We start from the raw sequence: 144,179 nt of genomic DNA on the forward strand, positions 1-144,179 counted from the left end.
TAATTAACATTGATTAATAGACCCCTGTGTGTTACTGTTGTAGCTACTCATTTATGAAGACAATCTTTTCAGTTGCTGATGAGATTGGGGCACGAAGAGTGAATTAGAAATGTATTCTATCATATTGTATCGTTAAACAGTCTGTTCTGGAATTCCCAAGTTGTATTCATTCTTGCTGCCATTCACAGGTCTTCAGCCCACAACCTATTGTTTTAAATTCACCTTTGATTCATTATTATAAAAACCTAGTCCAAATGCTGCTCTCTAGATAAAAGTCTACATTCTTACTGTGAACTGTTGTCTCCACTGCACAGTGAATAAAACTCATCTGAACAAACCACAGAATTGGACCTGAAAGAATATTTTATCTTCAACAGCGTCCTCCATAATCCTCCTCTCCTTCCCTGTTGGGGAAAGCCATCATGTAGAGCTGCTGTTTGAGACTCAATTTGAGACAAATGGAAAACAACCACTGCAACTCAACACTAGTGTTACTATCATGCCCTTTGAAATAATTTAATAATAAAAACACTTATTTTGTGAGAAGAGAGAAAAAAATTTTTTGCAAATCACTGTCAGGGTAGGAAATTACAACCATCCAAATGACCTGAGTTTGACCTTTCCTACAAGTGAGTTAGGCAGGAAAGCTCATTGTTGAAGGTCCTTTTAGTGGATCATAATAGACACACAAAGTCCAACTCATAAGGCACGCTTATTTTAATTAGGCTGCTGTTCACCACTATGCATTATAACCTGTGTGATTAAAAAAGATATATCACTACACCTTGTAGTCTGAAAACTAGTTTAAAGTTCAGTGATCAAACAGATGTATGTTAAATTGTTTTTTCTCCCTTCTGGCAGTGACGCTGATTACACTCTGAGGTGAGCAGTGAGCCTTGCTGCTGATACAACTCATTTAATAGCACACTCTATGCTTTCATGGTCCCATTTAGGTGATTGATTCTGGGTATCTCAACCAGCTCAGCTATGCATTAGTGATGAATACCGCTGTGATTTAATGTTCTCTTGTGGAGGCACTTGGCAATCAGCTAATTTTGTAAACAACACAACACCTGTATTCTAATGTTATTTCCATCAAGGGAAAATGACATGGCCTGCCACAGTAAAAATGATTTCATAGAGGACATAATGCTGTGATTATTAAAACAATGCCTTAACATTGCGTCTTGCATTGTTGGCATCATTCTGCCCTTGTTGAGATATGCATCCTACATATTTCACTTATAGCAAAATGTATGTTACAATGTACAGTATGTTATGCAACACAACATTTTATCTGGAATGCCATGCTTGAATATGTATGTCATGGCTGGCTGACACATGAAATATCTTTAATAAGGTACCTCTTCATGTGGGTTATTTGTGGGTTAAATAGCTGCATGCTACGAGGAGATTTCTGTAATCTCCTTTGATAAAAGTGTGATGCAGGATGAACAACAAAACCCTGAGGGTACAATAGCATAAATCCTCGGTTGCCTTGGTCACAGTGCACAGTTGTGCAGTTTTCTTGCTAAACCATCACGGAGGACATTGTGTTGCATGTGCTGTCGACATTATTATTTGTGTCAAACACATCCGTTCAAGAGGAAAAGACTAAAGAATGTGTCCTATTTCCTTTGTTTCCAGCACAGGCAGATTAATAGAAACCACAGAGCAGAAATTCAGATGAAACTTGAGTGTCTGGCAGTGCTGGTGAGAGTTTTACACAATGCTTGAGATTAAATTTTGGCTCAGCTGCAGAGGTCTGGATAAAATGTCGAACACATGGAGGTGATTCTACAGAGCTGGCAGGTTCTATATTTTTCTTTCTTTGACTGTGCAATAAATCTGCAGCTATCACCTACTGCCGGATGGCTACTCTGGTCAGGTAGAGAGGAGCTCTCAGTGTTATAAACAGTCAGGCAATACACAATGAATGAGCTGCCTGGCTTTAATTTTGTATTGTGTTGATTTTGAAGATATGTAGATATTAAATTAAGTTTCTCTAATGGCCATTTGAGGCTGGTTCCAAAAGCAAGTCTATTCCCATAGAAAACCCATGTTAAAATGCCGAACTTTATAGGAGAAATACCCATTTTAACAATCTGGTACAAAAAAAACTGTTTTCATTTCTATAGCTTTTAACAGTCATTACAAGTGTATATCTACAGTAGATGTAGATTCCTGTCATCTACAGATTTGGTATGCATATGAATCTGTTTATAGAGATTTGCTTTTTGGTTCTTCTTGCACCACCTGCCCAACATTTTTGATTGACACACTAGAGATATCAAAATCAAACTGACAGCTTTTTGTGAAATTTTACAAGTACATCCATGCTTCCAAGAGGATAAAGTGTTGGATTTTTAAAAATCCATAAACCTGCCACTAGCATCACCCTTAGGTGAAACTGTCAACGCAGCTGATTGCTACATGACTTGCTCATTCAGCAAAGACCCTGTTGTCCAAAAACTCTATTTTCTGCCTTATCATAAACTTATGATGTATTTTTTTAACACCTCAGGCCATCACTTTTTTTGACTTAATAAATCAGGTATTCCCACCATATTACTCTGGTGTTAATGAAGTGATTAGCATTATGCTGATCCTGTATTACCCGAGCTGGTACAATATTATTTTTTATATATTTAATTAGTGAGATAGGGAGCAAGATGAGACAGACAGCAAGGTCATTATCAAAGTTATGAGCCAAATTTACTGCTGGTTATTAATGCGACTTTTCAAGCGATCTTTGGCAAGAACACACAAGGGCTCAATCTACTATCCCAGGGCATTTGAAGAATATATCTGCATATTAACTGGTTGACATTACAATTTATTACCAACACTGATTAGCATCTATAACTCACATTATATTTGGAAGTCACGAGAGATGTCATTAAACTACAATTTGAATAAGTTAATAAAGAGGCAAGGTATAAAAAGTTCCAGGGAGGATGCAACATTAACATTGACCTCTCCCAACAAATTGCCTTTTGAAGGCCTCATTAGTCACATTGGAACTTATACTGAAATATTTTCTGTACCTCCACAGATTAAGATATAACCTTTGTGCTGGAAAAAGTTCACTTGGCTAAAAGCAAGGCTTTTCAAACTACCCTGCTGAATGATTTGGGTTGAAGCTTTCATCAGACTAACAAATAACTTTTTGCAAAAATTTTTTTGCATGTAATGCCCACAGGCATAATCCTGCTTTTGTTGATGTAGTTGTTGATTTTCAACTGGGCTGTAAAAATAAAATTATTGTTTCAACTTAAAAAAAGTTAGTGTCTGGGCTGCCTTAATATTTTAAGTTTGCAGAATTTGAGAAAACAAGTAGAGTTCATTTTGTAATGATTCAACTTGTCCTCTTAAAATTAATAAACTAAAAATGTGTTTTGGACAAATAGTTTCATTAACAGTACTGGGGATAAGGTGTCAATGAGCATGTGTGTGCACATGTGCTTTTATGAATGGGAATATACTGTAAGCATGGCCATGGCTATATATGTGTATATGTGACCCTATGTATTATTTGCAGGCTGCCTTGTGTATTGGAATTGCTGAAAGACTCAGATGTGAGCTGCAATTTAGAGATCTTGGAGTGGGGTACATTGATGCTGCAACCGTCTGGTGAAATCCTCTTATCTCCAAATTGTCACCATTTCAAGAACTAAGAATACCAGCCCATGATTGGCCTGATAGTAATGTATTTTTGTCCTTATCCAACTTACTTATTTGCGCTATTTTCTATGTGTAGTAATAGAAGGAGATTTTAAACCCTTAAAGCTGGGGTAATCTGAAATCTGAAAAAGTATCTCTTCTCTCTGTGCCCCAAGCCCTTCTAACCAGGAGACCACACACATGCTCATGCTTCAAGGATCCCTAAAACATCATAGGCTGACGTGGAAGGTCACTGACCAACCATTGCTATGTGATGACTTCCGATGAGACAATGTTGACATAAACTTGAAAATGAAGCTGCAGCCTTGAGCCATTGGCACTGGTTAGCAGAGGATGAAGCTGTTAGCAACATTTTCTCTCCATCTCTAAAATGTTTTACGATTATAAACACATTTTTTGTTTTGTTTTGTTTTGTGTATTATTAGACTCTCTTTTGGACTTTTGGATACGTTGGGGTTTTGTGGTTGCCATGCTGTGAAGGCAGTTGTGCCAGTGCACTTTCTCTACAGGATTCTTTGCCACTGCACCAGGCCTTCACCAAAGAGATGTGCATACACATTTGTATTTGTAGAACAGCCAATAGGAATGCCCTCTCTCTGGAATGACCTGTGATTGGTGAAAGTCTCCCATAACAGGATAAATTTTCTAAAAACAGAGCCAAGAGGAGGTGCAGAAGACTTGATTTCTCTTAGTACACTGAAATTACAAGACAAGCAAAATTTACTATGAGAGTTTTGTCCAGTGGTGCCGAAATAAATCAGCCTACCCTAGCTTTAAAAAGAAATTGCAGTCTACATTGTTTCAGTATCAGGACAGTTGACTCTTGAAAATCAACGACAACATTTGTATTAAACTGTTACAACTAATGTGGTTGCGATGTGACAGCCGTGTTGCAGATCGTGGCCTTTATTTGCCCAGTGGGGAAAGGATCAAAGAAGAAGCTGTGAATCAGAGTCTTGACGACCAGAGTAGAGACTTCAGAATAATAACAAGCAGCAGAGGTAAACACATAATGAGCAGGATAACCGCAAGGGAGATAGTGATGGGAAGAGGGAGTGAGAGAAGAACAGGATGCACTGGAAATGTCATTATGGCGAAGACGAAGATTTGCTCCACCAAACAAATAGACCTTCCAAGACTGCACGGCTGAGGAAACTGTTTACACAATTTGCTTACGCATGGCTAATGTAATAACTTACAGCAAATATACAGCCTGCATCAACACTATCGTTTCTCACATGTGCAGAATTTGCTGAGATTAAAGCCCTTTCCGATGACAAATGGTCCCTGTTTTGAATTATACGAAATCAATAACTTGTGAGACAGAAGCTAATTTTGTTGCTTTTTCATCTAAATCATCAACCGAGTTTGCCATCTGTGTTTCATTAGACTCTGTGAAACATCTTTGATTGCAGTACGTAAAAGATGAAAGAAAGTTAAATCACCATGTGGTCATGTGACATGTCGAGAAGAAAGCAGCTGTTTGCACTGTGCCTCTTGTTAACGGAGGTGCAGAAATTGATTGGATTTGCCCTGCAACGTGTTGTCAAGACAAAGCTATCAGTTGCCTAGGGGACACACTACGCTTTCTAACATCAGTCAGCGACAAACATGCAGATATGCTTTAATCTCGTGAACTGCAGCAATAACTCAAACCAGGTTACAGTCAAACTAGAAACAGAAACACTACTGGAAGCTACTGAGAGATGGGTGTCCTCACATAACCTGCACATACTGGATTAAAGTTCATAAGTAGGGAATACAGAGAAAGACAGATCCTGCCTGGATTTGGTCATGATTATTTTGCCAAATTTAAAGGGACCCACAGGATGAGGGCCCAAGTCTAATCTTTAAAAGGGTTACTCACATGTATTTCTAAAAAAAACAACAACTGATGGAATAGCCCCCACATGTCAAACATATGTCAATCATGTCACAACAAAGAAAACATATTATTAAACCTTCAATGCGGGCCCTTCAACTAAGTGTATGGCAACCGCTAGGTAATACTTTTGCACCTAATCTACTGCTACAGCCTCCACTCTTTTGGTTTCAGGCTTTTCAACCCATTTTGGAACCTGGCTGCAGGGATTTGCTCCCATTCAGCCACAAGAGTAATAGCAATGTTCCAACACTGCTGTTGGCCAGAAAGGCCTAGATCGCAGTTGGCATTCCAGTCCATCCTAAAGGTACTGGATGGGATACAGTTCAGAGCTATTTTCAAGCCAGTAAAGTTTCTTCACATGAAACTAGGAAAAAAGTACTCCTTTATGGGCCTAACTGTGCAAGGGAGCACAATCACACTGAAACAAGAAAGGATCTTCTCAAAACTTTTGCCACTGGAAGGACACAGTGGTAAAAACAGTGGTTCCAAACTAGTAAGTTGTGGTGCAAAACAAGTGTCTCTTGCACTTATTAGGTTTGTTTAAAACAAAACAAAACAAAACAAAAAAAACCCACTTTATTTTAAAGTAACACAGAGATTTTATTTTGAAGTGCAGCTTTTGTTTATTTTTATAGTTTTTTTTATTTCTCATGCTCTGTCAGTGTGTGTTAACATGTGTGAAATAAAATTGAATATTTGGGAATTATGGATCTTTAACTAATGAATAAAGAGAATTCTGGACCTTATGACTGGACCATTTGGGAAACACTGGTCTCGTTGTGATCATTTTGGGTCTCCAACTCGGTATGTATCTCTTTGAGTGACATATTGCAGGCATAAGCCAGGTCAGGCCTGACACTTGGGGCCCCTGGGCCTCTGCCCAGTAAGGGCATTCAGTAATCTATCCATGTTTCTATACTTATACTTGGTTCTAAGAGTTACAGCCCAAACCAGAGAATAGAAAAGCAAAGCAAAGCATAGCAAAAAAAAGAAAAGAAAAGAAAAGTAAAACAACAGCAAAATCCCTATAAAAAGGTTTGTTAAGAGGCACATCATATGGTGTAGATAAAAATGCACTGCTGCTAGTAGATGTGTTGTTTTTTGAAGCAATAGTATGGCTAAAAAAGTGGGTAGCTATCAATATGAAAATGACTATGTCCTTCACATCGCAAAAGGAATTGTGGCAGATGTAGTAAATAACTAACTGTACTGTAATACTACACTTTATCACAAAAATTCTAAAATATACAATTAACTTTACAACTTAAGTAGACCTGACAGAGTCCTTTCCATGGGCAGCATGCATTTAACCTTCAAAGTGTTACCCACAGTGTGTCTCTGCTGCTTTAGAAAAACTTCACCCACAGAAATCGCATATGAAGTCCCATTTCTAGCACCTGCACTCAGACATACAGTCACACTCCACTACAATCACTGTGCACATCTCTGCCAATTTTCACTGCCACTCTTTTCTCTTTCCTCCCCCTCATGAACTGTCTGTCCGTATGTCTGTCTCCCTGAAAGTAGCTTCATCATGAGCTCTGGCTTCCCCAAAATCCGTTGTGATGGCGCACTTTATCATCCCACACACACTAATGGAGGAAGCAAGAAAGAGATAGACGGGGGCCAATTAGCATCTCTGTGCCAGACTTAAACCCCAGAGAGTTTCGGGTCGTCTCTGGGTTTTCATTATGCAGAAAAACTTGTTCTTTTCATGGAACTTGATTTAGCTCAATACATGAAAACTCAAAACTTCCTCAAAGAAAAGAAAAATACTGAAAAACTGTAATTTTCTACTTTTTTGTTAGGGGAGGAAAAGCTTTACCTATCAATCAATGCCAATGGAATATTTAACTAACTACCTAATTATACTGTATTAGGTGACACTGTTACTGAACTCAACTATAATGGCTGCAGCCTTTTCCTTTTTAATGTTATGACATTGAAATAGTTTCGACAAGAGTTCTGAAATATTCGAAACAACATACATTTTCTTGATTTTAACCCATGACCTCTACAAAGGTCATTGTTTTAATTAAAGTTTTTAAAAATGTTATGCCGCATTACATTAATTTCCATGCAAGGAAGAGATCATTTAGCCATTAATTTAGCCAGGGAATAATTAATTTGATTGATAGGTACATCTTTTCTTGAGAGACCTAGGTTGCATTATTAAGCTATAGTGACAACACTATAAATGGATTGTTTTTATATGGTGAGAATAATTTCCTAAAGCATACAAATTAAGGCAGGTTTACCAGCTGAGCCACAGCTGCTGATGCTGTTGTTAGAAGATATGACAGGTTTATTTATGCTATGCCCCCACGGACTAAAGAATAATCCACCATATTTACTGTGTGGTTAGAAAGGAGACTCAGAACTCCCATGTTGGGATCCACTCCAGGGATCAAACTGAATAATCGGAATCTGAAGGGGAGGAGAAACTAAAGGAAGACTATATAAGACAGGAAGACTACATGGATGCTCAGTCTGTCCGCCCTGTACAAAAACACTTGGTGAGAAAGGTCACCTGCATTATGGCCGACACACCCCACTCCATGCACCAGGAGGTCCACTTTTTACCCTTTGGATAGGGTATTGGGATCTACAGCCCAGGAGCTGCTGATGTCTTTATCGTCACCCAACAAAATGTATCCTTTCATCAGTGAGGCTGTTGTCAGTCACTATTTGTACACTTTCCTATGAAAAGTACTGCACCTAAATTTATACATATCCCACATAATGATCAGTGAGCAATTTGTGCATAACCCAAATATTTTGAAGGGTTGAAATCATGTGACCATTGACAGTGGTAAGTGAAGGAAGTGGTCTGGGCGATCTAATAAAGAGGCAGGTTGGGGTGGTGGAGGGGTCATAAAACACAAGACTTTACCTCGAGATTGGTGTTTGGAATCCTGTGAACTCTGAGTCATTCTAACGTACGTCCTCACGATGTTTCGTTCCCTAAACCTAACCACAGCAATTTTCCATGCCTAAACCTAACCTCTGTTACTTTACGTTAATTCATAGGATAAAATATTAATTGTTGTGTGTGCATTTTCACAAGATACATAAACCGTTGTATGAAGATATATGTATCGATCAAGGTTTCAATAATGACACTGTTCTTAATGATAAATGTCCTTCTTATTGTTGTACTCTGTACCCTTCTTGCATTACTACAGCAGAGCCATTTTTAAGGTCTTCACAAAAGAAATCAGCATTTGCAAAAGCAAACTTGATAACATGTTTTTGTTATGAAGGTAATTGTATGGTAGAAGAAGTGACAAGTTATTCTGTGTATGTGAAACCAACCAAGAGAGAATGTGTAATTTGTCCACAGATTATTTATTCATTTATTTATTTATTTTTAAATAGGCATCAACAGGTATTCATTTTGACACTAGACAATGCCCAGTCTGATTCATTATTAAGGTGGCGATAACAACTCAATACAGGCACTTTATAGGCTGATAACATTCAAATAATGAAGATTTTTGTGGCCTTTTTACCATATAAAGACCGTACTTTGTTGTTAGTTCGACTGGTTGACATACTGATTATGCTATATTTATTGTAAATCAAAGTGCAGTCCAGCATATTAACTGATCAGCAGGCCATATTCAGGCTTGCATTAGTTTAGATTGATTGCAGGCAGTGGAAGACAGAATTAGCTCCGCAGGCAGAAAAACAACAGCAATTGTACAGAAAATTGGTATCAAACCTTTTGAACTGTTGGCTGCTTAACTGCACACAAATAATTGACAGATTGTGTCTATAACAACATCCGACAGCCATCAGAAAAATAACACCATATTGCCTGCAAACACAATCCCGAAGCATTTCATTATTCTCTGATTCTCTCTGTGGAAAGACAAGAGTTGAATCAATCAAAAGCAGCATCAGAGCTAAAAATGGAACATGACTGACGCACATGTGCATATAGTAAGACAAGATGTAACCCTCACAACGAAGTAAACAGAAAAAGAGCAAAACACTGAGAGGAAAGGAAGATTTCTAAAAGTAAAAAGGGAGATTGGGCCTGTGAGAAAAATCCGCTCCACTGCAGCACAGAACACTTCATTTTGATCCTTTTGTTCCTAACTTCCCTTTTCTCCTCTATCTCTCTCATCTTCATCCCTCTACATGTTTTTATCTCTCTGTCTCTAGCTTTACATAGAAGTGAATTCACTCATGACAGTATGTACAATGTGGTTAATGTGTTATTTTTGAAAATAAAAGTGCAAATTCTTTACTTGAATCAAAGTCAAGTCAAGTCAAGTAAGTTTTATTTATAAAGCCCATTATCACAAAACTCCAGTTTGCCTCAGAGAGCTCTACAGCATATGACATCCCATGCCCTTAGACCCTCACATTGTCTAAGGAAAAATTCCCCCCCAAAAAAACTGTAACGGGGGAAATAAAACAAAACAAAAGCATCTTTGAACTATTTTTTATGGCTACAACGTTTAATTTATTTTGTAGCACATCTCTCTGTTGTTGGATTAGTTTTAAAAGTAAAAGAAAGTAAAAGATCTCAGTGAAGTACACAAGGGCTGGCTTTATAGAGCTTTGTGTATATATATTCTGTTTCTGTTGTTTTCAGAGTTAGTGCTGACACTAGTTCAAACTTTACTTAAAACTCAAACCATGAACTAGAGCTGCAAAAACTTAACTCGAATTGCTAAATTTATTTAAAATGTAATTATAGTAAATAAACCAAGTATACTGTGCTACATTATTCTGCTGGTTGCATACTAATCAATCATATTTTTATACTCTTAAACATGTTAACAATACAGAACTTTAAAGAACACTTTAAAATATAGTAAACATAAATTAAGGTTTATACTTGCATTTACTTTCCTTTTTCATGGCAGCTGATTTCCGAGATTATTTTAAGATCAACTTGTCAGATATTACAGTATACTCGCTTCAACTTCTAGAACAGAATGAACACAGTCAACATATTTGGACTTTTCCCAATTGTTTGTCTGAAAAAAACAAACAAACAAATGAAAAGAAACAGAACAACTGAGTTGTTCAGTTTTCCACAAAACTCTGCAAAAACGTCTCCACACATGATGATGAGGACTTCCAAGAAAGCTTTTCCCTCTGGGACTCACCATCCTGCAGAAGCCTTTCCTCCTTGAATACAGCTTAATTATTTGTGTGCAGACTTGAAGGTGGTGGTGAAGGTCACACTGTATTTCCACAGTAGACCTATTCTCTTGCCTCCCATCCAGACCACATTCTACCTTTGAAAGAGTCATATATACACATTTGAGAAGAGGAAGGGACACATTGAGGATGTTCAATAATTCTTTCGCCTGTCGGCTCTGTTGATTGTGTTTTCCCATCAGTGAACTCACATCCACACTGCTGTGAGACACATCGGCGAACTCAAGGCCCCCTTTCCTCCCACTCTGTAAGCGACCCTTTGCTGTTGAGTATGATACATGCTGGATGAGCTCCAGTGCCCTCTATTTCTATTCTTTCCACCCCCAATCCTCCTCTTTCTCTTTCTCTCTCTCTGCCCCCACATCCCCCCTCTCCATCTGTTAGTCAGATGAAAAATTGGTGAAACATTGTTCTCAACATTTCCCATAACCCAAAATAGACCTGGCCTACTAAAATGGCCCCTTCTTCACCTTCCCATTGGAACTGAGACAAGAATATCTCCTTTGAATAAAAAACAGTAAATCTTCTTTACTTTTTAAATTCCACAATTAAATGATTTAAATGAATTTGAAAACAAAGTTGTATGCAATTAAAAAAAGATAGCAAAAAAAAAAAAAAAAAATAGAAAACAGCTGGTCAGAAATTCTCAAATGGAGCAAAATGTTTGCACCATATTACGAGCAGCATGGAAATACCAACCTAAAACTGCAGCAGCAGAAACTCTTAGAGAAAAGTTGATTTTAAAACAGATTTTAAGACTTATTTTCAAATGTTCAATGAAAGGTTCCATTAAATGTTTCAAATAAATGCTTTGTAAAGTCTGAACAAGGAAGCAAAATTCCCCAATAATAAATGAATTCCTTGCTCTGACAGACACAAGTAGACACACACATATTCATGCTCACTCTGACATCCACTCATACATATTCACCACCTGCAGTCTTTGTATAGAAGCAGTGGACCTAATCTCTGCCACATAGTGTTGGGTGTAACATGGCATGAAAGATGCATGCATGACATTTTGGAGGAAGGTTACACCCCACGAGGGAACGACTTTCATTCTGTTTCGTTTGGACTGTCGTTCTTTTTTAAAAAGTATCAGATTTATCTCGGCAGGGCTGCAGAGTTTGAATGTGAAGTGAAGGTTGCTCTGTTGGTCCAAAGTGAGCCTTGTCCTTTTTTTTTTTTTTTTTTTCAAGAACTAAGTTCTATCAGCCAAGCCCTGATGGGTTTTACTGTAGAGGGAAGGTTATTTTGTAGTTTCTAACTACGTTTTGCTGAGTAATGAAGGTCATTGTGTATCTTCTCTGTGAAAAGGCATGAAGCTTTATCTCTGAATTGCAAATGGAAATGACTGCGGGATTAAGGTCACCCTGTGGGTCCATAATAATGTGCTGCAATGTTAAAATGAATTGAGTGCTACTCACGAGGACCTAAATCTGCTTGGTGATTGAATTGAATTCATTGTTTATTTCTAACGGAACATATCTAAATCAGTCTATATATATACAGTTTGCACTAATGACAAGCTGACAGGAGGAAACCTGTTTTTCAGCTGTGTTTTTGCCTCAAAGCTCAGATAAAATGGTCTCAAGACTGTAAAAATGTATGATGTAAATCACTTACGGCACTGGGGCCCGCTTTACAAATGCAAATTGGGAACACTCTTTATACCCAAATAGCAAATGATGGTGTCACATTTCACAAATAATTGTCAGTCACAATTTCACTCATCTGCATGTCCTACATGGCTTTTGAAAGCTCACACATGGGTTGCAAGAATGTCACTACCTTTGATTTAAAATGTTTTGAAAGCAAGCAGAAAGTTGTGTTATGTTCCAAATTGCAGTCAATCTGATGCAATGGATCCCTTTTTGTGCGAATATTTGTTGGCAAAGTCAATGTCTTCTCATGACTTCTTGTCACAGGTTGCACATCTACAGTTTAACCGAAGTGTGATTCTAAAAAGGTCAAACTGTGCAATATGTTACAGTGGAAAAAGTATGATAGGTGAATGATTTTGTGTTAAGATTGAGTTTTGTATCAAAGGTGTAGCGTGTAGAATTTAGAGACGTCTAGCTGTGAGGTTGCAAAACTGAAACTCCCCCCATGTGAGACGCGTAAAGCATCACTATAGTGGCCCATCTGCTCTGGGCTACTGATGAACAACATGGTAGACTCTGTGGAAGAGCACTTTGTAGATATATGAAAGGCTCATTCTAAGGTCTCAAAAACACAAAGATTCTTATTTTCAGGCGATTATTCACTAAAGAAAATATAGTGATGAATAAACTCTTTCTGCCAATAGCTGCACCTAAACCCTAAAACCTGAACCTTTAAGAGAGACTCGGAAAAATTTGACCTCATCCTTTAGGTCCGCCCATTTTTCTACAACATGTGTTAAACCTACTGCATTATTTAAATTATAAAGGATTTGACCAGTGGTAACAAGAAAAAAAACAGTGGCAGACAGCAGTGGGGACACTACTGTGCCACTGTGTTAGTCTGCATTTGGTATTTACTGCTCTTTGCACTGTGAATTTTCTCTAACAAACACTTGTTAGATAAAATTTCTACATAAAGGCTGATAAAGTGATAAATGAAAGGGCTTTTCTCCATACAAATAATACTGTAGATTCAAGGTGGCTTTGTGTTAAGAATTCTTGACGTTAACATAAGGCATCCTGGTGGCCTGATGAATGGAGTGCATGCCACATAACTTCAATGGCAATAGTTTGATAGTGGGACGGTTGTTGCATGTCGTTCTCCCAGTGTTAAGACCTCACATTTGTATGCGACATATACATTCCACTAATGCTTACATTCTGGTGGTCAGTTGGAAGCCTTCATTGAAGCGTAGTCAAAATGTGTTGCCTTGTTTGCTTGTGTGTTTAAACAAAAAAAACAAAAACATGCTTTTCTAATTGGCAAGTTATTGTGGACCCACCAACCTTGGGTGAAGCAGAGAAGGAAATCTGATGAACCTTTTTACATGGCAGCTAACATCAGCTAGAATATAGCAGCCACTTCCATCCTGCAATCTGCTGATTCTGGAGAGATGTGTCCATTCCATAATAGCAATGACCAACAGATATACATGCCCACTCAAACATCTCTCTATGATGGACCAATTAAAGTAATGCGTTCTGGCATAATGTGCTGCTTCCACTATACTGCAAAATTAAACAATGGAACTTGAATTATGTTTTATGTCTTAGACAAAAAAATCTTTTGCTTGGCTAGAAACAGGCTCAGCTCAGCCAAGTACTTGTTGACTGCCATGTGAATCTGTAGATTGAAGGCCAACGTAAACATAAAACGTAAAAAACAGAACCCACCGGCTTGTAACATTTACAGGCCAGTGCCCTGGCTCCAAAATAATGTAGTGAATAAATCCTTGGACAGATGCAACCCTTGCCCTGGCACAGTCCCACATTTTCACAGCAAGTTTGCAGAATTTCAGCCGCAGTCTCAGACGCAATTGGGAAAAAGGTGATTTGACCACTACTGATCTGGGAAAGATAAGATTTTTCTCTCACAGTATGCTCCTTTAATCATTCTGTATGGACTGCATTAAAATTGAGAAACGTTGTTGCACAGAGCTTGGGTTAAGGTTTCTTTCCTTTTAGCAGCATTCAATATTCGCAACACTTAAGCCTTGGATTATAAGGGAGGGAAGGATAAGTGCTTTCAAAAGTGTCCTTGTGTAAGAAAAAGAAGTTATTACCAAAGTAATCACACAGGCTTTTTAAAATATTGGAAATAATGACACACCAAAAATATGTTACAGAACTCTGTTCCATTTTTTTCAAAATCATTGAGTCTTTAAATATGTTATTAGGATGTGTTTTTATAATTGCAGACTGCAAGGTCCATTTTGGTTCCTCAAATAAAAAAACAAAAAATGTCTGAAACCTTCAATGTGATCATTTAAATAAAAATGGGTAGAATAGAAATAGAAACTGCAGTTCACAGAGGCTCTCTCCATATAAAATAACCACAAAATAAGAAAAAAAAAATCAACATATAGGGATCTTTGTGACTAATTTCTCTGTGTGTCATCCACATCCACATCTCCTGGCCGTATAATCCAGCCTATACACTTATATCACCATGGCTGGCTTTTTATCATTGTACAGTACAGGATATGTTAAAACGTGCTGTACCACAGAGACCTGCATGGGGCTAATGACATGTGGTTATAGAAGTGAACAGTATCCATAGCAACAAGCATCATTATGTTCCCATTAACAGGGCACTAAGGACTTAAATATACTAGTTTAATTATATTACAGGGTGAAATCATGAAAGAGGAAAGGCTGCTACATTTGCCAATACCTTAGGACGTGTTTTAGTAAGTAGAAGCTTAAAAGCTATGACTGAACTGAAGCTGATACTTGTAAAATATTATATTTGACAATTTTTTGCCCAAAGGCCCATTAGTATGAGTGAGAGGGCTCTGCCTGTGCTAATAGAACTAGGGTTACTATATCATTACCTTCATTATTAATATTAATAATAAGTCCAATTGCCAGAAGAAATTATTAGCCTTGTACATTTCTGTAAATTGCAACTAAGTTACATTTAAATGTTGCTTACATAAATAAGTGTTTTTAAAGTGATATAGCACTAATTATATGTAAAAGAGCTGAATTGGTGAAGGGAATGATTAATGGCCTGATGCCTTAGGCGGACTACTGCCTAACAAGACCAACATACTAAAAAACGGGGTGCTTTTTAGCAAAACACGACATTTTCATCAGTGATTGTGGGACCAAAACCAGGTATATTAAGTCGAAACATGATCTTTTCATAACCGACCCAAGTGGTTTTTGTGTCTTAACATGTTAACCACAGCTTAGTTGGTTTCAATTTGCTATTTAATTAAATTTAATTTAACATGCATATGCTACATATCCAGCCCTCGCTCACCAGGTAGAGAGTGCGACCCATGAAGGCAGGTTCGATTCCAACCTGCAGCCCTTTGCATGTCACCCCATTTTCCCACCCACTTTCCTGTCACTCTCCCATTATTTGCTAAGGGGAATATGTTAATAATTGAATGGAGGGTGATTATTTTAGTGATGTTTATGGTTAATTTGAAATTTTTTTATTGCAACAAATTGATTGAAATGTCCGAGTTTGCAGTTAGGGACATCAAACGGAATTCATGGATTTGTTTGATGTGTGCCATACACAACATCTTCTACCTGCAGTCATACCATCAAATGCACTGCTGGATAGAATGAAGATGCTAAATTGGCTAACCAGCAAACAAGTGTTTCATCCATAGCATTAGATAGATCTTCCAGTGTAGCTGCTGGCGGAAGGATGCCATGTTCTTCAAGTCAAGATCATTTGAATGTGTCCTCTACTTGTGTAAAATGTGTTTTTATCGACCTTTATGGGGTCAATGGACTTAATGACTTCCTACCAGCAAAAATGGTAGTTGTGCAGGCCATGAAAGGCAATGCAGCACCAATTTGTCAGCACTCTGAAATGTCTGTGAAATATTACCATTAGCTATTGCATCGGTCACTCTTTTTCACATCAAAGGTTTATTTTGCTTCACTGTAGATGGTTACAGTTGCATTTTGTCCTCACAGATTCTTTACTTCAGCTATTTTGTAACAGCTTCAAACTATTTAATGTTTTCAGAGAATCTTGAATGTTCACCTTCACAGACACATTCAGGGATCCGTAAACACAGAACCCACTCTTTGGTCTTTTTTTCCCCAGCCAGTGTATTATGCTATCAAAATTAATTAGATGATGTTGGCTTGACATGTTGCAGTTTAAATGTATCAAATAAACATTTGCATAAATCCAGGACTCTGGAGAGAAGCTTGTTATTTACAGCCTCCATATCAATGCATAATTATATACTCACAATGCAGTTTTGCTGATGCAACACAGACCCAATCGCTCTGTCAATTACCTCTCCACTTTAACTTATTCCTCTCTTTAGTGGCTGTAGGTTGTGATTCGTCTCTGTGCTCTCAAAGCCTCTCTGGCTCCCAGATATCAGTCATTTATTCTCTAATCTCTCTGTCCAGGAGCAGCCTTGGTCTGGCTCCATATGGCAGAGAGCTGAGGTGGCAGCTGGCCCTTTATCACAGCACTGAACCCGGCCAGGTTACACATAACACACACCAGGAAAACACACAAGCACACAGAGACTTTGCAGACTGCATCAGCACCTGCACTCCTGTGGGCCTGGCCAGATTACACAGTGTGTGACAAACACACACATGCAGTAGAAAGTGTACATGGAGACTAACATGCATTGGAACAAAAACATGAGTTTGTACACGGCAAACACGAACATTAGTGCACACACACATTGTCAGTAAGCTGGTACAAACATCCGGAGTAGATGTGCACAACACAGACAAAATGAATTATGAAACAGCATATTAGACTGGGGTAAAAACACAGTTTGGTGACAAACTTTTGTGATTGATTAGTTAATGAGCACAAACCAAATCCAATTGTTATCAAGATGTAAGCCAGCATGAGCAGGCACCCAGGGACAGAGTTGTACATTTTGGCCACAGAATCATGATTCATGCACATGTAAATTCAAAATCTTTTTTTTTTTTTTACATCCCTGACACTCTCCTGGTCCATCAAAGGTTTCCTTTTGCATTTTGTTGAAGAGGGTACAGCTGTTGGAAGTCAAGTACCTTCTATGGTTGCCACCTCTATCATTTTGAACAGCTCTACATGGTTCTTTCAAAGTGATGCAGTGCTTTTGTTGTCTTGGTTAGAAGTTGCATCCTCTGTCTTTACTGCGCTATTTGTTGGAAATAGTACAGGGGACACATAGTTTGCCATTGTTATCATTAAGAGACTGTCTTCACCAGATAACTATTGTTTATCATGCTTATAAATGACCTAATAGCAAAATCTGCCAGGAAAAAAACAAAACAAAACACTAATCAACATGTCATATATTTTTTCTTTAAACCTTTAAAACCTGGATTGACATCAGTTTTCTTGCACTGTGTTCAGATGCCTTTTGTAAGTATTTACAAAAAAAAAAAATGTTATTTATATTTATTATTTTAACGCCTTTTTTCAGGCCATTTTCTGTTTTTGTTCTGATACCTTTCTTTCCTTTTTTTTTTGCTGATTTCAGAAAGTTTCCTTGCAACTTTTTACAAATTTCTTGCTAAGTCTTTTGGGCAATACTAGGTTGCTACTTGCCCTCTTTCCATGTTTTTGACAGAAATCAAGCCAATTGGCTCAGGTTTCAAATGGATAATATTTAAAAAATCTAAAATAAGAATGAAAACTTGCTATTTTATTAAGAGTCAGGTGACAGACTATTTCTTGGAGCAGTTGCCAGGCAACTATCAGAGGCTCCAGGAAACTGAGAAAAAGTATATTGAATAGAATGGAAAATCCCAACCCCTCTGACAAAATGTTAGTCTGTTTGTTGTTTTTTGGTGGGGCAAAATCATTTCATAATAGTTTCATATTTACACGACCTTGAACACACATGTTGACACACCTGACATTTGAGACATCAAATCTGAGCTGACTCTATGTCCATATGCTCCTTGTAAACAACAGGAGGCTGACATGAATAGGCTTATCTCCTCCAAGGCGTTGGCTCAAATTTATAATCAGTCTACTCGTGAATCTAGCCTGGTCCAGTCTTGACACTGTGACTGCTTTGTGAAATGGATGGGGCAGAAGCTGAATCACCCAGCAGTCTAATGTATTATCAATTACTTGATTTCTGCCTGCTCTCGGTCAGATGCATTGATACAGTGTGGGTTGACAGTGAAAGGTCCATTGCAGACTGTCAATAGAGCTCAGCCAGGAGCCAAACTGGCATCACTAATCTATATAATGTATGTGGTGAGTTAGGACCGAAGACACACTATGTAAGGGCAGCTCATTAATCAGGTCCAATAATCTACTGTATTATCAATAAGTTGACTGCTGACTGGCCTGAGCCAAATCTATTGATATGGTGAGTTTCTTATCTTATGTGTAATGAATAGGGCATGTGTATGTGTGTGTGTGTGTGTGTGTGTGTGTGTATGTGGTGTATGTGTGCACTTCTTGCTGCAGGCCTATATATTATCTGAGAAAACCTTGTGAGTAAAAATAATTGTATGATATTTTAGACTCCCATTTTGAAGTCTTTTGTTCAGTATTTCAGTTTTGGTTTCCACCAGATCCTGGAAACTAAAACTGACATTGTGGGTCATAAAACTGAAACAATAGCTGAAAGATGCTAAAACATTGTGCAAAGTTTAGTAGTTCTAAACTATATGGGCTTTGACACACCAAGCCAACGGCTGACTGTTAAGTCAGTGTCAGGATGTTGGTTAATGTTTTTTTGGGGGTTTTTTTCCATCCGATTCAATAAGTTTAATTGGTGTAATGTGGAGCTCGCCAGTGAATGAAATCACTGATTGGCAGTTCAGCCCAGTGCACAAGAAGAAAACCATAAGTGAGAAAAGCAAACAAAAGACAAAAGTCAAACAGTTTGAGATCGAAACAATCTTGTTATGTAACTTGTTTCTTTTGCCATTGAGCTCTTAGATTTCCTTGCTTTTTTAAACATGATAACACAAAAAAAGCCATTAAAGGTGTTGCTTTCCCTCCTATGTGTCACTGCACAGTTGGCATCATTGAAGTTTACATTAATATGCGCACTCCAATGTATGTGCAAGGACACATGTGCACATACATATTTTACCATAACAAAGTGCCATGCCTTTGCATTTACATTAGAAGTGAATACAAAACATTACAAATACAAAAGGCATTGTGAACATGCTGTCACTGATCACACCCCTGAATGATGTAAGGATTCTTGTATTTGCAGAATGAAATACATAAACCATCATTTCAGCCTATTCTCCACTTGCACATGAAAGTCCCTGAAATAAAAGTTAAAAGAGCAAACTGTATATCTGTCTCTGCCAATCAATATGGAAATGATCGCTTTGCTCAGCTTCCATGAAGGAAAATCACTGGGGAAAAGGCATGAAGAAAAGGATGGAATTGCGGAAAATCTCTCACTTATGAATTCATTTTGACCATATCTCCCCGTGCCTGAGTGGCTCATATCTCTGCTTAATGTAGTTTCATGCAGACGAGGATCTGAAGCTGTTAAATGCAAACGACGCTGCACAACGGCAGCAGATACCATGAGAATCATTCATAGCTTCAATCAGGACAAGAAAGAGGACTGAGAGAAATCTTTAAAGTCAGCATTTGGGGGGTTGGGGGAAGAAATCAGAAGAAAATGCGTACAATTTTACCAAAGTGAACCAATCCATGCCTGAGGGATTGAATGGCTGACCATCAAAAATCAGCATGCTTTAGTCCTGCTAATAGTTTTAATGCATAATACTAAAAATTAGTTTGTAAAGTGAATTTGTTTGATCCAAATAAAACCATTGTGATATCAACGAAATAACAGCACTGATTCAAGCAGCTTGAGTGTAGCTACAGGAATCGCAGCTGAAGCTCATATTTATTTAACTTTCTAAAAATGTCATCTAATCTGTTTCTCTCTGAGCCTGTGAGCTCGCTGTCAGTTTCATCCGCCCACCGAGAGTTCACATCATGTGCACAACCGCCTGTCATTTAAAAGCTCTGTTGCCCAATGTCCCAGTCGTTTTGTCAAAATTGTTGACAGCTGGAAAGCAAACACAGCCTCACAACAAACACCTGCAAAGTAAATCAAAATCACTTTGAGTAAAATGCAGTTGGAAATTTTTGTTTTAAGTGTGACAATGAGTCCAACTTCCTGAGCTGCGAGAAGTAGTGGCACCTATGTATTATATATATTACATTAGATATCAGACTCAGTGCAGAGGAGAGAGTATATCTGACCTTTTTTATTCACAGTGGGTTTCCCTGCTTCCCCTCCTCCTCCCTGCAGCCACAGGTGGTAGTAATTAGAGGTTTAATGGTGTTCTTCCATTTAGCAGCAGCTCTGAACCTTCATGATCTGTCATTGAAGCAAATTAGGTCTATAAGCTGACTAAGAAGGTGCCATTCATAAGTGGAAAGAACATTTTGAGTTTACTGACTAATTAACATTGAAATTGAACAGCCTAAATGAAAAAGGGGCTCACAGTGTATTTTACACTTTGAGATCAGTTTACTCATCACAGTGTTCAACCTGTTTTATTGATGCACAAGGCATCCTTTATAATCTGTATGAGATGCACCAAGCTTTCAACTAACTCCAATTTAATCCCATCAGTAGGCGGGTTTTCATTACAGATTTGGACAAAAATTAGCAATATTTTCGAGATGTTGATAAAACACAATTGCATTTCCTTTGAGTGATGTCATGCAACTTTTCTGGCAATGTTATGCCTGCATTATGGCCAAGGGAGCCAGATCCTACCAACAAGACCATAGCCATAGCATCATGTGACAAAACAAAACAAAAAGGTGTTTCCTGTGGAGTTTTGTGAAATATGGCTTTTTCCAATCATCAGATATACAACCTCATGCATGCGTAAAACCTTTTTTTTTTTTTATTGACATGTTTCCATTAAGCGAATTTTATATTCGCAGTTTCAATTTGTGCAATTTGAGGGTTAATGGAAACCTGCCTAGTGGCAATTTTAGATGCTCAGAGCAACTGACATAGCATAAAGAGGTTGACAAACAAAAAAGCCTTTATGTACACAGTTCCTTATATGTAGAATCATCCACAGAAGGACCTGAATTTTGTACATCGTCATCTCTTTCCTCCTAAGCAGTGCTAAAATACTGATCCAAATTACTCACTATCAACATTTATGGCATTGGCAGATATATTCAATAATGTGTCCTCATTTGAAAGCCATTATCTGTATGGCATTATATTTATTACTAAAAGTATATGCTGTGGCAAGATAGTAGTGTAGAAATGTAATTTTCAGAAAATAGGGTTGAAGGAAAACCACTGCATATGAATAATGCTCTACAAGGAGAAAAAAAGCCTTTACGAAAAAAGAAGTATAAAGATAAAGTCGACCGAAATACACTGACATTAAGATTTATCTCAGAGACATCAAATTGTTGATCCTGAACCAAAATGTGTGATCAGTGTCAGACGCAAAGTAAACACAAAAAAATGACTTAATCGCAGTCTGATCAGCCTGTTTCACTTTACTTGCCACTTTCAACAGTGGATTTTGGCATTCAGAAATGTTTTTCAGGGGAAATCCACCAAGTTCTAAAATATCAAACCACATTTCTGTAATAAGTGAGACAGTGTATATATTATAGATGCATTTATTTCTGTTATTTTGATTAAAGCCAGAAAGTAAAGCAGCAACATCATGTGTTTTTGCATATAATTTAATTCAGCTCACAGAAATACATTTAATTAACAGTCACGTTCACATCATGTTTTACAACTTTTCGAAAGATAGTTGGATGAAAACACAGCTGCTATCCCAGAATTCGACCCCATGGGTATCCTGAGTGTTTGATGAGGTCCTGCATTATTTGACTTTAATGAATAATAGATGGAGGCTTGAGCTGATAACACCCCATTCTCTTTGACTTGAAATATCTAGTATGTCTTTTCAATTACAAAGACAAGGCAGTTGTTGGAAGACTGAAACAAGAAGGCACTGAAGCATAGCTGTATGATCTTATTCCTCATCTTTTTATTTCTCCGGTCTGCTCTGACTCTTACACTCAGACTTTATAACACAGCACACTTTTGTTCCCTTGCTATGCCTCTTTACTAGGTATACAAAAAAATCAGGTAGTCCTTATCCTAAAGGTCTTTTTGAAAGTGAAGTGAAGGCTGCTACTTGAAAATATGAACAATAAAGCATATATGTAAACTCTGTCTTACCCGTCTGAGTATTAAAGCTAAACAGTCAAACAGGTTAAATATTCTTTTGTAACTACACTGTAATGTCTTCAGCTGATTATCAACAGATGAGGATGGCAACTTTTAGCCTGTGATAAGTGGCCTCAGTTTTGATTAGCCCAACTTCAGGTATGTAGCAATATGCCTATCTGGCACTTTGGCAGATTTCTCATATTAAAAAAAGATGGAAAGAAGTCAGGTGGAGACAGTGTTTTAAACAAGCGCATCGAGGAACCCTTAGCTTAATAAGCTAGCCAGCTTTAGTTGATTATCTCTAGTAGAGACAGTTTTCATTATGGCTGGCAAAATTGACAGTCAGCAGCTAGACATGAGAAGTCTTTATTTGTACATTTAGATGAGAACAGCCCTACTAACAACAGAAGAGTCCTTCCTTTGCATTAAAAAAAACAACTTATCATATGCTGTTATATATGTTATATATTATCATATCGTTATTATGACAACATTGTGAAAATGATCCTGTAGTATGCATGCTAGGCCAGTAGTTGGTGGTGTAACTTTGTAATGACACACCATAGAAGAGCACCACGCCAATGTTCAAAGTGCCATCATAGTTCTCACAAGATCGGCACTGTGGCAGTTTACACAGTGACAGAAGGAGCTGCGTTTTATAGATTACGCTCCTGTTCTTCATACCAGCCTACTTCCCTCTTTACTCCATTGGACGCATTGGTCACATGATCACAGCCTTCCAAACTGCATGGGTTATAAACAAATTATTGTAAAAATGACAGTTTATGGTGAAACTTACTGCAATTCATCAGCTATGGTTTAACTTTGTGCTTCATCAGAATTTTGACACTGCAAGAGAACTCTACACTTATGTGCTGAGCAAAAATGCAAACTTGACAGGTGTAACAACAACTAAGGCAGGAGGTGGTTAGCACATGGACAATTAATCTGTGGATAAAAGGTTGGCAACATAAAATGGTTGGCAGAGTCTCTAGTTAATTGGATAAAGTGTGCAAAGCTACCTGTTTGGTCCTTTAATAAATGAAGCATAAATCAAATTTGAAGGTCATCTTGCTAGAAACTATTATTCCTACTTTCATCTCTCCATCTTAGGGAAATGCACTGCCCTTAAGTAGATACACTGGCAGCACCATCTGCCTAACTCATTAAGGCCACTGTATGTGAGGGGCTGATGAAGTTATCAAGGCAGCAACAAAGAGAAAATAGTTAGAATATAGAGGAAAAGTGGATGGGATGGCTGGTTAGTTGATGGTGTTTGGATTGCAGGAAAATGAATATATTTGGCTGGCTGCAAATGATCACTGCTCAGAGTGGTTTATGGATCATTAAGAGGACATAAACAGAGGAGACAGAGATGGAAAAACAGTGGCAGAAGCCAAGAGAAATACCATAGAGATACCAACGAACAGTTGCAGTTTGCAGTATTAGGAAATGCTTTATTTCTTTGTATGGTTATAATTTTGATAATAGAAATGGATGGCAGGAGGTGAATTCAGATACTAACTAAGAACAATGTTGTTGGACACAGATACTCTCCATTTTCTTCCTAATGGAGGTGGATGAAGTCTTTACATCAAACTGGAAGTCAGCTATTGTCAAAGGTGACACTTAAACCCTTATAATGTCGACAATACGTACATAGCAGTCCTTGTATTTGTGAGGAAAAGCTTTCAGTGTTGCTGAGATCATATGAATGCAATAGTGCTTCAATGGAAAGCTCCAAAACACCAATCTAAGAAAAGCATCTGTTGATGGTTAGCACATTGGTGCTCTTATACAAAATATATCATATATTACTGTGATGCATATACCAGAGGTACCAAACATTTTGAAGGACATATGTTAAACATTATGGAGCAGATATAATTCATAGACTACGAAGGATGGTGGTTTTAGTTGCTGATACATTTTAGGCTCATCATTTTGAGATCTGAAACGCAGACCCAGGTCATCAAATGATAACAACTTGTCTTGATATTCAATTGATTGCATACATGTAAAAAGATTTTAGGCTTGCCAAAAACTTAAAAACAGTAGTGAACAAGGTTACATGTTATGTAATAACAGAACTACAGTATGACCACCTGAGATCAAGAGAACATGACTGGATATCTTGGGATAACAAGATATATTTGAAATAAGAAAAACAAAAATAAATACTGCATGGCAAAATGCTCACTAGAACAGTGGATTCATTTATTAGATCATCTGCAATTTGCATAAAAGAACAACAGAGGAGTTGACCCTAACTAAACTCATTCTTGAACACCTTGAAGGCCCGAATGATCATGCACATCTGTTGTTTTTAGAGTGCTTTGCATTTAGCACAGTCCAGCCCCACATTTCGGTTGACACATTTTAGCATGAACCCAGCAGCATTATTGGATGGATTTTAGATTTTCTTGTAAATAGATTCCAGCATGTCAAGATGAACAGCACCATGTCTGATTTGCAGCAATGTTCCACCACAGGGCTGTGTCCAATCATCTGCTGTGCATGGGTGACTATAGAAATTCCCAACCTCACAGACATATTGAAAAGTTTACAGACAAATCATTGTACCAATGATCTTGTTACAGGTGAGGGAAGCTGGTCATGCTACAGTGGTTGATAATTTTGTTTTGCGGTGTGATTACTATTGTTTTGGGGGGGTTTTTTCTGAAAATGTGCAGTTTTATCTTGAAAAAAAGACATTCATTAGGCACTCTGAACAATGGATTTCACATGACTGGAGCTGTAGATATGTATAGGATTCATCCATGAAGAGAACATGGACGCCATCAAAGGTTAGCATTTACCAATTCAAGATAGTTAAACTACAGTCCGGTCAAGGCTCCAGTGAGGATGATAAGCATGGAGATGAGGTCATTTATTGTGACCATCCAAACCCGCCAGGTGGATGGATAATTGGATTATATAATTATTGAAAAAGTCTTAGATCTTTGAGTTAAACTTGTGTAAAAAATGACTGAAAACAAAACTGCTGTGCTTAGATTTTTGTTTAGTGTCTATCAAACCACATTTTGATGGCCAGCATTTTATCAGCAATAGCATTTTCATGGTAGTCAGAATATATTTATTATGCAATAATTTAAGCAATTTAAGCCCACAGTTTCTCACTCTGTTTTATAGTAGTGGCAGAGAAAGATGATAAAACAAAGATGATTTTCAAGACAGACAGACTGTAGGTAGGCGAATGCTGCAGGAAAAGAGTACGATGGCCCATTGGCCTATCCAGAATTGCCCTCTTTTTCACAAGTACACAAGTATGTACTTTGTACTTTATTATTTTATACTCATCAATACAATTTTTTGAATTGCTTACCCAAAAATATTGAAAGAAAGCAACATCAACCAGAACCACATTGAAATAAAACATCAGACTTAATGTTTATAATAAAGGCTAAGGACAAAACTCATAAGAAAACTGGAATATGGGATTTATATGCATCTTGTGCAATAGCACATGGGAGACAAGATGAGCCTTTGGTGAACAGAAGAGAGAACAAAACAAGCAAAAGTTGACTCTGGAAATACACACTCAAGCAAGCAAACAACAAGTCTTCCAAAAAACCTGAGGTCTGCAATTTCACATCACTGCAAGATAGAGAGAGAGAGAGAGAGAGCGAGAGAGAGAGAGAGAGAGAGAGAGAGAGAGAGAGAGAGAGAGAGGGAATGACCTTCTTGGGGGCCAGAATTGATACATCAGAGAGCAACAAAAAACAACATGAGGCAACAGAAGTCTGAAAACGGGCACAGCAGACAGTTAACTGGGATGATGGGGCCCATCTATTGTCCCACAACTGGGATTCTGTCCTAGAAAAGCTTCTAGGCAGTGACAGAAATTACTTTGGGAAAGACATAACCACATGGCAGTGGCTGTGGTATTTCTAAGAAAGGCAGCAAAACTACAACTAAAGCTGTCAGGGTAAATAAACAAATACAGACTTAATGTAATGTAAGGGATGTAGAAAGTACTGTGGGACCAGCGAGAGACAGATTTACAGAGGGCACTGGTCCAGGAACAGCTCTGGGAATGTAACAGCCCAATCTTTCTTTCTCTGCCAGTCACACCATGAGTCTGAGGGAATACTGATGCTGTGTAATTAATTCATACACAAAGAAAACAGACTGCATTATTGTCAACACAGAAGCACCCTTGTATGGAAATGTTTGATTTGGCTGACAAACAGCACAAAAATGAGTATGAGTATTTAAAATAAAGACAAGCTGGAAGACTTTTAGATAAAATGAATAATGAATGAATTCCAGAGACAATTGTGATTTTAATCTGGGACATTTGAAGCAATCCACAGGTTATAATATGATAAAATGTTGTTCCTGACATGGTTTCATCTTCTTGTCTTGTCTATTGATTTCCTAAAGTCCCCACAATCCCTACTCAAAACCCTCATAGGAAAGCTTCAAAGGACAAGCTACATTTGTTGAAAAATGCATTAATAAATTCAAATGTCTACATTACTCATAACTATGTTTTCATTAGTTTATGATCATCTGGAGATAAGAATCCCTGAATATTTATTACATTAACATGCACCCTTTATATCTACATACAGAGTGGGCCATCTTCTGTGGAGTCAGCCATGTTGCGGTTCATTAGCCAGAATTGACAATACACTTGAGTTTTTGCATTTTTGTGTTGGCCACTGTCCCAGCTGGCACCAGACATCCATATGATGTCAGAAACATGTTGGACTCTTACATCTGACAGCCATTAAATTTTTGTCGGAATGAAAATTGGGTTAACAATATTTTAAATGTCTAACAACACTAGAAGTTTGCGTTACGTGGAGGTTAACATTGTAATGTCTTGCAGTGCTGGGTTTTGTTCTCTATACCGTATAATTATTATTTTAGATGTTGATGTGAGCAGTTTGGAAGATGCTGAATTTTTGTAACTTAACAGCAAAACTTAAAACTAACACAATATCAATGCCATCCATCGTCAGTATTCTACTTCAAACTGATGTTGACATTGGACGTCCTGAATTTGAATTTTTGTCACCCAATATCATAACCTAAATTCAACATAATATCATTGTCTCACAACGTTGGTGGCCAGTAGTTCTCCTACATGCTTGCCACACAGGGGAAGTTTCAGTTGGTTGTAATCTGCAATCTCACCACAAGATTCCACTAAATCCTTTACACAGAACCCTTAATTTATCAACTGTAAATGCTATATAGAGGGCATTAAAATTATGTATTACTGTTCAACTTTTAGGCATGTCTCTTTTCACTCTTTTTCATCTCTTTTCCGTACTAATGTCAAACCAATATGATCCACATTGAAAGGCTGTAGATTGGTTTGTTCCCTTGTCTAGATGATATATATGGCACATAATACCAGAGGCTGCTCTTGAAAGAATAATTTTTTTGGATGACTTTCAACTTACACCCGAAATAGGTATGAAGCCAGTTTCACACGAAGTGGTCTGTTTATAGCATGTAAAGGTTTTTTTGCTTGCTCTTTTGGGATGCATCTCCTTCCAAAACTCTGCCACATGACAGATTGCTCTGTTACAGATTTAGCCAGGAAAGCTGGGCAATTATATAGAAAGCATGAGATGAGAACAGTAAATTGGAACCATAAAACTATTCTGCTTCCGTTCAACTCTTCAGCATACCAATCATGCCTAATATTATTTCACTCAATTTTTACATGTGCAACTTTAATTTATCTTGTGAATTACCACTTCTTGACCTTTGGTGGGAGGTGAGAACCTATCATTTAAACCAACTGCAAAAGTGGTCCAAAACACATTTTGGTCACATATGTTGTGCTGTGTAAACACTAACACATCCTGATGCATTCCCAACAAAGACCATGTCATGAATGCTGGCCATGGCAGTTGTTTTGGTGACAAGGGGCTTATTCCTTATTACTTGCACATTTGATGATGAGTCGGATGAAGTGTTGCATGACCATCAATCGTTTTACCCTATGGAAGGAGACATGTTAAGTTCTGCTGAAAGTAATAAGTCCAGTTGTACTGACAAAAGTGCTTACGTGACTAGCCAACAACCTAGTGAGAATGTGGATGTCATAATAGTGTGCTGGGCCCTTTGACTTTGTAAGATAAGTGACTTAAGCAGCAATGAAATCTTAACACAAGTGGTCTGCTTGACATGCATTATAGATACAGGTGTAAATAACGATGTGTCTCGGCTGTCCACCTCGGTTCAGTGGGGTGGCCACCAATTGTGTCAGGGTGACCATGGCCGCCTGGACCCTGGCCACTGTGATACAGTTGTTGGTCACTAATCATACACACATCAAAAAACTCACACATTAATTAATTTGCTGATTGCTGTAACTAAAGCAATCCAACAAAAATGCCTAATGAATAACATTACTGCTTTTAGGGCTGCAGTGGTTCTTTTTAATGAATGATTGACAGATTATTATTTTTATTTTTTAAAAGTAATTGCTTGGTCTTTAAAAATAGCAAAAACATGTCAATCACGATTTCCTAAAGCCCAATGAATGTCTTGTTTTGTCCAACCAACAGTCTAAAATCCAAAGACAATCAGTTAACTATCATGTCCTCACAAACACAAATCTTTAATTGGAGAATGTTTTGACTTAATTATCCATTTCTCATAATAATTGCCATTAAATTTTCCTTCCTCTATCTCTCTCCCCACTTGTGTGTATGTGTGGTCTATCCTTTTTGCCAGGTCTTTGTCATCTTCTTTTTATTAGATGCAGCCCTAGCTCATGGTTTTGTTCTGACCAGTCGACAGTGGGAAGGGGTTTGCAGGCTTAACAGTGAGGCTGGAAAGCAGATGACTCATCACCTGGAGAATCAATTTTTGAGTCGTGGTATTGATCAACACCTCAGTCAAATCCCCACTGATAGTGTATACTGCATTATTCATTTTATACTAAGAGACAGGAAGAATCTTCCTTTATTCTCAACAGGGAGAATTTTAGTTTCTCACTCATAGTAAGGTGAGATAGTTTGGCTGAAGCTGCTGGGGCAGAAATAATTGCCCACATTTATCTGTTTTGTCTCCAGGAAAACAGTGCCAGCGGTAATGCTCAGCTAATCACTGTTCAGTTCAATTAAAAACACATTGTCACGTTAAGCTGGAGCAGAAATAGTATGTGCGTGGCACAGGTTAAGGGCAATATTCTGTTAATTAGGTGCTACAATGATCTCACACGCATGGCTATTACAGAAAATGTGTTTATGTGCTCCCTCTGATGATGTAAACAGTATCTAAGACTATTTTTGTGCTTTATATTTTTGCTGCAACTCTGCCAGTAAACATTTCTGAATGTTTGTAGTCACGCTAATACCAAAAGGAGCTTCTTCAGTCTCTAATTACACGCCAGCTTTCAGACACAGACCTTCAATCATACAGGGCAAACAGAATGAAGGAACACGAAGGTGTATATATAGACATTGCAGTAATTAGCCCCGATGCAAAACATCTGTGTATCCTTGTAATATCATAAGGGCATTGTGATCAAATGGGATGTATAGCATACATAAATAATGGATACAATGAGCATAACAAAGACACCAGAAATGCATTTCTAAATACAATTGCAATACACATACGATGAAATAAACATCAGGGAAGTTTCCTTTTGTTTTATACATTGTTTCCATTGTTGTTATTTTTTAATATTTTTAAATTTTATTAATTGATCTTGGTGGTGCTGACAGCCACTCTGAAGCCCCTTTTACACTGTGTGTCCACAACGAGAATGTTGCGCCAGTACTCCACCTCGCCATCATTTATACAAGGTAGAACTGAAGAATGGGGGGACAGAGTTGTCTTCCCTTTTAAGATAGCAGCGGAGGTAGTAGCTGAATCAATGTCTATATAAAGTTGGCAGTACAGGACCATGGACAGGACAGTTGCGACAATTCGCTGACATGTTATTTGTGTGACCCAATGCCAGGATTTTTTTTTTTTAAAAGCAGCTAGTAGCTGTAGGCTAACTCAAAGAAGAAGGACAATCATGGAAAATATATGCAAAATTTTGGGGGACATTTGATCCAGGGGCTCCTTACTCTCAGAGCATAGAGGGCAAGATCAGCTGCCATATTAAAAGGACAGTAAATGATTGTTGATGCCTTGTTATGCCATTGTTATTGTTTAGAAAGTGCTTCCCACAGCTTAGACACAGTATGAGTGATGCTGCTATGTCACACGGCCTATCTGTCAGACCTCTTTTTCCTTCCGGAAAAATCTTAAATCACACACTGGGGTGGCATGATGCTTGCATTGTTTGGTTCTGTATAAAAAAGCAAAGGTGGCTTAAGAAGAGCACTTCCACATGGCCCCATTGCACAATCCATGTCTAAAAAGGGCTTAAGACTTAAGTCATCTAGTTGTTTGACTTGGTAACTTGACAAAGGTTGAGCTTCATGCAATTGTCCTCTGATGTGCAGGCCTGGAAGCATCCATTCCCACTTCTCTTTCCTCATATGACGTTGAAGCACACAGTAGTTTTGTTCTCCTACAACTATTTCGAAAAACTTAAAGGAAAGTGGAGGAAAAGCCAATTACAGATATCAACTTCCCAGTTCTTTATGATAAAATGTTAAGGAGCTAGCAGCTCCTAGCTGAATTCAAAATAAATTCAAAATAAAAAATCTGTGGAAACACGTTGCTCTGGCATTGATCTGCTTTGCCTGCGTGATGAAAACATAAGAAAATAACTGCCCAATTGGAGCAAAGCATGTAAATCACATACTCAAGCATGTCTGCAAGCTTCAAGCTAATGAGTGACATCTGCCCTTTATTTATATGAGTGAACACACTCTGTCAGGCATGCACAGATGTTTGCACATAGGATAATTAATGTCAACATATACACCTGAGTGTTCCTTTACTCTCCGTTTGCCATGCATGGTTGTTTGTATTCACATGTGATTGTCCTTCAGCCGTTCAGCCAGGCGAGTGCAGGACACTTTAGTCATAATTCCCAAAGCATTATATGATTTTGCTCACTCAGTCCATTCTTGCTTTTCAATTGACATAAATTACATTTTGTAAAAGTCATTTCCTGCATAGTCTGACTGTCACTGATAGCGCAGGGGGAACGCTGACCTCCTCTTCTTGACCTCATGCTGCCCTGTGATTCATTATTGTTTCAAGTGGCAGCCGATTTGGCTCTTCCCTGTAACCTCTGACACACACGATGAACAAATCCTCATTTTTAAACCAGTCAAGCATCTCCCTAATCTTCTCTAACCCTTGTATTTGACAGGCATGCATATCCGAGGCAGAAAGAATAAGTGTGGGTTAACTGCAGATTAGCCAAATTGTTTAACAGAGACTTGAACCCATGATGTGTTGATGTCTCTCCCCCTGCTAATCCTGGTCTTTCTATTCGTGCTCTGGACAACTCAGATAGATAGAGATAGAGAGAGAGAGAGAGAGAGAGAGAGAGAGAGAGAGAGAGAGAGAGAGAAAGAAGCTCATTCCTCTCTCATTCCCTCCATCTGTACCAGTTGTGACAATTCAATCTGTTCAGCGTCTTCCCGCATGAATTATGGATGAACCCTGCAACCTCTGAATGTGGTGGGGATTTACGCTTTATAACTCCTCCTGCTCGTGTCACGGGCTCAGTGTGGATTTGAGGTTGGGGAGAAAAAAATATCCAGGTAATTCGCAGAGCATCAAAGCAGAGGAAATGCCAGTATTAATGTCCTCTGATGGCAGATCACTGATTGACTCTTCTGTGCTAAAAGCTATTAGCAGAGCTCATTCAGAAAGGGCCATGCCGTGACTTCCCTGATAAGTAATTACTGAAGCATTCTGTCGCAATGAACTGAGCTGTAAAATCACATCCCACAGGTCAAACAAATAGAAAGATTTCCTTCAGTCTTGAAAAGAGCACTGGAAAAGAGACAAATTTTATAGGGTCTATTTTAATTCACAGTATGTATGTGAAAAAGTTTGACTTTGACTTGATATTAGGCCCTTTTAAATGGAACTCCAAAATGGTGCACATTATGCATATATTACATTACAAATAAGTAATCATTTCAATAAATTTGGCATTATATAGAGTGATGAATTGAACACTAATTTAATAAATTACATTTTCTGGAGGTAATAAATCTTTGTTGCTGGTCAACCTAGTCACCAAAATAAATTTTAGGAGTGTAAATTTCTGCAAACAACAGATATGTTACTTTTGCATGTTTCATATGTAGCAGACATGCTGAAAATATATTTCTTTACTTTTGAATTTTAATTCTATGTTCAGTGTGTTTACAATCTAGTTGTTTAGGCATAAAAACACTTGGTTAGGGTTAGAAAAAACAGTTTTGGGTTCAAAATACCCAGTCTGGTTGCAGCAAATACATCTGGAAATGTCCTGATGTCTCATTAAAAATACACTGTATATTTGCCACAACCCCAGCTGGAAATGTCACAACATGCCGTCCCTATGACGACGGCAGCGCTTCTAGATGCAGCAGCCACTAGCTCCTCAAATCCTTGCTACTTTTTCGCTATATTTTTCAATTTTTTGACACTATGACTCCTTCTGCTAAAGCACGACTTTTCTACAATAGAGAAGCACTTATCAACATAGGGAAAAGTTGTGTGGAATTTGGACAGATGCAGCAGACCACAACAGCATATGCCGAGTGGCAAGTCAGACCAGAGGGGAGAAACAAAAACGAAAGCGCCGGACAAAGAGAGGGAGGAGAGCTGGCATTAGGGCGAGGCTGACCCAACTTGGACCAAGAGCTGTTCCTCTAACAAGCCTTCTTCTAGCTAATGTCCAGTCGGAGGAGAATTAAGTGGATGAGATGTGATTGAGGCTCACTCAGCAACAATGAGAAGCTGCTCTGTGCATATCTTTACAGAGACATGGTTAACCCACAACATCCCGGATCAGGCTGTTGCACTGGATGGGTGGACCTTGTTGGGAGCCATAAGGACACAAGACAAGACGCAAATTAAAAAAAATGCACTGCAGGAATCGTATGATGCCATCAGCAGCAACATACCCAAGGAACTGGATGGATTCTTCAGAGTATTTGCAGTTTCTAATCAACTCATCCTTCAACTCCAAAGATGTAGCAGCATCAAGGACAAATGTAATTTCATTTTTGAACTTTGTTTAAAAAATGGCTAACAAATCTATCTTCTTCTTCCTTCTACCTTCTGAGAAATGTCCCAACATGCTGTTAAAAATTACCCATCTTTACTGCCTTAAATATGTCTGAAAAAGTCCCAATGTGCTAACAGAAATATATGATAGAAATGTCTCAATTTCTTGTTAAAAAATACCCAGCTTTGTCGCCATAAACGCAAGCCTAAAATGTTACAGTGTTGTTATAAAATACCAAGTTTTGTCATCACAAACGCAGCTATAAATGTCCAGATTTGTCATTAAAATGATTTGCTTTTGTTGTTTGTTGGTATTGAACATTGGTCTGCAGCTCTGCTCTTCTTGGCAGTCATCTTGTCTTGGTGTCATGGATGTATTGAAAGTGACAGCAGCCCATTGTGACAATGACATGAGATGTCCTTCGTGATCAGGTATCAAATTTATTGCTCAAGGGCACTGCAATGAGGCAGCCACATGCTTATAGGAATTTGGTATAAGGATATTCTCTCTGTTGAGCTGACACCTGCTCTGCCTGCACAGTTTTCAGCTGGAATAATATCTGGCGAAAACTGTGATTCAGAGTCTTGAGTCAAGCATGGTTGGTGTTAATTAAGGAGTGAGGAGCGCAGCAACAATGTACTTTATAATGCAGTAATTGTATTCACTGTCTCTGTCTGCAAGTGTAGCCTTAAGAAAAATTGCATAAGAGGAAGGCAGGTAGTGGAGAAGAGTTGAAAAAAAAATTAACACAATTCTCCACATGAAAGCATCTACTGTTATCTGAGAAAGTGTGCAGCTCCAATTTGGCTTTCAATTTTGACACGAAAGGAAGGAGTAAATACAATGGGACTGTGGGATGAGGGCAGAGAAATAGTACGGGAAAGCAACAGCAACACAATGACACAAAAGAGCTGTCACTACCAGTTTGTTTTAGTTTTCCCTTTTAAATAGTATTTTAACACCAGGCTGTAGATCAGTAGCATGATACTGCCCTCTCTGGTTGAAAGTTTGTAAATCTATGTTGGGTGTGGTAAGAAGTCTGTTGCATCTGTGATCACACCCAACAGCGATGTCTAATTTTATGTTTGCATTATGCAGTTGTAAATGCAGCTTGATTTAAAAGGTCTGCACAGCATTGACAATGTAACTTTGAAACAAAAATGAATGAATAAATAAAGCATATTATGTTGATAAAGATGGATCACCTCACTCAAACATGTTTGATGTCTCTTAAGAAACAGTGTATTCATTGGTTACCTCCTGGGTGCGAAATGAAACCTATCTTGAGGAGAAAAAAGTCAGCAATAATATTCCTGAAGATATCACTATGCCAGATTAAAGAGATTACACATCGACTTTGTTGAAAAGATCATATATGCAACTGTCTAACAAAAACAGTAGCCTAACCGTTGACACGTCAGTCCCAAAATGTCTTTTATTTCTCTCTCTCTCTCTTTTCAGTCTTAACCTTAGGGATAGTTCAGCATGTTTCTACATTTTTCAGGCATTCAGTTTATAGAACACCGTTTGACAAACGGATGATCCACTGATAGTCTCTCCCAGTTTTACAAAATTATAAAACTGCATCAAGCTTTATAGAGAGAGTCAGAAAACCAAGGGAAGTGAGGTGATTCACCCTTCAAAACAAAAGCACAAATTGTGTCATTTGCAAGAGGGAGACAATATCAATATCAACCAAAATACAAAATTATGTGTATAAATGTATAGAAATATAAAACTTATGAACACATATAATGATTTAATGAATTAAGTTAAACAGTAACATCAAATACTTATGATGGCATGAGTCTCAGAGCAGTGCTGAATTTGCTACAGAGTGGGAGCTGTGCAGAACCTGAACTAATAATATGGGTCTTTTCAAATTGTAAGGTAGAATAACTAATTACACACAGTGCACAGGAGTGTGTTCACACTGTAGCCTATAATTTGGTTTATTGTTCTGTCACCAGATAAGCTCCCATTTTGCAGCAGTTTGCTACAGCTTTGGATTTAAATAGACATGTTGGTCAAAGATATGCTCACAAGTTTCTTGCTGTATGCTGTGTGTTATTTTATTTTGGTTTTGTTATGATATTTTCGAAACCTCTGTATGAGTTTTTTTTTGTTTTGTTTTTGTTGTTTAGTCCAAGTACAACGTTTTATTTCTTTAAGACTTAATTTTAGATTTATAATAGTGATTATGGGTGGGTGTGAATAGACAACATCTAACAAATATATGACTTGGTCTATTGAAAAAAAAAACAAAGCTGTGTTATGTTCCATTTGACCTACCTAGTCACCTTCTTATGACCCTGATACACATTTGTGGACTATTAAAAAAGTCAATACAAAACTCAATTACTGGGATCCATTTAATTTCAAGATCAGCAATTAGCATTGATGGGATATTGTGAGTGCAAAGAAAAAAAATATTGAGAACTTTTTATATCCATATACTGTATATGTCATTTCATGTGCATGCCATATCTGTAATTGCAAAACTGATATCTGCAACCTCAAATATGTCACATTTTGGCGTTTTACTGAATGTAAGAAGAGTTTTAGCACAGCACTATTTTTAAAGGGAACATTAAAAATTGTTCTTTCTTTCTTTCTTTGTTTTTTTATATTTACTTCACCAAGTAAAGCCTAAGAAACTTATGAGCCTGTGGAGGTTTATTGTGAAAATCCTGACGGGAAGTTGCGTTCGTAGGAGGTATTTTAACTAGCTTCCATGCCTCGCGCTCACAGTGAAAGTTGTCTCCGCTTGGAGAAGCAGTCAGCCAGGACTCGCTAGTTTCCACCGCCGCTGCTTCACACGCTTTCCCCCGGAGAGATGAGGCGGAAGGAGAAGAGGCTGCTGCAGTTCGCCGGGCTGCTCATAGCGGCTCTTCTGTTCCTCCCAAACGTCGGGCTTTGGTCTTTGTACAGGGACCGAGTCTTCGACAACTCTCCGAGTACAGTGGACGGTCCGGGCGGCATCTTTCGGATACAGGTTAGGGAATCTCGTTATAATACTCCCCATTTATTGTCTGAAGAGTGGACAGTTTGAAACAACACTCCATGTAGGTGACTAGGGAGATGACAGTCATTTTAGACACCAGTGCAGACCGGTAGAAAATGAGTAGAGTCGCCGAAAGTGTCTGTCAGGGTCTCGGAGTTACAGCTTTACTTAGAGCGCTGCTCCGGTTTAGCACCATGGATGACGCCGAGACTTTCTGCCAACAGGAGAGGGTCTTCTTGGTTTTATAAAAGTGTGGCGACAAAGCATGGGGATGTCCAGTCAATGGACACACATTTTATTGGTTTATTTAGCTTTTGGTATAATTCTGGACTGAATCAGAGCAGGAATTGTGAGCTTTCCAGCAGCCGCCATTAGTTTTGTTTGCTTCTCAGTATTGGGGATCTCCGCTCAAATCAGGGTGATTCACAGTTGTTGGATGTACTGCATTTGGCAATTGCATTTCTGATCTTCCTTTATGATAAGCAATTGTAGATGCTTTTATTAGTGATCATGTTTTAATTGATACTGTCTGCAGCTGTTGCCATGGAGAACAGCTGAACTCGCTCCTGGTTATTTGCAGTATTCATTGATGGTATGGTTAACGATCATTTATGAACCATTTAGAATAACAGCCAAAGAATTAGGATTCGTGGCTCAGTTTTGATGTTGTAAGTTTGTTGTTCAGCGTTCTTTCTTTCTTTCTCAAGAAGCAATGGAAATAAGCAGTGCTCTAGGTTTGTTTTACTGTTTCAGTTGGTTTTTATTAAATTTTCCAGTATGATAGTCAAAAGCCAAAGAAGCTAAAGAGAGAGCCAAAGAATGCCTTTGTGGAAAGGTGTTATACATAGTTAAGAATGATAGCGTAATTACTGTGTATTGTGTAAACTCTCAGATGCTCTGTGACGTGGAACAAATTTCATTTGATGTCATCCTAAGAGAACATTTAGCATAGATTGCCTTTAATTTCCCTCATGATTTCATCAACATTAAGACTAATTATATATCTTTATTTCTAAATTGTACTGGAACGGTATTTCATGCCAAATAAACAAAGATCAAATTAACATTTACTTTGTTTAGATGACGATTCTGGAGAGGCTTTCCAAAGTTGTTGACTAAAAAAGAAAGCAAAAATAAAAAGGTACTGTTATGTTTGACAATGATGAGTAGTCAAAGTTGGTTCCCTTAGTGATTTTTTATAATGGCACAGGATCATCTTAAACACATTGTGTGTCAGGGAAGATATTTGAAGTTGTAATACTGCTTTTGCTGATGTTTTAACGCAACAAAGTCTGCAGATGGAAGAAGTCAAAGTAGTCAGTTGGGAGAAGGTAGAGTGGGTTGTCCTCTAATTATATGGTTGGATGTTTGATGTCAGGCTTCTTTTCAAATGTTGAAGTGTCCTAGGGTCTAGATAATGAAACACATATTGCTCCTGAAGGTCATGAAAGCACATTGCATGGTGGCTCTCTGTAACTGCTGCGTGTGTGAATGAGTGAATAAGAAGCACATGGTAAAGTGCTTTGGGTCGCAGTGATTTGTGGCAATTTTGGAGGGCAGTGACAAATGTTGCGCTGCCACTATAGAGGCTTCAGATAAACGCCATTATATTGACAGAGTTTGAAACATAAAGTAATATGTCTATTTTCTTTAATCATCTGGAAAACAAGAATCCAGGTATTTTTGTTGCCTGACAGCATATTCTCATTAAACACTTCATTTATATCGATATCCTACGATAATGTGCAGACAACAATTTGTATGATATTCCAGAATTAGTAACCCGTGAATGACATTGCATCCTTAACAAACAGATACATAATGAACGCAAAATTACAATGATTAGGTTTAGAAAAAGAAACATGGTAAGTGAGTACCCTAAAATTCACTCGAAGTTCACACAGTTATGAACAAAAGTCTCCAAGGGAAAGCTTCGGGAAAAAGTCTGCATTGTTGTGATCCATTTATCACCCCCACCAGCCTCTTTACAGTATTAACCTGTTTTACTCCTGTCAGCTTATTGGTCACATGATCACAGCCTTCCAAAGTATATGAGATATGTACAAATTTAGGTGCTATACTTTTTGTAGGAAAACATACAAACACTTTATGAGGACAGCATGTGCACACCCTTGTCTCTACAGTAGCCCAAAATGGATAAACAAAACACTGGCTCTAAAGAAGGTCATTCACATTTTTGTGTCAGCCACTGTCGCTCACAGCCTCTTTTTTTATGTGAAATTTGTTTATTCAATGAACTGTTTAAAATCTCAGAGTCCATTTTTTTCTGAGGAGGAAGAGACCTCTGCCAATAATTTGGCTCTTCAACACAGAAGGAATTCTGACATAAGACTTTCACACTGTTGTGCGTTAGAAAACAGGTTTATCTCCTGCATGCTGTGTCATTATTTAGTGTCATATAGATACTGGCAGCTCTCTATCATGCATTGGGTAAAAAGCAGGAAAACACCAATCAGTCTGCCAGACTCATGTCAGGCAGTGCTAACAATTCAGTTATTTTAGTTTCTAATAAAACACAGGACCTCTTTGACGCTGCTGGAAACTGGCTGAAAGCATTTTTTTCTGGCAAACTTTTAATAGCAAAAGACAAATGGAACAAAGGACAAATGAGAAAGGAGGAAGGAACAATATGTGTGTTTGTGTTCTGTGTTTGAGTGCTCCCTGTGGGCTGTTATGGCTTCACTGAAGTACATAAAAATCAATACCCTTATCCCATTCAGCCTTTTCCCACATAAGTCTTGTTAGAGACATTTGTAGCGGATATTTCCTTCCCCTTGTTGGTCTCTGTCTGCTTCACTTGTAGACGTCACAGCGCTTAAACCATCAGAATAAGATCAGAGGCGATTAAACAGAAACAGAATGAGCTGCACTCTCATTCATAGACAATTCCTCCCACTGATGTGTTAGATAAAATAGAATAAAAATGAACAGTATTCATACATATTGTTTTTTTAAAGATTTATTTACCCAGAGAGGAAGAGAAGACAGCTTTACTTGAGCAGAGTACTCGTTTATTTAGTTGCACTTTTTTTTTTACAACATTTCAGCTGTTTGCCTCAAAGCAGTTTAGTTTGAGAAATTTGCAGTTTTTGTTCAGTCTTTATGCTCCTTTTAAAAAGAAATACCACACTGGAATTCACAGCAGGCACAATGGATTCCAATGACAATGCCCAGTAATGTAAAAAAAGAGTATCCAGGTATTCAATGAATTCTATCAAACCTCTGCTGCAGCGTAATCTATTATTCGTCTGTAGGCTCACTATATTTAAAAAGTCAGAATTTCTTCATTATTATTACATTTCCTCATAGCTCTGCAGCTTTGCTAAGGGTGAAGTATTTGGAGATGTACGAAAGGAAGCAACAATTGTTTGACTACAGCTGCTGACCTCTGTAAAGGACCGAGCTTCAGACTTTTCAAGCGTGCGGTGGCTTTGTATTTTATACTGAAAAGATACATTTTTGGTGTAGGGCAACACAGCAGCAGAGGTTGGAGAGAGCATGACTGCCTGACATTAAGCCACTCTGTGGAGATTGAAAGTGCAGTTGCAACAGTTTTTATTGGAAGTACTGGCTATAGAAATGAGTTCTGTGGATTATCCAGAGTAAGAGGGACACTCTGGAGGTTGCCGACAGATTTTTGAAATTACATTTTTCAAAACTTTGAGAAAAACAAACAAACAAACAAAAAACCCACCTAATTTGAATTTGCGTACCAACAGTATTTTATGATGAAGTGACCCATTAAAGATGACTGCCACACGGGCTTACACAGGGCAGTAAACTGCTGCTATATATATATATATATATATATATATATATAAACACACACACACACACACACACACACACATATATACTGTATATACATACTTCTTTTGCTGTGCCATCAGAGCAGAACAATCACTACACAAAATTTGCTTTGAATGGGTGTTGTCCAGTATAAATAACAGTCCACTCCTTCACATCTCCTGCGAGATGCATTCAAGGAGTTGAATCATCCTCGATGATAGCAGACCTCAATTGATTTGTAGGTAGGGCCGGAGGTTGAAGAACGAGGTTGGAAGGAACAATATTAAGCTGAATGAAAAGCATTGTAGAACATGTTGAACATAAACTGCATGTGATGAGGTTGGGGCCAGAAGCATGAAACTGTTAAATGATTCAGCACAAACAAAACCAAGCAGCAGCACTGTATTTATTTTGTGTGAGAGCTGAGTTTCCATTTTGTTATTAGATTTTAAATGTTTAAAAATGTTTTTCCTGATTCTGTTGTGAAACAAGGTATAAAAACGTTAATGCAGGAGACTACAAATAACTCAAACTGGTCTTTACTCCAGGTCGGAACAGGGAATCGGCAAACAGAACATCCTGCTACCAAAACAAGTATCCAAGAAAGACTGAACAGAAAACCAGGGTTTAAATACAAAGTGAACTGATGAGGAGATGAAGTGCAGGTGGAGGAAAAAGAGTGGAGATGCTCAAGTGAGGTGAAAAAGGTGATGAGGCGGAAGACCAGGCAGGGAGCTAATTGGCTGGGAAAAACTCAGGAGCAGAGAGGCACTAATTAGGCTGATTCAGGACAGGTGTGTAGCGGGCTGGGAGAAACTCAGGTGCAGGGAAGGGCTAAGGAGACTGATGTTAGACAGGTGTGACAGGAAACAGGTGGGAAACATAAAAAACAGGAGGAACTAAAGACACAGGGAAATCACAACAGAAAATGAGAACAGGTGAAAGGACTGTATGAATAGTGAAGGACAGGTAAAAAAAATCAAGCAAAGCAGACAAATACAGACTGTGCATTCCAGTACCCATATTACCACAATATATAGTATACCAGAACAAGATTTAGTATGTCCTGATAAATAGTATATCAGATGCATTATGAAAAATAATAACAATTAAATAAACAGAAAGGCCAGGATATAACACACAAGGATGTTCAAATAAAACAGGAAAAATAATGAAACAAAGAAACACTAAAAGTGTTTTCAGAAATCTTATCTGACACTACACTGAAATGAGAAAGCTGTTGTTCGATGAAACGGAGCGTTCTGTTTCTACACGAAATAATGAACTGTGTGACTAATCCCACATTCACTTTGTTCGGTGCTCTGCTGCTCCTTCTCCCTGGACAGAGTGCCCACAGTGCACTCTGACAGAGTGCGGTGCTTTGGATTACCGAACGGTACAATCCAACAGTGCTCCGAATTTATGAACCGTTCAGTTTCGGCCAGAGTGCGCTCTGGCACTCAGAGTGAGTGTGTCTGAACGCACCCCTAGAGATAAAAATCCTCATGATAATGAAACATTTAAACATAGACAGATGACCGACATAACTTAAATGTATATGTCAGGAAGTCTTCAAAAAAATGTCTTTAGCAGAAGTGTAACGGCCTCTGGACACAGAGCAGGACCGTGACAAACATAAATTGGTCTTGGGGTTACTTGCCCCACAGTGTACACTCCAATCTGGCTAAATGCTTTTCAGCAGCATGCTGGCAGCTCTTTGTGTGAAAGCAATTTATCTGTACATCTTAACCGTAGTGAGCATTGATCAGTGTAGGAGCCATGTCTCTGGCTCCTCGCCTCAGCACATCACAGCGCGAGCCGGGCCCAGCAGAGCAGAGTGCTTTGGATGGGGGGATGTATAGTATGAGGGAAGGCAAAGGGGAGGGTAAGGTGAGTCAGTGTATGCCACATCTCTCCTTTCATTAACCTCATGGTAAACAGAACCAAGCTCAGAAGCAACAAGCAGAGACAAGTCGATCATCTCTGCAAAGCTCTGTTTGTAGCTCAAAAAAACATGACGCTGATGAAGAGATACAGAGGAGAACAAAAAAAAGGTCTTGCCTCTTATGATAACCACCACTACAAATTCTTACTAATATCTGTTCATTTTCAGCAAACAGGTATAGGTCCTATTTGTAAACCATAAAATAGGTTGCTTGTGCAAGTCCTCTATAGACTTTATAAAAATGGACAACATGAAAACTCCCCAAAAGTGAAGCCAAAACATCCAGATTGCCCCTTGGTGGCTGGCTGCATTATAGACCAGATGTCGATGTCCATGTGTTCGTCCATGTTTTTTTTTTTTGCTAAATTTTAGGTCCAAGTTATTCAATGTCATAAAAAGGAGGGTTGATTTCATGATTGACAGCAATGTGTACCTATTGGTGTGCTTAAGATTATTGGTGCTGCTCATGATTGGTCAGACAGGTGTATGGGAGGGAACCATGGCTCCCAATTACATCTCTAGTGCAAGCTGGCAGCGGATGTATCCCAGCTATTTTGCTTCATGTTTGTAGAGTGGAGTGGAGCTGCATTGTCAGTTCTAATACACAGTTTATGATGTCATCCAAAACAGCCCATATGACTTTTCCAAATACAACTTACTCAGGTATGAATGTCAGTTTCCCTCTTAAAGTCACATGCTTTTTTGATCCAACCTATTTTTTCAATTTTTTGTTAGACGTTTAGCAGCAGCACAGCTTCACCCACTGCTGTCAATTCCACAATGTGAAAAAATATAAACTTCCTTTTGTGCAGTGAAAACATTAGTAGCAGCTCCCCTCCACTGTTCCCTGCTGTTCCCTAAACGGTTACCTTACCTTCACCTCTGGCTGGGATGGGACAGGAAGCTGGTATTTCTGTGTGGCTTCCCCTGCCTTCCTCTCCCTCAGACATGATAATAAGGAGCTTATTTGAACAGCTCAGATGGGTTTGGACTTTAGCCAGTAGAGGCGGTGATCCCAGCAGAACCAACATGGCTGTAAATTACTGCTGAACCCCCCAGCGGGTCCATCACACTATGCTTAGAACTCATGATGTGTTTTTGTTTGTTCCTTTGTTGGTAAGACAGAATCCTGTGCAAGGGTGCTTAAAATGCTTTTTCCCCCTCCCTAAGGGTCTGCTCACCCAAAGAATAACACATTTTTTAACTTACCAGGAGTACTGTCTGGACACACAGATATTTTCAGTTTATGTGCCAAGGTTTTGAGATAGGCATCTTTAAAACAGCTACAGTCACCCCTGTACAATGGAGGAGAATAGGATTTTGTGTGCCCACCTCGAAGTATTGAAAATTACTTTTTTAAATCTTCACAGTGATACATAATTGAAAGTTATCACTCTGAGCAGGATTACCTCTCTGGTAGAAAGTAGTCTACATGAAAACTTTTCCATAAATGGTTTAAAACCCACATTGGGTTTGATCAGTCAGGTCAGCCTTATAAATAAAGTTTCATTAGTTTAAAATCTGAGTTTAAGCTCAGATACCTGCATGTTTGCCAGCTGTATCATTTTTTATTAATATCCTGTAAACTGATTGGGAGACTTTATGTGTCTGTTAGCAGGACTACCTTTAGCTGGAGGTGGTGTGTTAGTGAGGTCCTTTCTTTTTATTTGTGATCATATGCACTTTATTGTATATCTGTTCTCCTCGCTGTTGCTATTTGTACATACCTGCTTGCACATACACACTCTTCTTGGTAAAAAAGATGAAAGGCCTGCAAGCTTAAGACTGTTGCAGAGTGAGAGCAAAAGTACATATGGTCAATAATATGTGGACACAACATTACACCCATACAGGCATCAATCTGCTGCTAAAACAGCCTTCACTCCTCCTTTTAGGTTTTGCATAAGATCTTGAAATCTGGCTGCAGGATTTGTTCTCATTCCAATTTTTTCAGCAACAAAAAAACGTTTTAAGACGTTTTGAGAATTTACGTGTGTCCTTGTTTTCATCAGTACTTGTTCCTTTCTTTGATTTTACTGGTTAAAATCAAAAAGGAGCAAGAGCCTTCATCCAGATTCATCTTCTGTGGCTGAGGGAAACAGCATGTGGTCCAAACCATTTGTAAGACCAGTGTTCACATCACAGTCCATCAATATCTGAGCAGAAAGTCTGAGGCTGCAGGAGGCGAAGGACTCCATGAGTCCTGGCCTCTCTCAGGTCCTCTTCCTGCTCTCTCCCTCTCAGCGGGAGTCTGGATAATGACTTCTTTTGGGAGATAATGGACTGTGCAGTGGCCTTGCTGAGCTTCTCTTTGAGGGAGTTTGGAGTGCCTCTCTGCAGGGGCCTCCGCCTGGAGGTCCTTGGCCTTAAGCTCATGTCCAGCTCAGATAGCACGGAGAGCTGATGCCTGTAGGCATTTGCATGTGCATTAAAACACATCTGAGCATTTTAAAACACCTTATCGAAGTTTTAATGGTGTCTCTCATGACTTAAGTCAGATGATAATGTTGCTCTGTGTCTGCTGCAGCATTTTTAGCCCGTGTTGTGACTTGTGAATGAACATTCAAAGGACTTATTCATCTCTCTCAAGCCTAGCCTCTCACTGAACTGAAGCAGGAGTAGGTCAGTTAGTTCGTGCAGAAGTTTCATGTTCTCAGAAGAGGTAACGGGGGATTTGTGAGCCTCCAGCACAGATTGACTTGCCTGTGAAGTGGCTGAAGGTGGAGGGGGAGGAGCTGAGGGTGAGGTGAAATAAGAAAGACAGGTAATTGTGTCTCTGGGGTCGAGACGGATCTTTGTGTGATCTGACAGAACAGGAAAGGAAGAAAAAGAACAGGAAAGCTTCCTGTTCTCACTCCAAGCTACCGTTGGCTCTCAGCAGGAGGAGAGGAAACAGAAAAGGGAAGTATTGACCCAAGGTGGTCTGATTTATCCTCAGAGAGCGAATGGGCAGCTTGGTTCTTATCAGACTTACTGCACTGCTGGTAATACCAGCCTTCCCCCCACGCCAAACAAAGGCAGTCCAATAGTATTCCTCTATCTCCCCTTGTTCACCTGTTGTCTTTGTTCAGCACAACAGACCTGAAAGCAGCTGAAAATGAGCTAAGTGCTGTCTGGTTGGTGCCAAAAATTGTGATGTAATGATACCTTGCAAAAGAGCAAGGGTCAGATTTAGATATTGAGCTATCAGCTGCATGCTTTCAGAAAGCTTAAGCAATAACGTAAAATATCAAACACTGCTGTTTTCTTTTTTCAGTTTATTGCTGGTGGTACAACAATAAATTGGCAGTGCAATGTCCATTCATTTCATCAGGATGTTTTTTTTTCTGCCGCATCCTAGTCCTTGAGCAAATGGAGATGATGGCTAGATTTGCGGTGCAAGCATGGGTGGATTACTGAACGGACCTACCGGGCACAGGTCCAATATGTCAGGGCCCAAGGGCCTTGACCTGCAAAATGTCACTTAAATAGACACACACTGACCAGGACGAGACGCACGTGTCTTCAAGTAAACAAAACGACCCCTAAGAGACACAAGAAGACCACAAAGTGACACAATAGCACAGAGGGATGCATAATGTCTAAAAGATGTGCCAAACAAAACACTGCTTCTGTGTAGGAAGGGTAGTGGGGCCTTCTGCATGTCTGTGCCCAGGGGACCATAGTTCCATGATCCATCCATGGGTCCAAGTGGGATGGACTGGGTGTCATCAAAATGAAAAGGAATCTGTGTCATGACTCATTGTATTCCTCTTCTCAGATTTTTAGGTATGCTATGCACACTGCACCTGATTCCCAAATATACGTGAAATGTGCTAAAATTTGCCTTGATTTGAAGCGTCGATCAAGTGGATATTTTGACCTGTTGGTGGTGCTAGATGAAATATTGGGCGCCAAAGTCATTACAATTCATAGTTTGGGGATAATGAATGCTGCTACCAAATTTTACACGCATCTGTCTAGGATTTATCTAGGAATTTAACACTCTGACCAACTGAGCCATCCCATTTGGGTGAATAAAAAATACATACTATATAAATTTTGCATTATTTCCTACTAGGCATTGTTTATGCTAGCTTGTCCCATACAAGACAACTTTATGTAATGTTAAGCATCTGAGAAGAGAGCCAAGCTTGCATTTTCTAGACAATTCTCTAGAGACAGAGCCAGCAGAAGCTTGTACTGCAAACATCGGCATCTACTGTGCATCTGCGCTTTCACAAATGAAAACTGAATTTGTACAGTGCTAATGTCTGCCAAGAAACACACTTGTTTAAATATTTATTCTAAATGTTTATTTATTTTATTTATTTATAGTTTATTTGGCAGTTTGGCTATACTTTTGGGAATGCTTCTCAATGTAGTAATACAGCATTAACAATCTGACAAACATAGCAATATGATAAATAATATACAGAGAGCAGTACAAACAATAGCTGCACCAATGTGTTTTTAAATAGAGATGTCAAAAGCATTTAGAGGCTGGATGGCAACTACCTTGTATTAAGAACCCACCTTTCTAACCTCTGGGGATGAACATTTTCTCTGCAAAGTTTTCCACTATGCTTTAACAGAAAGTTTAGAGGGTACAAGTGAGACCTCAGAGGTCACTGGCATTTTGTTCTGATTTTGCTGTCACTTATTTCTCGGGAGAAAAGGTTCACCCTTGTGCCTTAACACATCCACTGAAGAATAAAGGCACAGCCAAAGAGCATGATGAGGTAACGCTTTGTAGAAAAGAAAGGTGATGCCTCAGAGGTTAGCATGGCATTTCCATTCATTGTGGTGCAGCTTTCATTGTTTTTTTTTTGAAGTATTGAGGACCTTTTTTTATGAATGGCCAGGTGTGACGTGTAAGACATTTTCCAAAACCAGCGGAAGATGGCTCAAAATAGTTAGCAGATATGTCAAGAATAAGGAGTAATGTATAACAGTATGGGTTAAAATAAAATGGAAAAGTGCAATGCAGCACACAAGAGTTGACAACGGCACAGCAAGGTAAATCTGCTTCTTCTTCTGTTCTTTTCGTATAGCCCCATCCAGCTTAGTTCATTTTGCTTGTAATGCCTATCAAGCTTCCATCCAGAATGGCAGATCTGCAATTAATATTGATAATGGAGGCAGGCTTAACACTAAAAAATGTTAGTTTTGACATAATGAGACTTTGAGTTTACAACCAAGTGAACCGAAGCAGGCATCTCCTCTCTACCCAGTAACAGTTATTGAAGTCACTGCACTGGCTGCCTGAAGCTAATATGCTGCTAACTGTTGGATGACTACTTTAACAGTTATCTATATGCTTTTGTGAATGCAATTTCTTTGTTACTTTACCAACTCTTTTTTTTTTTTTTTTACAATAACACTTACATATATACTTGTTTTTCTCCTTTGAGGGGACCATGTGTTCTTTATTATTTTTTTGCCTAATTGTGGTGTCCACACACATGGTTGCATGCACACACGCACACACACACACACACACACACACACACACACACACACACACACACACACACACAGACCCACAAACAAATCCATAAAACACTTCAAAGTGAAACTCATAATGTTTATTCTCACCTAGGGACAGATACTTTGTAAGCAGCAAACATTAGGTGAGTAGATGAATAGACCATTAAAAGGCTACATGAAAGTTAATTAGTGATCATTCATGCAGGTGAACCCCGTAAGCTGAATGTTTTGCTCGATAAAGTATGAATTTCCATTGCAGCCTGTCACCCATCTGACACAGTGCTTTGTAATTAATGATTGAATAGTTGATGGAGATAAAACATGGGCTGCATGATTTCTGGTGTAGCTCCTGTCATGGCCTATTAGCCAGTTTGTGCCGCACCTTGAATATTGATAGAGTAGAAAAGTGCCCAGAGCAGAAATTTGTTTGTGGCAGCGTGAAGCCTTGTCCCTGTGATGATGGCCATTAGGAAGGCAGCAGCAGAGCGCACAGCAGGGAGGCAGAGGAAGCAACACAAAGAGTAGAATAATGATGACTATGTTTACCTTTCTTTTTTCTCTTTTTGTACAATGTGAATACCACTTACACCAGCTTATGACGTGGGTGTTGATGTGGTTGATACTACACAATACAGGCCCAATGTAAATGCACTCCTTTCTTTGAAATCCTACGCCACCTGCCTCGTCAGCTGAATTGGATCTTTTTCAAGTGTTGGAGTTGATGAGAAAGGGTCAGGCAACCCTGGGGTTTTGCTTAGTGAGGTAGCAGCAGGTGAGGCACTGTGAGATGGAGGAGGAATGATGGTTAGATTTGCTGAAAGGTTTGCTTGTATTATTTGAACAATATGTTGACTTTGTGATTTCTGTGTGTTGAGAGTTAAATTATTGGTTCTGTTGCTTCTGTTGTAATTCATATCCTATTGAGACCAAACTAGTGACATTGTTAACTCACTCTGATGAGCTTTCTATTACTGAACGCAATTTATTATTAATTTATTGTCAATGTAATAAGATGTTTAATGCAGCAATTAACTAACTGGCCACTAGACTATAATAAATAATTAATTAAATAAATAAATAATAATAAACATTATACATTATGTTAACTTGATGTCTTAATGTTGATAAGAGCACTGAGTTCCCTCCTTGATATTGTCTGCGTTAACGCCACATGGCAAAAAAAAAAAACAACAAAAAAAAAACTTTTCACAATGTCTGAGGGGTTAATGCAACCGTACAATACATAAACTAATCAAACCCAAATTTGATGTTAACACTTGCCATGCCTGTTGTTGCTAACCCTATTCCATGGCACCAAATGTTAGCAAGTGCATGTCAGCCACACTACCATCTTAAACGTGTCCCAACTGAAGTGGATGTTCAAGATGTTTCCCATTTGGCAGCAAGCTAGCAATGACAGGAGATAGTGCATGTGATGAAACAAATAATTTAATTAGTCAAACATACATTTCCCCCAAGCAAATATATGTCTGAATATGTTCACCCTCTCACAAAGCAAGCTTTCACAACAACCCACAAATTTAGTTTTTAGAAATTTCTATCTGATTACTTTTGGATAAAAATCTGTGCTTGATGTGAAACAGCATTCAAGGAGCTAAACAGCTCTGTCAAACTTAGGCTGTCTGAAAGACGCAGTCATTAGGTTTTTTTTACCCTCAGCCTTATCTCCTTCTGTTTTTATGTAGTTTTTCAACAAGCTGGCTTGCTGCACATGGAGTTTCCTCTATAGAAAAGCAGTAAAGATAAGAACTGATGACTGACAGTTAACTGAAAATAGGAAGCACAGTTTATAGTCTTACAGTGGCATTAAATCCCTGTTCATTGGCCTCATTTTGGGTGCAGAAATGAATCTTTGGCTCTTCTGCAGTAAAATTTTTCTTGAATGATTTTTAATCTTCGCTGCAAAAAGGCAGTCTTGAAATCTCTCAAATTCTGATGGACTGACACTAAAACTGTATTTAGCAGGTTATGAAAAACAACTGAAGCTGTGCTCTGGAAGGTTCAAACTGTAATACGCTATTGCTTACATTGCACTTTTTTGTGTGTATTTATTATACTGTGTTTTTATATTTATTCTGTCAACTCCAGAATGGTTTTCACTGTAACCTCCAGAGAAAGGGTACTCTCTTAAGCTGTGTACGAGTGTGATGCAGAACGACAGCAAATTCAAACTGAACTGAATTCAGTTGAACCTAAGTGAATTGAATGAAAATGAATGTGCCTCTATATCGGGGAGGACATGGATGTTCCACTAGAATGCTGGGTTAATGTGGTGTCCAGTTTAATTTCCTGCATATTAGTGGTGAGTGATTAAGACTGCTTTTCTGGGAGTGAGATTCCCCTTGTTGTTTGTTCTCTGCAAAGACCCCTACATCTGCTGGCACAGTCACTTCCTTATAGAAGAACACACACAGATGGACTCTTCATGTCATGGTGTCACACAGTAAGATGAAATATTAAACAAAGGGAAGATAGGGATGAAATGGTGTGAAACTGAAAATGATGCCGGCCTTAGACTCACATTTTAGCCTGATTCTTGTGAGACCCACATCAGTCTTTAATAAATCACTGTGATGCTCTCCATCACTCATAGCTGCCTCAGGTCAATAACCTCATAAAAATCCTTCAGATGTGACCACATAGCAAACACCATCAATCAGACTGATTAGCCACTAATTATTCTTAAAAGAGGAACTTAACAATCAAGATGCTGTTTTCCCACATCTTATTAAACGTAAATGTATGTTGTGTTAATGATGCGTTGTGTTTCAAATGCTTTCTCTGGTGCATTCAATTCAGCCAGTCTGTAAGTCAAAACTGTCTGTCAAACCACTCGCTGCTTCTCAAACCGAGCTGTGGCAAAAAGCATCATTATGATTTTTTGTTTGTTTGAATTTTATATAATTTTCATCACTCAGTGGATTGTGCTCATTTGGTTGCATGTTGTGTTTTGTTGGTTTGTTTTTAATTGTTATCACTGAGTGTAGTTTTATTAATATCTAGTTTGAGGAGACACACTGTATTCAGGAGAACAGAGAGGCTAATCATTTTAGCTACAGTTACACATTGCCATGTTGACTAACCTTTATATAAAGTATGTAAAAATATACAGTATATTTCTATATTTTAATTTGAGTTTGAGTTCCAAGAGAATAAGAATTGTTCAGTATAATAACCATTACAGCCTCTATGGGTCACAGCCAGGATTTTAAGACTTAAGTTGTTTCCCAAATCCATACTACAGAACTACTAAATAATACATTATTGTACTCCTCATTGTTATTATTTCAGAATTCACTGTTTATATAAACTAGTCTCCCACAATGTAATGCATAAATGAAAAGAAAAAAAGAAAAAGTGGATGGCTTTGAGACAGGTACAGAAAGATCTCAGCAGATCAGTAATATATAAATATTAGGTTTTTGAAAATGGTTTTACTCTCCCTAAAGCTTCAGTGGCATTCTAAAGTTGCAGCTTAACTGACTGTCTGACAGCTATGTATCCTTACATATTCGTATAACATGGTAAAATATGTTGTTTCATTGTATGCTGCAGACAGATAACAGTATACTGTCAAAATTAGTATGTAAAATGTAGTATAGAATATTGACAGTATTTTATTCATGTATTACAATAGTATCTCCCACCTTTACTGACTGTAAAACGTCAAGCCGACAGGAAGCAGCTGCTGTTGGCACAATCCCATGATCACACACTCCCATTGCACCCACAGTGTATAGCTGTTTGACTGTACTGTGGTAACAGCTAACAGCCTGGCTAATAGTATTCCATGCAGTCAGACATGTCATTTGTATTAACATCATTTCACTAATTGCATCCTCCCAGGGAGCTAATTGATTTATCATTGTGCTATGATCCCATAATATCTTGAGTCACTGAAAGTCATTTCTAAACCAGAATTTCATAAATGGCTGCTTTTGCATTTTAATGCTGCAGAGAAAATAGCTTATGATGATGAGGGTGTGGATGTCTGTGTGGCTGTGCATGTGTGTAACAGCAATTCAATTGAATGCCATTCTCTGGGTGTCAAACAACGATAAAAACACATTTTTTTTTAACTAAACCTCCAGCTGTCAACAGCACACCGCTGGAGAAAATATGAATCTTGTGCAAAATTTGGCTGACAGCCAGGGAGAAGGGGCAGTAGATAAACTACGTTTCTACAAATGCTTGTTGAAAAAATGAGCTGTATCTATTATTCAGGAATTTTACTGCACCATCTGTTATTTTTTTTCAAAAGATTGAACTCTTATGGATCACAATTATGTTATAATGAAACAAAAAAATGAAAACATAAAAGCAGCATTTTTTTTGTTACCGTTTTTACAAGTTAAAATAAAAGATGATGACTGGTGTGGCATATCAAAATGCTGATTAACAGCATCATTACCTCACAGGTGTGCCAATGCCACAAGTTTTGAGGGAGGGTGCTGTTGGGATGAGACCTTTTCTCTTTCCTCTATTACCATCACTTGAAATCAGTTCACATTTCAAGGAAACACCTCAAGATTAATGAAATTAAGAGCTCTTATATAAAAAAAAATAAAAATAACATCCTTTATTGTCGTGACAATGGTGCTTGAGTTAATCAACTTTACATGAATGGTTCCAATGCTATTTTGGAAGAAATTTCCACATAATGCAATTAAGAGCTTTTGAGTGGTTTATCAAAATGTTGGTATTATTTAAGACACTGACAGTCTCAGCAGCAGAAAATACATGATAGGAGTAAGGGTTTGTACTTTTTCTGTGTGCTCTTGCAGGGGTTGAACCAGATGAGGAAGGTCGCTCAGGTGGGACTCGATGGTGTGCGGCGGGTAGACTGGCATGACTACGAAGCAATGAGGAGAGATGCTGCTCGCTCAGGTAGGTCCAGCCTGTCTGCTGATGCTGCTGTTTTGTTTGGGCATATTTGCTAAGAACATCTGCTCTGTTTCAGCACAAGGCCACAAACACACACACACACACACACACACACACACACACACACACACACACACACACACACACACACAAACACTGCAGCACTCTAGTTCAACTCTGTCTTTTTTTTTTCTCTTAATTCTTTCCAAGTGGATTTCTCTCTCACGGTGTGAATCAATGCTGCGAGTACAGTTCTGAGTTCATAATTAAACGCAGTTAATCTTCTACAATAAGCATCGATTGAGCCTCGGGCCTTGAATGGGAAACATACCTTTGCCTATTTATTACAAATGTAACAGATTTAACTGGCTTTACGGTATTAGCTGGTACTTATGTAGCAAATGGGCTGGATTTGTGAGGGAGTACCAAGCGGTTCAAGACTCTAAAAGATAGATTTTGAGAAAAAAATAATGGTTTGGGTATTATTTACTGGAAACGCCATGAAGAGAGGCTCATCGAGTTTCATGCACCGCTATCAGAAAACTGATAACACAATCTGCAGCTTAAATGAATTTATTTTGGGTTCTGGTTCAGTTCAGCTACAATGGAGCCATGTTTTGTTCTCAACTGCAAAAAGAGCGTGTTTTGAATTTGCTACAGTTCTGATCTGCTTATTTTTTTCCACAGAAATGCTCGCTGGGCTAATGGGTATTGTAGTATTTAGAGGCACTTACCATGCCAAATTGAGGGAAATAAAAGCTGATGTCTTTGAAACAAAGTTTGAATAAAGCCAACCACTACATAAAATAATAGTACTGTTAAATTATCCAGGAGACTGCTGTGTTTCTATGTTGAAAAACATTGTGGAGATCATTAAGTGGAAGAACCTGAGATGGGAAATCAGAGTGGAGGAAAAACAACACAATGCCTGCTCCGTTGGATGTCAGTCAAACTGGGACTTTCAAATGTAACTGTCAGTAAAACATCAGAGACATCAGCATGTTTTTCTAAAGATTTAATTCTTAGAATTATTGTTTTTTTCAAGATCTTTCTAGAGCCATCCCATCACCACCTCCAATTTATTCAAATGTTTTGCACCTGTAGGTCTCTGTTTCCTTTGTTGGTATTGCATTGAAGGGCAATAGCGCCCATGTGCAGGGCCCTCAAAAACAAGCATTATTTAGTATGTTTACTGACTTTTTAGTCAATTTTCTAGTGTAAACACACTTCATACTCAAAACCTGTTGATTAAATATGTAGTATGAATTTTAGACACAGCTTGTTTTTGAATATTTCAGCATAATGCAGAGCACACTGAAAGTGTTTAAATCACTTAGCTGCCTAGAGAGCAAGATGGAGACACACACATACAAGATAGATTAAGTGTATATGTTTCAATACCCAAACCAGTCTGGAGCACTTCACATACTACCACCTAAGTAGATAAGTGTGTAATGTGCATTGCCCAGTACGCACATTAACACACTGGATGTCTCACTTTTGAAAAAAAAAAATGACTTAGTCAAAAATACTCTTGTAAGATGATTTTCAAAATATATTTTAGGGTTCAGATTTGCCTAAGGAGGACTAGAATTTTTTTTTTTAAGTATTCTATGTAACAAGTTTTTTTTTATGCAGGGGGAGGCACAATGTTAAGTAGAAGAGTTTAACTCTGAAATGAGCCATTAAAGTGGGGAGTTATTTTCCACAGTTATTACCTTCAGGAATGTTGACAGATCATTTCTGCCTAATGGAACAAGGCAGCTCACTTTAATTTGATGCTCTCCTCTGACTGTTGATCAGTCTCCATGCATGGCTCTCTGTGTGTTTGTGTGGAGTGCATTGATGAGTGGCTAATGAAACATGCAGCACAGTGCAATTTGATGCACTCCTGAAATGAACTCAGATTTCATAATGTTTGTTTGTGGAGGGTTGTTGGGGAGTGATTAGGCGCATGCTTTGGTGTACACATAAGATGAGTGCTATCGAGTCTGTCTGGAATGTGCGGCATATACTGTAAGCATACTGTATTGATTGCGTCAGTCTAGACATGAAATGATTAATAAATTACTCAATAGATTGAAAATATAATGGTAAATATATGATTTAGGTCTCAAATCTGAGGGTTTGCTGATTTTATGGCATTAAACTGAATAACTTGGGACTTTGAACTGTTGGTCAGACAAAACAAGACATTTAAGTATGTCAACTACAATGTTGTGTTATTGTGCAAATTTTTAGAACCAGCACAAAGAATGGTTTAATTTCACTGTCAGTATGCCTGCTACTCTGATGCTCCGAGTACACTTTTCGCCCTGAGATTTTATGCAATAAATAACCAAATGCTATATTCCAACAGCAGTCCAGCTCCGAAGACTGAACATCAATATGTGGTGTCATGTGTTGATAATAGGCCACCACAAATAAATGAATGTGTGGGAAACCCTGAAAATAATCACCATGTTAATAAGTAAAATATAGCAAGTTAATTACTAAATTCATTATAGCTCTAAAAAAATGATTGTCTGTGTTGTGGTCCCTGGCCAATTTATGTAAATGTTGGTGCTAGTTTTGTCCAGGGGTCTCTTTGTAAATGAGACTTCTTGTTTGTGGAAAGGATAAAATTATTGACTGTTTCAGAATGATAAATATTGTGTAAAACAAACAGATTTTAATGTAAGAGTAATGAAATTGAAAGCAGACTTTACACAGCATGTCCTGCCAAAATTGTATTTATTATTTTCATAACCTCTCATTCCAAACTTTGTTGTAGTGTATGTGTCTGCCATCCCAGTATTTACCTTTCCCAGGTGAAGTACTATACTTATTTATTCATGTATTTGTTTGTTTTATTTTTTAAGTATCGTATGGATAATTAGAGAATATCCTGCCTCCCTTAAGATACTGCAATTGTTGCACAAACATTTGGTCACCTACAACCAAAGATCTTAGTCAGTATTATTAGATATTTTGTCCATTTATCAGCCACAGTTATATCAACTTATATAAAGTTGATATGGAGCATCAGTAAACAAGTACATGTATTAAAAAAAAGAGCAGATGCAGACCAGCATTAGCTTTTCTACAAAGTCGTATTTGACTTCATATGTTCAAGTAAGTGTCTGGAATGTATACATTGTTACTCATGAAGAGAAACCTTTTTTGAGTAACTCGGTGTGTGTGTTTGATACAGGTAACGGTGAACAGGGGAAGCCGTTCCCTCTGACAGAATCTGACCGGGTCGACCAGGCCTACAGGGAGAATGGCTTCAACATTTACATCAGTGACCGGATCTCCCTCAACCGCTCCCTTCCTGACATCCGCCATGCAAAGTGAGTCATGTTGGTCTGTGTGTTTGTGCCTAAAATTATGAAAGTACTCTCAAAAACATGGTAATAAGCAACTTAGGTAAATATGGCACAAACTGCAAGAAATTTGTAGATTAAAGCTTTGAAAAAAAAGAAAAAAGCTATTGAAAAATATATTTATAATTATCATAATTACATATTTTAAAGTATATGACAAAATTATTATATTGTCAAAGCACTTTTCAAAAGTCATATCTTTGTTGATTATTCAAACTTTCTGTTTGTTTATTTAGTTTTTTAAATTAATTTTCAGGTAATTTTCTTATACTTTTTACTAATTTCTTGCTAATTTTTGGGTAGTTTCTTCCTTTTTTGGCTTCTTCCCGTTTTGGAAAGAAATCCAGCCAATTTGCGCAGGTTTCAGGGGTTTAAAGCTGATCTGGTGTGGTGCAGATGCCTTGATCACTTGATCACTAGTGCATTAACAAAAAAAAAAAAAACACAGGTAAATATTTTGACTTAATTCAGTAAAATGTTACAGTTGAAGTCCTTGACATTGACCTGTATATTCATCGTCATGGGAACAGCAAGAGGGGAAGTTTGATGCCATATTTATCAAAGATTACTGCTTGGGCTCTGCTGCACCAGAAAATGATGAGAAAAAACCTTTTTTTTACTTTACGTTTTGGAATTTAGAAGTCAGCACCTCACCAGACTCATGTGAATTGTGTGCTCCCTTTCAATCCCAGAATGGCATTGTGAAAGGCCTTTAATCACAGTTTTTCTTTTGCCTGACAAGGACTATCATCTGACTCTTGACCCTTCCATTTCTTTCATGTAGAAAGCAGCTTTGAACGCTTCCTCTCTGCCAGTTTCCCCACGAGGACTGATTCTTGTTTTTTATCAGTGTTTATAATAGCAGACCTTCTTTGACCTTACACATCTCTTGCCGTGACTTGTCTGTGCTGACAGGTACTCTAGAATGAATACTCACCTCAAATCAACCACAGATAATTTTTGTACGAGCCTCAGCTTTAGCTGTAAAGCTGACCGATATAGATGCATGAGCAAATCATTTAAGAAAGTTGTGGAAGGGGGCTTAAGCTTCTTGTTAAATCCATTTTGAGCACTCGTGTATATGATGATAATGGGGCTGTTCTGAAGTCTTTTCTGGCAAGTGCAAGTCAATTCTCAAGAGTTTTTGGTCATGTCCAAGACAAAACTTCATCAGAAAAAAGTCAAGATCAAATTTTTTCAGGTCTTTAAATGTCAATTTCAATCAAGTCAATTTTATTGAAATTGACTTTTAAAGATACCAATCATTACAATGACACAAATTTCAATATTTGTTTACCAGAGCTGTTTTAAGTGTTATTTTTTACAAAACTGAGACCATGTCTGTTCAATATAAGTAAATAATATCTGTTGTTTTGTGTCTGTTTGTTGTTTGTGTGTGTGTGATTGTTTTGTATCTGTTTGTAGATGCTCTCCCTCTCTGAAGCTGTTTTGCGTATCTGTGTTCATTTTGAATCTCTGACTAGTTGATTTGTCTTATTTTATTATCATTTTGAATTTCTCTGTAGATGCTTTGTGTCTCTGTGCAGTCATTTTGTGACTGTTTGTGGCTGTTGGTCCTTTTTTGTACAAAGTTATTTGTAGTCTTTGGGTCACCCTGCAGCTGATTTACATCTCTTTTTAGTCGTTATGTGTTTTGTCGTCATTTTATGTTACTTGTGTTATTTTTGACTCTCTTCTCAGTTGGTAGGTGTTAATTTGAAACACTTTGGGCCCCCTGGGGTCCTGTGCCTGGTAGGTCCTTTCAGTGATCCAGCAGCAGGCTGTATTATTTATTTCAAGGTAGTCAAGTGATGACATTGATTTTCACCACCGATCATTTGTACCTTCATGGAGTGTTTACATGACAAGTGCTATAATCAATGCTATAAGCAGGCTCTTGATTTGATTAATGGTTAATTGAATTATTAGCATGGAAATAGTGTTAAGGACTGATGTAGCCCTCGTCGCTGCCAGATATTTGTCACTCTCTGATGTGACCAATCTGATGGACAGTCCTATCCCCCCTCCCCAACACACACACACACACACACACACACACACACACACACACACACACACACACACACACACACCTCCCTCGACTTCCTTCACTCAGTCTGCCTTGTAGGCAGTGTCTGCCTCTTGGTGATTGGCATGTTGTCTGTGCCTCAGAGGCAGCCAGTACCAGACCTGCGACTGACACATTCGATTTCTGCACGCTGACAGGATTTAATTGAAGTGCACACACACACACACACACACACACACACACACACACACACACACACACACACACACACACACACACACACACACACACACACACACACACCTCCATCCCCTGTGGAATTGAACAGGGTTTGTTAAGAGTCACCAGCCGACCGCCTGCCTATCACTCCGCTTGGCTGTCTCTCAGTGTTCATATTTGAATGAATAACACGCAGGCTGATGTTCAACATGGACATTGATCGACTGACACAGTTCGCTACACACCGTCTCTCTCTTTTCATCAGCGAGGGGCCGTAACTCTCCTCCCATGATTAGCTCCTTTGCGGGGGTCCCGCCGCTTGCTGTGATGATCATGTACTAGGTGATCGCTGTAACCTGTCATCGGAGCACTTGTTAACAGCAACCTCAACTGATAACATCTGTACGTGTTGTTAAAGCTGGCTCAGATGGACGAGGAGCATGAGCATGCCAGTTGCATCACTGCAGATTCTTTATTAAAAGTTTGTTGCTTTCGGCCCAATGCAGTCTTGGAGTTCTGGGTTATAGGGTGACAACAAAAGACAAAATATTTTAACTCCACCATGACCCCTCATTTTTGTGCCTAAATGAAACCTAATCCATAACCATGTTAGATCAGAAAGCACTTATTTCAATTACTGATCTCCTCAGGTTTTGAAAGGCAAAAACAATGTTAGTTTAACAATATTATCTTGATCAGGAAACACGCATAGTTTGTTTTAAAAGGCAGTGCCAAACAATATATTTTGACATGTGGTTTGGAAGACTTAAAGCAATTTGTTTACTTTTTTTAAGTCTTAGCTTTGCAAGTTCAGGCAGGAGACAGTGCTATCATCACAATATTTTGAGGAGTTATAACCACTGTCACTTAGGGAGTATATGAGGTTGTATCCATTGTGTAGCATTTTTGTCACTGTCGAGCTAGCAAGAAATATATACTGATTTGAGAGATTTCTTTTTTTACATATTATTGTACACCTCACCACTCACTGGTTGCTCTAGCGATGATTCTTCACTAAAAAAATAACACTGTCTTGTTAGGAAAGTGATCATTTTATCAGTGATCAGCATTTTTATATATTATTTATTTATTTATTTTGCAACACACCATGATACAATTTTAATACCAAAACCAAACATTGATATGTATGTGCTGCATATATGAAATGTAATAGGATTTTTTATTTTCTATTTTTCCCTTTGTTTTCATCTCTCTCACTCTGAGAGGTGAGCAAATACAATTTTCACCAGAATAGCAAATGATAGATAGTGGATTGAACTGTGGTTTCAGAGAAGATTGCATGTGGATTTCGGCGAGCTGAGAAGGGCTGTTGTCTGCCAGCCGGCTCAGACACATGCATTTTAGCACTAAATCCATATGTATCCTGCATGACCTGGAGATCTGCTGAGGAGGCGAGTGTGTAACCAGAGGAAAGGTTGCTGGAGGGATGTGAATGAGATGCTTTCCTCCTTTCCTCAATAAGTGGGAAGCATGTGCTTGGGAACATATTTTTGTTGAGAGGTGCTGCGCAGTTTAATTGTGTGTGCATTACTTTGTACATGCAAGGGCTTACAGAGGAGCAACAGAGAAACTGCTCAGACATCCTTGCATCAGTGATTCTATCAGTCGTTAGTCCAGAGAATGTGAGTTCCCTCACTTCAGACACAATTTCTCTCTGGACTGCATCTGCCATTATTTTTAATATTTCATTCTGTCTTGTGACAGTTGTCTCTTTGCTGAAGCCACTCACGTGCCTGGCAAATCATAAGTCCACATGTGGTCCACTCCATCATTGATTTTAGCTGCCTTAAGACTCCATCCCGATTATACCCCCCAACAGTGGAAGTTGCTCGCATCCATTGAATATTACAGGACTAAAAAGTAGCTCCAAAACTTAAGCCTGACTGTGCTATCAGTAACTTAAAGACCGAGCTAAACTCTGCTCAAGGTTAGCCGACCCATCAGCTGTCCCCAACCCTTGCACTTTTACCTGACATAATGATAATGTCCAGCCAGATTGGAAGAATTTGACATAATTTACATATGATGTTAAAAAAATTAAAAACAATTGTTCCATAGCCCATTAAGTAAATTGCTAACAATTTACAGACTATGTTGTTTCGCCCTTTGTCATTAGGGACTGATGGAAAAAAATCAATTAAGTGTTTTATTTATATTTTCATTTTTGCCTGTCTGTAGCTGTAAACAGAAGCTGTATGCAGAGAAGCTGCCCAACACCAGCATCATCATCCCTTTCCATAACGAAGGCTGGTCATCGCTGTTGAGGACCGTCCACAGCGTGCTCAACCGTTCCCCTCCACAGCTTATCGCAGAGGTCATTCTGGTTGACGACTTCAGTGACAAAGGTAAAGAGGACACACACTCATTGCTAATCAGAACACACTATTGCACAGAAATGTGCAAGAAAAACAGTGTTCAGTTTGTGTCATTTTGAATAGGTGGATAGCATGCGCAGTTATATGACATGGTGTGATTTTGTGCTTATGGTCAAATTTATCAACACAACATCAGTTTATTTATTTTTTTTTTTAAATGACCCATAACCTAAATTTGTTGTCATGGGTAATCTTGCTTGATAAATTGGTGTATTTCTGGATCTATTTTTCTTAGTTTTCAGATATCTCAAATATATGGCATAAAACAGTTCTAGGTCAGATAGGTTAAAGATGTTGTCAGTCTAACAAATGAAAAAAGTAAGAAAGTTCTTCCATCAGTGGCTACTATCACCAGTGCTGTTCTTTTCTAATTACTTTCAATGGGATAAAAAAGACAATTAATATATTTTTCAGTTCACAATGATGTGCTCAAGCCTTAACGTACCACGAGGCAGGTAAATACACTGACTGAAACTAAGTCATCCAGAATCCTCTATGTGTAGCACTGGCTTGTTTGTTTCTACTCAGTATTTTCTTGGAAGGTAGGAACTCATATGTATTCTTGGCTGTGCTGACAGGTAAGCGTGTTTTCCATCCATCAGGGGACTGAAAGTTAAAATTTCAAGGGGTCGCGAGAAATAGTTTTCCAGCCAAATAGCAGAAAAATAAAGTTATTGATCAGACCAAAGACACAATAACTACCTAGCTAGAGGCTGAGAATCCTGGGTTTCAAACCTCCTTTGAAGCCTCACACACTTCTGAAAACCCATCCAAGAGGGTTTTAAAATATTCTCATTCTGTCTCTGACCTCCTCACACTCAGCCTCACAAATCCAACCTAAATTATGTAAGCTCTGTTTCTGAGGTATTAGCAGGGGAAACATCCACAAAGAACAGACTAAACCCAGCTGCTGGAAACCAGACTAATCAGTGGACTATTGGGAATTTCTTAGACGCTAACTTGACATGCCGGATCTCTGTCTGAACTTTCCCTTGACCTGATCTCTGGTGGCAGCCACAGTGATGAGAAATTCTGTCATCTGTTGATGAAGCCTGTCTAAATGAAATGCATAAATGAGATCTTATAAGACTACCAGCACCATGTGGACTGGTTTGTGTAGCAACCTCACACTTACATCTAAGAGTGGCACTTTATGAGACACTTCAATGCCAAAGCACAAACCAGAAAAAAAGAACATGTAGTATTACAACCCTCCTGTGAGTGTCCCTATGAGGCAAACGACACTCCACCACGGACCCAAAATAACAACAGAAAACGCCTTTAAAAAAAATCAGATCCATGACATTTACTAAAAAGAAAAAAGCAAAAAACATGCAAAAGATACTATCAAAAATCCCAGGCAGAGAGGCAGCAAGACAAGTAGTCCCAACACTAGAAGTCTCTCTCCTCTGCTGCTGTCAGTGAAGCTTTTTAAACCTCCTTCTCCAGCCAGGTGCAATGCACCTTGTTAGGTGATGCAGCACATCTGGGCAGATCTACGTAGGGAAAAGCAAAGAACACATACAGCTGTAACATACAGCATCATTTCAGTCAATTCCATCAACCTTAAGTGGCAAAGAAATGTCAAAAGTTGGGTAAACATTCCCGTTATAGCCCTGTATTAATTACTAAATTACATTTGATGGCCCCTTGCTGGCTTGATAGGCTGCTTCATCTAAATGCCAAGTCAGTTGTCCAACCACTATCTCTCTTACCAGTAGCCACTAGTTCATAGCCCCCTCTGAATGAGACACTTTTCATGAATCATGTTCATTCATGATATGATTAAAGATTCAAGAGCTGTTTATTTGCCATTAAGTCAATTACATCTAAAAATGTGTGTTTTTTGTAACCGCTCAGTTCCAAGTACTCCATCAAACCTTTTGTGCTGTCTGTATGTATTGGGCTATGAAGTTTTATTGATATTATAGGGATATAATAAAATATTCAGTATATATATATATATATAAGCATATAAAGTAATTTACTCTTATGTAAATTTGCAACATAACAGCATTGGTACATCAGCATGTATATCTAATATATTAGTGCCCCACAAATGATGCTACATCCTTTTATAAAGTTAGGTAGATCAGGTTCAGGAGAAGAAACATGCTGATGATGCACCGTAAAATATATCCTAAAGTTTACTTGGTTTCACACAGTTCTAAACACTTTTCTTTTGGGCGAAAGTCATATATTGTTTGACCTCTTCCAGCATCTCCAACCTGCCTCTTTATGTAGACTTTTGGTCTTAATAATACCTCCTTCTTTATTTTCACCAGCACATTGGTTGCATAGTTGCAGCCTAACTGATTATGTGGGTTACCAACAAATTGTTGGCTCTTGATTACATTAGTTATATACAAATTATGATGCATGAGTTTTTATGGATATATGGATATGGAACAGTTCTATTTCTTACTTTTGAGGTATGTGTGTTTCTTACAACATGATGTGAAGACGCAAGCGTAAAAAGTCTCCAGTTTGGAATTTATATATCTCTGAACTCCAAGCTCTTTAAGCACAGTAGCATTTGTTGCTGCAAACTGTGCATCTTGATAAATGAAAAGTTGACTGGATGCTCACAAGCTGCAGAATATGTACAAAAAGTATGTTTAATCAGATATTTTCCAATAAACGTTCAGGGGAAAAACACTGTTTTTACTCAGATGGAGTGAAGACATCTGTAGCACACATTCATTTAGCAGCATGTCTCTTGGTAGCTTAGGACTGCAGTAATTTGAAATTGAATGATGTCTGCAAAATTTCTGCTGGAATTATGGAGGTACAACCATATAAATACTTCTCTCCTGCAGTGTGCATCACTCTGGTCCGCTGTGTTCAGCGTGTGGGTTTGCCTTTGTTTGTGTATTTCTGGCTCTTCAGAAGCTCTTTGCAGTAATCATCTCCTCTCCATTGTTGCATAGCTTTGCGTGTGTGTGTGTGTTTGTGTGTGAGTTTGTGTGTGCACCTGTCTGAGTGTTGTTTTCTCTTTCACTCTCCCTTCACTAGCCCTCTTAAGAAAGTGTTTAATTCCCTGTTAATTAGTGCTCTCTGTCACGGTCCCTCGTTGAAGGATGTGTTTACCTCTCGTCTCCACGGTAATGAGATGTTCCGCTGCCTCAGACTCATTTAGAGGTTAACACCCATCACAGCTCAGAGACCAAACCCTCCCACTGCTGCTGCTGAGTGGAGTGGAAACAAAAAAAAAAATAAATAAATAAAAAATGGAGAAAGTAGTGCTACAGAAATATGTTATGGTGTGGTATTTACTTATTTATTTATTTATTTATTGAAGAAATAGAATGACATCAGTCTTTATCCAGGTTTTCCTCAGGCAAATGCCCGCAGGAAATAAATCAATAGGTCCCAAAAGACACCATTAAAAAAAACAACAACTTAAGCCTATTAGTGATTACTTAGCACTTTTATTTGAAATTAATGAAGTCTTACATAAGGATTCAGATAAAGACTATAGGAACCTTTGTTTTTCTACATCATCGTTTTCCCTCTACCCTCACACGTGCCTGTGGGTGGGAAGCAAAGAACAACTCAGCTGTCTGAAAATAGCTTGGAACCTGGGATAGGTCTGGGCCTTCTGTCGTCAGGATGGATGGGAGAACATTTCACAGCTGCAGGGAAGGGATTTAACCTCTGCAGGCCGTCTGCTCTAACACTCCCTCTCACTGCCACTGTCCTTTGATAAGAAATGAGCCGGGCTGTAATTAAGGCTTTGGAGACACGAGGACAAAGTGAACTTCAATCGGTTCTGGTCTCTGGTTGAGTGGCTGGTGTTACAATGTCGGGGAGAATAATCCCGGACAGCTTCTGCGCCAAGTAACACAAATCAATGCTCAGCGTTGAACCCTTGCATAATAAATTAGAGAGCGTGCACATTACAGTAAAGGAGAGAGAAAGTGATATATTATGGAATGTGGTTCAGACCTCCAGTGCTGTGCTTAATTTCTGCTTCACAAATTAATTTACCAAGCTGAGGAATAATTTTCTGTAAAAATGTGGAAAAGGGAGGGCATTTTGCATGTAAATGTGTTAAGCTGTGGTTTACTTTACGTGGGTAAAGCCCTGAAAGTTTTTATTATTTTATTTTTTATTTTTTTTACCAATACCAAAGGAGTGTTAGACTTCATGTTGAGATCACAGCTCACAAAAATAATTAAACAGGATCTTAGTCATTAAAAGACAATTTCAGTAGCTTAAAAATGAGAAATACAGTGTCAACAAAAAGGGTCCCCCATCTGCATTCAGTGTGTTTGTGAAACAGGCTTTTTAAAAAACACACGCAGTAAAGCATGACTACTTCAAAGTGGAATGAGGAGAGAATGCAGGAATTTAAAAGCCCTGCACAACTATGGTTCAACCACACAGGTGATTTCACTTATCCCGGCTGATTACACCTTATCTGAGGTCTGTCTGGGCGTGTACAAACTCTGTTTGACTGACAGCTCCTTGGCTCTTTTGTTAGCTTTTTGGAACCTGTTGGTGTAGGACAAATTACAGCTTTATCATTCAAAATTAGTTCAAGGAATACGGTGACCTCACACACATCTCAGCTTAGTTATGTCAACTTTCAAGCACAGCAGAATTCTAATCAGCCAAAATAATGTAAAACACCTGTGGGGCTGTGCAGGTCATTTAAGGCACCACACCAGAAACCACCAAGACAATCAGTCAAACACAACAACGTATACATACACACACACACACACACACACAGACAGAGAGAGAGAGAGAGAGAGAGAGAGAGAGAGAGAGAGAGAGAGAGAGAGAGAGAGAGAGAGAGAGAGAGAGAGAGAGAGAGAGAGAGAGAGAGAGAGAGAGAAATCCACAACAAAAACCCAAGTTTAATTTTGTACCAGCTTTAAATTGTACAGTAAGATCTTTAACAAAATGAAGGCAACACATCTGCAAATGCTGTTTATTTATTTATTTTACTTGAATAGATTTGAAGTAATTAATTCATTTTGTAGTTCAGTTGAGGTTATGTGTAGACATTTGTAGGACCCTTTTGATTTGAGTACTTTTTTTGCAGTACAGTTTTCAGAGAACTGCTATATTTCTGTTAATGTGTGTTGTTATTTCCATGCTCTTGGGCCTTTTTGGACCTCCTCTAACTCACAAAATGATGCTATCAGTAATAGTAAAGTCTCTGCCTGGGTCCTTACACTTGGTCCACACCTTTGATAAAATACACATGCTGTGATCATACACTATTCATACATGTTTGTAACATGTAACACAATGTAACATAAGCCTTTATTAGTCCCACAGAGGGGGAATTCGCAATATAACAGAGCTTTGTTCAAGTATGTCAAGCTGGTTTTGGCCGATGTGGACAAAAAATTTATACCAAGAAAAATGCGTCAGTGGATCACCACATCTAGGTAATAAGCCAACATTTTACTATGTATTAAAATAGCTAACAGCCCTGCTAATTTTGTTCTAGCTGTCTCAATAAAACCCTTTGGTCCTGTATGGATAGTTCCTTTTAACTGAGAGTTGAAATTAAAGATGATTATTCTTTAGCAGCTTGTGATTTAATTCTCATTCACAAAACGGAATCAATCTATGTGAGTCATTAACGTCCCGGCCCACTCCGACAAAGGTACTTCTCCTTTCATAGCACAGACACACACACACACACACACACACACACACACACACACACACACACACACACACACACACACACACACACACACACACAGACACACACACACAGGCAGGGTGAAACCCTCCCGATCAGTTCTGCTGATGCTGAGTTACCTCGCTCTGTTTCACAGCATCCACAGAGCCCACAGTCATACTAATGCCCCGCTATATTTATAACTTCATTATGCACCAGAACTGCTTGTAACAGTTATCCTGAGGCAAATTGACTCATGATGAAGCAGTTTTTTTTAAACATTGTGAAGTTTGCCTGTAAGGTGAGTAATCTTACACATGTTGTAATTATAGAAATGACCTCCAGTTTTATTAATGTGGTCGTTAAAGGATCCCTCCAGTGTTCCTGAGAGTTATGATCATTTTACATATCAGCCACTCTCTCTCCCTTATCTACTTGCTGTGGGTCTTTAGAGCTGCTTATACTCACTAAAATGAAACAGCTGTTCTCTTCAAACCCAATTATGTCACTCATCATTTATCCACATCTCTGACGTCTTAAATCTAAACTTCTGAGATGTAATGGCATCCCGTTAATCAACAGTTATTCCCTAGCTGCAGGTGGTTAAGACACAACATGAATACGGCTCATTTTCCCCACAGAGCTCATCACTTAAGCTTTTCATGTGTTTATCCTCAATGTGTTACTGAATATTTGGAGCATCTCACTAGAAAGGTTTAACCGATGTGTCCCAAGATATCCCAGATAAACAAGAGAAAACAAGAAAAAACAAAACAGCAGCTCACACCTTTAAACTCCAGGAGCACAACTGCCACCGCCTTGCCTCTTTATATAGTCGATTGGCATCAGGATGGGGCCAATCAACTGTAGGTACCAGAGACCAGTCAACCAATTACATCTGTCACAGCATTTTCACTAATGAGAGAGACACCAAAGTGGTCTTGACACAACAGATAAACTATTAATTAAAGTGATAAATCACAAGCCTATAATGCTGTTTAGCAACTTATTGTGTACAATATAAATGAGAAACACCCATAGCACACTTTGTCAGTTCCTTTGAGAGTCAACAGTTGCTTCTTTGACATAAAATTTGATGAGGTGTTTCAAGCCTCATCCAGAACATTCTCTAGATGAAGCTCAAGAGGCTTTCTGTTCATCATCCTGCAACCTACATTGTTTCCCCATTTAGGAGTTGTGCACCAGAGGCCAAAGTTTTAAGGCCTGACCAATCTCCTCCCATGGCTCAGTGAATTCCACCAGAATGTCTTTGCAATCGTTTGAGGGTCAAAACACTTTATCAGATCATAGATGTCATTGTTGTCATCGTTTTGCCCCAAAAGGTGAACTCTTTAATGCATATAGTTATGATTCCCACATTATAGTTAATGTTAACATAATAAAATGATGTATTATACAGTACAGTCACTCAGCAGTTCACAAAAGTTTTCTAACAGATTTTTAAAAAATAAAATGTCCAAGAGGCTCTCAGAAGACATGTACTAACTCCATGTTTCGCAGCTGTCTGTTTCACAGCAACCTGCAGATGACAAATGCTATTTGTCAGGTGGCCGTGATTTTAGCGGGATATCATAGCAACAAGGGCCCTGAAGTATGGTAGGAAAACTGGCTGTGAGAGTGACCTGTTGTCTTTTCATTCATCAAACCATACATCTGCCTATTCACACCTGCGTCTTTTTAAAAAAACACACACAAAAAAAAACAAAACACAAGAACAAAAAGCAGCATCAGCTGTCTTAAGTAGTGACATAGCTCATTTTTATCAAAAGTAATGTTTCAAGTGCATTAATGTCTTCTGACATGTATTCATTTATAAAGATAACATAACATGCATTAACCAACATTTCAGAGTTAGCCAGCAGGCTAATTTTCACCTGTCTTCCTTTGGCGAGAAATTTTGAAACAAATGAGGTGGCATTAACGGCAGTGCCCCACATATTAGATGACACACATTATGACTATATCCCCCCTTTATTTCTGTTCTAAATTATTAACCCAGCTCACAAAAGAATGTGTTAGAGACATCCAATTTTGTACATTTTGGAATTAAAACTGTGCCCTTTTATCATGTTCTCACTTCCAACTTGTCAATTATGGCAGCTTAATCAGTGGCCCTACATTTCAAACCATGATGCTGTAAGTATGCTTCTAGCTTCAGTTTTGGAAGCTTATAACATGCAAATTGTATTTTTTTTTTTAAGTAATCGTGATGTTCACCTAAAATTTAAAAAGGAAAATATGATTTTAATGTCAAACATAAGTTAAGAACAATGGAATTTGTTGAGCTCTTTGCCTTTTCTCATCTACCAGTACCATTTAGTTCAGAACATGCATTAAAATACATTGATATTAGCAGAATGTACAGAAAATCCAGTTCTATATGTATCTTTTTATTCTACTCAGTCCCTCTATCAATATTGTTTTGTGTTCTTGGTTGTGATTCGATTCTAAGGGGCAGTTTCTTTTTTACAGTTAGATAAGGACTAGAGATTGTCAAATTATGCTTATCCCTCATTATCGGTTAAAATTTTACTTTTTTTGGTTTTTCAGATAATCAAAATTAACTGTTTTCCACTATAAGGGAGATTCGCACGAGTTTACCCTCTGCTGGCAAATAAATAAAAAGGGAGCATTTCATTTCCTTGTATTCTCTTCAACTTCCACACTCTTGCAGATTGCAGATCCTCATTCAAGTATCTGCCCTCTTCCTCCTACATACCATGGCCTTTCAGTCTTCTTACAGAGTAAATGATAAACCCACTCAGTTCGTCACTAAACTGTCTCCTTTTTCTCCAGGTTTATTCGCTTTCTTCATAGTTGTTCCTATAATTACCGTTTTCAGCTGAGGCCAGTTCACCATGTCACGGAAGAGTGACCCCTAACATTCAGTTTCTGCCTCTGTTTATCCCTCACTCTGCCTCCCTCACGCTTACTCTGTTACCAGATCTGACCAGCTGCAGGCTGATCTGATTTACAGTCAGCAGCTCGAGTGTGACACTGAGCTACAGACAGTGAGCAAGTGTTGCTATCAGAGCTGACAACAGCTCTTTTTATATCTCCTCATTTTTTGCCTCTCCACCATAGAGTGAAATATCTGAATTTAAACCCAGTATATAGATTATTTTTCTGAAATATACTGTTTTAGATTTGATGTGATGGCCATAGAGAAATGACAACAGTAATATGGGTTTATTCAAAAAATGGCTAAATGTCATTGACATAAATAGCACTTTTGTCTTTTTCAGCCACTTTGCAAACTTTGAGAACGACCTGACCTCACATGCAGTTTGGGTTTATTTAAAGTCAGTTAAAAAAACACATCTTTGACTTCATAAGTCCTCTTCTCTTTGCTGTTTCCCTGGATCTGTTCATTTGTCACACAGTAATTCCCTCTGGAAAAGAAGCAGAAGAGAATGAATTGAATTGGACTCTCCAATATTTCACTTAAACCTCTTGTCACTGAAACTGTCGTTACCGCACCCTTCAAACTTATTATGCTGCTTATTTAACAGACTCTAACAAATGAAAGAAACCTCTTGTCTGCATGCGAGATAATGAACACTCTCTAAAGATCTTGCCATATAAACGACCAGTACCCTTATTGTTTAGATTAAATATCGTATGGAGCGTTAGCTCTTTAAAGGAGTTAGTATCTAGCGTAACCTTAACACTAATATCATTACATTATCAACAAAGGCATTGATTCAAAACTATTGTCATATGTCAGTGTTGCCTAACTCTACCAATGTGATTATGATAATAGACTGATACCCATAGCTTCCTTGCTGCTGTGGAAATACGGTCACACTGGGTAAACGGTTGGGTGTGTGCCTGACAGCATAGCATTGGTGGATGAGCATGAGCAATGAATTCTGCTGGTGGAGCCCAAGTCATTTCACGGATTTATGGCCAGACGGTGGAAGGGAAAATAGCTGTAACTTGTCACATACAGAAACAGAAAAGAAAGAAAGCTGCCTCTTTCCTTTTCAGCATCAGGGAAGAGAGAACAGTGCATTGGAGGTGAAGAGAAGGAGCGTTGCATGTGTATTACATTATGTGCTTGCAAGCTTGAGCCTCATATCACAATAAGGACCCAATTTGAGGATAAAACAGAACCCAAAACCTTGATAGAAACATCCCCTCCTTTTGTATATTCATTAAGTTGCAAATGCTCATCACTCTCCCAGTTAATTGCTAAATAAGATACTTTTGGTAAAGCTCCGATGTTCTGCCATATATTTATATTACCATACAGTCTATTTTGTTAAATGGCCAAATACACAGCTTCCATTTCTCACTGTGATGTTAGACGTTTTTATTTGTTGTGTAAATAAGCAGTGCGCTATGCTAGTGACAAGATAGAATATAGCCATATTTTGGTGAAAACATTAAATAACAATAATTTTAAGTATTTGAAGAACAAAAAAAAAAGTTAATTTTGCCGCAGAGGTAGTTTCACAAGTTTCTGGTTTTTCACTGTGAAACTGGGTTGCTGTTAAAATCCATTGTAACTGTTGTGAATACAGCTGTCATCCTCTGCAAAGGCAACAATCATTCTACTTTTTGATTGTCATATTTAAATAAATAAAGTTCATATTGAAAGTATCTTGACATTGTTCACTGCCAAAGTAAGTGTTCATACTGAACATTTCAGCAAATTATCTAATTTAATCAGATTTGTTGCATGATATTGTGATTTTTTTTCTCTCCTCAGACAAATCACCACAACATTAACACATCCTGGATTATGACACTCCCTGGACACTCACTTAGGTACCCTATTAGGTTCATCAGCAAATCAAATAAAAAATAAATAAATACATGAAAATAAAAATTGTTTACAGCCATAGCTGTGGGGCAGGTTTGTACATATCCATACCTTGACACCTGGGAGTCAGCCACTGCCACTATAGCCTTAGTGTACTGGCAAAAAACACCAGTTAAGCAGGGCTGAAAGCTTTGTTCATGAGTCTGATGGGAGGTAATGATGCAGAGAAAAGTGTTATTCATTCATTCATTCCCCTTGGCTATGTCACAGTGGGGTTTCAAGGAGGTGAAGTGAGTTGCCAAGTAGTTGGTTTGTTTTGTTCTGTGTTTTATACAGTCATGGGTATCTTTTTAAAATATCGAGCAATATTTATAAGCTGAAAAGACACATCACCTTTTTTCAATTCAGCGCTGAAGCCTATTGAATTATATCTCTGTTAACTTTTCTCCTACCACTCCTGCCAAGTACTTGAATATATAACTACGAGTCTTCACTCTTGAATATTTCACAAACAATCATACTGTTGTCTGTTGGATTCTCTATCTAATTTACCTCTGGGCTTGATTTGGGAAGTCTGCTGCAGGGTATTATGTGATCATAGCTGACAGTCCGTATTGGTCTGTGGTGTGTTTGCATGCTATTGGAAACTCCAAAGTCTTTGTTGCATTATTTTGTCCACCACTGTGATTCTCTTCTCTTTGTCCTACTTATTTAAACAAGCTAAAGCCAGGTGGTCTCTTCAAATGACTTGCATGACTTATTGGCGCTATACTTAAAGGGAAACTCACCTGAGTTCAAATGACCATTTTGGTTGGGAGGTACAATTATTTATTCTCTCAAAATGTTTTGCACAACTACCAAGTGAACACAAACTTTGTATAGTTGTGTGCTGTCCTTGTCCATATAACATTGGCAACAGTTTTGGGAAACTTTATTACTGCCACAGTATTGTACACTGATCAAACACTTTCTTCAGTGAAAAGCATTGCAGTAAAATCAGTGACTGTGCCAAATGTTCAATCAGGTTTACTTGAAAACTCCTCTTTATGTTTGCCCACTGCAAACAGGGCACTTTCTTGTATTATTTTGTTGCATTTGTCAATAACATCGATTTTTATTCAGAATGAAAAAGACTTGTGTCATGTAATCACAGCCAGAAACACAGCCTGTATTTACACAGTGGGGCCGTGGTGGCACACTGCACTATCAGCTACTCTGTGATGGAAACCTGCCATTGGCAGATTGATCGCCCAATTACTTTCCTATTTTCTGCTCCCTGATGGGATCACTTGAGCAAATGGCTGCGATACTTCATTTCAAATAAGGAGTGGTCTGTTTTGCTCCTTTTATGCAGAGTGACTTTTGATGTATTTCCAGTCAGATATCGAGGCGACTTGGCGGTCAGACAGCATGGCTCCCAGCAGGCATTGGTGCAGTCTCCAACCTGGAGCCACCACAGAGCTGACCACAAGGTCTACTACTAATTGTGCAGAAATATGTCTCATTTTAGAGGCAAGCAGATTTCAATTGTGTTCAGAAGGAAAATAATTGTAACCTCAGCCAGTGCTGTTACGCAGTGCTGCCAACCACAGACACTTTTGAACTAAATCCAGATACATTTTTGCACCTGCTCTTATTTGCTCTTCTGGTGTGGATGAAGCTGTGAAAAAGCAGGAGCCATTTTTAAAATAAAGTATTGAAAATGAAAAGTCAAACAATAATACTGCCTCTCAGACTGGCCTTCCCAGTAAATGCTGCTTTTTACTGCCATGCAGTAACTTTTACACCACATTGTGAATACAACGCATGACAAGATTGCAACCAATGGAGTCTGAATGTGAAGATGTGTTGGTCAGACAATGTTTTTCCTGTGAGTGCCTGTATTTCTCTTAGTTTTTAGAGGCTTCAAAATGTGTTTTCTTATGCTGTGTCTCCTTTATAGGCTAATTCTTAAAGGTATTGGTTTTCTTCGTGTTTTAGTATTTACTTGTTATGAATGCATTTGGGTGCTCATTGTTGAGGCCAAACTTTTGCATTTTTCTTTCAAACAATTGACACAAAACAAGATCTAACTCTGAAATGATTGAAAAAAAAATGATACTGAATCATTTCCTAAAACCTATTGGATTAATATTTCCAAGGGAGACACTGGAGGGGAGGTTATAACCTCATTTAAACAAAATGATTAATCTTATGTGAAGCATAATTCTGTCATAACATTTATAATTGTATATTGGAACTTTTGGCTAGATAGTAGCCTTAGAGGAAACATAATAAAGCACCAAAGCCATAAGGATGCAACCTCTGAAGACCAAGAGCATTCACATTGTTTCATGTAAGTTTTTTTTTAAGGTATCTTGTCGTGGATAAACTTTTATTTATTTTCTGATCAAAAAGAAATGTCAAGTTGGTGTTGGTGGTGGATGTAGATAAATGTTAGGAAGTCACCTCATCAGGAGCTATTCTCTGTGGACCATGCATTTTCACAGCAAATGTCATAGGAAACTGTCCATATTTGTCAAGATTTAGAATGTTGCTTTTTGCTGAAAGAGGTTTATGATTGATGTATAAACTGACTGATAGACCTATTGACCATCTGAAATCACTATCCTTTGGATATGTCCATTAGCAGGCAAGTGACAATGCAAACAGCTAGCATATAAATAAACATACATACAGTAAACACAGTTTTTTGATGGATTCTTAACGGACTGATTAAATTTAAGGACAGTTTCATTCATGATTAAGTTGTATTGGCTGTCTGAGAAAGCTGCTGTCAGCAGTGTAGAGCCACTTTGAACAGTCTTATCAACACCAGCAGCCCAACCATCTGCATGATGGAGAGGTGGGGAGAGGATGCAGTGTTGATGAGGAGATAGGAGACGATTTGTGAGACAGGCAGCAATAGAGGCGAGTGCGAATGGAGAGAGAGAGGCAGCAATGCAGAAAGACTGAACAAAGTTCAGCATGTTTATTCATTCATGTCAGCGTGTGTGTATCTGTTTGTGTATGTGACTGCGGGTGTAGGGAGATAATGAGGTAATGGTGCTCAGTGAAGTGTGACAGAGAGACGAGGGAGAGAGTGATATGAAGAGGGAGGTTGAGAGGGAGACAGACGTCAGAGGACAAAAGGAGCTAATTAAGTGTTCCCATTTGGAGATGTTGAGCCATCAGTGGGAGCTGATCAATTCAAACGTCTTCCTGAAGAGGAGAGGACCATATGAGTCACGTTTGCTGTGTGAGGACATAGTCTTCCACAGCTTTGGCGATGCATTTTCTGGCCTCTGCATTAAGCTAAAACCTAGAAAATGTAGTCTGGGGCTTCACTTAAATGCCACTGAGCAAATTCACTCATCTCTGATCTGGACTTCAGTGTATTTTAACTGCATATACAGCACAATAATCATACAACGTTGGGCTCAAACCTGAAAGTCACTCAGGTTGCGGGTTTCAGTCTCTCTCACTCTGACAGTATTAGTTGTGTTAGGTGAACTATTAAAAGTATTTCTTCCACTACAATTCATTGGGTTGTTTTTGATCTTCACATATCTGCTCATACATATTTATTTGATGTTTTAGGAGGAGCGTATATTTAGAAAATCAGCAATCAATAGGGATTTAGTTATCTGTGCTCGTCTGAACTCTGGCGTGTGATGTGCACTCAAACTTAGCATAACTAAAATATATCAGTTAAACTTTAGAGCTACAATTCTGAGATATTCGGGGGCAGTATAATTTGGTTTTTAGATGTCTGAACATTTCCAAGTAGGCGGCACACCTCATGTGTTCAGGGAAAATCAGAAGAAGTCAGTAGAAACCTTTTAATCTGACTTCTGCCTCCACAGCTCATCAGGGCCTGGAGCTTAACAGAACTTAAAATATGCAAAGCTGACCACAACTTCCCTCTGTAGTAGATGAACAGTTGAACATGTAAGGTGTGGCTGCAGACATCCTTTAAAACAGGCCTGAAAACTCCAAAATAAAAGCTTAAGAATTCCAGCCCGTTCTCATTCTGAATTCATAAAATAGCGCAGTGCTTTTGGTGAAAGATTGCAACGCCAAAAGTATAGTCAGACAGAACCTGGACAGTGACACCCATCTGAATGTGATGTTTTTTTCTACACCCACCCATGTGCCTCCCTCCCCTAATCCGAATGCATTTGTCGATGTCTGTGTCGGTTGCCATGTGCTGTTGTAGTAAACATAACTGTGAGCAGCGTCATCAAGGATACTTAAAATTTAATATTTAGACGCGGAAAAAACAAAGCTGCAATATGTGACGGTTGGGGATGAGAATGTGGTGAAAATTCTCTCATAAAGGATAAAATGTTCCCTACTTTTTTTTTTTAATATAGAAATTCATTATTCAGACAGTTGTTATGTAAGGATCTAGAAATAAAAGTCTCAAAATTCAAAAAGAATAATGTACTATATAGTGCAATTTGCACACAGCTTTTGTCACTTCTGTTTTTTTCTGTCTTTCACCTGTCTGTAGGTTGTTGACATTTCCTGCTAGATTACAGCACATACCCTACACCTATTAATGCACAGCAGTAAGAAATACCTTGTCTAAAAAAGAGCTGCAAATAACTTGAAGGTCTTGAAGGACAATATTCTTCAGTTCACCTTTCCTTTAATAAAACAGCCTGCTTTTCAAGGTCTTTCTGGTGGCAGCTGGTCTTAAAATATTGTTATAATCTCACAGTGTTAGGTGTATTTTAGCTCACTAAAAGTCGAATACCCAAATATCTGTGTGCCTCGATTCCTTTCTGATTTAATGTTTCTTTCCTGAACAGTCTAAAAGAGATACTGTGTTTCTGAGCTGTCCTGTTGTTTGCTTGTTCATTTGTTAGTGCTAGTCAAGTCTAGCTGGGGGGAAAAGTATATTTGTGTACCATTTTACCAGAATCACATCTCTACTTTTGCAGATGATGTGATTCTTAGACTTCATTAACCTGTGACCTTCAGCATGCCCCGAGATGGTATGCAGCTGAGTGTAAAGCTGGGTTTATACTTGACATAAAGTTAATGATAGTCCCTTCATATAAGCCATGATTGCAATATATAGAGTACACAGTGAGATGTCCTTGCTTCAAGTCATGAAGCTTAAATATTTTTGGTTTTGTTTGTGTGATAAATAAATTGGAGGTTGAAATTGATCAATGCAACATTTGCTGTGATGCAAAGTTACTGGACTGTTGTGGTGATGCAATGGGCATATTAAAACTGAGGTTTATATGCAAGTATGCTAAAGCTTGTCATGCATGTCCCTAACCTTCCTGTGTTTCATGTCCCAAACAATGCAGCAAACACTGACCTACAACATGCTCAGCCATTCCTTCGAGAATCTCTTTTTTTAACAATATAAGCAAAAATTCAAGCTGCCGCAGGAAGAAAATTGAGTGTGATGGAGTTCACAAGGGGATTGGAATATTTTGCCAAGGGAATAAATGAGCAGCTCCACTCCTTGGTGGTGTGCCAGAGCATCTTGGGATTAATCCACCACCCTGGAAAAAGAGCTCAGCATGCCATGTTGGATCCACAGTGACTCAATGCTAATTAAATTTCGAAAAGCATTGGGAAAGATGTTGCTGATGGTATTTGTGGTAAAAATGTATGTCTGGCACCTATGTGATTGTGTGCAAGTTTGTAAGTCATGTAGGACGCCTACTTGAAATCCTACTTGGACATATGTTGATGCATTTCAAACATTTCATATATTTAGAGGCAAAATCTGTCAGTTTTGGCCAATATTTTTGAAATATATTTACATACATACATACATACATACATACATACATACATACATACATACATACATACATACATACATAAATATATATATACATACATATTAATAAAAACAGATACGGGTCTGTTTCACACAGATACGGGTCTGTTTCACACAGTATTTACAGAAAACATTGAAACTTTTGGGCATGGACAATTATTCTTGAACTTCTGGAACAGAACAGGTAACAAAATTCAGTGGAGAACTATGATGATTATGTCTGTGTGGGTCAGATTGATAAATATAAGCAGATGAATATTATTACAGATTTTTTAAAAACTTTTTTTCCATATACTGAACTATATTATTTGGTCGGCAGATCAGAAAAATACTTGAGCAAATTAGGTAAGATTATTTTTTTCTATACAAATATAACATACCTAGAGGGAAATTTTGCTTGTGATGCAATGAAAAGAACTTAACTGACAAACCACTCCTTTAAACACTCTAATCAGTGGGTGTGATTCCAGTTCATGTCACATGTATCAAAGTGAGAAAAGCATAAGTTAAAAACACACATACATTTTATCATTGGCATTTTAAATGCACTAAGACACTTTGACAAGTGCCTGAGGCCAACTGCTGTGCTTTTCATCTTTCAACCGCTAATGCATGTTTGAGAATTGCCCCATGTGAGCAGATGAAAGAAGGCCAGGCAGCTCCAACACCGTCCACAGGAGAAATGAGTGAGCGATGGACTGCAGGGAGGTAGAAAAAAAAAGAAAGGGATGGATGGCATACTGGGAGTTTAGGAGGAGTCTAGTCTGGGCTGAATAACTCTGCTGGATTTTTATCACAAACCTGGTGTGTGGTGAGCGATTCATCCCTCTGCTCAATTTTGTGAAATGACCCCGACATCCACAATGCCTCAGCCCTCCAATCTCCTCCGCTTCACATTTTAATAAAGACTAATGTGTTTGCCGACATCAGCTCGCTCTCATTAGTGTGATTAATTGCCTCCTTGCTTTCGGTAAACAGTATGAGCAGTATTCCAATTTATTCAGAGAAAATTAACCAATCATAATTAAATGCTCTGATCTTTCTCCCTCACCTCTCCCCATACAAGCTCTCTTCACACATGGGGCGAATGTCCGTTGATTAATTTTGCCTCGCTTCCTGTCATTAGTAGGATGATGTAAGCGTCACTTTGTGTAGGGTGAGCGTTTATAAAGAGCCAGATTCAGGCTCGTAATGGTCAGTTTTTAATGGGTTGATTTATTGCAGGAGCATACAGGGAGGACAGCTCGCCTTTTCCACACAGTTTGGCGCCGACCTCTTCGAGCCCTTCCGCCCTTGTTGCAAAGTCACACTTTACAGTGTGCTGGTCAGCTGCTGTGCAACACAATAAACACAGCAATGGGAAATAAAGATGGCTGAAATTCACTGAAGAGAATATGGAAGGAAGAGACAAAGATGTCGCATAAGTCTGAAAATCAGGGATGGAAATATTGAGGGATTAGATTTGGGATTTGCTTTTGATGAGGAGATATAGAGGACGACGTAAGAGATTTAAAAAAAGAGAGCTATGACTTTAAACAGCATCATACTGAGCTTGAAGGTTAAAGTTGGAGTTAGTTATTTGCAGAACTGATTGCTGTTTGAGGCCTTGTTTCCGTGCCCGACACTAAACCTGCATCCTCATGCAGTACAGTGCATTGCAAAGAAGGTGTGTCGCATTGGAACTGAGTGAAAGAGCAATATAACAGCTATGTGTGTATCTCTGCAAAGACTCAAAGCACTCAACTGCTGTATTTTGCTTTAAAAAACCCACCTCTTCTTCTTAGTCATGACGAGACAACGAGAGCAGAATGGACAGTGTTTGCTGTGGACATTTGACTGGTACAAAAGAAAATGCCACTTGTTGGTTGTTATGGTGACAATACATGTAAGGGGGGCTGTGAAGTGTGTCACACTCAAGGTTTGAGAACTGCATTTTTGCCTATTTAATCGTATTTCCATTATTAAACAGAAGAATACAACCGTACACTAATTTAATAGAAACAGAAATAAGAGCACTTACATTGACATTCGAAAAGTAACAAAAAGTAACTAAGGTGTCACTTAAAAAGGTGCTCCATCAGATATAGTTCCTTAATAAATGAATCTGTTTTAGGCTTTTTTTTTTCTACCAAAAATCCAGTTGATTTTATTAGTTTCCATGGTTACAGTGCAAACAGGAAATGCATGAAATACTAGCTAATACAGAAAAAAAGGGAGTCAAACTGGTGTAGCCCGTAGTTGTTTTACTGATTGAATGATACACTTCTTGCTTTTATCCCACAAAGCCTTATACACATTTTGTACCACATGGCAATTCCTAGAAATGGTTAAGGACTCATTAGACACTGTTGCAGCTTTAGTTTTCTTCCACAACCCAAAGACATGAAGCTAAGATTGAGTGGTAACTTCAGTTGTGGATTTGAGTGTCAGTGTTTGTCTATGTCAGCCCTGTGATAATGGGCTCCAACCCCCTATGATCCTGTACAAAATATGTGAGTGTACTGAGAATAGATGCAAAGATTGGTGGAGAAGGAACATAGGTGCTGAACATCCAACCAGCACTACTTCTCAGTTCAAGTACCCCCAAAAGAGGAGAGTTTAATAGAGGGCATGGGGGGAAAGCCAAGCCAGGGAAGAGAAAGAGACAAATCAACAATAATGGAAAAGCAAATTGTCCAAAAATGAGAAAAGAAGACCGTGGATGGCATCACGTCTAAGCTGTAGCTCCTCCACGTTGACCGGGTAGATAGGATCCTTCCCCCTCCCTGAAGGTGCTTTATGTTTCTCTGTGATAAAAATAAAATTTTATTTGTAACGGGTCAAAAAAGAAGGAAGGAACAGAAAAAGAGAGTGGGGGTGAGACTACTCATGTGGATGAAAGAGTTGAAACAAGAAGGTCTTGCACTGTGAAGTAACTTTTTCAGTCTACCCTTTTCATTGCACTTTCTTCCCTGTAGTTTTTTTCTCTCTTCTCTCTTTCTCTCACAATATCATAAAAGAAAACAATTAACAGTTATTTTTCTTCCGGCTGGAGGTCGTCTACATTTATATTCGTAGGGTCGCCTTTCAAAGCCTTTGTGTTTCTCTGACTCACTGTCAACTTCAGTTCAGTTAGATCTGCAATTGACATGAAAGTAAATAAAGTTTTCAATGGAGGAGGTTAAAAGGTCAGATTTTCAGCTTCTCATTGTCTGTTTTTATGCTCTTGTCGACAGGCAGTATTGTGGCTTTTTGTAAAGAATCTGTCATACTTTGACTGCTCCAGGATTTATTTCTATTCAAACTACTGGGAGCACTCAGCGCTCGTGCTGTTCACTAAAAATTATATTTTACTGTAAAATAACAAATCACACATACTCAAAAAAAAAGAAAAAAAGAGAGATGGCAACATCTTCCTACATTGGCACTTAATAGGTCAGCACAATTTTCACAGAAGTCAAAAATTCAGATACTCAGTCCTATCATTAAACCCTACATAGGCTGCATTGGGGGAAACAATAATTGTCAGACAAACAATACTGTACGTGAGGCTTTTCATCTGCACATAGAAAACTGTGTCTCTTTGATCAAGGTCTGCTAAAATTTGCCACAAAAAACTCCCTCTTAAAACATTGCGCAAATCTTTTATGATCATCCATTAAAAGACATTTTATGAGAAATTCTATTACTCAATCATCATATAAAGAGCAATAAAACATAAATGGATCTCATCCAAATCATATAACAAAGACAGCCTTTTCTCTTCAGGGAGACCATCAAACCAGCCTGCTTCTATGACTTATTGTAGCTGAACTTTGCACAGAGATGTTTTACTTGATCGCAATGATCGATGTGATATGATTACAGTGGCAGTCAACGGGGCCCTTTGATGTCCAACAAAATTAAATGTCCTTCCAACTGACATTGCTGATTATGACAAACGTTTAGGTAACTTTTGTTTAGTTTTTACAGTTTGGCTAGAAGGAGGCCTGTTGCATCTTTCTACAAATGCAGGTATATGTTGCAAGCCCAGAAAACACAACTCGTGAAAAAAAAAAAAAAAAGGTGATATGATATAGTGGATACGTTTTTGGTTATTAATCTTTAAAGAGGGAATTCAAGTTTATCAGATTTCATTTGTTGCTATCTCTATTTTCCTCATAGCAAATTTTGTATTGGTAATTTATCAATGTACGAGTTGTGGGCTGCTTAGACTATTCAATGCGTTTTTACTATCATCTATTCTTTTATTTGAAACACTTTACTGCATCTTGTCAGTCTGATTCATTGCCTCTGTGGTTTAAAGTCCTGTCTGTAATGTCTGCACTAATAGTGTCAAAATCCCACACACAAAACTAAAGAAAGTTATGGTTAAGGTTTTTTTTATTATGTAAAGGCATTGAGGGACCTTTACAACTTTTGTTTTTTAAAGTTACCCATCCTGATTCTGTCCTTCACTGCTGCAACTGTCAGCTTCCACCTTTTTTTTTTTTTTTTTTTAACCACTAGTCTGGTGCAGGGTTGCAGATGGCTGGAGCCGATCCCAACAGCCACCATGCTGTGGGCAAGAGCCAAACACCCTGGACAAGTTTCCAGTCGATCACTGCAACCTCTTTTATTTGAATACAAGCACACAGACACACACTAAAGTCCACCCCAAGTTCTTTTAAAACATTAAACATATTGGTTATATGCCGTGGATTCTACATCAACGCTCATCTTATTTTTTATCCCTGATGATAAATGTCCACACTGGTTCCATAAAAGGTAGCACAAACAAAGATTCAGCCATTTCAAATATCAGTGATTGGTCTTACAATGCAGTGAAAATAAATACAATTTGTCTTTGGTCCTTAGACAAGGAGATAGTTGTACACTTTTACTCCAGGGGTCCAGGCTCCTGTAAGTTATTATGGGTTAATATACTGTTCATCTCACAAAATTATTCAATACAAAAAAGACCTGATTTTGTGAGTGTAAAATAGCAAAAACATGTCACCTCATTCATATCTGTGGCAGGCAATCTTGTTTAGTGTATTTTCAGTGTAAGCAAATGCTGCATGTGCAGTAAGCCACTTCTTGGTTACAAACTTGCCAAACTTGTTTTAAAACTTAAGACTGGTCTTTATTACTGGTTATGACAGCATATTTTTTTTTCTTCCAAAAACCACCTTTCTCTGTTGGTGAAGGGCATTGAGTCACCACTGAAGTAGAAAAGTCAGGCTGAGTTCAAACAAACGCAAGGAGAAAGCAAATCACAGTAATTAACAAAACAGTTCTCGACAACACTTAACTGATTGATGCTCTCACACTTTTCCCGTTTCTCGTTCTTCCTCCCCTATCCTCTCTGCAGAGCACCTAAAGGTGGCACTGGAGGAGTACATGAAGCGGATGCCGAAAGTCCGCATCTTGAGGACCAAGAAGAGGGAGGGGCTGATCAGGACTCGCCTGCTTGGAGCAGCTGCCGCTAAAGGAGAAGTCATCACGTTCCTTGACTCCCACTGTGAGGCCAACGTCAACTGGCTGCCTCCACTGCTGGGTGAGGCACACAAATGCATGGACAGTCATACAAATTATTAACTACATAAAATTCCTGTTAAGATCTGTAACAATGTAAATTCTCTCCCAGCTGAACAATGCAAATATACCACAGGGTAGTATGAGTAAACAGCCTGACTCCTACCAGCATGGCCTTTCAGCTTCAAACCAGCAGATAAAAGAATGGCTTAATTACATTCACCACAACATTACAGTAAGGATGAGCTGCATTAGTGGCATATACAATATATCAGCTGTAGCTAAAAAAATCTTGCTAAGGCTTGAGCCTTTCTTATCTCTTAACTTGCTTGCATACCTCTGTTGTCTAAACAACCACCTGTTGTCACAGTTTTTCCTAAATTGTTTCACAGGGATAAATATCATGGTTGTCAATGACCATCATCTCTGCGGCCAGATCCTTCTTAAAATGTCTTCAGTTTACCAAGTAATTTAAAAAATGTCCATTTTAAAAAATGTCTTAACTTTCCAAAACATGTCCCCACTTTTCCAAAAAGTTTAAGTTTCCCAGTATGTCTTCTCTTTAAAAAAATAATGTCCTCAATCTCAAGGTCCTCTCACAGACTGTAGTATCAGACTTCACACAAACACACATACACACACACTGTCCCCTACTGTGAGACTAAGCGCTTCCTCTTCTGGCTGATCGAGCTGCTCACAAACAGACTCACTTTCTCATTTACCCTTTTTCCATTAAGGACCCATGTTCAGCTCTGTTTCCCAGCATGGTGCCGTCCCACATGGAACCATTTTAACAACAAACTTTATGACCCATGTTACCTCTATGTCAAGCTGTTCACACAATACTTGGGAATAGAGTGTCTGTGTGTGTGTGTTGGTGTGTAACATAAACAGTGTGTTCATTACAGCACAGTTAGACACTTGCAATACTAATAATGGAGGGAGCATAGGGTGACAAATTGAGCACAGTATTATTACACATACAGGTTTGCATCATCCATTGCTTTCAAATGACAACTATATTATCATCTGTAATTAATGTAGTTCCAATTGACAAGGGGGGGGGGGGTCACTTTTGAAAAAGACGACTCACCCACAGAGCACTACTGAATGCCATTCTATAACAGAAACTGCAAGTCTGCACACTCACTCAAAAGTTACCTTGAAAATGTTTTTTACTTTGTGTTTGAGATGAGCTTGGAAACCAGACTGTACTTGCTGTAAGAAATGATTTCAGCAGATATAAAGCTTTACTTTTCAATATAAATATTAACTGCGGGGGCACAGGTTGCAGTGGGGTATGGGATCAGAAATAGACAAGTTCTAAGAGCTGAAGTGAATGACTTTTATGTGGCCAAAATATTGGCCGTTTTATTAAAAATGCATTATAAAACCACAGGTTGTCCTTCCTGAGCAGTGAAAATGTTTTGGCAATGAGTGGTAGAGAGGGCAGTGGAAGCTGTTTCAGTTCTTCTGCCTTTGTCAAACCTTTTTTTTCACAGAGTCAATACACTAGCAACCTTTCTCAGTGATGGCTGATCAGCGCCCAACAATGTGTTGAGAGCTCTGTGGAAAAACAACTATACAATCTTTCTTCATGGGCACCCGCTTCCTACTTTACCACTTTAGAAGGACACATTTACAGTCAATACGCACACATAACTATGCAAACAAACATCTACAGTCTTAATTTCTCTGTCTCTCTCAGACCGAATCGCCCAGAATAGGAGGACCATCGTGTGTCCGATGATCGACGTGATCGACCACGACAACTTTGGCTATGACACACAGGCGGGGGACGCCATGCGAGGGGCATTTGACTGGGAAATGTATTACAAACGAATACCCATCCCTCCAGAGCTGCAGGGGGACGACCCCAGTGAACCCTTCGAGTGAGTGACAACACACTTTACTTACAAATCTTTAACACCTGGATCAACATCAGTTGTCTTGTGCTGCATTTAGATTACTTGTACTAGAAATTAAACCTCTGAAGCCTAATAAAATTGGTTATGTTATTGATTATTAGATATTATCAAAAAACATGCCAAAGATATCCTGGAAACTATGTTTTTAATTCTTTTAATAATTCCTTTTTGGTAAATTTCTTGTAACTTTTTACTAATTTCTTGCTAGGCTAGTTTTTGTCAAGTTGCTCATAGCCCTCTTCCCATTTTTTTGAAAGATACCAAACTCATTTGCACAAAATCCAAAGAGTTTAATTGTATTGATGGTATCTGTGTTTTGATATTCTGCCAGTAGGCTTAATTCATCATCTCCCTTTTTGTCCAGTTGATCTGTTTGAAAAAAGGCCAGGACAACTTTTGCTGGAGGTGACTTGTTGGGCATTGTGTGATTTGAATGCATGTCAAACTACATTTGAAGCACTCACTGGATTTGCCAAAGAGACAGAGGATGTTGTTAAGTAGTGTGTTACCCCATCCTCACTTGGCTTGACATGTCAGATGTGTGTAGGAGGTGGGGACAGGCTCAAAGCCAGTGTTTCATTTCTAAGCTACTACAGAGGGCCCTGCTTGAAAGTCCATGTGCTCCTACATCAGGTAGCCAAACATCCTCTTAGCAGCCACTTCACTGGTGCACAGGTGCTCTCTTCTAACTGTAGACACTGTGTCAACACATGAATTAAACATCCTGCTCAGTGGTTCTCCGACTTACAGCCACACGGTTGCGCTTGACATGTGGGACACCTTCAAACAGGTGCCAAATGCCCATTTGTGATTCTTTTTTTTCCTTATCAGTATGTATAACCTACAAACTGTAGACTCTGGTCACTTTATCAGCAACAGCAGACCTTTAATGTGCTGCAGACAGCTAATTAAATGCTGCAAATGGCCTTCACCTGTTTCTCGTTGTCTGCTCTCCTGTGTGGCAGTGGAGGAAGGTTAGGAAGGAAGAGGTGCACGTTTGTGTGTCTTACTGTGGAAAACAAAGTCTCACCAGTTTAAGCATGAAATTTGATTATCCTCATGCACAATATAATTTCTTAGGGTAATTTGAGCTGCACAATGTGTTGTTTTTCTTATTGCAATATTAGTTTTATTAATTAATACCACATGCAAATGCAAAGCTGGTAGCTCCATCGACTCCTTTGCTTCACTGTGTCTCAGTGGTAATTAAGTCCATTCCCATGTAATGTTTCAAACTAGTGCTTTGTGCTCAGAAATGTACTAATATAGATTTAGACCAATTTTTAGAGCAAAGTCAAACACTAGAGTACATTCTGACTGCAGCTGCTTCACGGTAAAAGCCTCAGCCAGACATGCCTGTCTGATCAGACAGATTAACTTAAATATGTATAAATAAAGCTGTCCCTGAAAGGCAGTCATTGAAAAAAAAGAGCCTTGTCTGAAATGTTAACTTATTGCTTGATGAAAACTGGTGTAGCATACTGGCCACATGTGTGCGGGCACTGTGGTAAGCTGTGGTCAGTGATGTTTTAGACAATAGTGTGCTTTCAACTTTTCAAGAGTTTGGAAAAGGCTTTTTCCATCCATTCATTTCATTCGCTAATCAAGGGCCGAGTACCAGGGAAAGCAGGCTGAGCAAAGCACCTCAGATATCCCTCTCATGATCAAGATGCTTGAACTCCTTCACTTGGGGCAGTAACTGTCCCAGAGGGGGCAATCGACTGTGTGACACATGCACAGTGTAACTGGAGCAGCAATGTTGGGGGTCACAGCAGATGGTTCTAGATATAAAAAGATAGTGAAGAGCTTAAGTGATTTTTGGATGCACTCTTTTCAACCTCCTTGGGTGCACTTTGCCTGACAAAACTTTTGGGTACACTCAATTGAATGCCAACCGATATACATCAAACAACTGAGAATAGAATGTATTCATAGAGAGAGCATATGTTTATGGTCTTTTTTGTGGACTTTAAAATAATTACAGGGTTTTTATTCACACCTATGTTTTAATTTTTTGTACAAAAATATTTGAACCAAAGGATGTTTGTGCAAGCCTAAGTGAAACAAATTAATTATCTCACCATCTTCTATGATAGTGTGCCAGCTATTGAGTCTTGAGTCTGGCAAGTGCAGACCAGATTTCACTACACATGTGTTGTACTTCAGTGGTATGATGTGATATAACACTGATTTCTCCTCTTTTTACCAAATGCCCCTTTGAATAAAGCCAAGTAAAGCCATTAATTCATCACACATGCACATTGTTTAGCTGTAGTAGTAATGTAGGTACCCATTAGGATGGTACAACCTATGGCACAGCAAACATACATATTCTTTTTTATTTTAAGTATATTAAAAGAAAGAAAACGTATTGTAAACAAACTAGATCAGTGCTAAAGACAGCACAGTTCGGCAGATGTGTTGAAAGACATAAAACAAAGAGAAGAATGTCGGAGAGATGTACAGTTCAAAGGTTTTTGTGCTGCGCCTAGATTCATTTCATCCTTTTTTTTACCCTTGGAGAAGGAAAACTTCAGACACCTGACTGTTATCGGCATGGGACTCATATCTGTGCTCACCGCTCATGAGGCGTGGGAAGCCCCAGAGTGTTTCTCACTGCTGACAGTACAGTAGCTGCCCTGTTTGCCTTTAATTGATCCTCCTCAGGGACAACTTTGGCGAGAGCAGACTACCTGCTGGCTGCCTGCCTCCAACGTCTACCCGATGAAAGGCTTGTAACTATGACAACCTGGTGTACCTGCAGGTGTGTATTGGGATATTTTTGCACTAGAGAGGACTGCATTTCTTCTGGGGGATTAGGAGAAAAATGCAATTGTGTTTTGATTGATTTCTAAGATCAGTGGTACAGTAATAGGGTTAAAGAAACACATGTGGTGGAGACAGTCTGGTTCCTCACAAGAAATAAGTATAATTGTGTGCATCTGCACCTGCTGCCCTAATTTTTCTGCCTCAGGTGTGCGGCAGCCACAATCAGGTACAGCAGTGATACAACAGCTAACAAGCCCTGCACTCAGCAGCACAGAGCTTGTCACAGCAGACAGAGGCCACATTGCTCTATAGTGGGTTAATTGGTTCTGCGCTGCTCGGTGCATCTTCATTATCTGGGGAGAAATAGTGCCACCATAAATACATGAACTCTGGCTTGCGTTTGAATCTCTGTTGTTTTTGTGGTCATATTCAGACTTTTTGGTGTTTGAATTTTTAATCATGTAAGGTGACTCTGAGAAAAATGTTTCTTCCTCATGGTGGTCAGCAGCTGTAGCTTGGATTCACAGCAGTTCAAGTGGATTCCAACTGAGACCCTGAGTCACAGTGAAGAACCTACATTCACACATAAAAACCTTTCAAACTGCTCCTGCAGCACAATCTACTTTTCTGCCTACGATCCATATCTTCGGTTTGTTGGAAAATATCAATGATTTCCTCATCTCTGCCAGGCATAAGAGTTTGGTCACGTGTGTGCATGTGTGTTTAAGTAGATGCATTTTTATATTTATCTGCTTGCAGCTAATCTCGACCAATTAGCCTCATATTTTGTGTTAACATTTCTGACTCGAGGATCTCTCGTTGTTGTGGTGATTCATAATTGCTGAAAAGCATGGTTTATTAATTGACAGCTGACTCCCCACTTTTCTTAACAAGCTGGTAAAAAAAAAAAAAGGGCCACGTTCATTGTGACTTGAACAATATCCATAGGAAAGGTCTAGGTCTAATTTTGAACCAGATCATCTGCAGATAAATTCTATACCCAAAATAATCCGATCTGCTGATGTAAAGCACAATACAAAATCAACAATTTTTTTTTTGTTGTGTTCACCACCGTCTTGCCTGTTGGGAGCTGGAAAGAACAATTCCATTGTCCAGTAATCATTGACATGGATCAAAGATTTGGAGCTGCGTTTTAGTTAATCCTCATAATTATATTGTATCTATATTCTATAAATACAGTGCCTGTTAGCACTTAATCTGTTCTGTCCGTAACAAATGTCAAAAAAAACACTGCATATTTCTGGGGACGCCTCTGAAATGCGCTGCACCACTGCAATTACAAGAATTGTCTACACTGACTGATTAGCCTGGATGGGTGCTTGGTCACCTAGTGGCCATCTGCACTCTACTTCTAGTTTTCTTAATGCTTTCAGGTTAAATTTGGGATATGGGTTATAGTCCCAAGGGGATACCTGTAGTTGTATAGGAAGATACTGGATAAGATTAAATTTCGATCAAACATTTGAGTCATTGGCAAAGGTTTATACATAATTTTATATTTACACAATTGGATCACAAAAGGGACTTTCTACCTCAAAAGTAGGAAATTAAATTGTTTCAATAAAAGCAATATCCAGCAAATACAAACTTTTTTTTTCACTGATTGAAAAACATAATTTTCTGTAAAATAATCTATTTCAATTTTACAGAGCATATGCAGCTTACTCCGAACCCTTATTTGAACATTTCTCATCTAACCTTGCAAAACAGCTTGTTCTGTCATGATACAACACCTATAAGAATTTTCAAGGATAACATTTATGAAGTTTATGACAAATCAATGTCTGTAATCTCCTTATTCTCTCCTCAGAAGTTTCTGCTGTCAACATTTTGACATCTCAGTTGTTAGAAGTAATGATTTCTGATTGTCTCCCTGCTTTCTCTCTCTCCATCTTTATTCCATTGTCTCAGATTAAGGGATGAGCTCAAGGATCTTGTTAGTTGTTGCAGTTGTTTGAGAGTAAGTCTGTCATTTATTTAGATGTTTTCTTCAGCTGGTGAGAGGTGGAAAGTGATGCTGTGGCTCTGCGTGTAAATGTTTTGGTTTCAGGTGCAGTTGTACAAAATGTACTGCAAGTAGTGATTATGAGGATGCTGCGTTTCTTGTGTCTTCCAGGTCACCAGTGATGGCAGGTGGATTGTTTGCTGTGGACAGGAAGTGGTTCTGGGAGCTGGGAGGATATGACACGGGTCTGGAGATCTGGGGAGGAGAACAGTACGAGATCTCCTTCAAGGTAAAAATGATCAAAGACAGTGATGAAAGACAGGGATAAAATCTATATAAAATCAATACATTAAATATGTAAAATATTCCTCAAATTACAATACTGTCTCAACATTCTGTATCCAGCCATCCTGGCACCGTTTAGCCCTTTATCCACCCAAAAACATAATTATAATAAAAAGTGTCCTTGATATTAATTTTGCTCCCCAATAATGCCATCATCCTCTTTTTGTTTCTTTCAAGGACACCCTCATTGTTTTGTTTGTGAGAGTGCTGCTCAAATTCCAGAGATTTCCCACTGGCTGCTCCTCTTCTACGTTTACTCGCCCAGCAGCATTAAAAAAACAGGCAATGGTTAACCACATTAAAGACCAGGTTCAATGTCAGGGTCGGAACATTTTGGGAAAATGGAAGAAGGATGTTTATGTGGCTAATATTCTTTTCTCTTCACTTCTAATTCAGGAAAGCCCTTCTGTGAACATGCTCTCACTATCAGCCAAAATCAATGACACAGCTGACTGAAGAGGAGAATGTGTGGGCAAATTGATTTAAAAAATACAGAATATCCCCTTTTGCTGTTCCTGATGAGGATTTTGAAAACAGCAGACAGCTTTAGAAATAGTTTTACGATTGGCAGTGGTCCCATCCCATCCCACACCAACTTGAAAACATCTCCTGTGGAGCTTTTTGTGTAGCTGACGTCTGACCTTCATGTTTTGGGTTTTACGAGAGAAGAATATTCCCCAGTGTCCATCCAAAGAGGCTTGCTTTTTTATTTCGATATTTTTGCTGTAACAAAAGAGTACTTATTTCAGTTAAATGTTGGATCAGAAAATGCTCATGTAGGATTTTGGAAGGCAAAAACATATGTTTTTGCGCTTTTAGCAGTTGTTGATAGTACAGACCAGGCCCCCAGGAAGTGCGCCGAGCTTTGAAGCCAATTGTTGTAGTGGCCAATTAGTGTAAGCACATCTGTTACGTGATGCCATTTGGCCAAAAAATACTTTCTCTTTTTAGACTTTAATTGCAAAAGAGTAAATCAGACAACCTCCCAATTCAAACCATTTGGTCAAATAACGTGTGAAGTCTAGAAGAACTGCACAATTGAATGATTTAATCCTTATTCATGTAGTTAAGCTCTAAACTAGAAGTAGCCAGCTTGGCCAATGAAAGTCTTTAGTGTGCCTGAACTATGGACCATACAGTGCATAAGCAGGGCTCAGTAATTTATGCCAGGAAGGTGACTTTTAAAGAGTGGCTTCATCAGGATTATCCCTGACACTGATGAAGGCCACCAGCCGAAACACGTCGGTCAAATATGTTGTTCTACAAGCTACAAGTGTTGCTGGAGCTCTTCGACCTCTTAAAGACTGTCTTCATTCTCCATGCACCTTGTAAGTTAGTGAAGTTGTGCCAGAAACTCAGCTTCTCCAGGAAGTTGAATTTTGTTGGCTTCATGCGTCACTGAGTAACTGCCATAGGAGTGAACAAGGTTCCGTCGCCAGCACTGCATCCAGTTCTCTTTTTACATCCATGATACAGACAACGTCAAATACATTGCAGAAAGGCTCAGAAATATTCTTTTCAGTAACGCTCAACATTTGCGACCTTTGAAACTCATTTCCTCAACAATTTCGTGGAGTATAATTAAAGAAAATCCATTCTTCCAACCATGGACGCACCTACGACTTGACCTTTGACTCTTTGATGCAGAGGTATAATTCTATGTTAACCCTAAAATGTAAAGCTAGTAACCCTGCACTTGACTGTTGTTCAAACCCTGTGCAGGAGGTGAGGATTTCATACATTTGTAGCTGAGTATGAAATGATAGGTCTTAACTTACATTGGCTGTGACCCAGAGCTGATCCTGATGCGAAAAGCTCTTATGTTTTAACACTGTTTTGAAGTGTTTCATCTTGTTTAAGTAATTACTGATATAATATCCCATACCAAGGTTATTAGTTTGGCAAAGCTTATCATACTATTAAACTTTGCTATCAGCACATGCCTAGCTGTGCGTCTTAAGTCTACTTTATGCCCTCAGATATTCAATTTGGTATCCTTTTTATTAAGATCCCCATTAGCTGATACCAAGCAGACAGCCAGTCTCCTGAGGTGAAAAGATTAACAGGCTCTCATACTAATCCTTACAACCAAACTGCTGCTCCCACAGACAGCCTGGTCCTGCTCAGATGTGAAACACAATCACTTCATTCACTGGTACAGTTTATCTAAAGCTTCATCCTGGCCATACCGGTATGGGAACGTTGAGCATTTTCAACTCACACAGTGAAATAATGTCAGCACATGCAGGCACACAGAGCACCGTAGTAGCATGACCTAGAGGAATGTGCATGGTTTTAAACTGATGGAGTCCTTTTTTTTTTTTTTTTTTTTTCCAAATTTGCTCTGGCAGATTGTTTTAGTTATGCAGACATTTCTCAGAGACAGAGCTGCTCTGGACACAAAAATAATTAAACCTTTATGGATGGAGCCAAAAAAAGTAGTAACTCAGAGTAGAAGTTAACTGACTTTCAAACTGCTGGCAGTATTAAAAAATAAATTTTATTTTATTTTATTTTATTTTTTTCAATTCATTTTTCTGTTCCAGTTTTATTTCAGTCTGGTTACTCGTATGAACCATGCTCGACAGAAAGAAAGAAAGAAAGAAATACAATGTCTTTAGACTGACCCCTGAACATTTTGAATAGTCAAATTTGTCTTGTTAGATATAGTGCTGAAAAAAAATAAAGAATGACATTTAATGAAAAGTTACAAGATGCAGTGATTCAGCGTAAAGGCCATTTTATTGTCCTAATGATAAAGATGCTCTGTGGACATTTAAATCTTACTTTCTAGTTTTCTTAATAGCCATAAGCTTCCCAAATAATTTGAGCTCATAAAGCTTTGGGTCAGGCCCAATAATGGGTCTGTCTTATCAGCACTGCTGTGTCAGACAGTGCTATCCAGGGTGGGGCCCCTCAAAAGAAGAAACAACAGTGCGGGGGTTTTGTCTTTGTGGGACTGGTGAAGTACTCCATGCCCCCTGGCCCATATCCGGATTTTGCATTTATTGCTGCCAGCCTTTGGTTGGGTGATTATTATTCATGTAGTGGAAGCTTTTAAACCATCCATACATAACCAACAAGTCCTCATTGTCCTTTTTTTGACATCACTGTCACTGCAGCACAACCAGAGTCTCTCTGGTTTGTTGCAGAAGAAGTTCCACCACTAGTGAACCGACTCAGATCACAAGAGTGTACACAGCTTAGCTGATAGAAGCTGCAGAACAACAGACTTCACTCTGACAGCATGAATAAAACATATTGCTGCAAGACAAAATCTAGCACTGACTTAAAGTGCAACTAAAACTTGAATTGTCTGCACTGGTGTCTTTGAATCAATAAAACATTAAAAAAAATACAAATAATATAGTAATGGTAATGGTAATGTTTGTAATGCTAGTTGGCATTTGAACTTAATTATTCTCATGTAGCGAGCTGTTTTGAAACAAACTGACTCTGATTATGTGAGAAAGTTTCAAATAAAAGGGACATAAGAAAGTTTCAACAAAAGATAGGTCAAATAAAAGATCTCAAAAGCCTAAAACAGATGAGCTCTAGTTTTAAAGGACCAAATGGGCATTTGTCAAAAGAAAGGTTCACAATTTCATCCTCAGGGGACCATGAGTACTTACTTAAGCACTGATCCGACATCCATATAGAGCTACTCAGTGTAATGTTGTTTTTTCAATGCACTGTAGAAACAGAATGGGTACAGGCCCATCTGTTCCCACCAGTAATTGCACTCAAGTCAACCTTGAGTATGGTCATGTTGTGTTGGATGCACATTTACATCATATGCCAAATATGTAAATTTTAAGTTACATTATTCTGTCCAGGTTCTTGAACTTCCAGCAGCTTCAGCCTCCCTCTAACCTTCAAATAGCATATTAAAGAACTCCTGTGCAGAAACAATTTGGAAGCCCTGCACCACTTTCTTCCCAAACTCAACTTGTTTGTTTTCATTTTTCATCCCAGCCTTTCATTTCCCTACTTTTCATTTTGCTATTGTCTTTAAAACAAAACCCTTTCTCCATCTCGCCTGCTGTCTCTGAGTCTTTCTTTCATCGTCATCCCCTTCATTGCCTCCCTTTCCCTCTCAAGGTTTATTTTCAACATGGCAAGCCAAGAAAGGGAATCATCTCTGCTGTCTCCATTGTAGTTGGAGGATTAAAATGAGGAGCCACTGCTGGATGTCTCTGTTCTAGCGAAAGGAAAATAAATGAGATAAAATTGCTGGAAAGAAAGGTTTGTTTTTACTTAAGACAAGCACATTAGGGTGCTTGAAACATCTCATTGTATGATTTCCATATTTCAAAGAGACAGCATGCGTTCATTTTCCTGAAAAGCCAGTCAGCAGTTTTTGCGGTTTCTATTGCTTCTCTGAGGTCTAAATTTAAGCACTGTTTTCACCAATGACTTGCGTCTCAGTCTTTCTCCAATCTAACCCTGTTGCAGAGGTGAAGTCAGGTCATCATCATATCATAATCTGGAGTGTGGTGTCTTGGTGTCTTCTTTTGTTCCTCCCCTATCCTGCCATTTCATCTCTATTGCCTCTCCCTCCAAAATTGCTCCTCTCCCCCCTTATTCTCCCTGGATTTATAAGCCTGTTAGAACCACTGTACTATATGCCTCTTCCTTCTTAGCCATCAGTCTCCTGCTCATCTCCTTTATCGTCTCCTACCTTCACCTCCCTTTACCTTTCCACAACTGTCTGTCTCTGAATGTTTAGGTGGACAAAGCTTCTATATACCATAGAGATCCATCTGATAAAAGAGCTTTCTCTCTTTCTCTGTGTCTATGTAGGTGTGGATGTGTGGTGGGCGGATGGAGGACATCCCTTGCTCCAGGGTAGGACACATCTATAGGAAGTACGTCCCCTACAAGGTCCCTGGTGGGATCAGCTTGGCAAAGGTAATTCTTAACACTGTACTGTATGCCTGTGCGGCTCATGACAAAATACAAGAAAGCAGATCAGTCTCAGACTTTCTGTGTACTATAACAGATTGACACAGTGGCTCAGTGTCTGTACAATATTGTCACATCACCTCTATCACATCTGAGTCACAGCAATGGGACTTTCTGTATGTATTTAGGTAATATGTAAGACTGGCAGCAAGCCTGTGATTAGCCCTGCTGCCAGTGATGATGAATCTGCATTGACTGTTTAAGGGCTTAACCTCTCAGATCCCATGTTATATTATAATGCACGGTCAGGTGACATAAAACAAAGGCTATCCCTAATGTCTGAGCAAGTAGCAACTTCCAGGGTTAAAAAATGAAGCCAACAAAGAAGTGCCAAAAACTGCAGTCAGTCCCCATAGACATCCCTATTAAAATGCCCAACTTGACAAACACACACACATATATATAAAAAAAAACACACACACAACACAGATTAAACAACATATTCCTCTTGAATTGACCCTTTTTGATCTCATATGAGCCCCCACATTGTTTTGATCCTAGATCAGGCTTAGAGAATGAGGAGAGTAACAATAAATATGAAATCTGGGAAAAAGGAAGGCAGAAATGGGTGATTACACAATAGTTGTGATTTATTTACAAAAACAATTAGCGAAAGGGTACAGAAGAAAGGTCTTCAAATTTTGCATTTTATTTATTTTTTTAAAACTTCATCAAACAACAATCAAATGAATACAACCAAATGACTAAATCAATAAACACAAGAAAAGTTCACCTCCATCCCTCCAAAATGGAAGTAAAGATCACCATTGCTACTGCACTAAAACTAGTTTATTTGGTCTGCAATCTGACACACAGCTGCCACACTGACCCACTGGGCTCCAACTGGTTGCTTCTTCAGTCCTCCTTCAGTCCTTATATGCTGCATGCTCCTGATGAGCTGACTGAGCACAGGTGTGATAAATCACTGTCTGAGCAGTGAGGAGGAGGGGAGGGTGGCACCTGAAAAGGCAAACAAAGTGAAAGAGCACAGGAAACAGGCACAGAAATGGGCACATCCACCTTCTACCCATAACAGACATGATATGAAATATTATGATAGCCCAATAAACAAAAGCTGTAATGCAGGCTTATATGAAATATACATTCTGTCTCTTATAAAAGTGGGAAGGCTTTACTAATTTTAGGGTATTCCTGGGATTTTAAAATGCACTTTCATGAAGTTGTTTGACTTGATAATCTGATTAAAAAATACAGATCGATAGATCGAAAGATCAGTAGATTGAAATGAATGCAGCAGAGGTCATGATACTTTTATTGCCTTTTATTGGCCAAGCTCCAAAAACACTGGATCTTACATTTCTTTATAATGCAACTCAGTCCTTTTTCTTCGACAGTACCTGCCTTGTAAAAATCTACATTGTCCAATCTAAATGGCCCACGTTTGTCAAGCATGTCTATTAAATAATTCTAGTCTCCAAGTCCAAGCATGACCCTGATGAAATCATCAGCGGTTGTTTTGTCAAACTTGAAAAAGCTTATCTAGAACCTCAGAAGACATTGTGCAACAGTTTCACAGGCTTAGTGGTTTCAAGTACTAATAATACTGTTTATTTTTCTAAGATGCAGGCCTGGTTCATTTTATACTACCCATTCATCAGTTCTGAATGTTACAATTCCATTGTTAGGTAATCTGCAGCTTTTGAATGGCACAGACCGCCGAGCTTGTTCACTGCAACAATACATTATCACACATTTTTATAATAGTCCTATTATATTGACAGTTCCTCTTACTGCATCTCTCTTTATTTTTCCATGTGTCTCTTTAAAAAGCGCTTATCAGTAACGTTTATTGATTAAACAAACAATAAATGAGGCAAAATCCAATTATGCTAGTGCAATATTAAAAGTATCATCTTATCGGCAAAACTGATTTTAACGTTATTAGTATTCTACAGTTTTCACACTCGGGGCTCTTCAGCATTTAAATTACAGTTGAATTTAGTTCACACAACCAGAACAAAAACAGTATTTTAGGTTTTGTGCTTACATATTAGCTTCTGGGATACAAAGATTCGGAAAAGTTGTCTTTTTTATGCAAATGCACACAGAGAACACAAACACTGTAAAACAACTTCTCTGTCCTTCAACTGCACTGAACCGTGAAACTGAACTAAAACTAGATGTAACTGAATATAGGAAGATAAAGGAGTGAATGGACCTTTGTCTAATTAAGCTCAAGTGCACAATTTAACAGATACATAAACACTACTCACAGACAAACACATATTGTACACTTACGCACATCATCCTAGCGAGTCTTTAAGTGGTCCACTATAACAAATGGCAGCGTTTTTCTTTCGTACATCCTCTACTAAGTACTCTCCTCTTTTCTCCGCCATGCACGAGCACTTTACAGTTGGCTCAGCATCTACTAACAAAAGACCACCGGGCAAGAGGCAGTAGTATGCAGTGTATCCACTATCTACAACTTATAGCCCTCGCAGGTGTTACTGTGAAGAATGAGCTTAAGTGTCTTTGTTCCTTGTATGCTTCAAAGTACTTACACAGAATGAGAAATTGTCCAAAAGCGGTAAATCATCTGGGTGTAGCCGAGCACTATTCATTATGTATGCTTCTGCCGCAGCCAGGAACTTGGCTCAGTATGCAATGGAAAGGCACTGGCCTTTGTTTTGACTTTTTATTCTGACCAACAGTCTTAAAACTGGACCTCAGTTGAATGCTGATGGTCCTGAATTAACCTGACCCTGCAGATGATAGAGAACATTTATAGAATAAACTTTTAGTCCTGTTCTCTGCAAAAATTGAAATAGCTGTTTCATTATCAGGAATAGTTATAGGAATAGTTTTGGTTTTTTTTTTGCTCAAGTACTCCAGCTAAACAGATAAGGTCAGCTTAAATTCAGTTGGCTGAAACTGATTTCATTGGTAAAGAGATTTAACAGCTGCAACAAAGAAGTAAAATGTTGCAGTTAAATTGAGTTATTCCAAAGCAGAGTCAATAAATGGATGCCATTGTCAGTGTAGACTCCCCAAGGCCAATCTACAGTGCTAACAGCAGACTATGTAAACATTTTTGTTCACAAAACAGTCCAATGTGGTTCCAAAAGATCATCCTCACTGCCAATAATGGTGGGGTTTTATGTTTATTTGTGGGAGGCTCATGGACATTCTGTCATACTTGAGATCCCGGCGAAGAAAAGTATACTCTTTAGTGAATGCATCTACTTGTGTGACTCTGTTGTTGCTTTAATTTCAGAACCTAAAGCGCGTAGCTGAGGTGTGGATGGACGAATATGCCGAATACGTCTACCAGCGTCGGCCCGAGTACCGCCACCTGTCAGCAGGTGACATGACAGCCCAGAAGGAGCTAAGGAACCGCCTGAATTGCAAGAGCTTCAAATGGTTTATGAGCAAGGTGGCCTGGGATTTGCCCAAACACTACCCAATGGTGGAGCCTCCTGCTGCTGCATGGGGAGAAGTAAGGACTAGTTTATGAAACTAGTGGGGGGAAATGAGGTTTAATATAGATACAGATACAATTGCACGGAGAGAAGAATGTATAAAGATATGTACACAAATTTGGATTTATTATTCCCAGCTGGCCACCAACTGCTTTAGATGTTGATATTGGGTTGGTCTAATGCCAACACATTAACATAAAATACCAACAACAGATAACGCTGATATTTTGTTGGTTTTAAAGTTGTGTAGTGAAGTAACCACAATCTTCCAATCATCCTGTGTCTTCTTAATATAGAATAGCAAAATTTAGTTTGACAGTATTGACAAAAACACCCATCAGCAAAACGCTAAAATATCAACAGCCACGCAACATGAAATTCTAATGTTGTTTGACATTTAAAACAATTATCATCCCAATTTTCAGACCAATCAACAGCTGGGTTTTATCTATACTTATCTAAACTTACTCTTAACGTGTATCAATGAAAAAAAAAACAACAAAAAAATACTGGAATCTATAAGACCTCTGAAAGTAGGACATCGCTAGTTCTTCAACACATCCATCCATCTACTTTCTACCGCTTATCCGGGGTCGGGTTGCAGGGGGAAGCAGGGAAGCCCAGACTTCCCTCTTCCTGGCCACTTCGTCTAGCTCTTCTTGGGGGATCCCAAGGCGTTCCCAGGCCAGCTGAGAGACATAGTCTCTCCAGCATGTCCTGGGTCTTCCTCGGGGTCTCCTACAGATGGGACATGCCCAGAACACCTCACCAGGGAGGCGCATCTCACCTTATTTCTAAGGGAGAGCCCAGCCACCCTACGGAGGAAGTTCATTTCGTCTGCTTGTACTCACGATTTCGTTCTTTCGGCCACTACCCAAAGCTCATGACCATAGGTGAGGGTAGGAATGAAGATTGACCGCTAAATCGAGAGCTTTGCCTTTCGGCTCAGCTCCCTCTTCACCGCCTGTCGATCTCCTGCTCCATCCTTCCCTCACTCATGAACAAGGCCCCGAGGTACTTAAACTCCTCCACAGTTAATCAAACTTTGTTTGCCCTTCACATGTTATTATTTCAGGGATTTACTGTTCATGCTTGAATACACACCTGACAGGTGCATTGCAGAATGAAGTCGCCGGTTAATAAGGCAAAGTACTCGCAAATTTGTTCATGACTGATGCAGTTCCACTAGCTCATTATTATTTTTAGAAATAAAAAGAAAATCTACAGAGACAGAAATAAGAGGAATGAAAATATCAAAGGAAGGAGGAAATAAGTATAAACTGCTCCTTAGCTAAAAGCAAAGTTAAGACAGTGTTGTTTGAAAATTCAGCGTTTTTTTGCCTCTCTTTAAATCATCTGGAAAACTGTTTAATGCCTAAAGGCTCCTTCACCAACTCTGGTTCTCAGAAAAACCAGAGTTTGAAATTAGTGTCTTCACCATACTTGGTAAGCTTATCATTTATTTATTCAGAATCAAGCAATTGAAGTGTAGTATTTACAAATCTATGAACTACTTCCTTTAGTCTACTTTTGTTAACTTATATTGAGGTGAACTTTATAAATATACATTTTTAAAAGTATTGTGTCATTCATACAAGACTTGGACTCTGTAAATCTGCCTATCCAACTTAAGTGAGTAAAAACATTTACCTAAAGCTGGACACACATAGGAAAACAATTACTCTACTGGTGATACTATAGCAGAGTCCCATTTATTGCTTTGTATGACCGTTGGATTGGGCTGTGGAGTGTTCTGTATGTATGTAGCACATATGCAACATGATGCAAGTGCGCTGCATACAAAGATGAGCATTGCATGGCACATATCATGTTCAATTCAACACAGCATTTTTGGCTTAATAAAAATTTAATACTAGTGGGAGTTTTCCCAGTTGAAAAAGGGGATGTGAATCAAGCTGGAAATAGCAATAGCAAAAATCTCGGTGGTAACAACAGACAAGAAATAGTGATGAAACATGTTTGCAATAATTCTGCATGCTGTAACTACCATAAGAGTCTTGGGTGCACACCTAGGGGCCAAACATGCCTTTGGGCCCCTCCAAGTGTACAAAAAACAACAATGAGCTTCTGTTGATACAAACAGCAAAGGAAGGGCACAGAGTCCTCTGGAATGTAGGTACATCTACAGCTGTGTACTAAAAAAATGCGGTGTGACTAAATATACGGAACAACAGTTTTTTCACTTTTGTTTTTGTTTTCACTTTCACAAGTTTAAGTGAAGTATCTAAGAAGTTTGTATGTACTTGTATTTCTCTCAAATTCTGAGTGCTTTTTTTTTTTCAAATTCGTGTTAGTGACCACTTCTTCTTTTCCAAGATAATTCATCCAAAGGACACTCTAAAATTTGACATTTTATCACATAAGACAATGCCACAGACTACCCTAAGATGTCTCAAATGTTGTTTCCATTAATTTATGGAGCAATTCCACCTCAGGACCTCAAAATCCAGCATCTTCACCTACAAGATCATCTGAGACCAGTCACCCAAACAGCTGATGCAACAATCGGTTTGCACACACAAAGAATGTCTGCACAGACTGTCAAAAATAGTCTCAAGGACGCTCATCTGCGTACTTGTCCTTTCACTAGGTTCTTCATTTGACAGCATTTCTGAACACAATTAACTTGTATGATTGTGAGGCCAGATGGATGTAATTTTAGGAATACGACATTGGAGACGACTTATGGTCGTCTGTGGCATTGTGCTGTGTGATCAAGTGGCACATTTTAGAGTGGCTTTTTATTGTGTCCATGCCAAGGCACACCTGCGTTCTAATGATGGTGTTTAATCAGTATCTTAATATGCCACACCTGCCAGGTGGCTAGATTGTCTTGGAAAAGAAGTTCTTACTTACACTTACTCACTTTTGTGACCGAAGTCTATGAGAAATATATCTATGGAGTGCACAAAAAGATCTTACGCTTCAACTTGTGTAAAATGGAAGCAAAAAAGTGTTGTGCTTATTTTATTTTATTTTTTTCAGTAGAAGTGGATACACTGAAATTAAATCATTAAAATCACAGGCCGATGAAGGTTTTAATTCAACCATGATTTGACTGTTTTACAAACAATATCTGAAGGGACATATGCCATGACCATCCATAACTGAAGAGCACTTCCTGACGTTGTGACTCAGTTTTCATATGTGTGTTTTGTAGATCCGGAATGTGGGTAGTGGGATGTGTATGGAGATCAAACACTTTGTGTCAGGGAGCCCCATCCGCCTAGAGAGCTGTGTTAAAGGGCGGGGCGAGGTGGCCTGGAGTCATGGACAGGTGAGGGTCATTTATGACAATTTCTCTTGAGAAGTTGCTCATGAGGTTTCAGTTTCCTAACATAAGGAAAAACATGATATAAACCTTGGAAAGAGGAAAACAGTTGGATGTTTGTTACATTTTAGATGTGTTGTCTACAGGTGTTAACATTTGGCTGGAGAGAGGATATCCGGGTAGGTGACCCCATGCACACAAGGAAAGTCTGCTTCGATGCCGTCTCTCACAACAGTCCCGTCACCCTGTATGACTGTCATGGCATGAAGGGGAACCAGCTGTGGCGCTACAGAGAGGTATGAGAGAGGAAATTGGAGACCTTGGAGTCCATTACTTTCAAGCGGAAAAGAAAAGAAAAGGAAGGACAGAAAATATTGAGCACTAAACATTAAATCTCCTGCATTGTGATGAACTTTTACACACCAATTTGTGCTTTTTATGCTTGAATTCATGGTGTAAATGTCTTTAATTTTGTCAAAACAAAAGGCTCTATAACTTATTTCACGCCTATGATTTCTTGTTTAAAATAGCAGTTTAACTTGACAAATGACAGCGGAACAAAGTATATTATTTAATTGTTCATTGAAATGCTGCCAGTATCATATCAAGAAGGAAATAAATGCCTTGTAGAACTGTACAGTACTTATTTATTTATAGTGCTGTTTTCTTTGCCACTCTTTCCTCCAGGACAAAAGTCTGTATCATCCTGTCAGTAACAGCTGTATCGACAGCAGTCCGAGTGAGCGGCGAGTCTTCATGAACACATGCGACCCCTCCTCTCTCAGCCAACAGTGGCTGTTTGAGAGAATCAATGCCACCGTGCTGGAACACTTCAACCGGGGTGCCAACTGAGGCCACTGGAGAACTGAATCAGGCGTCTTCCAAAGAAAAAGACAATGAAACAATGATCACCTCTGATCAGGTGAATTATACAATACATTTTATTTCACTGTTTTATCAGGTGCAAATTGATGCTTTTAATCAAGTCAACTTTGAGGGATTTGTTGACAGTAAGAAAAGAAACACAGTCTGAGGTGCTGTAAGCTGTCTCTTAATTTTGCTTCTTTTTCACTGTTGTCCAGAGAAGAATAGAAGCTACAAGTGAATAAAGTGCCGCTTCAGAAACATTCCTGGTGGTACAGCAGCAATCCAGTGTGCTGGCTGAGAGCAGAAGAGCTGGTCGGAAAACAATGCAGCACCCAGAGTACAATCATACAGCATGAGCTTGTGATGATAAAGAAGGTAAAATAAAGATACTCCTGTCAATCTAACCCTAACCTTAGCCCTAACCCAACTGTTGTTCACTTACTAAAAATATTGATAAAAACTCATTGTTTGAATTCTGTCCTTCGACAGGGTTGGAGAGGCACACTTAAACCTGACTGTGGAAACCAAGAAAACACAGAGCTCTTACAGACCTCAAGAATTTTCAATGGTCAGAAGCACAAACACAAACTCTGCTGTATTTAATGGATTGTCTAGTCTTTGGTCGCTTTACACCTTGTCTTTTTCAAGTGTTGCCTTAACAATTCCAATAATGGAAAATACCTGCTCCCAGTTTTCACCCAAGGTACCAAAAATAGCATATGGGGACATATGTGGGACTTTTTTGCTATAAACTGTAATTCTGGAAACTCAAAAAAAAAAAAAAAACTTGTGCAGATTCCTCTTTAAAGTGCTTTTTTTCCCACTGAGCAGTAAAGCAAACATAATGGCACGTTATGTCGATTTCTATTGGAAGTTTTACATTTATTCACCTGGGAAATATTACTAGCAAGTGAAAGTCAAACAGCTGTTAATACTCACAAAAGTAAGCTGCAACTTTGGTCCAGAATGATAAACATCAACAACTTGAGATAAGAAAACTTTATCTCACAGTTTAGCTGTCCAGCCCAAATCTTTATTGTTTTGGTTCACTGTCCTTGCTCTGATGGTATTTTTGGCTGCAGTAGACAACTATTTTCAATGAAAATGTCTTATGTTGTCACACATCTTTGTCAGACGCTTGAGCAGTGAAGCATTTTTCTTGAGCCTTCTTCCACCGACTAACGATTGCTTGATTAGTAACAGGCGTGGAGTACTAGCATGGTCTTATTGCACACTATTGCTCTCCAATTGCCAGGTTTTCAATAATAGCCTCCTAGCAGTCAGACAATTTATTTCACCAAAAATGTTGTCTTAACGTTGGAGCTAAAAAAAAACAAACAAAAACAACCAATACACATACATGCAGCTTTAGACTTCCATACATAGTACAAATGCTAACAAATGTGTTCATGTGAATTGAAAAGCTTTCTAAGAGCCTTCATCGGATACATTAGTCATAGTGGTACAAAATTACATCTGAGCATTTGGCATATACTTGAAATTCACTTCATAGACTCTATATACCCATAGCACGGATAAAAGAAGCCATCATGCGATATATGAGTCCTTCAAGCTAAAACCTACACATGTACAAGGTAATCTTGAAACGTAAGAGACCTCTGCATGAGAGAAAAACAAAGAAAAATAACATAATGCTTTTTTCTGGAGTCGTTAATTGCAGAGAACCCACTTTTCTCTTTCATCCATTTTTTTCAGCTTACTCACTATAATTTGTCAGACAAATACTAATGCTCACTGTCAATCTCTTATTATTGCATTGACTTTAATTATTATATGTAGATTTTATTTATTTATTTATCTGGCAAAAAGTTTTATTGAATTTATTTTCTATGTATCTAAAGTGTATTGTGTGTGTTTGCAGTATATGACAAAATCAATGACGAGAGGCAAAGACTCTGTTCATGGGTGGAGTTCCTGCAAAGAAGTCTATGCATAGAGACCAAGTGCATTGTGTTTACATCTTTTTTCCATACTTCTAAATCCATTTTTTTAACTCACTGTTTGCATCTGCTACAGTATTTTTAACATGTATATTTTGATATTTGCATACCGATAGTTTCAGTCAGGACCACTTTGTCAAGAAAAACACTTCTCAGCAGCTTTTTTTAGTATTTCGCTTTATTTGCAGCTATAAATATTTCTACTTTATGCAATTATTGATATTTGGCGGGATATAGCTCTGTTCTGGGGTCCCCCTGCCCTTCCATGTGCTTACGTGGAAAGTGTTAAGCAGGAACAGCACACATTCCTGCCCTTCCTGTGCATACGAAGAAAGCCTGAGGCAGGGAGAGCAGCGGCAAAACCCCAACAGAGCAGGCATCAATGACGACAGGGGTGGAGAAGGGTTGCAAAAGAGGCTTGCAGAGGAAGCAGCAAAGAGTAGGCAGGCTAGAGCAGCTTAAATAAGGCGGCGCAAGTGCATTTAGCATATCAGATGCTTAGAGGCGAATCAGCTGGCCATCAACTGATGGGAACTTGCATGATATCAGCTGTTATCAATAATAGCAGCGCTTGACTCCGTGGCCTGCCTGAACTAACAATATGCTCAATATCTAAAGTGTCTCTCTCTTTTTAATGATTTGCTTTTGATTTAATATTTTATATATTGTTCTTGTACTTGTATTGTTAGCAACAATGATGATAAAGCTCTTTTGAATGTTGAAAGTATGTTTTACCATATACAACTTCTTTCACATTGTACATGAATGAACATGGCTGACTTGCAATAGTTAATAGTAAACCTTAATTCAGCCCAAGACCTTTCAAAAATAGTTTATCTTCTGTTGTCTCATTTTAGTAAATAGTACTTTTTGGCAGTTGTTTGAGAAATACTTATTTTACCAGATTCAGTACTTTATTTTGGAAGAGCTGTCTCACTATTTTCTGCCATTTGTTTTTCCTTCTTTCTTTCTTTCTTCTTCTTTTTTAATTCTATTGCATTTATTTATTTATTTATTTATTTTTAATGTGTTTTGCTCATCTATTTTCCTTTACCAATGCATCATGGGGCAAAATATATAGGACAGTACTACACTGCGAACAGACTCTAAATACATTGGATTTGGTGATATGACATTACACTACACAGAGATCATCCATGTTTCACCATCATCACTACAGAGGTTGGTAATGTGTGCAGCCCTTATTTTATGCGTCAGCACAAGTCAGTACAAGTTTTATTGCTCCTTCATCAAAGTGCCCTCTGTCTGCCCTCAAATTTAATCCAATTAGAGCTTCCTTATTATCAAAATTTGCAGCTTTAAAAGTAAAATAAATATCAGAAACTGAGATGATGTCCCACACAATTAATTCAAGCTTAAGAAGTGATGGTAGACATACTCACTGGTTGTGCTTTAAGTGAATGAGTTTGAAGTGACTGGCACATGCTTTGATTCAGTGGAATATTTTCACTTCCTTTCTGCTTCTGGTTCTTAATGCTGTTTGAAAAGCCGTGTGAAACTTTGACATCTTGAGCTCTAAACAAATGTAGAGATAATCATTAGTGAATGGAAGGTAATCTTCACAATTATTGACTCTGGCGCTGTATGTGTAATGTACTGTGTCGAGCCAATTTTATAAAGGGGGAGAGAGCTATTGTCACTTAAATTCCATTTCTAACACATCCAGCTCCACATTTGCCTCCATCTTATTATGGCCCTGCAAATTGAACCCACTCCCTTTGATGATGTGCAATAAATATTAGCATGAAATAGAAAGATGGTGCACAGGGGAGACAAAAACTGAATAAAAAGTGTCATATAGTGCCTTGCATGAGTATTCACACCCTCACGCACATTTGTACATTTTATAGTGGAACAAACTGGAATTCAGATTGACTTAAATTGACTTTTTACCATTTGATCAACCCAACATACATAGTGCTATGAAGGTGCAAGATATTTCTAAAGTCCAAGGGGGTGAATACTTATACAAGGCACTGTAAGTGTTTATAAGAGCTCTGTGTTAGTGCTAACTTTTATCTTTTATATCAGGAAAGTACATTTGCTAGTCTAGATCAGGATGAAAAGTAACTTTTTAGCATGTGCGTTGTCCAGGCTAATACAAGTGTTAATCACATATTAGAGCTAAGACTGGAAGGGTCCACAAAGGAAACATAAATTTACTAGTAAGAGTGCACTTTCTCTCTCTGGGGAAACACCTGCTCTAGTCTGAAATACTTTTGGCTTTTGATTCCTTCAGTCCAGGGAGCCAGAAGAGATGTGACAGGCTGCTCATAACCTATCAGCTGAATAATTACAGCTAACCTGCTTCTCCACAGGGTTTCGCTGCTATAAACGGTCCCGCTGTCACACAGTAATGGAAAATCAAGGCCATGGCAGTGTTGCAGTGGCAGGCTCCAGTCACCAGGGACATGGGTGGACATATTCGGGTCATATCCTTTAACACGCCTCGCTGTTTAAAAAAGGCACTTTGGAATTGTTCTACAAGGGCGTTTTTGTGACGTTGCTCCTTGTTTGTGCATATTCCAGTCAGGATGCCTGTTTAGTGTCTACACTGTCAAAGATTTGGGGATTTGCAGGTTAAAAAGCATTAATATGGCTATATTTAAAAACCTGAGAACGGGGTAGTTAAGAGCATTAATGCAATGATACAGGAAAGAATTGTTTCTACTTCGCAATAATTTTAAATGAACAAATTTATCTCTGAAATTGCAGTGGTCTCAAAAAAATATATATATATACATATCAAATAATTATATGTTGCATAAAAACGGTGACACTGACTAGAGCCTTTGACACCGCACATAAAAGCCTCACATTTTGAACTGCAACACTGACTTTCTGACTCATGTCACTCTCATCTAGTGCAGAAGTATTCAACCTGTTGGCATCTCTACTTGCAGAATGAGCTACCAAGGGAACACTAATTGGGGAAAAAGTGCACTGCTAAAACAGTTTGCTGGCTAGATTGCTAATTAGCTAATCAGCTAGTACTTGGAACAATTAAAGATGTGCAGATATGGTATCCTCTCCTCCTCCTATAAAACACTCTGTCCTTACCTAAGATATATAACCAGTATACGTTTCTTTGCATTGCATCTTAGTGCTCCTGTCGGCTAAGAAATAAAACAAAGACACCAGCCAGCCCTCTCACAGACTTGAGGGTAGAGTAGTGATATTTCTCTTGAAACCTTTTTCTCTCTTCCTCGATATTAAAAAAGCATCACACTCCAGCATGAACTATAATCAGCTTCTCTTTACAAATGCTTTGTGACGGTAAATTTAGTTGTACTAGGTGATAAGCTGTGGGGAAACAACGCATAAGGAATAATTTAGGTTCCGACTTAGGTGACTCGCCACAACTAAGTTGACATGAGGCTCTATTGTAGTGTTTTAACAATTGGAACTTCAGCATATGGGTTTTACAATAACAGATGTTCAACAAGTTCTCAGCCCAAGTTGTCACATGTTGCTACTTTGTCAATGGACATCTGCGTCTATATATTACACAATAGGTATGACCCTTCGTCCACTGTTGACATTCCCAGGATACTGCAACCAGTGCCAGGATGTAAACAAAAGCACATGGTTCGGTTTAAGTGTTTCAGTTTAAGAGGAAAACATCAACCATGTGGTTTGCACAGACATACAATGCCAACACATATGCAGTTATACCGATCCCTGATCCACCTGTGCCCTGATTTTGACATGATATTGTCAAAATTGTACTCCAAGTTAAGTGTTTAAAGTTCTTATTGCATTCTTCCTCCTCTTCAACATAAAAACTTGTCCTTCACTTTGCGTATTTTTGTCATCATCCCTCTGGCTGTGAAGCAAATCGTTTTTTCTGCCTTTAAGTCTTTCTGAGGCTCAATGACTTAAATACCTGTTGTTATATTTGCATAAACCCATCCAACCTGGGTGAGTAAATCACAAACTGGAATGCAGAATAACAACAGTGTTTTGACGGAGACGAGCAGAAACTGCAGCTCATTGTACAGCAGTCACTTACTTGCTGTTGTTGGCGACACACACATGCTGCTGTCACCTCGGTCTTTGAGCAGATTTATACAGCATGCTATATATTCTGTTCAGGTTGCCTGCACCAGGCACACAGCCAAAAGCAGCTCGCATACAGGAGCCAAACTGCTCTTCACTGACTCTTCAGCTGTGAGGAAGCCATAAAGAATGCCAGCCGGAAATTGGAGTTTAGAGTTTACATGGCATAACAAGGTCTATTCTGGCATTTTTGTTTTTTCAGTCCATTTACTGCAAATTAACTATATACTGCTGTAGATAGTTTCTTAGTGTGTTTGATTTTGGGTTTTGTTTTTTTAGCTTGTTAGTTTAGCTTACAGCCGTCACAATTTTCATGTAGAATATGAAGAGGTTGCCAGTCATGTAGTCTTGCAATTTAATTTTGTAATATTAGGCTATCACAAAAATTGTCAAACTGGACTTTTGGTCCCATACCCCTTTCCATGCATCATAGCTATATCATGTGGGTAGTGTTGTAGGTGTGTCAAAAGTTGTTTACATCAGTCAAGTTTTAAAATTTCAGATTTACGCCTAATGACTTACATACAATAACTTTTTTCAAAATACCAAAAAAAATGCAGATTGCCATTCTGCTCAGTCTCATCCTTCATTCTATTCCCTCCTGCTCGTTGTGATCACCTATACCATGTTTTATACAGCCAAACTGACAATGCTGCTGTCATTTACATTTTTGTCAGATAGCTGAGAAGCACAAATTAGTGGTTTTGCATATCAGAGAAGAATAAAGCAGAGGCTAGAGCGAGGAAGTTAGCAGGTGTCATCATAAAAATGTCCTCTTTTATTTTCTATCAAAATTATGGTGTCATCGCATGCTGACGCAGCTGTAATGTGCAGATTGATTTGCTCTGCATAATCACATAATTTGACAAAAATAAAAGTTGACATGATGCCTATGTGATGGATTACCTATCTCAAGCAAGTCTGAAGTCTCTGCAAGTCCATTTTCATAGTGTATACATAAATTAATGCAAACATCGGAGACTGCATAGGGAGAAGGTAGGGTGGGTGGGGTGAGTAAATGTTTAACGCTGACGTGTTGTACAAGATTTGTATTAAATGGCTAAAACATGCAGTAACATGATCCCTTAAATTTCCCAGAACCAAACAACATCGATTAAAGGTAAAATGTTACCATACATTTCTAAATGTCTGAAAAATAACTTTCCTGAAATGATTCTATCTCTTCTTCTCAAGCTAACATATAAACCTTGGCAAGGCATGTAAAATGTGTAAGCATTTTCAGTACAGCATGAGACCCATCATATGTTTGTCATATGATTGGTATGTTTATCATGGGAGCTGGTCAAAGCCTGTACATCCTGTCTCTTCTGACCTTCTGGTTACAAGACTGGAGGATTTGACCCAGAAAGGTTAAAAGTATGTTACTTGGATGCACACCTGCTAAAAATATTGACTGACGTCAATACAAAATCTGACAGGCATTTTTGCAAATTTAATTGCTACTGCCTTGCCTTGCCTCAAAACAAATAAAAGAAGAAAAAAAATGTAAAGGGATCAGCAAATTGAAATTTACTAATCATATGTATTATCCTCGGAGGATGAACCCTTACCTTTCCTACACTGCAGGCTCTTACGTCAAGCACCATATATGTCATGCTCTATAGACATGTATCATAATTAAAAATACGGTTTGTCGTAATCTTTGTAATCCTGATCTTGAATGCACCAATAGCCATTCCTAAAGCACCACCAGCTGGACAGAAAGTTCAGATTTAAATCCACAACTGGCAAGGCTCTAAGAAAAAATTTAAAAAATTAAAAATTGTCAGTATAGTGGTCTCTCTGTTGTATGCTTTCATATCATTGGCTGCAAGGACACTGCAGCCTATAGGGGCTATTACTAAGACTACAGAGTGTTAGTCTTGTTTCACTCACTTTACCTACAAACACTAGTATTTTAGTTAATATGATCGTGTGTATAATGCAGGAGACGTTCCAACCTTCAAAAGAATAAATTGTATACATAAGTGGGAGGCTGAGATTCTTACATTTAATTGGGGGCTCTGAATCCTCAAAGCACAATGTGTGGTGACATCTGCAAAATCAGGCCAATGTGAGGAAAAAAACAGCACCATTCTTCACCTAACTGACAGATTTGTACAGGGAGGGCGGAGCTGAGATGGATGTGAAGTCTGGGCTTCGAAGATCACACAGAAGTGCTCACTTGAAAGCCAGGCAGCTGAAAAGGAAACACTTTTCTTTCTGCACCCCTGAGATGGCCTATCATTTTAATTCCATTCCATCTTGTTTTAAGTCACATCTCACGGCATGCGGTGTGCTCAATCCTAAATTTGATGCATTTATTTGAATGCTCAGGGGCTTTTTTTCTGATAGAATGATGACAACCAAAGAAAAATCCACCTTCTCACTGTGGTATATATCATTGCTCTGTGAAGTTTACTGCACTCCAGGAGGCATTGTTGAGATCAAGTGATGTAATTTAATCTCTGCACCCATTTATCCTCAAACCCTGCCTCATCCTCAGCTGGCAATTTCCTACATTTCCCAGAGTGCTTTATAACAGTCCCCATAAAATTGCCATTGGAATGCTTTCAGCAACACATGTGGCCACATAAATTAGTGGTGTCTTTTTCTACAATAGATGTATAATGACAGTTGAACACTGGGACAAAATGGAAGCTTGAGAAAGACGGACTCATTAACTTTTGCTCCTGATTATGTCTCCTTAAACATCCTCCCAGTCTGTTTTTGATTGAATTGTTTTGTCACTGACATAGTTCATTGATCTCTTGAATTCACTGGGTGATATTTTCATGTCCTGTAACCCAGGTAACCCCAGCTTGCTTCTGATCAAACCACACATTGATTTTTCTCAAATTACAGTCAACCTCAGCATCCTCTATGTCTCTCAACAAGCAGTGACTCACAGACTTGGCCAACATCCTCATTTTCGTTATTTTTCATCAATCTATGGAGGAGTTCATTCCCCCAACAATGGAATCCATCACAGGTGGGGAATATATAGAATTTAGCAAACTATAGTAATTTATTCTTTCTAAAAAGTCAATCTATAACAAAAAAGGTCAAATAAATTCCTTGTGCACCACAGAGCAGAATGAAAAAGCATATTGGTTTCACTCATTTATTTATTTTAATTTCTACTATATGCTTGGGTACATGATGATGGAGTTCTGCCACATCAAATTAAAGTAATTGAAATTATGGGCAGGGTGCTGAAAGCTAAATGCTTAGGCAATCAGAGCAACATATTTATATTAAGCTAAAAATGCAAATTCTAGACCATAGGAAAACAGGAAGGCCAAAGACGAGGTTTATAGACAACACGGTGACATTTTAGGTATCCTTGCCGCGTCAGCCTATGATGTTCCAAGTTCGGCGTGATTATGTGGTTAGGTGACCATGTAATATAAGGAGCGTAAATGTGTCCATGTGCCTCTTTTGCTTAAACCTAACCAACCATGACTAAGGTGCCTAATCCCAACCATTGTGACAGTCTGCACTATTGTGTGACCATAGGGGCTGTGCCACGTCATCCCACCACACGTGCATTTGTTGACATCACGGTAACAGGCTGCATCATCCCACTATGACATCATCCCACCATGAGCATTTGTTGATATCATCATAGCGGCATCCGAGAATGTGATAGATTGATGTGGCAAGGATAACTAAAATGCCATATGTTGACGTGGAAGGTCACTGACCGACCTGTGACAAGTTTGGAGTGAGACTGTGTTTTATAGATGTGGTGAGGAGAGGTCATGTAGATAGTGGGCACCCCTGCCAGTTTGCCTCATCAAAAGTGCTTTTTGAATGGTGGAATAGCTTCAGAAAACCCCTCCTCTCACACCTTTCAGACATTTGGGAGGCTGTCCCCACACCTTTAATATGGCCCTCTGGAACAGATATAAGCACTTTGAATTTTGGATGTGGTTGGACAACATATCGTATAAACTATTACTTCTCATGTATAACCCAGAGCTTTGCATGAAATTCATTCTTAGACAGTCTTCCAGTAAAACACATAAGCCTATTTATGATCAGGTTTTGAAATTGAACATTCACTCTCCTTTCAAGTCAGGTTTGGTTTTCACTATCCTGAAAACAATATCCACCATTTTTTTATTATTGTTAAATGTTCACATTCTTTACTAGCTAGTTGCCAGCTTTGTATGTTGCCATTTGGAACTGGGTAGGTAGCGTACGGTGAGTTAAACAGCACTCGTTTGTTGAACACAATTGTCTACTATGGCTGGAAATGAGGTTGATAAGAACACTCAGACTTAACCAAATAGTAAATGTCAAAAGAGTCAAAAGAAGCTAAAGTGCTCAGTAATTTGGAATAAGTGGGTAAAGATTGCCTCTATGACTTCAACCCTCTAGCTTTTCATATTACAGATGCATTTGATTCAATATTAATAGAAAAAATGCAGGTTTAAGTTTCCCGAAGCCAAGTTCTTTCCCATCACCAATGCATGTTGAGCCCCCATGGAAATGCTGGCTGTGTGTTAATCTTCAGACTTAATATTGTAAACATGACCTACTTGGTTCAGTTTCATCCAGCCCATAAAATTTATTAATCCTTCATGGAGCAATTTTCATTGCAGACATTAAATCAAACACTAAAAGTGGTGCGCACACACACACACACACACACACACACACACAGAGAGAGAGAGAGTAACCTTCAGAAACTAGCTCCATGTTCAGCAGCATGAATCTGTCACATAAAGAAGCGTGAAGAGTGAAGAGCCTCTCTAATGCGCCTGCCTCGCCTCCATTCAGTGTCCCAAAAACCCTCCGACTTGTCAGAGTAATTTTCTTCACTTGAAATTAGCTGCTTCTAATAAAATTTTAATTCAGTTATTACAAGCACAGTAACGCCTCAAGTGCTGCCCCTAAGCCCTGTCTGGCTTATGGAAATGTATCCGCCAGATGCACTTAAGCCTCATGCAAATGAATTTTAATTTGGTGGAAATTGGTTCTGTTCATTAGTGCAACATAACTTGAGCTCGGAATGGAATCTGACCATTTGTCTTTACACATTGACATTGGTTCAGTTTGGCCGAGGGAGCACTCTGAGGGATGACAAGGTCACTCCACTTGACAATAGTCCTATGCAGTCAATAAGTACATTTTCACCAAATGACTTCCTTCAGAAAACTTGGTGCAATTTCCTCTGTTCCAGCTGCTCCAGTAATGGCTTGAAATCTATTTCAGGAAGGAGAGAAACTGTGACTGATGAAAGTTAAATTTCCCAGGAGAAACCACTGCGACACATGCACTTGTACTTGGATGCATCTTATGCACTGCTGTGGAGGAAACAATGCATTTTAGAGTGTTTGATGACCTTCTTTGGCAGGGGTGAAGCAGGCTTTGTAAACATTTGGGGCTCAGCCTAAAAAGAGGGGACCTATCCCATGAGGAGATTTACAGCAACTACATACACTTTTTTTCAAGCCATTTCAGATAATAGAATGCTTCAAAATGTGAGCTTCATTTGGAGATGATGTGAAAGTCAAATGTAAGCCAAGGTAGGGGAAAATGATTCTGCAGAGCCTACATCCACAAAAAATGTTGAACATGACTAAATCCGTTCTCGTACTGCACAAAAATAAACAAAAAAAAAAACAACAAAAAACCAAAAACATGAACGCCGGTCAACATCTGCCTTTTTTTATTTAATGGAAAATTTTACAATCTGCATTCACTCCTGGGTCAAATGACCTTGCAGTAGTTACGGGTATTTATTGGTTGAAGCTCAGATTAGCATCTGCAATGATGCTGGTGGACCCACTTATTCCTCTCCCTTTGCCAGTGCAATGCAGTCATGGGCTGCCAGTAAATACTGTCCATCTCTGGCCACGCAGCATGCAAACATCATTCTCAATTGGTCGGCACCGAATTTGAAAGACAGACAGAATAAGTGGGAGCAGCGCATTCTCATTACGATTTCGTCAAACACCCACTGCTTTATCAGCAGCATAAGATACTGCCATGTGATTTGCACGCCAAAAGCCACCTTTTGACATTGAAAATGTTAAACCTGACATGCCAGTTAAACACAATCACAAACAGAAAGGTATACTCATCTGCTGCATGGCCACGTACAGAGCTCTGCTCTACTGCCAAAGAGAAACGATTATGGTCTATTTGACGCTGTTTTTCCCATATTTTGAAAAATTGTGCAAACATGCTAATTTTGGTGGAAAAGGGGTATAATTGTCACTCCTGCCACCTAAAAAGAGGTCAAAGTTGTCAGATGATACTATTTTTAATAAATTGTTGGATTTGAAATGAATTTGAAGTCAGCAAAAGAATGTTTACTCAATCCCCTGAGAATTTTTAAGGAATTGAAATTCGATCAGACAACATGGGCATTATACATTATCACATGAAAAGCAGAAAGTTTAGGATTTTTTAAAACCCTGAAAGACTTACTGCTCCTGACCAAAAGACTGGAGCCCCAAAACTCTCACCCCACCTCCACCAACTCCACATTTTCTCTCTAGAATGAAAAATAGATGCCCAAATAGGTGCAAGTAGATGTACTTTATGACAGTTTGACAGCTTTTTAATAATCTGTCACATCCAGCCTTTTCTTCCCATAAACTCTAAGTGTTTACAAATATACAAACAGCTCGCAGCACAAGCTGTCTTCTGTTTTTATGCTCTGAAATATTAAATATTAGCACATCTCCTCATGAATTTAAGATGGATTCTCACATCAGTGTTGCTTTTCCAAAAGCTGTCAGCATGGTTAGTGAGGAAGGGACTCAGCGGCCCAGTGAGAGATCATTACTGTAACCTGATTCAGTCGACATGTGTGTCCTGTTCAAGTGAGCCACTAACCCCCTGACATTATTCATTGTCACTATGCAAATCAAAGTGTAGCTGTTTCTTAAATGCATTCCCAAACCTTATCTCTGTGCCAGTGTTTGTCATGCATCTTAGAATCAATTTTAGAAATCCAAGAAATGTAAGCCAAACCAAAACAGTTAAAATATTTTGATCTCAAGAGTATGAATTAGCTAGGAAGTGTACTGCACACTAACTCAGTGAGTAGATCCTCTCTTCCATTTAGTCAAACATTACAACATTTTTCCTCACAAGTTGAAATTTGGGGTAAGTCTAAAGGTCAAGCTCAGTAGCTGGAGAAGTAAAGTAAGTTCTATTATCCTTTTTTTCTTTCCTTTGTTTTGTTTTTCATTGATTAATTTAAACAAACAAAACTATTTGCAACTCTCTCAGTCCCATTGTAGTGTAATTAGTTGCTTCAATTAATATCCGTATGTAGCACAACAGCTGTGAGGACATGCGTTTGTGGTTGACCGACGGGGGTGGAGGATGATGCAAACTGAGCACTGGAAGCAGTTTTCTGTCTCCTGTATCTTTAAAAAGGTATCATGGTCCTGTACATCAACTGAATTGATGGAACATATCTTAATTGCAAACTTCAGTATCAGTAAAATACAAGAAAGGAAGCCTATGTGTGGCAGGGGTGAGGGGATTATTTTATTGCTTTGTAGTATTGTTGACAACACCAGTTAATTCTAACAGCACATAGCCACCCTAACCCTAACCCTAACCCTAACTAAAAAGGTCATACCGGTTTGAAATCACTCAAGAGAAAACATGATTACCAAATGAATACAAATATAAATTAATTCAGTGCTAATTCTCTTTTAAAATGACAAGCTTTGAAATGCGGTACACAACACATGCACACACAGTCAACTAAACAAAGAAAACATAAAATGGATGAACAATAAAAATAAACAAACAGAAAAATATGAAACACGAGCACAAAAAGAAAGAGAGGAATCTTACAAATAAACAAACTTGAACTGAAAAGAAACTCAATATTATCACATAAACCGCAAGGCACACAAATGATCATATTCTTGTATCTCATTTGTCACGCGTCTCAATGCAAAGGTACCCTTTAGTGTCTTTTTGAAATGCATCGACATAGACTGACTGATGAGTGAGACAGTCTGCATAGGGTAGGGGGGTAAAACAAAATAAAACCATCATCCAACAGAAACCAAGAGTCAATGCTGTTTTAACATACTGTCGTGTAATTCATGCATGGTCATCATGCACCGAATTCACTCATTTGATGTATTTATATCTTATTGGGTTATTTTTATGTAAGAAAACAATGTTGTTTTAGCCCAAAACACAATCTTTTTTCTTTACCTAACCAAGTACATTTGTTGCCGAAATCTATCCCAAGTTGTTTCACAACTTTTTGTTGGTAATCAATATTTTTCATTCCATCAATGTCATGTGAACTGCAGAAGCTAAGTAAAATATTCATTTCAAAGCCCTTCACTAACAAGAAAGTGCTTGCTGTATGGTAGAAAAGAACTTTTGTTGGATAAATGGAGTATAAGGGATAGTGGGGAAAGGGTCGAGCTCGATAGGATGATGGTAAGGATGCGAAGAGGGTCTTTGGCCAGGGAGTGAACTTGACCCTAAGGTTATCAGGGTCATGTATGAGGGTATGATGGGGATGGGGTCAAGGCCAGGGGATGAAGGTGGGGTAGAGTTTGTGACATTGGAAGTTTAATATGGAGAATTGGAGAGGCTGGAAAATGGGTTAGACACACCTAAAATCGTCACAGCAGGTTATTGAATTAATGAGGCACAGGTGGTTAACTTAAGGAGGTGCAGGTGATTTGAATCAGTGGGAATGTGGTCTTGTTCCTGAACCTCATTTTCAGTAACTACATTAATTGTGAAAGTAAAAAATTGTTCATGCCCACATAATTTTACAATGACTGAGATTTATTATACAGAAAAAGTATGTACACACGACTGTGCATATCAGATGATCACCGTGTGTTGTCCATTTCTGTCTTTGGATAAATTGTGAAGAAGCTGAGTAAAGAACATTACAGCAAATTACCATTTTAATGCATGTTGGTGTTGGGACCCAAGGTTTCTGTAATGTAATAATTTTAAATGAAAGACCCACAAGATGTGCTAAAATGTTGATCCCTTATAATAAATAAAGTTTGCATTAGAGTTGTGAGTGTGCAACTTCCATTTCCTTTCTCTTGGGAAAACTAACATTAAAGAAGATGAAATGCAATCACATACAAACCAGTGAAAATGAATCTCAAAACAACAAAACAGCTTTAAAGAGGATAAACATATTGTCAGCAATTCATAAAGAGGCTGAGAGTGGAGACACATAATTGTCAGCAACTTTTTCCAATGAGCTGAGAATCCGAAAGGAGCTAAGAACACCTGAACACACTCAATCTAATCAGTGGTAAATTGTCTCTGAGCCCAGAGTTCACAGGGCAGCAGTGAGGGACTTCACAACAACTTGTCCAACAGTGAAATCAAATATCTATCACTTCAGAGTTTGGGGCTTTTTAGGAACATTATCAGTTCTTATATTGCTAATAAGTACTTTAAAAAACAAATGGTTAAACATAACTAACTTTTATGGTTTCTGGAAAAGAAGCTGCAGTCATACTGACAGCCGCTGATTTAACAAGTCACAGATACTGTTCTTGCTCTCCTCTCTGACAAGAATCAGTGTTATATCAAGCTGTCTGTCGACTTTCTCTGTTCTGTCAGCCTTCACAGAAGGAAGAGGCCCTTGCCGAGCTTCATTCTGGTTTGAAAAAGAATACCTTTAAAGTGACATGGTGGTTTTAATAGAAGGGCAGCCTTTTCAACAGAAACATTCACGAGTTTCTCATGCAGAACAGTGCTGACATCAGTCAGAATAAAATCTGACAAAAGAATTTTTGGAGGATTATTTCTCATTCTGAATTCAGTGGTGTCAACACTTTCAATCTGAGTGTTGGCTCAGACCTAAAATTCAAATAAAAAAGCTCTAAGTCTGTTGTTATTGTGTCTCTCTTTTGTAAAAAGTGTTCTTTTCTTACTAAGTCTATAAAAAAAATCAGACACTGGGAATGAATGTCTTACTTTAAAATGAGAGACACTGGGCTGGTTGAAACACCTTTTTACTTTCTTGATGATTTTCTAAATCATTGTAACAACATTTATAAAAAAAAAAACAATGGCAGAAATCTTTATTATGGCTAGCATTTGGTCTCTATTCCATTCTTGTTCAACATTTGATTGTGAATGTGATTCACGTTGACAAACAAACAAGGCAGATGGTTATTTGACAATTTTCTGCATTTATATTATCATCAAAGCCTCAGTTTGCGCAGGTAAATCCAAAGTGAGTTTAAATTCAAATATTCCATTATGATGGTGGTGTTGTGGCCTAAACATAACCATGTGCAGCATAATCTCATGTGCTTGTGTTGACATCATGCTAGTGGCAACCTTTATTTAATCTCAAGATATCATTGAGAGCATGCCCTCATTTACAATGATGAGGAGAATACAATCAATACAGTTCAAAAAGCAAGCAACAAAACATAAGAAACAACAGAATAAGCAGAGGAAGTGGAGTGCAGTAAGAAACAATCACATTCACGAACCCACTAGTTTTTCATCATTGCTTGGAATTGACTAGTGTTAACCATTGAGCTGAGATTGAATGTTTCCTGCAGAGTATTCCAACCAAGCTAAACACTAACTGGATTTGAAATGAGGGTTGATGTTGAAATTCATACTTATTCCCACATTTTAGGACTCATTATTGGCATTCTATACTCATGTACAATTACTTGATAAGGATTTTTAAATGCAGGACTTTGATTATAGACTTTCTTGAACCTAATGTTTGTGGTTGAGCACACACACACACACAATGTGAAGAATGTGTTTTGAGGTCTCAACCAAATACAAACACAGAGGCTGTTTTTTACACACACACACACACACACACACACACACACACACACACACACACACACACACCTCAGTACAGTACACGCATACTGTATTGTGTCAACACTACCCACCCACCCACACACACACTCACACATGCACACTGACGATTATATTGCATAAATAATAGACTGGAGCTGAACGTAAACACTGCCTGCCAGTTTTGCTAAACTTGAAAAGGAGCTGCAAGCGAGAAGAGAGTTACTAAATAATAAATGAGGAAAATCTTCTTGTTTTTCAGCTCAAGTTATATGGATGCCTCACTATTCAGTGAATCTGGATCCAGAAATATATTAGAGCTTGGCAAGCCATTCTGGAGAACATCATAATTGAAAATATCACATGTTGAAGCTGTTTTGTTTCCTGTCCTAAAGTTGTTACCTCAGATTTCAGGCTCTACCCTCTATTGGGCTCCATGGATAATACTCTTTGCCAATCATGAACATGCATTCACCCATAGAAATTTCTATAAACATAGCCAGCTAATCAGGATTTGCCTGCCAAAATGCATGTGAATCCCACAATATCGAGTAAGAAGACTCTTTTCACCATCCTACATTCTCTTCAGGCGTAGACATGACCGGATCACTAGAAGCTCCACCTGTGCTTATGGACCTATGGTTACAATAGTTAAACCTTTGGTGTTTTTCTGTTGATTGATGTCTTAACAGCTCAGTCGCCAGAATGACATGCTTGCTTTGGACCTGCAAACTACAAATATGTATCACATCAAGTTTAATCGGTGACATAATCTTGTTACATATGAGTTGCCATTGTGACACTTGGGCAAGACAACTGCCAAACTGCGGACCACTGTTTAAGGCCAACAACCGAATAAAACAACAACAACAACAACAGCAAGGTTGTGTTTTAGCGATCATGTTGGCATTTCCAACTGTGATTGTGGCACCAGAACTTAATATTTTAAGCCCAAACATGATTTGCTTCTAATCAAAACAAAGTGTTGTACCTTGACATAATTACATGTTGACAAAATTGTTTAAATGTTAAGTTTCAACATATCCACTTTATTTGTACTCATACAATGCCTTCTTTTATTCTGGTGATTGGGTTGGTTTAGAATAAATGCATCTTTAAAGAAATACTTACCATTGCTAAGTACTCACCCCCGCTCACTACACTCACCCACTGTAGGCTTGAAAGATAACTCTGTTTGTTTCTTGGAAATTACCACGGATTCTAATGTCAAACCAGGGTAAACATGAACGACTATGAAAACTAAGTACTAAAATCACCCCTGAAGCAAAGTCCATTAATCCCCTGTCTGTCTGAAACACATAAGTTCTCATACAGTACCAGTCACACTAACAAGAGAAATGGTATGGTGAAACAGAAAAAAAAGAGAGTAAAATTAGTTTGAGACCAGAGGGTTGAAAAGAATAGGATAAAGAAGAAATTTCCCTCTTTTTTTTTTTTTTTTTACTTGACATTAAGAATGCCTTGCAGCAGTAGATTATGAACCCCAAAGACTCTGCAGCAGAATTTGCCTCCAGGGATAATGATGCATCATCGTGCTCCCTGCTCTGCATTTATATACAGCCTGCTGTAGTAAAATGGATGAACTGTGTTTGTGTGTGTGTGTGTGTGTGTGTGTGTGTGTGCATGTGTGTTTGCCTTCAGGCAAGGCCATGTAAAGAGGCAGAGATCCCATAGGTCATAGGGGTCACATGTGAGTGGGTTGGATTTAGCTTGGGTTATTTGTCTATTTTGTGTTTACACAGTAGTGTTTTAACAAAATGTATTGCTGTTATAATTATACAAACCTTCTGCAGACAATTAGCATCAAGTATTCTTCATAAAATAAATCAAATCTCTAAGCAGAGACAGCATTATCCCATATATCACCACTTGTGATCTTGTGACAAAAGCCCCGACCTAGGTCACGGCATGATTGCCCAACCCCTCAATGACAAACAAGCAAACTCCATGTACTGATTTCACACAACTACTACAAAACTGGAGTTATCTAGACATTACTTTATGTAAGTGAAAACGCAAACATCCAAATCAATTGGACCAGACATTAAACATACTCCCTATAACTATAAGTCTGTTTAATGGCTGATTGAGCCTTTGTGTAAATAGGATGTCTAATTGTTTGGAGAATTAATAGTAAGTGAGTGGGCATGTTGATGATATTTCTGTCATGTGGCTCATGGAATACCGGAAGAAAACAAACATCTTAGGGTAAAAATGAGGCATCATTTACACAAAGATGGCAATGAAAATGTCTGACTGGAGAGATGACAAGTTTCGATAACTTCTGTCGCAAAGGGCCAAAGGCGAAATCATCACACAAATTCAAGGAACGGCAAGAGACTTTGTTGTTTATAACCAAATTACAATCCACTACCCGACTGCAGTGTAATTTGCATCATTCTCTGCCTCCTACGCACTCTACCCAGGCACCACCCCTTAAATAATCCAAAATGCAGTATTCTTAGTAGTTGGACATGCTTCTGACATTCCCCTGTTGTGGTCTACATACAAGGAGGACACTGGACAATGTCCAGACCATATGAGAAAACAACTGCAACCTCATTCCTTGCTTCTTGTTTTAGAATGTCTTTGAACATGTAAGATTTTGGGGTCTGGTCCGTGAAGGTCATCAGGTGACTTGTTGCAGACAGAGATGGATGCAAGACGCCTCCACATGGCTTCTCCTCTGTCACTGCTTTTCCGGCTCATTACATCAACCCGGCTCTCCACCCACACATCATGACAGCTCAGAGGATGTCTGACAAAGGGCCAACTGTGAAAGCTAGCCCTGTGAATGAGGGGTGGTGGTTCATACAGGTTGTGTGTGACAGAATGACAGCTTCTCACCTTTTTGACTAAACACTCAAGAAAGTGAAATATGGTACATATGATTACATTTTGCTTGAAAACAATCACAAAAAAATTAAAGAAAGACAATGAATCCATTCACTTCATATGTTACAAGCTCAGCCAGGTCTTGTTTGTATAAAACAATAATCTCTCATTGCTCAATAATTATTACTCTCATGAACTCTAATTTATATGGATATCATTTACCATTTCTCCAGGTGCACAGGGAACTTTTCCTAAACTTTGATCAATTAACTTGTAATAGAAAAAAAAATAGATGGACATATTTAATTGGGTAATACACACACAAACTACAATATTACTAAAAGGGGAACTGTGGTGCAAAGTATGGACTTCTGTTTGAGGAAATTTTGAATAAAACAAAAAATAGATTTGAAAATGTCCTTTTGAGGTCTTCTTTCATAATATTACTGCAAATGTGCTTTTTCCCCTTTTATTTTAAAAGATAAATTGCCAACAGGGGACTTGCATTCTTGAGCAATGTCTGTCAAAGAGGGGACCTCCATATACTGCAGTAAAACTATCTATCCCTATTCTCTCACCTAATGAGTGCTTCTTTTCCACAAAGACTTCATTATGTATTTGAAAATGGAAAGTTAAACTTTAATGCTATCAATATATAAACATTTTTTGTGATACAGATATTACAGAAATAATACTTGCCTGCAAGCTATTCACCCTATAGTGGAGTGGTAAAAACAGCGTGTGTGATCGAGCCTTTAAAATACGTTCTCCAGCCAGCAGGAGCAGTGCTGAGTATAAAATTTAAAATATTTCACCAGAGGCTTTAAGACAGGATTTCAGTATGATCTAGAGCATGACCAAGAGGAAACTTAAAGGAATGTCCCCTGTTGGCTCTTCAGTCCCCTCTTGGTGAGTGAGTGACGGCTAAGTCCACTGTTATATAGGTTTGAAAATGCAAACACACACACACACACACACACACACACACAGAACAGTACTAAATTATGATGTACGAAACTCACCACAGAAAAGTTGGAAATTCCAAACCTCTATCAAAGGTTTGATTCAGCACTGGCTGCAAGACTAGACTTAACAGTCATAAAGCATCTAGAATGAGCATTTAATTAATCAAACTTTCAGCACAACATTAAGGCAGGAGCTCGTCTGCTGATTGATGTACTCAGTCACTCCCTTTTAAAACTGCTGCAGTTTACACAAGTGACACAAAGCTGATGCCTCACAATGCAGATTTTTTAATAAAGCTGTTTACTGGCACCAAAGTTACAGTTTTTGTTTTATGTGACAGTAATGGATGGGCGGACAGACATACCAAGAGCTATGCACGTGATAAAAATACATGCCAGAATGTTGCAGTGTATGAAACACATCAATACAAAAAAACAAAACATTGTTGACAATAGACGTTGTATGAGGTCATTTGGCCTGACGGTGCCATTTCAGGTGTGGAAAAAGACAGCTGATTAAAAGACTTGGCATCTCAATCTGCAAAAATATTATTTTTAAAGTGGCTTAATTAACTGCTGCAGAAAACCATACAGGGTTACAACTTTTTTGCAAAAACAATAAGGTTAGGGGAGGTGTGAGCTCTGTAACTGGGTAACTGTAAATGCAAAGTTTCAACATATCCACAACATAATAACCAACAAACACCACATATCCAGGGTTTGCAGAAACATACAATGCCAACATTAATTCTGCCAATCAGATTGGAAGAAAGCATCTTCCTTTTTTTCTGTATGTTTAGCATAAGCTTTGGGACTGTGTATTGAAAGGGTTATAAGGTCTGCACTGTTTACCCAGTATGGGAGTGAGCACCATCAAAGGCTGAAAGTCAGTACTTTAACTTCACAGTCATTGTTTCACTTCAAGTCAAATTGTTTCAGAGAAGAGAAGCTATCCAATTGAAAATGTGTCATACTTTAGACAGTACATTATATCCTGACAATTGTGGACCATACGCTTGTACATGTTTCTCAGTTTAGTTTAAAACAACTTTGATGTGACCAAAGCATTTCCTCAAGATTATTTTTTTTTTCTGTCAAAGTGATCACAGCTTGTAAACCTCACAGAGAGTCTGCAGGCTTGCATTCAAACCAGTCAGCATACAGGTGATTTCACTAATTAGTCCTCCCTTTGTGACTAAAAGTGTACTTATCAGTGAAATCATTAGCTGAAGACTTTTCTCCTGCCAGCTCCTGCTCAGTAGCTCACAGCAGGGATACAGCTGGCTTAGCTGATAAAATAACATTCTCTTTCAGATTAAATTGCTCCATCCTTGATCAAACCAACATATTTCACCTGATAGTGCTATTTCTTTTCTCTCTGCATGTTTAAGAAAGCTTTGAGTCATTTTTGTTTGTCTTCGCAAAAACTGAAACATCAGTACTTGGCATTAAACCCATGCTACCTGGACAGATATAAGAGCTCAGTAAAGTAAACCTTATGCTACCTGCCTAAAAGCAAACATCGGAGCACGGTGTTCATTATTAGTAGTTTCAGCATAACAGCTGACCTTTCACATCACACAGTTGTTTTCTAAAATATAATTTAACTTTTAGCAACATAAACAAATATAAAAACATGGATAGTGGTTTTATATATTTATATTTTCATCATATTTGTAAAAAAAGCAGGGCTTGCAAAACTTCCATGATCTTGTTAAAACTTCTAATGTATTCAATTTTCTCAAGCTGCAACGTGCAATCCATCATTAAAACAACAGGCCCTATAAAAAGTGCATTTATTCATTGTGCTGTAGGGATAATGTTACAGAGGAAATCTGATTGTCTCATCAGAATTCTTAGTGAATACCCAATCTGAAAAGAAGGGCCACATTAATCAAGAAGCAGAGCCCAAATTAGATGTAAGAAGCCCTCCACCCTCAGCCCCTCTCATTTCTACACAAGTTCTCCTCATTCAAGCCTTCATTTCAACATCAATCTAAATCAGGCTGTTTCAAAAAGTGTGGCATTTGTTAACTCTAAATTCCACCTGACCAGTTCAACAGAGCATGCAAAAAAAACATCCTTTTTATGAAATGTCAGATTCATAATTAAGGTAGCATTGCAGCAGCCGGAGGAGCTCTCTTGATTTCTCCAGCAGTTTCCTCAGAGTCAGCTGGGTACCATTTTAGAGCCAATCATAGCTTCCATGTCTGCTTTGGTCCGTGTGATGTAAATTTTGCCATCGGTTATGCATCGGGGCCCATCTTGACCCCGATACAGATGTTCGCATGCAGCCCATTTATTTGTGACGGCATGCTGTGGGTGTAGACTGTTGTAGACATGCTCCAATTATAGACATTCACTCTGGACAACCTTGTCTTTTTAGTTTTAGTTTCATCCATTGTTGGCAACAGGGGGATTGTAAACTTATCTATTGTTGGGATCTTTTCACGGACCCTTAATTGTACTGTGAATTGAACTGTGTGCATGTCTGCTGCAACATGAATGCAGTCAAAACCAGAACCAGCGGCAACTGGTTCTGTCGGACTGCATTCTGATCTGACCCCATCCAGCCACATTCCGGCTGGACACCGAAGGGGGCTTTTAGCGTCACGCTTGTACGCTGAAAGCACTGACAGAGCGGAGCTATTTGATGAGATCTGAGTGATAACTGGCTTGTGTTGATCGCAACTGTCCATGGTTGTTCAGTGCGTAAAGTATGTTGAAGACTTACGTATAAAGTATTAATTTTATTAGGCAATTTTGATGCTAATTTCTTGCTTATATTTGGTAATTTCTTTCATTGCTCATTGCCCTCCATCCATGTTTTTGAAAGAAGTCAAGCCAATCTTCTCAGGTTTCAAAGGGTTAAAACTAATAGTCATAAATGACATATTCTGTCATTTAGGTATGATGATATATAGACATTTAGGGTCATATTAGAGGCTAGGGACACACAACATATGTGGTCGAATGGGCTGCAGAATATGCTGATTGTTACAGTGAAAACCTGAAAATTTCACAGGGATATGAGAGGCATGGAAGCAAGCAGATGGACAAACAGCCAAGCGAACAGTTATCCTTTTGGATTTGTTAAGTGTGAATGTGGACGGAGCTGACAGGGGGATTGTTATCTGACAATAACTGCTTCAGTCCTGGGCTGTCATCTGTATCGCTCAGTGTCTTACCCTGTCTCGAAAACACACACACACATACACCATGTCTGCCAGGCTCTAAGTGTATAAATCTGTGAGTCCATCTGTCCTATAGCACGCAGAAGCGCAAAATTGTTGGTATCATATTAGCAGTCATAATTTATAGATTGCAGGACAAAGAATGAGACACAGAGAGCAACAGAGGCTTACAAAGGTCACATCACCATAACAGAAATGTTTCGGGCTATGTTGCGTATTCTGCAATTTGTGATGCAATTCTGACAATTGTAATGCTTTAGCAAGCTTCTTTAGCAGAGTGACTTACTAAACTGTAAGACAGCTTAACAGCTACTGTGGACTCTTAAAAACATATTGTTCTCTAGAGATATCTAGACTAACATACCAGAAGGTCACAGATAATGAGGAAGGCACTGGGGGGTTAAAAATCCTCCATTCACACATGACAGACCTACTTGTTGTGACTCTAGGTAGTCTTCATCAAGGTATAAAACAGTTGAAACACATTAGTAGGAGGGCATTTGTCTTTCACAATAAGGTTTCACAACTATTTAATGAAAACAGCTAATTTTATTTATTTGTTGGTCAGTGCTTCTGACCAATAAAAATACATAAGAATCATACCACAGCCCCTAGAACAATTGGAACAAACTCAGAAATGTCATGGAAAACACAAGCAATACCATCAAGGCAGAATTGTGATTTTAAATCCAATAAATGTTTTGTCTTTGGAGTAAAAGTTGGTGTGATAATGGTTATGTGTTATTTGTGGGTTAGTGAATGTATATTTCTTTGGGACTGTCTTAAAAAAAAAAAAAACTTGTAACACCTTCACATGGAACAAATGGTTATATTTTTGACAGGAGGAAGTCAAACAAATGATATGCTTGGTCTTTAATGTTTCCTTTTTATAAATGTTAAAAGAATAAAATAATTTCTACAGACTGACATTTTCTTATGTTTATGTATGTACATTGTAAAAACAACCCTACTTAAAGGCACCATAATGTCCTGTGTGAAATTTAAAAAATAGTTATTACTTTACTATAGTGCTCACCACCAATATCAATTGGCTTGGGTTATCCATCTGATTTCTAGTATCTGGAGTGCACCCATATGTCTGGGCAAGAGGACAGGGGGAGCACTGACAGTAAGGAAAACAAAAAAAGAAAGAAAGAAAGAAAGAAAGAAAGCTGCATATTGATACAAAGATAGATTCTCCCAAGCAAGCCCCCAGTGGTAAAGAGAACACCAGTTGCCCTGTTGCTGTTCTTTCACTGGGCTGCTTCATGTTGTCAATGGATCAATGTGAAGCACAAAAAGAGGACAGCATGGTCAGCAAACTTTCTCTGAATCGTTTTTCTTCTCCAGGTGGCTGCAAAACTCCCGGGCGGATTTCCTGGTGACTCAAAGCATCACATCAGGAAGCTGAGGCAGACAGGAAGAGTCACACTGATAGTGGTGTTGAACTGTGCAGAGCTGTAAGACTCAGCTGTGCCTTACATCTATTTATTTTCTTTAAATGATTAATTGTACAATCATAATCTTAACACATTTGGGAAGTCACAAAATGTTGATTCTTATCATTTCAGTATAATATTTCTGACCATTGTTTTACAGCCCATGCTTTGTCAGGTAAACAAGCTGGCGTTATTATACGCCAGTGATGGCCAGGCAGCATCTGCCAAATCTACATGATATACGCATGTACAGTGTCACTGGAGAACACGGCTGGACGGAACCTGTCACAGCGAGAAGAAATGGGCAGGACAGCGTCAGTCGTTTAAACACTGCTGGTAACGTTGTAATATAAAGAGCGCAAGTGCACCTATAGGGCAGGTGGATGAGGTGGTTGATGGGTCCTACAAACAAAAGACTTTCAAATGGGAGTTCAGTGTTCTCTTCCCATCTGAATGTGATGTTAGTTTTTCTACACCTTACCATGTACCTCCTTCCCCTAAATCTAACCACGCATGCCCTTGTTGCCTAATTCTTACTCTTACTCTAGTCTCTGTGTTGGGTGCCATGTGCTGTTGTTGCCTAAACATAACCAAATGCTCTTTATCCAACCTTGCGCATTTGTTGACTTCACGGTAGCAGCATCCTGGAATGTAAACAGCAGATGCAGAAGGATACCACACTAGTATCATTTTTATGCGGTAGTCCACTGCAAAGCGGCAATATGAGAATATGTTGTTTTATTTCAACAGTCCCTCACAGAAACGTGTATATGCAGGTGTGCAGGTATATGAAAGACTTTCTCTTTTTAGTCTGAACCACACAATCTATGCAAAATCCAGCAGAATTTACTCAGCTCTATTTTCAGCAGCACAATATTCAGAACTTGATGGCTCCTTGGGGCTTTCTGTCCACTCTACCTCGATTTAACTTTCCTGCCGAAAGATTAGAAATATATAAAAATGCAAATGTTAGGAGACTGTCAATTTCCTTCCCTTTGGGCCTTTTTTCTCCACTCATTTGTAGAACATATGTTTTACACTTTTTACTAGCAAAACCAAAACTAAATACTACAGCATTTTAATGGTCCAGTTCCGATCCAGTTTCATGTGTGTGTGTGTGTGTGTGTTTGTGTGTGTGTGCATTTGTTTGACAGACAGGAGACAGCCGAGACATGAAAGAGCAAAAAAACGAAAGTAAACAGGTGGCAACAATGTCAACTTCACAACAAATAAAAAGTGTGTGATTTCCCTGAATTGGCCCTTCGCATAGTCCTACCCTCAAATATGGACTGGACATGACAGCATAGCATTGGCCAGCTCCAGCTATTGTCCAGCAACTGTATGGCGCTTCAATTGTGTGCAGTCATTTCAGTCTTTTTTCATGTCTGCTGGTTTTGTGGCTTTCGAGCTAGTCATCGTTAAACGTTGTTCCATAATATCAATACTTGTTAGAAAGATTGGAATGAGATATACATTTATGTTAAACATTATACATTATGTTATGCTAGACAAGCCATTGAAGGTATACTAAATGTATAAATGCTGGTATTGCTGTGTGTGAATAGAAGTCTAGCCTGCTTTACAAAGACATTGTCACTCCTTAATTTCACTGCCATCTCTTTTGATCAGCAGGTGATGTGATGTTTATTTCTACAGTGATCTTTAGACTTTTTTAACCTGTTTGTTGCTGCTGAGTCAGTTTGACATCCTAGATCTATCATTCAAATGTACTTTTTAGACCCTTCTCTTTGCTTTTCTCTGAAATAGCCTTTTCTGTTTTTTCTAAGAATTAGATGTCTTCAGTGAGTGCAGTTAGTAACTGTTAGTCTCAGTGTGAACTCCATGCTTGCTGCTAGCAACAAAGGAATGGGGCTCAGCAAAGGGTCAGTTGAATGGCGACTATTATACTTCACTTTTGAGTATTTCATGGGCTTTGCATGTATGTCTATCAGAATCAATGTGGATTGATACGTTTGTAGGAATACAGGCATATCTGTTCTCTGACACAGATGGTTGACTGTTGTATAAAACAATGTAGAAAGTCTGTCAGAATGCTTGAGGTTTGAATTGCCCTTAAGTCTAACATAATGACAAGGACAGGAAAATTACAGGCGAGTATTAATCACTGGTGTCTGAGACCTGGAGAGATGAGCTCCTACTTTCAGATGCAGGTCACAGCATCAATTGGTGTGTACAGATACACAGTATCCATCTTGTAGAGGTGAAAGGGTAAAAGGGACTTTGGACTTAATTGGCTGTAAACTACAGAGAAGCATGCCAGTACTTGTAATAAAACATGTCAGATTCAATCAGTTCAGCTGCACCACAGCTTGAGGACACCTTGTTTTGTCTTGAAAGCCTTCTATCAGATTATCGATTCCCCTCTCTCCTCGAGCAGCCCCCTGTGGTGCTTATTATCCCTGCGGATTTAACCACACTGAAGCAAATCTCGGGCCTCCGGAGGCACAAAATGCCTTGCTGCTCTTTGTCTTTTAGAGCAGAGGGGAAGAGGAGAAAAAGGGGCTATCAGTTGAGATGTAATTTTTTTCTTTTGTTTGTGAAAATAAAAACAAATAGTAGGGTTATCTGAGCTGATCTAGGCATTTTTTTTTCACAAAACTTGATTGGACACATTGAGCTTTGTTTTATATCACCTGACACAAAAGTATTTTTACTGGTAAATGTTTTATGCACAGGCAGAGTGCAACCATTGTCAACTCTACAACTTTCTCCTCTCCATTCTGCATCCCACCTGTTAATTAAAACACACTCCATAAATGACAGCAAAAGGCAGTGTTTGTTTATGTTATTTACCAAAGTTATAAGCACTTGTTTCAACTCAGTGCCTCTTTTGCTTCACTATTATCTCTGTCACACTCCCCATGCCACCACAAGTGTAACAAAAGCCCCACAAGTAAAAGGCCATTAGACATAGGTTAATTTATTAATGTGATCTGTGCAAAAGATACACTCAGCTGGATAGAGTTAATTTAGGTAACAAAGGCAGCCTGCAATGAAGCAACAAACAGTAGAGAATACCGTCTTTCCTGAAGGCACAAATAAATCCCTTGCAACAGAGACAAGGCCAAGGGAGGGTTTGTTATTTTTGCTTTTCTATTTTAAAAAAATGCAATGAAGGGATGTTTCAATGTATTGCAGAGTTATTTTTGTGCAGAGCTTTGAAGTACTGAAAGTGTGCACTGTGCTCTTGCAGATGAGAACTTGTAACTGAAAGATACTCAATATTAAATAATTGGATCAGGGGCAAAAAAACTTGGTCAAGACAGTCGTGAAACATATCGCTGTCACTGCTGACCATTTACCAAAACAACAGAGAATCATCATTAACACATTTTCATTGTTCTGTGTCTTTAGAGACCTGAAACTTCATTTATTTATACTCATATTTATTGACATTATTTAAAGTATGTAAAAATGGCTGAAAACTGATTGAACAAGTTGCCTTCAAAAAATACTATGTATAGCACCATAGATTAATCCTTTTAATATAGGTCACTCAGGATGTCTATAATCACAGTGATGCCTCTCCCCATAGGTCTGATTGTGAATATACTGATTTATTCTTTGCCATGAGACACATCTTGTTGCCAGGCAACGCATCACAGCTGTCACTCACTTGTGTGTCAGTGAGCAACATATAACTATCAACAGCAGCTTTGCTCAGGCTAAAATGCAGCTATAACAGACAAACAGACATACCTGCCACACAAATATCCATGCTCATGACTTGTGTCTGTGAGACCAGGTAGATTTGGGCATTCAGCAAGCTGTCATAGGACATCCTTATTTTGAATAAATTGTGGTGTTAATTTTTCTAGCCAACTTTGAATACAACTTTTCAGCATGTTTAAAAATTTAATTCAGGTGAAAATAGGTTTAAACTGATCTACCTACTTTAAGAAAATGGATATTTTTCTGTGGAAACTGGTATCACTTTAAAAAGTGATCATTAGCAAGGTAAACATGTTTCATGCAAATGGGATGACATTTAAAATGGTAAGTGTATGGCATTTAATTCCAGAGCTTTACTTTGCTAACAAGGTGCAGCCCCCAAGAACAAACACAGTTTGAACCTGCATTTCAAATCGTTTCACGGTGGGCTGCATCAACATGCACATCAGCGATACAGTTCATCGCAAGCTTTTGACTATTGATTCATGCATAGCAAGTGCAAATACATTCCCATAAGTAATGCAAAGTGAATGAGCGGAAGTATCTTCAAAGGCCTTGTAAACATCTCCTGAGGATCTCCACCTGAGCTCACTCCAAATGAACCTGCTCATCTCCAACATCTCATACACACATACACTCACTGTATGTATATTAAGACCCAGTGGAACTTGTGTTGAGGAATATAATTTAATATTCCAGTTATAGGACAGGGCTGCTGTACCGCAGGGAAATCCATCATCTATTGCTTCAGGCTCTGGTTGATCAAATTAAATTCCTTCTGCATTGTCTGCATCTTTGTAGTTTTCCAATACCTCCAGAAGAAAAAGAAAATCCCTAGAAAACAGTTTTAACACCCGAAGTACTCAGAACAGAGTTTCACTCATTTCCTTTGAGATTATTACAAGGTACCTAATAAGAAAAGAAAAACTTCAACATTTCTGTGCACTGAACACGAACGACAAACAGGTGTTTCTTTCTGACTAGAATGTTTAATTTCACAAGAAGTGAAGGTGGAAATATTTTGTGTTTCACTGCAGCACAGTCAGTGATATTTGCTGGGATATCTATTTTAGGAAGCCGATCTGAAAATGTTTTCTCATGGAAAACATTCTCTTGTTTTCAGGTATATACATTTGCTCTGTTGAGGTATATAAATCTGCTTTACGAAGCATTTAATATGGCTTATTACTTTCCAAACTTTTTTTCACATGACTACATCTGTATTATGAGTTTGCAAATTGATAAAATAGCACAGGATAAGGAATGTCAACTTTTAAACCTTATAAAACCATGAGATTTCACCACTGATAATAAGAAACAGGAGGTGAGTGGATATATATATATTCCTATATATATACTGTGAGACTCAGAAATTGACCAGAGGAGTTAGTGGATTTGATGAAAAAAAGAGAGAAACACAGCACTGCAGTCTGTAGGACATACGGGGGATTTATTTAGATTTTAGTTTGGAATGAGAATATCTAGAAATTTAGATTTGCTGTATGTAACGCCACTTTAAGCAAACATTACCCCATTTTTGCACCGACTGAATCATGACCCTCTGGTCTGACAGTTTTTGCTGTATCAACAACTTGACTGGATAAAAATTACACAGTGCATTTCATTACCTTATCTTTGAGGATTTGCTACTTTATTTTATAATAAATTGATTATTTGTAGTTTTTAGACTGTTGGTCAAACAAAATAAGATGGTATCACTGGCACAAGGAACTTGTGACATGTACCTGATACTACTTTTTAAAATTCATTATGGTTTATACCATTAATAAATTGACTGAAAATAGATAATGGTAATAATAATTAGTTGCAGCCCTCAGTTCCACACAGACATGATTGTAGCGCAGTTAGAGTACTTTTCTCACTCCCTGACAGGTTTTGGTTGTCAGAAATATAATACGCCGCAGCCCGCATTTCTCTCAGTTCTTTCAGGCTGTGGGTAAGTTGAGGTGACAGTCTGCCTGTAGGTCTCTAGTTTTAGTTAATTTCATTCCAGGCTGGAAGCCACAGACAGCTTTTTTTGAGATGTCAGGCACGGTGCAGTGTGGCAAGCTGATGTATCATCCCAAAGTGCCTGTGGTCAGACCTCCAAACAGGCACCTTTGTCTATCTCAAAGAATAGACCTCATTTTACCTAAAGAGGCTCCCTGCTGGTCATGACCCTTCAGTGTCTTTAGCCGGATAACTGTAATTAAAAAAGAACAGAAAATAAGTCTCACCTGCTGCTCAGCTGTGATTCTAAATGAGTGTCTAGTAATTGCTTTTGCATTTAAAGTAGAAACTACATTTTGAATATAAACCTCAGGCTAACTTAAAATAAAGTGCTATCTCGTGTATGCAGCTTTTCCTTTCAAATTAAGACAAACAAGTTGCTCTCGCTGATTAGTACAACTTCTTCCAGAGAGCAAGAATCTAATTAGTGACATTTCTGGAGTGCTTGATTAAATGAAATGACAACCTGCATGCTCTTGACCCTCTCTTGACATCATGAATGCCATCATTGAATAAACACAGATGTTAATTTCTCCCATCTGTTACAGCTGGCTCAGTGTTGTGTATACCACTGATTGGAAATAATTCATTTTATTCTCTTTAGTGAAACTTCAGGCTGCTGCCCTTTTATTGTCAATAGCCAATCACTGACTATTGCGCCATTTAATGGAAAATAAACTTCAGCAACTTTTTTACTTTTTCTTCATGTGCTTGGAATAATCGCTCAGGTTTTAGGTGTCACATAAAACGATGATTCAAAACCTGAAGCTCAAAACCCTGAAAATGATCACAAAGAAAGCCCAAAGCAGACAGTAAGTGCATTTCCATCCACCTGTTTTTTTTATGTGTATTTACAATCAGTGCATTAAAAAAAACAAAGCAGGAATCTTGAAAGAGTCGGAATCTTGAGTTTTGTGACTTTAATGCCCATTGAAGCTTCTGCTCTGCTGGAGAGACATAAAAATATGGCTGATGGAAGCAACGGATCTGTATGGGGTGACAAGGAGATGAAATATCCCACAAATTAATGTAAGAAATGCATATAAATGCTGGATTACCATCATGTTTCTACATTGCTTCACACCTGGAAAAGATAAAGTATTATGTATTATGTATTATATGTGGAAAACAAAACAACAGAGAAGATCTAATGCTTGCCAAACAACACAGAAATATGCCTCCAAAATGCAGCAACAAAGAAGACTGCTTGCTTACTAGACTAAAAGTTCCCAAAATGTTTACATGTTAAATATGAACATAACTGTTTACTAAACAATTTGTATGTAACAATTACAGCCTAAATTATATATGTTTTTCCTGCATCTGTGCTTGTCAATGCACTGTCCAATGCTTTACAAGGTTTTTATGGCTGTTATGAAAAGTTGAATACTGAAGGCCTACTCAACTACTCTGAGCAACTCCAGGTAGAAGAAGCTTGGCCCACCAAACTGGGGATAAATAGAGTCACTAATATTGCAGAAAGCAGATGTGCTTTTTCTTGACTGAGTGGAGATGACAGAATTGAATAGGTAAGACACATTTACTGATGGTAATTTCACAGTCTGTGGATTTCTGAAAGCTTGTTCTATTAGCTTTGGGCACATTGGACATGTTCATGGCCAGAAGCTTCCAGCTTTACAGTTCTTTTAACCTTTATCTACCCAGGAAGAGTATTAGAAGGGTATTATTTATATTACATAGCTATGCTTACACCTTGTACTGGTTAAGCCAAAGTCTCCTTCTGGTCAGCAATGAGCATACCAGAAGGAGTCATTTGAGCAAGTGGGGAGTTTGTTGTTGAGTTTGTTGACTATGTCTGAAGTAGGGATGCACCAATTCAACGTTTTGTATCCTGATACTGATCCTAAAGGCTCTGACACACCATGGTGATGGTCAGCCACTGGTCAACATGGGACCATTGGCCCAGGCTCCGGAGACATGAGGTGATGCAATAGTTTCCTTTGTCACCACTATTTCATGTTGGTTTGGTGTGTCTGCGCCCTCATACCATGGATATTGGCTTATATCGATTCAATACCAACCCTCGCTTTTCACCCAATTTTTGTTATTTTATTTTTTTATTCTTTGCCACTAGAGGCACAACAGAACAAACTTACGACAATCATAAAGCAAGCTGACTATGTGAAGTAGAGAGGCAACTAGTGAGAATTAATTTACTGACTACAGCGGATAAATTACCAGACATACAATAATCAATTAGATATGATGAAAATCCTAAGGATTCTAAACTAAATCAAAATGGAAAATATCAGTGTTGTTAAAATTTTAAATGGGTTTCTCTGGCAAGGTGTTGTGCAGATTGTCCGGAGCCTGAGAGCATGCTGTGCTATTAGCAGAATCACCGATCAATAATCAGATACTACATTATGTGGTTAACTTGCAACACAGGCTCAAGAGTAACTGAGGCAGTGAACTGGGAAGGCCCATTTATTGTGTATTCCTCTGTGGGAGATCAGCCAGACAAATCCATTTGACAGTTTGACTTCATTGCAGGGTGTCTATCCTGTTTAATTGTTGTGAGTGACACAAGAAGGACTGGACCCATATGTTTTATCAAGCTGTTGTTGAGTAGAAAAATTAACCCTGTTGATTAATAGAGATAATATCTCAAGATTAAAAGCCAAGAATATGGTTGTAAAAGTGAAACATATTTTACATGAATTATATGACATAAAAGTCTTACTCTTGAATACACGTGTAGGAGACAATACGTATATGCTGTCTTTCAATTTTTAGTACAAATTTTCCACCCTTGTAGAGATGAGCTACATAATCCAGCCAGGGTTAATTCTTTGTTTATTTATTCCCAATTTCCCTATATAGCAAATTACACCCTTGTATTAAAAGTCTTTACATGTTCCCAATTTTAAACATACCATACTTTCTTGTTCATTTCATAAAAAAATCCCAGAGAGGATGTGCCAAGAGGAAATATTCCAATTTTACCTGTGCATGTAGCTAAAGAGATTATGCATCATGGATTCCCAGGCGGTTCTCTTGTCCGCTGAGACACACTCTGCCTAAAAATGTGAAAAGCTTCATATTACACAGAGCTAAAGAGAGAAAAGGCATCACAAAAATGTTCTCTGCATTCTGAATATTCTGCTCTGTCTCTGTCCTACACGCTTCATGTTACACATCAGGGGGCTGTGTAGAATTTTTTAAAAGGCCTCATCCAGTATGAAGGTTAAAGCCTGCATGCCCACTGGTTCCATCCACCTGAAAAATGCATACAGTGTAATGACATCGCTGTCAAGCACTTGGGATTCTGAACCTCCACCAAAGACGGTTTGTTATGGGTTTTGTCTCCAATTGTGTGCAGGTTTCCACCAGGTTTTTTAAGGCAGCACGATTCTCACGGCTCACACTTCACGTCTCACGTCCTCATGTTGTTTTTGTCGAAACCAAATCCCCCTGTGGCTAACGAGCATCTGTTTGCATGGATAAGATATGAGCGAGGTGCAACAGTCAGCATCGCTTAAGGAATCATTTCACATTCAACTCATTCGAAAAGACAGCCAGAGGACGGCAGCAGCCCACGTGCCCACCAACGAGCCCTGTGAGACCCTGCAGCAAACCTGCAGTCCCTGAGATAGGAAATGACAGCTACACAAATGATTGTTGATTTGGGCTTTTAATTTTTCTATTTTTGCGTGGAAGCCACTACAGAAACCCCATCCTGGAAAAAAAAAAAAAAAAATCTAAATAAAACACAAACTTGGCGTTCCCTTGGGATGTCCCTAGAAACTCTTTACCAGTTACTATTTTATTTTTATTATTGGTAGAGACCGAACATCACTTTAGTCTCAGTTCAGCAATATTTTCAATCTGACATATTTGGTTGAGATCTTGCCGCTATTTGGTAGTGTCATTTTTCGTTTTCCTTTCTTTTTATATTGTCTTCTGATGTGTTTCATAAGCCACAAATTCTGTTCCACCTGCACAAATTGAATGTCTCAGTTTTCTTCTCTTTTTTTTGCGAAAGACCTTAAAAGTGTATAAAAGATTACTTAACTACAGCAAAGGTCACACAAACAAAACAGAAAGAGAATCCAGAAAAGAAACCAAAAGAGGTTTGACTCCTGTGTTCCTTAACTTTGTACCCATATAACTATTTAATTTAATGTTGTCATTTTAAAAAGAGAGCAACATGAACACTGCTTAATCTGGGAACATTTTCTGATAAGAACATAAGAAAATGCTTGCACTGATAATATGAGGCCTGCAAGCAAGTTGGAGCAGAAAACTTGAGTTAATTTTTGTTTATTAAGTGTTTATTAAAATAACCCAGCCATGGAATTCAAATTGCCGTACCAGCAATAATTTTAGCATTGAATATTCAAGAAAAAAACACACATTGTTGAGTGTCAAAGTGCATTCTTGAAGTTGTAAAACAGTATTTATACATACATATATATAAATTTTAACTCAGATTCCACTTACTAGCTTTTCCCAAATCTTTAACTGTATCATTTTGTTCTACATGCACAAAATATGTCCACTTTATCTTTAGCCAAGATGGATTTTCAGTGGCTTCCTAAGTGAGCCCTTTTTCAAATAGGACTTGTATGACTGTTCTCTGATCTGCTGCCTCTGGGCTCTTGCTGACTTTTATTGTTTGAGAAATAGCAACATCATAGTTAAAAGAAACCAACACTGTTGACTGTTAGTAATGGAAAGAAAACAAACCTCAGTTGCTGTCTTGAATGAAAACATGACAAAAGATAAAACAGTCTTCTTCTGTGTTTCTTATATAAAGAGAAAGGCATATAGAAAGACAGATAGGGAGTCGGACATACACGTAGAAGGAGGAGAGATTTTTTAGAGGAACAGATCTGATTGAATTCAAGTACACCTGCAGACTTTCCCTCTCTAAGAGCTGCTAAAGGACATTACATGAAATAACATAATGAGCAGCCTCATTAGCAAAATATGCTAATAAGTAATGCAGACATAATTAAGATGTAAAGTTAATAAAAACAGCCAGTTATATTAAATTAACAAGAGGCTTAATTATCCAGAATGTGCAAAACACAATTAGCAAAACATACTGTATATGCTAATTGTTCAAATGCAGGGTATTGCAAATTATTTGGCCAAGTGCAGCTGCTGCACCTGTTGTGGCAAACAGTAAATATGCAAAATAGTAACAACAGAGTCATATTTTAGTTCTGAAGTATGTATTTTAAACTCAATTTTCAAAAAAGCATAATATTTTTTTTAAAAATGATATAGTTTTTAGTCTCTGCAGTTGTTTGGGGATGGCAGTTCATTAGATAACACAGCAGAAATGGGTGTCTTCAACGTCAGCGAAAATAAATGTTTCTATGCAGCATACATGCATGAAAGGAGATTTTTGCTACCAGGAGCTCCTCACAGTGCTGCCTCAAATTTTGATTTAGTACCAAATTACCAGATTGCTGTACCATAAGCAGCAGACAAATGTCTGTGCAGCCAGACAAGTGTGTGCTTAATATGAAATATAGTTTTTAATTTTGTGTGTTCCAAACATTTCATTCACTTTCTTTAGACAAATACTGCAGTGCCATTACTGAAGTTGCTTTCAGTCTGCCCCTCTCTCCTGGAAAATGGTATTGTTGTCTGGGGAGTTCACTGTTGATAGCATCATTTTGGGGAGTGTGGCAGGGTGGTATTAAGAAAGCGACACATATTGCAGGTTAGGAGATGATATCCAAGAAAAATGTGGAGAAGTCCAAGAGAAGAATATTTTACCAACACAATATGTTTGTGCATAGCTAATGTTGCACAGACATAGTGTATATGTATATGATTGCCTCTCATCAATAAATTTGTATGTATACTTGATTATCATTTCTATCAACATGGCACCTCTCTTAAAGCTTGACTATACGTGTTTTGGTGAAGATGACACTGAGACCACAGGTGGCAATTATAAATTAAAGGCACAGTAAATGCTCCTGAAAATATCAAGGTTCTTTTGAGCAGCTTTACACTTCTTGCTATAGTGTTTAGATTTTGGTTGCTTGTTCCAAAATACACCAATCAATTCACAAAATGGGCAGTGCATGTTTGGGGAACAGTGTGGCATAGCTATAGAAAGTTATAAAACTTTTCTCCCACTGCACAGTGAATTCTTTCAGTAGAATGCTGTGATATTTGTGTCATTGAGATTCCATATTCCTGTGTGCAGATAGCTCATTGAACCCACGCATGCTGCTCGGTTTCAAGCAGAAACTGCTGACAGAGGACGACTAAAAGCTTGCTGCGCTTCCTCCCACATCAGCCTGAACTGCAAAGTTTTCTCTGTCTCTGTTAAAGTGTCGAAGGCATGCGACACTGTTCACTTCTGCACAAACTTTCCCGCAGGAGCGGGAAAAGTTTCAATGTGGGATTTTGCTAACAAGAGACAACAACAGTCAGAAGTTGAAGGTTTAAGGAGCAAAAAGGTTTCTATCAGAATGGCAGTATTATGCACTAAGCGCTGCATCCTGCTGTGCTGGCGGTGGACAGACTGGCTGAATGCACACCGTGCAGAGCTAGCACAACTGTTTCAGTCACTGCTAATGAGCAGGACTGCCTGACAGGCCCTGCTGCTGACACACCAGCAAGCTCACACCCTGCCCTACATTCATACATATTCAACAGCTTCTCTTCATTTGTAAAGTATTAACCCCACTTTCACCCTCATCCTGACACTGCTGAGGGTACCATGCTGAGTGTTTGTGGGAAAGGTTAAAACCTGGGTTTGTTTGGATCTTGCAATTGTTTGTGTGAAGGCTGAGAGGGTCGCACTGCAGATACTGTACACAGAGGAAGAAAAAGAATGAAGAGGAGGTGTTATCTAATGTGTTGTTAATAAACAGAAGCAAATGCATTTCAAAATAGCCTATTTCAAACAACTACAAATATTATTTTCTGTATCAGCTCTGTTGATTATTTTTTTTACTGCAAACATCACACATTGTATAAGGTATGTGTCATGCTGTGGAGGTGGTCAAAACTAAAGCAGATTATTAGAATATTCTAACCCCCAGGATACACTGCATGCATGAGCACGGTGTGATGGCAACCTTGCCAAACTGCTGCGTCTTGCACGCTTATGGTGTTCACACTAGCAACATTGTTGCTGCAATGCTGCTGCAGGGCTCCTTGCTGCTATGAGTTCTGTATTTCCACAATTATAAGTAGCCATCCCACTCATTTATGAAGTCGTGCAAGCTCCTACTTTGTCAACAACACTGTCCTGAAAAAATATTTAACAATAAAATGTCTTGTGGCAGCAACAAAATTCTGTGTGAGGAAAAGTTTGATGTTTTTTAGAGCTCTTTGATGCTCTCTGTGCCAATGATTGGGAAGCTCTCAGAGCAGCAGACAGAAGGTAATAAAGGTAGGACTGATATTTTCTGCTGTGTCTTTTGACACTGCTAAACCCAGGAGACATGTGCTGCCTCGCTTCCCTGCTCTGTCTGACTGACTGCATACCGGCTGTCTGCAGGCTGGAGCTGACCAGCTGATTTCAGTCACCATTGAACCCGAAGGTCGGGCTTGACTGATGTGCATGTTTTATCCCTTTACAACACCCACATCATTGACACACATTTCCATATAAAGCATGCCATAGGTCAATCAATTCAAATCACAAAAGGTGCCTTCAAATGGAACGTGGAGGTGTGCTGTTGCAAATTCGACCACTCCAGTGTTTGTACAGCTCCTGTCAGTTCTCTATAAACAGCTGAAGCACTGTGCAGATGTTGGGTATAGCTCACTTCCAACATGCAAACTGTGTGTACTTGGAGTGGCCTATATTCATGGGTATATGGAGTAGAGTATACCCATGAGTGTAGTCATGTGTTGAGGATGTGAATAATGTACTGTTGGCATGAAAATTTAGCTAAATCAGACTACTGAAGCTTTATCATTTAAACATATCCATGTTGGGCACTTTCCAACTCAGAATAATATACTTGTGTGGAAAAGCAGTATATTAAAAGCTTTATTAATCTAAATTCTAAGATGAGTTTTTGTCATTGAATTCATTTAAATTATGCACTTCATAATGCTAGAAAAAAAATAATATTGATTTGTTGTCATTGTCCCTCAAGTGAAAAGCACAATGGAACATATTAAGTATTCACATTGTTGTCATACCAGAAAGGTCTCTGGAGAGGATTAAGACCTTTGATAGAATATTTGTCTCATTTCTCAGCAACATAATCTGCATGTTCTGTCAACTCTCATATCTCTCTCTCTCATCTTTTCTTCTACTTACTTGCTCTGTGTATTGACCCTTGTATCGTTCCTCTAAAGAGAGTAATCATGATTTCTATTTCATCACTATTTCTCATTGTAACCCCCCAGGATCAATATCCAATTATGCCCTCTGAAGACATATTCCTTAACCTCACTTCTTCCATAACTCTGATTCGATGCTTTAGTTACTTCCTTGGCACTCTTATTTAAATCTGGCTGGATATCTATAGGAGCTCTGATCAGCTGTTATCTTTGAACCCTGGCAGCATGTCAGTGGGCTTTCGGTTTCACTAGTTCCCAGTCACATAAAAGATGATTAATCATCAGTTTTCCAGGTCAAGGAAATGTGTTATTCTTTATTCTTCTTTAAATTTTCTGGTGAGTGGTCAAGCAATGGCTCATTGCTCTTTCTTCCCGGTCATCCGGTCAATGTCATCCATGATGCAGCTGATTGTCTACGGAAACACGTCTTCTTCTTCTTCTGATTTTCATGCAGAATTTGGGCAAATCATTGGTTGTGTATTAATAAAGTAGTATTGCTTACTCTGTATCAGTTTACAAATAAGTCTTGGTACTAGGGGCTGCACCCTTATAATTAGGCATAAGAAAAAACAAAGTGGTATATATCATAGCAATTCTGATTTGTGGGTAATTTCAACTAAAGATCAATTCCGCCTACACTTTCTCTAAGCTGAGTCATTCAACAAGTACTGATCTGTTAAACCACACTGTGAGTGCTTTTCACAACATTTCTTTAGTTCCAAAATGTCTTTACAAATGTTGTACATAAAATGTCAAATGTAAAGAGCCAGTGGCGCAAAACTGTGTTTGTTAATTCTCTCTTAAATACTAAATATTACATTTGAGGATCATTTCTGCATGTTCAGTGATTACAGGTGAATATCAAACAGGTCAGATAAAAGCAGAATTTTCTCAACTTACACTAAGCCCCCTAAAAAATGACTTATTCATGAATTCAATTTATGCATATTTCCTTTTTGCTTGTGGTTCATATCACATAAAAGCAGTTTAGAGCAGTGGAGAAGCTCATGGGATTTCATTTGCTACCAGATGAATGCAGAGGAAGCAGGATGGTTAGTGATACCATTAGTTGTCTGCTGCCCTTTTTATAGTGGCAGAAAAGTACAGGCCAGACTCTGGGGATGTACTGAAGTGCTGTGGAGAGGTTTGGTTTCTATGACTGCAACCCGCTGAACAGCATGCAGTTTTATTGCAGAAAAAAGCATAAAGAATTGCAGAGTAGGGTTTTATTTTTCCAAACATTTTGAAACATTTCAAGAGTTAATGGTTAAGTTAAAATACATATTTAAAAAGCAGGCCCCTTTATCCATTAATATTTATTATTGCAGTAATTTAAAGTTACATTTTTAACTCTAAGTTATTATGGTTAGGTTTAGGAAAAGGCATGTGGCAAGGACATACCTTAAAGTGACTTAAAGTTCACACATTTCTAAACACCAGTATTCTGGGGGAAAGTCATGTGTTTTGCGACCCATCTACAGTTCTTTATATATTTCTCACTTAAATTGTGAAGAGAAGCCTCATATAAAAATCCATGAAATGAACATGTTTCTTTACTGCATGTAGCAGCATGCATGCCTTCACCGGTCATCTAAAATTATTCCAGCACTGGGGGAGAAAAAAAGCGGAGAAGAGTGGACAAAAGACTTGAGATGATCTGTTATCACCTGGCTCTGTGTAGCTGAAGAATTCTTTTTCATACAAAGTTGTGTGCTTGTGCCCACATGGAAACACATAAACATATACTGCTGGAGCATTTGGCCCTGCAGGCATCAAGACTAGTGGATGTGCATCTACATCCCTTGGCTTTGATGAATAAAAGATGAAAGCTCAGTTTATACCGCTTTCTATTTGACTTGAAATATTTATACCTTTTCCTATTGTAAAGACAAGCAGGTACCACAAGAGATCCAGGTCAAGGAGACTCTGGGCTCTAATCTATATGATCTCCCTTTCTTTCCTCATTCCTTTCTGCCCTCTCCCTCTATCTCTCTCTGCCTGGCATAATTAATCACCTCAGACTGATGTTGACATAGTTTGATAGCCTGAGGAAATGTCTCAGAGGGAAAACTTAAATTCCCTGCCTCAGCACAAACAGAAAAGAGCATGAGAGATGAGAAGTAAGAGTTTAACTTGTAGCTGAAGGGGGTGTGCATTCCGACTTTTATCCACTTTCAAACCATTCAGAAATTTGACAGTACCCAACAGGCTGAGATAACTGGGCTATACCGTACCTAAAAAACAATCACAATGAGAAATAAACCAACTGACCCAAACAAATGACGCTTCCCATGGGCCAGCCTGCAAATATACTCGCTGCTAGCATTTCCTGGAGGCTTCAGTGCTCCTTTCAATACAAAGCAAAAAGTGTTGGACATTTTGAACACTTAGCTATTCATGAGAAAATTATTGGATTGAGTAAAGATGGAACTTTTGTCCACCAAGAAAAAGTCCAGAGAAACATTCTGAACAAACGGGTTGATCAATTTGGGAACATTAATAATTAATTAATAATAATACATTAATAATTATATGTTGTGTGTTAAGCTTGAAGTGAAGCAAGGGCAAAGGTTACCAAGTGCCCAAAATGCAACGGGTCCATCCTCAGGGCAGCATGAATCTGCTTGGTAGGTTTCATGGCAATCTGACCAGATATTTAGTCTCTTCAGTTGTCACATTTTGACAAATAGTGGCAAAAAAATAAGTTATCAAAAAAA

General features: G+C 38.5%; 1 protein-coding gene across 1 annotated transcript; it reads left to right on the top strand.

The window, feature by feature from the left end:
• Positions 1 to 36,470: 36,470 nt before the first annotated feature.
• LOC121952826 (polypeptide N-acetylgalactosaminyltransferase 10-like) lies at positions 36,471 to 104,839 on the top strand. Its single transcript, XM_042499666.2, has 14 exons — positions 36,471 to 36,709; positions 52,748 to 52,850; positions 56,041 to 56,179; positions 60,660 to 60,826; positions 82,416 to 82,601; positions 84,288 to 84,471; positions 89,414 to 89,531; positions 94,391 to 94,498; positions 97,791 to 98,012; positions 101,177 to 101,293; positions 101,434 to 101,583; positions 101,975 to 102,209; positions 102,370 to 102,529; positions 102,644 to 104,839. Exons 1-12 carry the CDS (start codon positions 36,551 to 36,553, stop codon positions 102,137 to 102,139), a joined length of 1,818 nt encoding a protein of 605 aa, XP_042355600.1. The 5' UTR covers positions 36,471 to 36,550; the 3' UTR covers positions 102,140 to 102,209; positions 102,370 to 102,529; positions 102,644 to 104,839.
• Positions 104,840 to 144,179: the final 39,340 nt, after the last annotated feature.

This window comes from Plectropomus leopardus, chromosome 15 (genome assembly GCF_026936395.1).
Source record: "Plectropomus leopardus strain MGB_pleo_1.0 chromosome 15, ASM2693639v1, whole genome shotgun sequence".
NCBI lineage: Eukaryota > Metazoa > Chordata > Actinopteri > Perciformes > Serranidae > Plectropomus > Plectropomus leopardus.

Excerpts from the sequence above, each read along its gene's own strand:
- LOC121952826 (XM_042499666.2), top strand. The coding sequence starts at position 36,551 with ATGAGGCGGAAGGAGAAGAGGCTGCTGCAGTTCGCCGGGCTGCTCATA. Across the intron at positions 52,851-56,040 it reads GAGAGATGCTGCTCGCTCAG|GTAACGGTGAACAGGGGAAG; the intron begins GTAGGTCCAGCC and ends TGTTTGATACAG. Across the intron at positions 101,584-101,974 it reads AGCTGTGGCGCTACAGAGAG|GACAAAAGTCTGTATCATCC; the intron begins GTATGAGAGAGG and ends TCTTTCCTCCAG.